General features: G+C 42.6%; 2 protein-coding genes across 2 annotated transcripts; both read left to right on the forward strand.

Annotated features, from left to right (window-relative positions):
• The first annotated feature begins 5,331 nt into the window (after positions 1-5,331).
• Positions 5,332-104,718, forward strand: fstl1b (follistatin-like 1b). Its single transcript, XM_007895842.2, is given in 23 exon segments — positions 5,332-5,533; positions 6,020-6,236; positions 8,449-8,477; positions 8,480-8,625; positions 9,276-9,384; positions 9,879-9,980; positions 15,167-15,262; positions 16,903-17,070; positions 17,979-18,068; positions 20,902-21,016; positions 22,818-23,000; positions 24,285-24,318; positions 43,334-43,390; positions 73,642-73,695; positions 86,361-86,462; positions 91,448-91,577; positions 92,326-92,361; positions 97,923-98,053; positions 98,856-98,974; positions 99,793-99,905; positions 100,263-100,373; positions 100,906-101,003; positions 102,173-104,718. Coding segments are annotated over 23 exon segments (2,346 nt in total). The 5' UTR covers positions 5,332-5,472; the 3' UTR covers positions 102,218-104,718.
• Positions 104,719-110,194: 5,476 nt separating this feature from the next.
• Positions 110,195-135,512, forward strand: lrrc58b (leucine rich repeat containing 58b). Its single transcript, XM_042334302.1, has 4 exons — positions 110,195-110,659; positions 130,342-130,470; positions 133,157-133,434; positions 133,956-135,512. Exons 1-4 carry the CDS (start codon positions 110,202-110,204, stop codon positions 134,147-134,149), a joined length of 1,059 nt encoding a protein of 352 aa, XP_042190236.1. The 5' UTR covers positions 110,195-110,201; the 3' UTR covers positions 134,150-135,512.
• Positions 135,513-144,179: the final 8,667 nt, after the last annotated feature.

Genomic DNA, 144,179 nt, shown 5'->3' on the forward strand with positions numbered 1-144,179 from the left:
GTCAATTGACGGATTACTTTCTGATGTAATAATCCCTCAAAAAAACAATTTGGTCACTCAATCCACAACTGTGGGACACTGTTGTGCACAATTGGCTGCTGCGTTTTGACCACAAAATACACGGTCAATTCACTTTACAATATATTTTGCGAAGTGCTTTGAGATGCTCTCAATGACTTGATAAGTTTCTGTATCAAATGCAAGTATTATTATTATTATTATTTGGCTCCACTCTCCTCCACTGCTGGCAAGTTTTCTTCCCGATTTGTATTTGCCAGCTGCTACTGCCACACTGTTTTTTTTTCCTTCCTGACATTTCAGCTATCTTGAAAGGATACAGATCTTTGTCATCTGCTACCTTGGTAGCATGGAATTTGTTGCCATGGGGAGGTTATTTTAATCCTTTGTTCTGTCTTCTTACAATCTCAGACAATTCTATTTGCACCCAAAATGCATTCACTTTTCACTGACATTTAGCACAACCTTTTGGTTTTAAGCTGGAACATTCACAGCCCGAGAAGTTAAATGATGAAATATCGACCCCGAAAGTACATTAGAGTCTTCTCTTTTTGCCAATATGTCAACACCCAAACATGATGAAATCACATTCTACAACCATCATATATGTTATGAGATTTTCCTCCCCTCCACCATCAATGCACACTGCCTGTGGTCCATGGATTCCTGCAATACTCTGGGAACTTGCCCAAATGACCGGTCTTCAGTTCCGAATCTGGACAGAATATTGGCGCGCCATGTAACTGTGGGCTTCACAGTCAAACTCAATACCACCCTGTCCTGAAATTCATACAAAAGCCGTGATGTTGACTAGGATTGGAATCACTGGTTGGTTTTTCTTTCCATAGCCAAGAGTTGCTGTAACCTACTACTGCTATGCTTCAGCTCCCCTCTCGACTCTCTACGCCCTCCTCGTTCCCTCCCCTCACCCGACCATTTCCCGCCGGCTTGGGTCCCGACCAAACTGTCCAGCGCCTTGGGACGTCCTCCCGACGTGAAAGGCGCTCTATAAATGCAATCATGTTGTTGTTGTTGTATTGAGGTGAAAGTTATGACTTTGTATATGTTAGCATCGATGTCGATGTTAGATTTACAAAAAATCTGCAGCACGGAAACAGGCCACTTGAGGCAACCGTTCCGTGTTGGTATTTATATTCCACATCAGTCTCCATCTATTCATTTCCCCCTCCCATACCCTTCTTTCCCCTCTCTCTCATGTGAAGGTTGACCTTCCTCCTGTTAGATCTTATAACTGAATACAATGTGATGGTACTAAATGAAAGTGAAACTGGGCACTTGGCTCAGTGAGAGATGCGTGGTTAACTGAATGATTCACTGGTGACTTGGTCCAGGAAAATTTGAGTAATTATAGTAAAAGAGCATGGACACTGTCTGGTATTACAAAGGAGTGTATGAGAAATTAACACAACTGAACCATAAAATTACACAAGCACAGCTTCTCAGAAAGGGTGAACCATAAACCATAGAAACTTACAGCACAGAAGTTGGCCATTCGGCCCATCGTGTATGTGCTGAGTCTTTCAAGAGCAATCGTTTCAGTCCTGTTTACCTGTCTTTCTCCCCACTATTCCTGCAGTTTACCGATATTTACCTAGTTCCCTTTTGAAAGGTAGCATGGACTCTGCCTCAACCACCATTCCCAGCAGGGCATTCCATACCCTAACAATTCTGTGCATGAAAAAAATCCTCCTAACCTCCTAAATTTGCTCTTTTGGCTCACAATCTTACGTTTATGCCTTTTGACTTGCTATATTAAAAAAATCTGAATTTCAAACTATTTTGTTTCACAGATGCACAAAGGTTTCATTTGTTTCAGATTCAAGATCACATCTTATTGCTCTCAGCAATGTGTACAAACAGTTAAAAATGTAGTTGTGTGTCAGCCTGGCTGAACTGGTAGCACTCTCATTTTTCAGTCAGAAGGTTGTGGGTTCAAGCGCTACCTCGGGAACTTTGAGCTCACAGTCTAGGCTGACACTCTGGGGGATTGAGTTGCATTTTCGAAAGCGCAGTCCTTCAGATCATATGTTAAACAAAGTGGACCTTAAATATTCCAGTATTCAAAAAGAGAAGGGAGTTTCTTGATGTTTCCTGGCCAACAATCCCCCAGGATAAAACAGTTTAATGACTGTTTGTGGGGCATTGCTGTGCACAAATTGGCTGCTGAGTTTACCTACAAATACATAGTTTGGTGAACTTGATATAATTTGCCTTTCCAGCACTTAAAGACTTTATTGTATTTTATTGCATGCCTGTACCTTGCAAAAAAAAAACTACGGAATTTACATCTGAGAGCAATCTTTAAATTAAAAAAAATTTGTTTTTGTCTGACTTGAGGGGATAAACAAGTTGAAAATAGGACGTAGGGAGGAGGAGAAATGCACCACAAGGAAACACCCCCGTATGTGTGTATGTTTGTGACAAGCAGCTTAGAAAAGTATTCATCTTTAGCGTTGAAAGTACCTCGTCATCACAAATTCACTTATTCTCGCAGTTTTGTAAGGTATTTTAACATTCATGCGTTAAATCCAGCAGTACTAACCATCCAGAGACTCCATACCTGATCCCACATCTACCATTTGTTCATCACAGTATCATAGAGCTGAGAGTTATGGCCTGTGACATGTTGATTTATCAGATCAGAGAAAATTCCACCTCCGTCGATAGCTAAAGTTATCAATTGGTTCCACCCCCATTCAATTCTAACAGAAGACTACTGCGCAGTTCATGGCACTGAATTTGATGTCTTATAGCTCATGGCATTGGACCCCTGGTGCAAGGGATTACTAACGAAAACTCAACAACAACAAGGTTACATTTGTACAGCGCCTTTCACATCGGGAGGACGTCCCAAGGCGCTCGAAAAAAACAAACTATGGAATTTACATCTGAGAACAATTTTTAAATTAATTTTTTTAATTAAAACAAAATATCATAGTGCCCCACTAACTGTGGGCTGACATGTCCAATAGCTACCTCAGACCCAAACACTGGGCAAAAGTGTTTGACTGTCCATGTGGACGTTAAAGATCCTACGATACTATTTGAAAAGAGAAGTCGGTCTCCCCGCTTTACAGTATATCCTGTGAAAACGCTTTGTGATGTCGTGATACGGCTTTATATCAAATGCAAGGATAATTATAAAATAGAATTATTATTATTATAAAGGGCGGAAATAGCAGGGACAAGAGATAAAAGACTATCGGCTACTCACTTTCGAGCCGATGTTAGAGTTGACTGACAGGAGTGGGGTGGGGGGAAGGAGTCAACAATGTGGTGAATTCTCACAATCTTCCCGAACATCCGACTATACCAAATGTAAAGATTGTTTTGGTTAGTGTTGTAACACCACCTCCTCCCTCACCCCCACATGTCCCAAAAATGCCAGCAACAGCACTTCAACAATGTTCCAGCCACTTAAAAGGTACACAACAAATAGAGCAGAGCTCATAAAGCAGTCTAGGGTAGCACCATACATAAACCTACAAAATGTAAAGAGCTTTATGCACCTCATTCTCTTGGGAGCTGTTTCCACCTGTCTTTTCAGGATCTGTTTCTCATCGAGGAAGAAGATGAATAGATACTACCCGTTACTCTGACCGCCACATCATGCTCAGGTATGTTCTAAACCTGTGAGACTCGGTTTGTAAAATCTCACACCTGCTGATATAATATAATTCACATCTTGGAAAAGTAGGTTGTAACAACACTTGCCCCAGTCTTCAGCGCTCCTTGAAAACGTGTCCGACTGGGTGCAGAATGCACTAGACTGTGACTTTCAGCCAGGTGTTCTTCACCCATTTTGGCTGTAGTGTCCAATGTGTGTGCTTTTGTATCTGTGGGGATCATATTGGGCCCCTCCACCTGTGATAATAATAATAATAATAATCCTTGCATTTGATATAGTGCCTTATCCCTTATTCAAGACGTCTCAAAGCTTCCCAGAATATACTGCAAAGTGAACTGTATATTTGTGGGTGAAACGTATTGTATCGGTGTTAATATGCACGCAATGCTTTCCTGAAAGGGCAGTGTCAATGAATTAGAAACAGGATGGGATATTTACTAGATATTCACCTCATTTTACATTTTTTGTGTATTTGTATTCGCCCACAAAATACACATTTTATGGCATATCCTCTGAAGCATTCTGAGATGTCTCGATTATTATTATTTTACTATCACCAGTGATATAGAGTCAGAACTTTGAAATTTTAATTTCAAGCTATATTAAAATTAAAAAATCTTAAATTCAGCATTGGTTTTGGAAACCAGTTTTCCGTAGTTCTTAAAAAAATAAAATCAGCTTCCAAATTAAATCTGGATTTGAGAACTTTCCAGAATTCTGCACACCATTAGGTGGAATATCAGGTCTAAGGATGTACTTCTGGGTTCACTATTACAATTTTAGACTCATGCCGATCACAAACACAGGGGGACTCTGGTTTTGGCCCATAGTTTGAATCAAGGTGCACAATGGAAGCATTTCAAGGCTGTCTTCACATTTATTTTCAGATACAATAAAATAGGCTTTAATACCTTGTGCTTCTTAATGGGATTTTTTTTAATAAGGAATCTGAGTGGGAGAACCTTCAGTCACTGGAAAATATCTCGCCCACAATACCCCGACACATGGGAACTCCACTCTGAACGTGGATCAAATCTAATAACATGCATGGTCAACTTTTCAATATAATATCCATATCTGGGGACCCTCAGAAATCAAGGCCCTAAACCGTGGTTTAGTTGGTTTATTGGTTAATCCGTCTCTGGGGTGAATACAGCAATGTCGCACAAACAACCATAAAATGAATGTTCAATTTAATTTGGGGGATGTTGGCCAGGATTCCCTTCTCTTTTCAAATAGTGCCATGAGATAGTTAACATCCACCCGGACAGGCAAATAGGACTTTGGTTTTAACGTCTCATCCGAAGGACGGCACATCTGAAAATGTACCCCCCCCCCCCCGACAACCCCAGCACTACGTTGCAGCATAGACTATGTGAGTTCAAGTCCTGATGTGGAGCTTGAACCCCCAATCTTCTGACTCTGAGGTGAGAGTCCTACCTCTGAGCCAGGTTGATACACACATTGATACACGCTCTTTAATTGTTAATTCAAGCGATGAATCACACAGCTCTACGTGCATCGTGGGTGCCTCATAACAAATTCAGATTACTGCTAAACTTTGGTTCAGTACATACAGATCTCAGTCCTCTGTAACAGGAGCCTGAAGCAACAAAGGCAAAGTGTTGAATCAGTTGCCGGTAACATGTTTACATCAAAGATAAGGTGGCATTGAAAATGAGAATGAGGTCAGTATTATTAATCATTAACTGCTGACTGATCAGGGGATTTTCAGGAAACGTGACTTTGTTTTGGGGAGATTTTGAAAGAGCTGATTTGGAAGAAGAACAGTTTTTACCTGAACAATGGCTGCACCCTGGAGCAGACTGCTGGCTTCATTGTTGCTTTTCTCCTGCCTCCTCGCAGGTAATTTATCACACTCTTTTATAAGGTAATGTTGGCAACGACGCTTTAGGTGCCCAAATTGGTCCAAATAAATATTCTATGGTTTCGTTGCGAGCAGCATAAACCGTGTTTAGGTATGCGGTGCCACGGGGCTGTGAATGTTGTACAATCATTGCATTACATGCCGTCAGGTTGTGTTCTGAAAACTGACTTCACAATTCTGATGCTCTTTTACCAGCCAGTTTATTTGCCTTTGTTTTCACCATTAGCCCCATATAGTAATATGATGATACAGAACAAAATTGATTTAAGTGCATTTAATTTTGAAATCAGTGAAATTGGGTTTGACTACTGTCAGAAAAATCCTTTTTACTTGTCCCAATCGGAACTGCAAAGCATGTAATTTATGTAGGCACTGTTAGCTGCATTCCAGCAGTGAGTTTTTGCAAACAAACAATGAAATGAAAGAATAATACTGTATCAGGAAAGATTCTGTCTACTTTTCAGTGGAAGGAGATGGGCCTGACCCTCTACAAAACTGCTCTGACTTTCAATTTACATCATGGAGAAGCATTCTACAAAGGACAAACCTCAAGATCAGATATTTGCTGCTCACCCGCGCCAACCCAGACTGTGCCCAGATTATCAACGTCAGCGGCAATGGCCTAGAAGATTCACACTTCAGTGGGAGTCTGCCCACCAAAATCATCCTGCATGGATTCAGGTAATGGGAGCCAGCATGATCTTTCAATAGCCCAATTTGTTAAGCGTTATCTGACAAGGTGAGCTGAGAACACTCAAGTTCTTGGGATAGTGTCGCAAAATTACAATGTTTTTTTTTCTTTTTAACAAAAGTACGCAGGGAAAATGTTCTGAGTACTTGGCTGTGCAATTTTAAGTTTTCTTTTGTTTTCTCCACTTTCTTCTGCTGTGTTCCTTCAGCCACCAAGCCCCAAAGCTTCAGAACTCTCTCCCTGAATCATTCTGTCTTGCTTCCTCTTTCCCTATTTTCAGATCATGCCTGAAGACCTTCCACTTCAAGCTTGCATACGGTCACCTGTCCCCTCCCCCAGCTCGGAGTCAGGCTCCGACACTTTTAAGCACTCCGAGACACTGCCATTTGTTAAAAGCTTTAAATAAATGCAGGGTTTTGTTGGGGCCAATTGTTATCATGGGCAGAGGAATGGCTCCTTCGGTTTAACCTGCTCTGTGTAAAAATGCCTGGGCGCTGCTCAGTGCCCTCCTCTGAATTAACACACGTTTATTTCTGCAAATACAATAATAATAAATAATCCTTGCACTTGATATAACACCTGATCACATCATCGAGACGTCTCAGCGTGCATCACAAGTTATACTGTAAAGTGGTTTGACTGAAAATTTTGTGGTGAAATTCGGCAGCCAGTTGCGCACAGCAATGTCCCACAAATAGCCATGCAGTGAGTGATCAGTTTGTAGGATTGTTGGCCAGGGCACCGTGAGAAACTCTCTTCTCTTTTCGATAGTGCCATGGGATCTTTAAAGTTCACTTGAACAGGCAGATGATACTTCGGTTTAACATCTCATCTGAAGGACGGTTATATTTACTGTTGTGTTCTTTAAATTAATGGCAACATTCAATGGTAAACATCATTATTGCAGTCCATCAAATGTGGATCTATTAATGTGTTCCTGCAGTGTGCAGTTTTTTAAGTTGCTAAATATAGAGATCTTTTCACCATCTCTTTACTATAGGAAATTCCTTTATAAACCTAAAGAGATTACTGTATTCGATGATCAGTGTATGCAAACCCTACTTCACAGAGGAGAAATTTCACTCAAAACGGTCGCCAGTGGCCGAGCTTTTACTGAATGTAATTTTTTCTCATTTCTCCAATAATTGGTCACAAAAAAATCCGTCAAAGTTCATTCAAGTGCTCAGTGCTACAGAAGCTGCAGAATTTCAGCAAAGCAGTGCAGCAGTTTGTGAATTGCAGCTGGTATGTACATCTGGGAACCTGCTGAGGTTTGGGAGTACTTTACTCTGACTTTGCAACTTTTAGTTTCAGGACTTGATCACTTTAGTTTGACATTTTTAGACAGAATGCAAGAGGGAAGTTATGATTCCAGCCTGGGTCAGTGGAAAAACTTGATATTGTCTGTTTGAGTCACCCATCTGCTGAGGATTCACTGTGTTGGATTGCTTGAAATGGCAGTCCCTTCCCTTCCATTCAGCCCATTGAGTCTGCACTGGCTCTCAGAGTAAGCTGTTCTTTCAATTCCACTGCCCTCCCCTATCCCCACACCTTTTCAAGCCTCTAATATTGGTAAATTCACTGCCAAACAGAGGAGCATTTCACCTTAAGTTAATTCTGTATCATTAAAGGATGTGTTAGAGCAACAATAACTTGCATTTATACGGTGCCCTTCACATGGGGTAGAGTCTCAGAGTGTTTAGCAGTGGTGGATCTTGATGCTGAGCCAGGGAGAGAGGTGAGGTGACTGTAAGCACAATCAAAGAGGAAGGTCTTCAGGTGTGATCTGAAGAACACTGGAGTCCTGTAGCTCAATAGTTAGAGCCCTGGGTTCAATTCCCAACAGGGTGAAATGTTGGGCAAGTTTCCTTACTCCACATGTCTCTGTTTAGCTAGCAGTAAGTAGGAATGCAGTTGTTAGTCGATTGGCAGATTATTTTTCTGGGGTTAATAATTCCTTCAAAAAATATATATATTATAAATTGGTCACTTCAACCCACGACTGTTTGTGGGACACCTCTGTGCGCAATTGCCTGCCCCATTTCGCCCACAAAATGTACTGTCAAATTCACTTCACATTATATTCTGTGAAGCGTTTTGAGACGTCTCGAAGACGTGATACAACGCTATATCAGATGCAAGAATTATTATTATTATGAGTCTGTTGCTCTTTTTCCTAATCTTGTTGTTATTTTCTCTGAGGGCGTTGGGGAAGAAGCCCTCCTGGGTGGACTCCTGGCGAAACAGCTGATCACTGCCATGGATGTGAACGTGATTATTGTCGACTGGGTTTATGGGGCGACTGCTTTTTACCCCATTGTGGTGCAGAATGTCGCTGAGCTGGGACTGAGCATTTCCAACCTTATGAGACACCTCATTGTAAGTATGTGCAGAAATCTGGTTACTGAAAATGGAATGTCCAAGGCAAACAGCAATGCAACAACAACAACAAGATTGCATTTATAGAGCGCCTTTCACGTCGGGAGGATGTCCCAAGGCGCTGGACAGTTGGGTCGGGACCCGAGCAGGGGAGAAATGGTCAGGGTGAGGGGAGGGAGGGAGCGAAGAGGGGGTAGAGAGTCGAGAGGGGAGCTGAAGGCATGGTTGAAGAGAAAGGTCTTGAGACCGGCCTTGAAGGAGGAAAGGGAGGAGGCGGTGAAGGCACTGGGGGATGGAGTTCCAGAGCCTAGGGGCTGAGAGGCTGAAGGCCCGGCCACCGATGGTAGGGCGGTTAGGGCGGGGGATGTGGAGCAGACCGGAGCCAGAGGAACGGAGGGTACGGGCAGGTAAGTAGGGGGATAGTAGGTCGGAGAGGTAGGAGGGTGCAAGGCCATGAATGGCCTTGTAGGTGAGGATAAGGATCTTGAATTCGATCCTCTGGGGGATGGGGAGCCAGTGGAGGTGAGCGAGGGTGGGAGTGATGTGGTCGCGAAGCCTGGTGAAGCAAGATCTTACAGTTGTGTGGATCCCTGGTTCAATCGTTTGTCTTCCCGAGTTAGCATGAATTAACCATCACATCTGCATTCCAGATTCAGGGAAGCAGTGAGGAATCTTTCCATCTCATTGGAGTGAGTCTGGGAGCACATGTGGCAGGATTTGTGGGACGCATATTCAATGGTACACTGGGACGCATAACAGGTAATTGTAAAGCAGATGCAAATGGGTTATTCAGTTTATCCCACAATACTAGAGAAATTCACAGAATTGAAGAAGGCCATTCAGCCTATCATGTCTGCGCTGATTCTTTTAAAGAGCAGTCCTTTTAGTTGCATTTACCCGCTCTTTTCCCCATACCCCTGTTCTCCCTGACTCCAGGCCAAATCCTCCAAATTAATTGGTCATTCACTTGATGGCTGTTTATGAGACCTGCTGTGTGCAAATTAGCTGCTGTGTTTGACACAAATTCACTACATGTTACAGTAATTACCTGCCGTAGTGTTTATCTACAAGGACCCACTCAACCTCCCTGCTTGCGTGGTTGAGGAAATGCTTGTTGTTGTTGTTGTGCACAGTCAGCACACTTTACAGTGTATCCTGTGAAGCACATCCTCCCGACATGTAGAGCACTATATCAAATACATGGACTCTTATTGCTGCATGACCACTCATCTCTGCATCACTTTCTTTTTAAGGTTTAGATCCCGCCGGCCCCAAGTTTTCGAAGGCAAGTCTTGATCAACGTCTGGACCCGGACGACGCACTCTTTGTTGAAGCCATTCACACTGACTCTGATAGTAAGTGCAACACCGTTACAGTTCCCAATCCCCACTCAGTGTTGTACAGAATAGAGACGCTGCTAATACCTTCAAGAATCACTTGTGGTGAAAAAGACTCCCCCTTAGCTGATGGCACTTATCAGACCTCCTCACCCATGTGTTTCATAGCTTGTCCATGCTCGGGACGTGATGTTGATAGAGCCTTATGCTATTCCCTCTGTCTCTCTTTTCCAAAGAGAAAAAGCAACGGGATATTGTTCGGTAGGGAGAATTTATCCCAGAACCCAGTGAATGTATTTTATTGAAATTATAAGGATCTGTAGCTTCAATTTAATTATCAGTGCTATAGATTCACCCCCAAAACGCACACACAGCACAAGCTGTCTGTGGCCTTTACTGGCAGCTCATGATATGTAGAATCGTGGGTGTAGACACACATCTCATAATGTACTACTTGGGTCAGTCCCTTGAGCAAAACACTGGTCTCCACTGAAAATGGTCTTGAGAGGTTTGCAACCATTCAAAACAGGTTCGGATTCGGTAATACCAACAGGTCAGAGTCTCAGGATGCTTTAATCAAAACAAACCTTTAATTATGCATACGTGTATATAAAAAAAAGTCACGTCTATCTTAATCAAACAGAGCAATACTACCGAAACTCGCAGGTTCAGCACTTTGTCTTTACAGCAAGCAAACTTTAGTTCTTCAAGCGATCAAGCCTTGCGATTTTCCTAACTCTCAGTCTTCTATCTTCTTTGTCCAAGCATTCAATCTTTATTGTTCTCTGCAACCACTCAGCGATGCTCTGGAGTTAACTAACTTACTTAAGTTGGACCGCGGTTTTTATAAATGTTTCTACCAGACAGAGACAGACTCCAGCCTTGGAAGGGAGAAGCAAGATGTCCTGTGTTGAAGAAGAATAATGAGCAAGCTGCTTTGTCTCAAAAGGGTCTGCTTATCTAGAAGATATGGGTACAAGGATGTGCAAGGCTCGAATATGTTGGTTACACGCTAAGATGCTTGATTGGAGAAGAAGCTTCATAACCATTTCTTTTATGCCATTTTAACCAACTTACAACACAAGGTACAATTTCGGACCTTGAATTTCACAAGTCAGGATTTTGTTGCAGTGCTTCTAAAGCTTCAGTGTGTGATTGCGGACATCCATTTACTGTAAATTCGTATCTTATTCAGAATTCATATCTTATTTGATCTTTAACGTTTCTCAGAAAGATATTGCTTCCAGGTTGGATTCGAACCCTGTCTCGACAGCGCTTCAGATCAGTGGTCTACAGTGTTCTGTGTCACCCAGTTCCTGTTAGAAAACTACTTTGGTATCTGTACCTCCCAAGCAGCCACCCTGTGACAAACCAGTGGCACTTAGAACAGGTGCTCAAAGCAGTTTGTCAGCATGAGAATCTTAGATCAACAAGGCCACTGATCACAGCTGATAGGTGTGTGTGTGAGGAGAGTTGAAAAATCTCAGTCAAAATATAAAATACAAGATTTTACTTTCAAAGAATACATGGGTGAACGAATACAGGGGTGAAAAATGCACATCGAATCAAATCGGTAAGGAAATATTGCATTTGTCTCCGCTATATATTCCCGCCACTGCTCTCACTTGTTTTAAGAAACTGGCTCGCTTTACACATCGTAACAAAACTCGTGAGAGACAGAAAGACAGAGAGTGAATTTAGTCAATGTTTTTCCTTTCATTTCCATGATATATTACAGAGAAACTGCTGGCGAGACAAATTGTTACTGCAATAGGTTTCCCTCTGCTTTCTCGTCCTCCTTGACCTTTCTGCTGCCTTCGACACTGTCGACCACTCTATCCTCATCCACCGTTTCTCCTCCCACCTCAACCTTCACGGCTCTGTCCATGACTGGTTCAGATCATACCTCTCACACCGCCTCCACTTCATCTCCACAAACGGTTTCTCCTCTAGTCTCCACACCGTCTCTTGCGGCGTTCCTCAGGGCTCTGTCCTTGGTCCCCTCCTCTTCAATATCTACATGCTCCCTCTTGGTGTCATCATACGCGGACGTTCGGATGACACCCAACTCTACCTCTCTGCCTTCACCCTTGACTCCAGGACCACTGCTGTCCTGACAGAATGTCTGTCGGACATCAAGTCCTGGATGAGAGTTATTTTTCTTCAGTTGAATGTCAACAAGACCGAGGCTCTCCTGATTGGCTCCCATCAGCGCCTCTTCAACTCAGGCGCTGACAGCATCACCATCCATGGTTGCACACTCCACCTCACTGAGCCAGTCCGAAACCTTGGGGTCTTGTTTCACCCTCAACTATCTTTGTATCCCACATCTGCGCTGTGATCCGCTCTGCCTTCCCCCACCTCCACAATGTCGTCCGGCTCCGCCTCAGTCTCACACCGCAGACCGCCGAAACCCTCATACATGCTTTCATTACATCGAGGCTCGACTATGCAAGCTCACTGCTTGTCGACCTCCCCAACTCCTCCCTCCACAGGCTGCAGATCATCCAGAACTCCGCAGTCTGTGTTCTCTCCCGCACCAGGCTCCGTGACCCCATCACCCCCATACAGTGGAGTCCTGTAGCTCAGTGGTTAGAGTACTCGCTTTTCAAGCGAGAACCTGAATTCAATTCCAGGCAGGGCGAAACCTTGGGCAAGTTTCCTTACTCCACACGCCTAATAATAATCCCTCCAAAAACCAAAAAACAATAATAAAAATTGGTCATTTTTAATCTACGACTGTTTGTTGGACACTGCTGAGCGCAATTGGCTGCCGCGTTCGCCCACAAATATACAGTCAATTCACTTTACAGTGTGTTCTGTGAAGCGCTTTGGGACGTCCTCCCGACTTGAAAAGCGCTATATCAAATGCAAGGATTATTATTATTGTTATTATCCTTGCCCGACTCCACTTGCTTACCATCACACAGAAGATCCTGGTCCTCACCTTCAAAGCCATCCATGATCTTGCTGCCCCCTACCTCTGTGACCTCCTAACACCCTAACATCCTGCTTGCTCCCTCCGCTGAGCAGGCTCCAGCCTAATTCACGTCCCTTCCTCGCTTCCCCCACTATTGGCGGTCGGGCCTTCTGCCACTCTGCCCCCACCCTTTGGAACTCCATCCCACAGTCCCTCCACCTCGCCCCCTCCCTTGCCTCCTTCAAGACCCATCTCAAGAACCTCCTCTTCAACCGTGCTTTCGATCTCTGGGTGGAAGCAGGGGTTCCACCCTCCCCGACCGCTGACCCTCAGCTCGGGTCCAAAACTCTGTCTGTCTAGAGCCTTAGGATGTCCTCCGAATGTGAAAGGTGCGATACAAATGTAATTTTGTTGTTGTTGTTTCCTGGAATCCCATGAGAGCTGCTGGCGAACTCTGTCACCAATATTGCTTCATCCTGCATAGCAGGGAAGCCTCAACAAATACTATTCTGATCTCACTAGGCAAGAACATCTCAGCCAGCAAACCACCTACAATTTAAAAGAAAGTTCATATTGCATAATACTTACTCCTGTATAAATTGGGTTGCCCAATGTTTGCCATCATGTTAACTTGGCTTAGTTGGTGGCACTCTCGCTTTGGTTTGATCCCCACAGCCCAGGATTTGAAATCAGAATCTAGGACAGGCTGATACTCGAGTGAAATACAAGGGGAATGAATGGATTTCTCAGTTTGGTTTGGGTACTCTTAAGCATGGTGATGGTATTCCAATGTGTCAGACATCCGGCTCACAAAAGAAAAGATATGGGCAGGGGGGGAAGGAGTGTTACGTTGTCATCGGTGTCATCCATCAGATGAAACATTAAACCGAGGTCCTTGCCTGTACTTCAGGTAGATGGTAAAGATCTCATAGAACTATTCAAAATAAGAGAGCTTTTCCTGGTGTATTTTTTTTCTATGAAGTGCTTTGAGACATCTTGAAGACGTGATAAGGCGCTATTTCAAATTCAAGGATTATTATTATTATTATTGGGCTGCAACCTTCTATTTTTGTTTGGTCAGAACTGGCGAAGGGTCGTGGACCCGAAACGTTGACTCTTTCTCCACAGATGCTGCCTGACCTGCTGAGAGATCCCAGCGACTTCTGTTTTTGTTTCAGCTACAAGAAGATCCCGTTTACCTCCCACTGAGATGAGTTGGTCTTGTACTTACTGGCCGTTTGTGGAATCTTGCTGTGCACAAAATGACTGATTTTAGTCAGAAAACAGTCATTGAGGTGACAATAATTACTGTAAAGTATTTTCAAATGTTTTGACTCAATAAGGTGCTATAGAACTGAAAGTGTCTTGAAATCTGGTAACAGGTCTACTGTACAGCCCAATAAAAAAATTCAAAACTCTGGCCAAAATCAAGTTACTTTAATTGCAATAATATGGGTTTACCCAGCATTTCACAAATATCTCTTTAATGATATTTTTAAAAGACCAATTGAAATTACATGAGTGCCTGCCATTCCTAAACACACGATTGTGAGATTTGATTTCAGTAATAATAATAATATTATTTGATTTGATATTTGATATAGTACCTTATCACGTCTTCGAGACTTCTCAAAGCGCTTTGAATGACCACAATAACAACAACTTGCATGTATACAACTCCCTTCACCTCGCATAAAGCTTTATAACAAGAGGTCGGATGATGAGCAAGGGAGAAGCAAGAAGGGGAAGGAGAAGGTGAAAAATTGGCACAGACAAAGAGATGAGTTTTAAGTGGGATTTGAAGACCGACAGAGAGGGTGGAGCCAGAAGGGCATTTTATTCCTTCTACTACTACTACTAATAATAATCCTTGCATTCGATAAAATTCCTTTCACATCAGGAGGACGTCTCAAACCACTTCATATGATTTACTGTAAAAATGTGATGACTTTTGTAGATGAAAACAACAGCTAATTTGCCAACAGCAATGCCCCGCAAATAGCCATGAGTTGAATGACCAATGTTATTCACATAAAAACATTAGAAATGTTTGGTGAAAAAAGACTAAGGTCCATCTAGTTCGCGTTCCACCTTCCTGGCGGTCACATGTACATATGTCCCAAACTACCTATGTCTCATCTGAAGGATGCACCTCCAACAGTGGCAGTACTGTGTTAAGAGTGCCAGCCTGGATTCTCCTGATAGATATCTCACATGTGTATGTCCTAGCTTTATTGTGGTAGCCTCTACTAACAGGGATTGCATCCGTTTTGATTGCTTACAGGCTTTGGGATTTCTCGACCAGTTGGACATGTTGATTTCTACGTTAATGGTGGAAAAGACCAACCTGGATGTTGTCAGTACAGAAGCTTATTCTCAGGTAATATTGCATGATATTAAGGTCTAAATTGCAGAGGAGCAAAATTTGTGGTATTCCTTAGTTAACGCTGGCACTAAATTGATATCGGCAAGCCCTGCAACGGGTGGGTCCTATGGCCTTTGAACCCACGGAGTGAGGGCTGACACCTGAGTGCCGAGGGAGTACTGCATCGTCAGCGGTGCCATCCTTCGGACGAGATGTTACACTGAGGTCCCCACCGGCTGTTAACCTGACGTTGCGAGATTCAAACCAAAGCTGGTGTAATACACTAACTGGACACTAGATGGCAGCGCCCCTCTTCCAAATACCTAGTCCGCCATCTTTGACATTGACAATTATCCTTTATGCTGCCATTTTCTTTGTTCTTTGGCCTCAGAGAGTGTGGTTAGTCTTTTTTTTGGACTAAGAGTTATTTTCTGGGCTGAACCTGCTTAGGAATGGCAGCAATTCGCAATCGGCCTGGCCGAGGAAAATACTTTATAATGTTTGGGTGACAGAGAGAGAGAGAGAGAGAGAGACGTGAGACCGAGGATTGATATTGAACGTTAAATTGGCTGCCGCGTTTCGCCCACAAAAATATACAGTCAATTCACTTTACAGTGTATCCCGTCAAGCGCTTTGAGACGTCTCGAAGACGTGATAAGGCGCTATATCAAATGGAAGGATTGTTATTATCATTAAAACACATTCAAATTACAGCTATACCAGACGAGAGGGAAATTAGAAAAAAATAGTTTTTCACACAAAGGGTTGCAGAAATGTGCAACTCACTTACCCCTAAAAGGTTGTAGATGCCTGGTCAATTGAAATAGTTAAGAGGGAGTTGGGTGAGTATTTGATGGGCCAGGGTGTCAGGAGATGTTGAAAGGGCACAGAAATCGGATTAAGTCATGAATCTAATAAACGGTGGAATCGGCTCAATGGGCTTTATGATCTTCTCCTGTTTCTATGTACTTAGGAAGTGCTTCAAATTCTTCCCCAATTACATTATACACTGGATGAAAACAATCTATAGGGTGACCACAAAGTCATCTTCACTGGCTGTTAAAAAAACGAGACTATGGAAGAGCTGAAACAAGCTGTCAGAGATACATTACCGATGATGTCACACCGATCATAGCGATGGATCATTTTCTGCCATGAAAATGATGGCGCTTACAAGATCCTCTGGATGTTCGGACATCTAAATACAGTTAAACACTTGAACGGAATACAATTAAATACTTCAAAATACAATTATCATCATCCCTCTGCATGCTTCAGTTGTTGGTCAGTGCACTGCAGAAAATAAACCATGGGTAACATGACTTTGTGGACATCCACATGAAAAAATTGAACTCTTCAAACAGATTCAGTGTGATAATCTGTTGTGTGAAATGTCACATTTCCACTCCTGTATCTACCAAAACTCTCCTGGTGGATAGAATCCATAGGAATTCCAGCATATTTCTGTAAAGGGATTGACCTAGTACAGAATTTACAACTATTGGGGAAGTCTTTTGAAGTGCTGTGAGTTGATCAGGTAAATCGGCACAGCAATGAGGAAGGTAGGAAAGTGGATGGCCAGATGGTAGCAAATTCTCTTCTGCATCGTCACAGTTTAGAATTACAGTAACTGTCTGTCTCTTTTTTTCCTCCAGTGTATAAACGTGTGATCTGTGATCACATAAGAGCTGTTCATCTGTACATCAATTCAATCAAGAACCCCTGTCCTCTGGTGGCTTTCCCTTGTCAATCCTATGAGGACTTTGTCAACGGACAGTGTGTGGACTGCTTTTCCCATTTCCTGCTGCGCTGCCCGCAAATAGGTACAAAAGTAGCACTGATGCTACCCACGTTTTATTTGTTTGCTGAAATACTAAGCCTCAAATTTAAATATAAGGAACAATATTGCATTGTTTTTAAATATAAGCGCAGCAAAGTTGCATCCATTGTGTCCTGTAGATTTCCAAGCAAACTAAAGGGAAAGGGTCATCACAATTTCACAAGATTGGTTTTGATGAAGAAAGCCCTTTGGCCCCATTTGATCTCCTCCTTCCAGAGCACCCTTCTTTCCATCACAGAATCAAACTGTTTCGTTAAATGAGCCCCAGTATTCTGGCCTTAACCATTAAAAGGAAACCCTCTTTGTCACCCATTAAATTTAATGACCCATCAAAAAGCAGATGAGAACAAAAGAACGTAGGGATGTGGGGCAAACTGCAAACCTCGAAGTGTTAAATAACATCTATAGGAGGGACAATGCAACACGTGATGTGATACCTATTACCAGCCATGGTCAAAAGCAGTTGATGGTTATCACTGCTGATTGCCCCACTTCCCACCCACCCACTTCCACCTATCAACAGCACAATCACTGGGTCCAAGACTGGCCAAATATTCTTACCATCGCCAGCCATCCATGTTCTGACTGTGAAGCACAGTGCTACTGTTGTGCAGAGTGCAGTACTTCAGTGTGGTGTCATGACTTATCCTGACCTTCACATCACACATGGTACTAGTCAGCACATTTACACTCCCCCACCTCCCCCTTCCACCGCCTCTTCCCAACACTGCTCTCAGTGGTTGCACCCAGAAGCCAGAGGCACTATATATTATCGGATCTCTGTCTTGTAAACTGCTGTGACTGCACCCATTAAGTTTAAGCCCAATGATGACTGAAAGGAAAAACCTGCATGAAATAATATCAATACACTTCCACCACAATATTTCCTAGGACTGATGGAGCGAGGGGGCATCAGAGAAGATGTTTATCCGAAGGAAGCGAAAGTATACATGATGACGTCAAAAGCATCTCCTTTCTGCGGTAGGTCCATTTCAGTTCGCACCTGAAGACATCTTCAGAATATGGGCTTTAGTATTTTGGATGAAGTGGCCATTTTAATAGGTAATAATTGCTTCAAATGCAAGCATATGCTTAAAACAAAAGCTTTGCTCTTGCGGCAATTGACCCTGTTCGAACCCTTGATTGTGCTGCAACATTCTAGCACCAATCCCAGTAATTTGTTACTCCATCCGTAACTCAGACACATTGGTTGCGCTGGTGACTTATTGATTTGTACTTTTTTACCCTATGAAAGGACAGCTATAATGCACCATGACTGGTGACTTCCACAACTTTTATTGCACCCTCAGGACAGATTCGCAAATGGCCCAATTGCAGTAACATCAAAAGAAATGATACCCAAATCTCAGGCACATTGGATGGTTGTAGTCGTTGCATTTTATCTTGACAAAATGAGAATGAGAATGGTGAATGAAGGCTGAAAGCATTATTCACAGTATTCAGCTTTCAATACATGTCACGACAGCGGAGTTGCATTCAAGTATATCTGTTAGCTAGCTCAGAGGGTTTACCACTGGACAATACTGATACCAGCTTTTTTAAAAATAAAATTTAGTTTGGAAGTCCATTTGTTTCTGCACTTTCCTTTTGTTTTCACCTGTTCAAAGACATCAGCTAAACACAGGCAGTTGCAGTTATAAATTTCCATCAAAGGAGTTTCCACTGAGCAACTCTATCATACACTATGAAATCAGAAATTGTAGTACAGAATGAGGCCATTCAGCCCATGGAGACTGGGTTAGTGCTAACTCCGCATTTGAGCTATATATTCCAATCCTGATCCTTTCCTGTATTTCTTTATGCAGGTGTCAGGCTGGCTGAGTTGGTAGCACTCTCATTTCTGAGTCAAAAGTTTAAGGGTCAAGCCCCACGTCAGGACTTCAAGCAGTCTAGGTTGACATACAATGAATACAATGTGGGGGTGGGGGAGTGTTGCATTGTTAGAGGTGCCGTGTTTCAAATGAGACAACAAATCAAGGTCCCATTTCAGGTGGAAGGGAGAGAGAATGGAGCTTCTCCTTGTGTTCTGATGAACAGCCCCCCAGATAGAATTGATCATTCACTTTATGGCTCTTTGTGAGACATATTGCTGTGTGCAAATTGCTCCGTTGGGCCCATAAAATACACAGTGACTACATTTTAGAGTAATTCCTGTGAAGTGCTTTGAGACATCCTCCCATAGTAAAAGGCACTGTAAGAAATTAAAGTATATTATTATTGGATAATAATGGATCAAGTTGCTTCAGTACAGTATTAGCAAATTCTGGTCCTCTGTCCCCTGTATGCATTCATATATGGTGGTATAGGTGATGGGCCCAAAATTCAACCCAGTCTAAGCTTGTAAAACCATTTTGTCTACAATTTAAAAATCACGCAGAATTGTGGAAAATTCTTGAATTCAGTCCTCATTTGCAATCCAGTCCTTTTGGCAAAAAAACATCTTCCAAACTAAGACTAAGACTGAATGTAAGAATTTTCCACAAGTTTGTACCATCTTCAATTTTAAGACAAAGAACAACAACAACAACAAGATTCCATTTATAAAGCGCCTTTCACGTCAGGAGGACGTCCCAAGGCGCTGCACAGTTGGGTCATGACCCGAGCAGGGGGAAATGGTCAGGGTGAGGGGAGGGAAGGAAGGGAGCGAGCAGGGGGGAAATGGTCAGGGTGAGGGGAGGGAAGGGAGGGAGCGAGGAGGGGGGAAATGGTCAGGGGGAGGGAAGGGAGGGAGCGAGGAGGGGGGAAATGGTCAGGGTGAGGGGAGGGAAGGGAGGGAGCGAGGAGGGGAAGAGAGTCGAGTGGGGAGCTGAAGGCACGGTCAAAGAGAAAGGTTTTGAGACCGGCCTTGAAGGAGGAAAGGGAGGAAGCAAGGCAAAGGCACTAGGGGATGGAGTTCCAGAGCCTCGGGGCTGAGAGGCTGAAGGCCCGACCACCGATGGTAGGGCGGTTGGGGCGGGGGACGTGGAGCAGACCGGAGCCGGAGGAACGGAGGGTACGGGCAGGTAGGTAGGGGGATAGTAGGTTGGAGAGGTAGGAGGGAGCAAGGCCGTGAATGGCCTTGTAGATGAGGATCTTGAAATCAATCCTCTGGGGGATGGGGAGCCAGTGGAGGCGAGCGAGGGTGGGAGTGATGTGGTCCCGAAGCCTGGTGCGGGACAGTACACGAGCTGCAGAGTTCTGAATGACCTGCAGCTTGTGGAGGGAGGTGGCGGGAAGGCCGGTGAGGAGAGAGTTCCCGTAGTCCAGCCTTGAGGTGACAAAGGCGTGGACCAGGGTTTCAGCAGCGTGAGGGGTGAGGTAGTGCCGTAGTCTGGCGATGTTCCGGAGGTGATGGAAGGCGGTGCCAGTTGTGGTGCGGATGTGAGGGAGAAAGGACAGCTCAGGGTCGAACAAAACGCCGAGGTTCCTGACTGGCTTTGAGAGGTGGAGAGTGCAGCCTTGGATGCTGATGGTGTCAGCGCCTGAGGTGCGGAGGCGCTGACGTGAGCCAATCAGGAGGGCCTCGGTTTTTCGCACGTTGAGCTGAAGAAAGTTGTCTCTCGTCCAGGACTCGATGTCGGACAGGCAGGCTGTCAGGACATCGGTGGTCGTGGAGTTGAGAGTAGAGGAGGAAAGGTAGAGTTGGGTGTCATCCGCATACATGTGGAAGTTAACTCCATGTCTGCGGATGATGTCACCGAGGGGGAGCATATAGTTCACAAAGTTGTGAACAGGATATTCCCCAGCTATCTCTGCATTACATGTTTAAAAACTTTTCAGTTGGAGTTATTTTCATTGCTCTTTCTCCAACCAGTGAAACATTTTCTGGTGAAAGTATTTCTGAAAGAGTTGGGGACGAACAAACAGAAGATTGAAGTAAAATTTAAAGACAGCTACGGCACTGTCATTTCAAATCTACAGCTTTCTATGTAAGTACTTTGATCGATGTTAACAAAATGCCAGTTTGTTTTGTTAGTGAGACTGATGCTACGTGCTGGGAGGTACAGGGAAAGATGATGTTCTAAGTCTGGCTTAGTTGGTTGCTCTGTCGCCTTCTAAGTCAGCAGTCTGTGGGTTCAAGCCATTATGCCCTGCATTGTCAGCGATTTTGTCTTTTGGATGAAGAGTTAAACCTAGGTCCCATCTACCCATAAAGAGAAGGTAGATTCTCCCAGTGTCAAGGCCAGTAAACCCCCAGATAAAATTGATCATTCATTTCATGGCTGCTTGTGGGACATTGCTATGCACAAATTATCTGATGACTTCCCCTAAAAAATACACAGTCACCTCACTTTACAATACATCCCATGAAGCACTTTGAGGTGTTCAGAGATTTGATAAGGTGCTATATCAAATGCAAGGATTATTATAACATCCAGTAACAAGGCTGAGAGTATCTTCTACCACAATGAAAGGATTCAAGCATCGTCCTAAACTAAGGTGAGGGTCAGGGCCTAATTCTGTATTTCTGTCTGACAAACCTATGCAGCTGTCATAAAATTCCATTTGATTTTAATAAAAATCGCTTGGCTGTTCTCTGTAATGTAATGTTTACAGGACACAGCAGGTTGTGCTGAAGGCAATCATGCATAAGGATTCAAAGCTATGCCCAAAACTGCTTAAGCTGGCATTGGACCCAAGGGTATCCTTCACAGACACATCAGCACAAAGTCTCACTGTGGCAAATCTCCATCTTGTACCCTGGGCCTTGATATCATGAAGCACTTACATGCATTCGGTGATGCTTCCACCAGTCAGATTTCAGTATTTCAGGCATGATTCAATTTGATGTGCAGAGAGACGTCGTTCATGTTCACTCATTGAATTGTATTTTGTTTATTACTGAAACGTGAATTCTTGTTTTGTCGTAGCCGTTACATTTGGCTTAACAGATCTTGCTCAAGCCAGATCAACACTCGTCAATCCCCAGACTTATCAGTCGCTTGTGATAGATACAGTATTTGCCAAACAAATAGTCCTTGAGGGATCTGAGTATAAAACAATATTTTTTTAGCGGAGTTTTTTTAAAACTTAGGACCAGCCCAATGGACCTAAATGTTCTTTGAATATGGATGTGGGACTAGATAAGGCCAAAAAAATCGAACTTTGATATTAAAAGGTTGTAGAATTTTAAAAAATGAGTCTGTTCAGGTTAAAAGTGAAAACTAGGATATAAATGACAAGCTACAGCATCAGTTTTGTCATTGTACTTAATCAGACTTGACGTACTAACTCTTTCTCAAGAACTTTCTTCTTATGTTTGGTGCCAGCTGACACAGTTGGCAGCACTCTCGCCTCAGAGTCAGAGGTTTGTCACATTAAGTCCCTACGTTGAGATTTTGAAATCACAGTTTAGTCTGACTCCCCAGTTCAGTGCTGGGGGAATGCTGCATTGTCAGAGGTGCTGTTCTTCGGATGCGATGTTAAACAAATGTCCAGGTGGAACATCTGCCAACTCAAGTGGACATTAAAGATTCTTTGGCACTATTCTTGACCAACAAACCCCCAAATAAATTTGGCCATTCACTTCATGGCTGTTAGTAGGGCATTCCTGTTCCACTTTACAGTAAAATCTTGGAGAAGCGCTTTCAGATGGCCCCCTGGTGTTAGAGGCACTTTTACCAAATGCAAAGATTATTACTATTATTATGTTGTCTGAATCAAGGTGAAATATCATGAAGGCAGATCGCTCTGAATATCTTTTTCCAATTTTCGTTTTACTACTTTAAGTTTTATTTGCAGACCTTCTGGAAGGACACAACCACACACAAATATGATTAAACAGGTCATATCGTATGATGCCCACGTCAAAATGAACTCCATCAGCGCAAAATTATTGACCAGCTGGACTAGGAAAAGTAATTCGGTCCATATTAATGAATTGCAGGTTTCAGAGCTCCCACTGCACAAAAGGTAAATTATGTTTCTCATGAGGTCCTAGAATTCTACCTGCTCTTATCATGTAAGATCCTTTGCTCTTAAAATTTACGAGTCTAAAATGGATGGGTGGGTGGGTGAGTGGTTGGGTAGATAGATGGATATGATAGCCGGGATCAGATCCAAAAGAGAGTTTAGAAGGGATGTCTTTATACAGAGGGTGGTGAGAATGTGGAACTCGCTACTGGAAGCTGTGGTTGAAATAAAAAGCATCAACCTATATAAGAGTAAACTTGATACCCACAATACGGGAGAAGGGAATATATGAGTATGGGAAAGGAGATTTGGAGAGGTGGAAGTTCAGGAAGAGTACAAGCACTGGTACAGACTAGTTGGGTCGAATGGCCTGCTTCTGTGAGTGTTAATGTTCCATGAAATTCTAAGTAATATCTTTTGAATATTTTGGTTTGAAAAAGCATCCAAAATATCAAAGCCATAGAAAAGACTCCAAAGCTTGTTGTTATTAACACATATTTCTAAAAATCTGATGTATGCAGTACACAAAACTAATACTGTAGCTTTATATTTTGTAATCTACGTTCATGCCAATCTAGGTGCAATTGCATTGCATACTGAATGTAACAGTTTTTGTGTTGTATTGGGTGTTTGTCCTGAATAGCATTGCCAATAGTAGGTGTTAATGCTGCCCCAAGTTTTTAATCTACAATCTACCATCCCTGCCTCAATCCCTCCCACCTTGCCCCCTCTTTGCCCTTTTTCAGATCGCACCTGATGACATTCCTCTTTGACCTATGGTTACCTCTCCTTTCTCCTTGTTCCAAGGTGTTACCCCATGTGAAGGGTACAATATAAATGCATGTGACATCCTGTAGCATATTGGTTAGATCATTCGGCTTGCAAGCCAGAGGACTTGGGTTCGATTCCTGACAGGGTGAAACCTTAGGCATATTTCTTTACTCCACATGTCTCTGTTTACCTAGCATTAAGTATGAACCCGGTTGTTAGTTGATTGGCGGAATCGTTTTCCGGGCTAATAATCCCTTTAAAAAAATAAGATGAGATACTTAAATCCCTCTGCCCAAAATAATAATACTTTGGTCACTCAATCCACAACAGCTTGTGGGACACTGCTGTGCACAATTGACTGCCGCATTTAGCCCACAAAATATAGTCAGTTCACTTTACAATATATTTTGTGAAGCTCTTTGAGATGTCTAGAAGACACGATAAGGCACTATATCAAATACAAAGATTATTGTTATGTTGTTGATAATTTTGATCTTTTCTGCTCCTTTTTAGTGGGATGCCAACTTGGTGTGTGAGTAACATAACGGTAAGCAACATATTCTCTGATATACATTACCAATTCTCTGACTGTTTGTAAAAGGTCTATACATCTGCATGTTCTTATTGTGCACATAGCAGAGGAATAGTGAAGATATGTATGTATAACATTTTAGCTGCGGTAATACATGCTGCATGTTTTTACATCAAAGGTTCAGTCCGTGTCTGATCAAAGATTTTTGAATATCATTCTGATTCTAAGTTTCTTCCACTTTCTTGCAATTTTGCTTCTTGTTCCCCTCCCCCCCCACTTTCTCACAAGAGATACGCTTGGGAAGTGTCACTTGACTTCATGTTATCAGCTCCCTCTCTTTCCCAGTTTATTTGGCATGCAAAGGTTGTCCTTCAGGGGAAACTCCAGTTTAAACGACAGTCAATATTGTGACTCACATTGATCTCTCCGCCACAAGTCTAATGCTTTGGTCTGAAGATTTTAAATAGAATTGAGAAAGTAAACCCAGAACAGATGCACAATGCAGCAGAACAAGAGTGCACAAGTTTTAGGGTTTGCAGGACAGACAGCAGGAAATAGTTCTTTGACTAGATGGTTAAAATAAAAAACTTGAACAGGTCACCAGGAAGGGTGGTTGAGGCCAGCATGTTGAACATTTTTTTTTAAAAGAGCAGCTTGATGGGAGGACAGTAAAGTGGGTATTCTGAAAGGATGAGGTCAAATGGGGTCCTTAACCTGAAGCTCCCTTGTTTCCTTGTGAAGTTAGCAGCTTATTCAATAATTGTATTAGAAATGATAGATTTTATAGCGGACTGTCATGCAATTTAGACTGCAATAGGCTCAGAAACACGGTATCAGCAACAGGATTTGTGAACATCGAAACCAAATTTGCATCACACTGACCCACAGAAACTCCACTCCGACACACCCGGAAGTAGGTAACCTTGGAGCTCCAGGACGTTACCCCGCATGAAGGGCCCTATATAAATGCAAGTTGTTATTGGAGCAGAATTCCCGTGGGTCAGCATGACAAACATCCAATTAACGTCAGGAATTCAATACATAAAAATCCTGTTGTCCATACCATTTTTTTGATCCCACTGCAAAGTAGGCTATAGTCCAAAATCAATTAGGCTCTTCATTACACTAGAACAGTAAGTATAATCCACAATAGACTACAGATCCTGTGGAATCACCTTAACACCAGTAGAACTCAGTTAGTTTTGGATACTCTTAGGCATGGTTATGAGTTTCAACATGTGTCAGACATCCAGCTGAAAACAAAAAACACACTCGTCCTGGGAACCCTGAATGACATCCCCAGCAATGTGCTATTTCTTTCATGTAATTTCTACAGCGGTGACTTTGTGGTACGTTTTACTCTTGAATGTAATGAAGTAAAAAATGTGTTTATGTTTTCCCCACTGGACCTTGAATTATGCGTTTAAATAACAGAAATAAATCAGGGTTGCTTTTTCAGATGTTGTTTGTGAAGAATAAACTATTAAAATTTGGCAAATCATGCTTGCCTTTGCTTTATCTTCAATTCCATTATCTGGATATACTATCATGGCTGCACATTCATTGGTGTATATAAACATAATAATCCTACCTTGGCTTTTTGAGGCTGTTGGATTTAAATAGTTTCAACTGATATCTGACAATTTATTGCAGCTGGGTGAGCTGAGTTGCAGTTTGCAAGACATTGCAATGTTGTCACCTACCTATAGTTTGTGGTACAGTACAGTAAAGAGGAGTTTCTCCCAGTGTTCTTGCCAACATTCCTCCTGATAAAAAGTGATTAAGGCTATTTTGGAACGTTGCTGTGCTCAAATTGACTGCCACCTTTGCCTACAAATACACAGTCACTACACTTCACAGTAAATTCTGTGAAGCGCTTTGCGACGTCTCAACAATGTGATAAGGGGAATGCAAGGATTGTTATTATCTAAAGTGCCTGAATGCTATGATCTTGAATAATAAACCCACACACACCCACATACACACACAGAGATTTTATAGTCAGTAAATCTTTTCAGTGCAGCTAATTTATTTGTGGTTGAAAGACCCTGAAATACCACAGGTCAGATGTAATGTTTTGAACGTTGTTGAGAAGGGAATGCGTGTAAGAAATGTTTACCCAGGCTGACACACAGAGTTTCCATCAAGTGCCAATAGGTGGCACGTGAGTAACAGTTCTTTGACAATCGAGTGAAACTATTCATGGGCTTTGGACATGTGAAGGGAACTGTTGCTCATCACCAATAAATAAGGGAAATTCTCTCGAGTCTGGCTACATTACAACACTGATATTTAAGCTGCAAATTTGCACTTTAGTACTGCAATGTTTTTAGGGGAGTAAGATTTTAAAGCAATATGAGATGTCTGTGTGTCTGTTCTGAATGTCTCAATTGAACACAGTGCCGCAGGAACCTTGGAGGCTATTCAATGGGAGTGAGTGCCCTGGACTGGCTTGGGAGCCAGTTGCTGCATTAACAGTGATTATTGTGCAGATGGGATCAATGCAACAACAAGAAAATGCACTTGTCCAGCATCAAAACAAAGGGGAGACAATGAGTCAGGGTGAATCATTCAATGAGCAATGGAAACAGCTCTCTTTTCTGCAGTGAAAATATCACTGAAGTGTACCATTGTTTTTGTCCCTTTTCTGTTTTAAAAATAATTTGTAGAATGAAACAAATCTCGCCATATTCATTGAATGCATCACTCCCGATGTTGGTTTTCTTCATGGGACTTTTACAGGTGACATCTACAGTATTGTACACGTCTACTCTTTTACTCTCTGTTTATCTTCTTTCCTCCAAAAGTTAAACACAAGCGGAGCCAGACAGATAATGTTGCTTTCACATTTAGGCGCACCATTTGCTCATCCAGCCCTTTTACTTATTGATGGCCGTTGTAGAGGTAAATAAGAGCATTGAAATGGGCGGTTCATTAATATAAAATGACCCAAAATACTTGTAATGGAATGGTAATTCTCTTACCATTTCTCCAGGGAGAAACTGAAGGTCAGTAATTTCCCCTGTACAACTGATGTAACAGTGACAGAATCTTTTTCTTTGTGCCAAGAAACCAAGTGACCTACAGTGTATTGAAAACAAGCCATCTAAAAGCATATTTCCAGCTTACACAAGCACTGCACTTTTATGCTCACCTTCACAGGATGCTTCTAAGCCTGGGGCAGACCATACATTGCATTTCTTTCCCATCATCCGCACACCTTGTAATTGTCATAACAAAAACAGTTGCATGGAACGATAAAGCATGGAACCGGGCCATTCAGCCAAATGAGTCTGTGCTGGTGTTTATACTCCATCCTTGTTCCCCTCTCCTATAAACCTCTTTTCCTTTCTTCCTCACGTGCATGCATCAGTTGTTGCTAAGTGTGCCATAATTGAACCAATACGTCCTTTTGTGAATGTTAGTGTATTATTCCTTCTAATTAGTGTTAATAGTTCACAATTGTCTATCTGCAGTTGCAATGAGACATGTTATCAGTTAATGCTCCCCTTTCAGAATCATAGTCATTATAAAATACAATGCAATTTACTTTTATAAAGCACCTTTCACGTTCATATCTTATTCCATTTTTTGGTAAACTTCTAACCTTATCATTGTTGGAATTCTTTCCTGCTCTCCTTCCCTCTCAAGTGCAGGTTTGTCAGTGGCATCAGTAACATGCTTTACACGTGTTTTGTAAAGTTATGTTGCATGCATAATTTATTTTGAAAATTCCTTTCTGTTTTAGATTCATGCAATTGCAGTGCTCAACCGACTATGGAGAATTGGCTCTCCTGATCTGTAAGTTCTACTTCTGTGCTGCCCAATTGTGTTGTAAGATGGATTTGAATTCCCTTGCAGACGCACTTTCCTGGACTGTGATGGAGCAATGTTCTCTCATCCACTGTCCCCATCCATCATATACTCTCCATGACCTGCCTCTCAGTATCTGCCTCTATTGCTGAACATAGAAACATAGGAACAGGAGAAGACCATTCTGCTCCTCGAGCCTGTTCCCCCATTCTATTAGATCATAGCTGAGAGACCTAGGTTCGATTCCCGGCAGGGCGAAACCTTGGGCAAGTTTCCTTACTCCACGTGCCTGATAATAATCCCTCAAGAAAAAAAATAATAATAATTTGGTCACTTCAATCCACGACTGTTTGTGGGACCACTGTTGTGCGCAATTGGCTGCCGCGTTTCGCCCACAACATAGACAGTCAATTCACTTTAAAGCATATTCTGTGAAGCGCTTTGAGACATCTAGAAGACGTGAAAAGCGCTATACGAAATGCAAGGATTATTATTATTATCTGTACCTCAACTCCAATTACGGACAACAGTGTGACCCTGGGGAATACATGCAGGCCATCACTTCCATATTCCATGAAAGTCTTGTACATATTCCTCACCATTGGCCAGCCCAGAGATCCCGCCTAGAGAGAGGGGGTTTCAGTGGGGATAGAAGAAGTGACTTTCAAACCTCTTTCACTTATATGAAGAGGGACCACTACAGTCGAACACTTCCTCATATTAACAATTCTCCCTTAAAGGTGATGACCTTTGTTTTATTGTTTTGAAATCCAACTCCCTTTGTTGATGCCGGAGGCCTTTGTATGGATCGTTCAGCATACATCCGCATTACAAAAATGATTTCAGTGATTTCTCAGAGGAGAGGAAATTAATTTCTCAATTTTTTCAATATTGTTCTGGGAGGAGGGGAATTTACACTATGTGATGTGATCATTTTTTGTCCAGTATTTAATGATGAGTTTGGGGTCAATCTCCTCCCCCATCCAATTTCTACAGAAAGTTTTCTCCTTCCAATTGCTTTGCACAGAAACCGAGCCACGTGCATTTTAAAGATATCAGCACTTTGGGGATTTAGGGATTCTAGCCACTGAGATGGCGTTTTTAACTTCAGTTTTTTTTGGTGCTAGAACTATTTTTGGACCTTTATTTGACTAAAAAGACGTGTGAGTTCTGCACTCTACCCAGGCATCCTGATATCTCCCCTCCCCAGGTAGCCTGATTAACAAAAAATGTACAGCACGGAAACATGCCACTCAGCCCAACTAGTCCGTGCCAGTGTTTAAATTCCACACGAATCTTCACCCATTCTATTCCCCTCTCCCTTATGTGAAATTCTGGTTTCCTCTTCATTGCATCTGATCCAACCACCACTTCAGGCAGCGAATTCCACAATCTCACTACCCTCTGTGAAGTAGTTCCTCCTAAACTCTCTTTTAGATCCTCTAGTCACTATCTTATATTTGTGTCCCCTAGTTAGGGATGCCTCAAGCCAATGGAAACAATCTATTTATATTAACCTTATCAATACCTTTTTCAAACGCTTCTATTAGGTCCCCCTTAAATGTTCCTTCTCGAGTGAATAAAAGTCTAACCTATCTAGTTTATTCTTACAATAATAATAATCCTTGCATAAGATTTAGCGCATTATCACGTCTTCAAGATGTCTCAAAACGCTTCACTGAATATAATGTAAAGTGAATTGACTGTATATTTTGTGGGTGAAATACTGCAGCCAATTGCGCACAGCTGAGTCCCACAAACAGTCGTGGATTGAGTGACTAAACTGTTTTATTAAGGGATTATTACCCCCGGAAAACGATCCACCAATCAACTAACAACCAGGTTCCTCCTTAATGCTAGGTAAACAGAGGCATGTGGGGTAAGGAAACTTGCCCAATGTTTGCTTTGCCGGGGAATCAAACCCAGGTCTTCTCACTTGCGAGGCGAGTCCTCGAACCACTAAGCTACAGGACTCCACTGATAGTAGTAACATGCCAGCCATGGTATCATCCTCAGTGTAACCTATTCTATTCTCTTTCCATTGGAGCTATATCCTTCATATAGCATGGAGACCAGATTTATCATTCTTCAAAACTGATCTGGTTCCTTCAAACACCATCAGGGTGGATAATATACTTTCTCCACTTCACAGAGGTTAACTATTTCCATACAGAGAATATTTCTATTTATCTTTTGTGCAGATCTGTGCTTGGGTGGCTTCTAAGCCCTGATTCTTCCAAACACTGTCGGTGCCCTGGGATTGTCTGGCAGAACAATTCCAGGCGTGCCGTATTACAACCTGAATTGTTTGGATCCTCAATTAGTCTTGGTTCCTCTCTGGACTTCCCAGAGAGGAACCGAGACATTTGTCCTCATGCCTCCTCACCAGTTGAGGGCTGCTTCCCCACACTCCTTCTTAAGTATGATCAACATCTTGGGATCTCCAGCTCCTTAGCTGACTATCGCAGAATAGTTAATGCCGTCAATGCAGTAGTGTTTCTGTCAACCTTTGGCCTCGTAGAATAACTTCCATCCCCTCTGATATCTCTCATCATTGAAGCAATTATGTATCTCAATGCTATTGACTGGTTTGGGGATATCTACAGATCTTTTATGCAAAGTGTGTCGATTTGGCTCAGTGGAATCACTCGCCTCTGAATCAGAAGGTTGTGGGTTCAAATCCCACGTTGGGACTTGAACTCATATAGCTTGACACTCCAATTCAGTGCTGAGTGGTATTGCAATGACAGACTTGGCTACCTTCAGATGAGAAGTTAAACCTATCCCATGGCATTATTCAAAAAGAGAAGGGAATCTCTCCCAGTGTCCAGGCATCCAAATAAAATTGGTCACTCATTTCATGGCAGTTTGTGGGACATTGCAATTGTGCTGCTGTGTTTGCCTACAAATACACAGTCACTCCATTTCACAGTAATTCCTGTGAAGCACTTTGATGCATCGTGATAAGCGCTATATCAAATGCAAGTGTTATTATTATTAATATTAATAATATTAAGTGCCTTTGAGCTGCCAACTTGCTGCTTTGTTGTAGTTGGAAACGGGGGAAAAAACTGAAACAAAAAATAATCCTCAGTAGCACTTGGTTTACATTTAATACATTTCTGCTCTTCCCAACTCTTGCCTCAACTATAATGTATTAGGTTCCTCACAAGTCATTTTTCACAGTGGTAAAATAAAAGTGATGGTGGTTACCCTGGGAGCATGTGTGTTTGGGAGGTGTTAATGGCCATATATAGTAGCAAAAACTTTAAATGCTCAACTGAGTATTTGTTCTAAGTCTAAGGTTGATGACTGCAGCTCCTTTTAACCACGCGTTAAATCTGACTCATTTTTTTTTAAATCATTGCCTCTGACGTATCCTTCCTTCATTTATATGCCCTTATTATCGTGCATAATGATAGATTCACAACAAATGACAAATACTCTAATTACTAGCAAGCAAAAAGAGACTGTGCTTGCTCTCTCATTTAAAAACATTGCCACTCTATCCTCCGAGGTCATTTCTCAATACTTTATAACAAAAACCTGTATTCTTTCCAGAGAGCATTTCTGTCGATTTTAATTGCCTTAATTTTGCCCACTAGGTTAAAATGCTTCCGAACGTATTTTAATGGCATGTGTAATATAGTCACTCTGCTGGGAAACAAAGAACATTGACTCAGCAATAGCCAGAAATAGAACTGACTGTACCATTGGAATCCAATTACCTTCAAGAATTGAGCCAAGATCAGTGCAGTCCCACAGCTTTGCCAAATCAAAGACTCTGATAAGATGCTGACGATGGTTAGTACTATGCCATCGATGGGATTCACCATTTAATGAGTTTGCCATTTTTGTGAATCATTAGGGAAAAACTCCAATTTGAAAATAAGGTACTTCCTCAAAGGAAGGGGGAAATGCTGGCTTGTGACTCTCTAATATTTTTTCATAAATCTCCCAAAGACTGGGGTCAGCCTGGCTCGATTAGAAGCACTCTTGCCTTTGGCTCAGAATTTTGTGGGTTTAAGCCCTACATTGAGAGTTTGAACTCACACAGGTTTAGGCTGACACTGCAACACAGTTCCCAGGGTGTGGTGCATTGCCAGTGGTGGTGTCCTTCAGATGAAACTTTAAAGCAAAGTCCCATTTGCCTCGTCAGGTGGATGTTAAAGAATTCAATGACACCACTCAGAACAGAAGGGAATTTCTCCCAGTATCCTGGCCAACAGTCAACAAGAAGCACTTATGGTAAGTGTGGTAAGTTTTAAAATGAGGCAAAAAAAGTTTTTAAAAAAATTATAGAAATATTATCAAAGCCATTGAATTGAATGTTTTGCCATAAGGAATTTCAGGCATTTAATCAAAGGTCTGTGCTTGCAATAAATTGATATAAGAGGCTGTAACAGAGTTATCAGTTCTCATGTTATTTAAGGCCGAGTTGATGTGTGACATGTGGAGGGATCTCCCAACAAGAGCAATTGGTATTGTGTGAATTAACTCCTTTATAAAAGTACCAGATAATTATAAACTTTGCATAGCATTGGAGCAGAGAGGGACCAATGTCAGATAAATGAACAATGACTTATATACCAGTTGGGTCGGTAGAGAGGAAACCAGAGCTGACTAATGGAAACTTTCATCGCCACGACTTTGGACTGTATTCAAAACAAACATGGAGAGAGCTGGGAAAACTCAGCAGGTCAGGCAGCATCTATGGAGAAAGGAAAGTGAGTCAATGTTTCTGGTCCACAATCCTTCGTCAGAAAAGTGTCCACGACCTTTCGTGCTTTTGTGTTTTGAACTGCATTCAAACCTGAGTCATCGAAATCATTATGCCACTCAGTTCCCCTTCATTTCAATATCACACACATTCACTTGCCTCAGCTCCCACGTTCAGTTGCTTCAAGAAAATTCTCTGCTTGACAATGACAGTCTATATTTTCTTGTGACATAAACAGTGAACAAATGGAACTAGTATCAGTGGGATACATGTTAACTCTCCATCCATCACATAACAAGGAGGAAGTGTATGACGTAAGCCAAAGGGTGACTTTGAGAACATTTGCAGTGTGGCTGAATCCACAGCCAAGGCACAAGAACAGTACAGCTGTGAATAATAATGGATAACTTTTCTTAATGTGAATCATATGTACCAAGTTTATTCCTCAGCACTGCTAGGAATTTTTTGTTTGTGGAAACAGCAGGAAAAAAAGACTAATTTTTCCCGTTCTTAGCTAAGCAGTGGGTCAGTCAAACATATTTGGATTTGAGGGCCAAAATGTCACATCGTCTTAGCCTGTAGGATCATTTTCAACAAATCATTTTTAATTTGGAAATTGATTCTTGATTCTTTCAGTGAGGGGCAAAAAATAGCTTCTAAATTAAGAATGAATTGAAGAATTTTCCACAATTCTGCAGCGTCTTAAAATCCCAGTCTTACTGGAGTTCAATTGTGGTTGTGTCAGAAGTACATCCATTTTCATATGTTGTTTCAGTTTTGTTTTATGTACTTTTCATTTATGTCCTCTTTCTGGATGAGAAATTTGGGGTTCTAATCACAGAGAGGTTGCCCCCTTCCCCCTCATTGTCGCTGATATAACGCGAAACATAGCTTTCTGACTGTGGAACAAGTGGAATATAATACTAAAAAATAATAATAATCCTTGCATTGGTATAGCTCCTTTCATGTTGGGAGGATATCTCAAATTGCATCACAGGATACACTGCAAAGTGGAGTGACTGTGTTTTGTGGGGCAAATGCCATAACAATGGCAATTGCTTGACACAAACCTTCCATTTCACCTACAAAATATACAGTCAATTCACTTTACAGTATAGTCTGTGAAGCACTTTGAGACGTCTCGAAGACATGGTAAAGTGTTATATCAAATGCAATGATTATTATTATTATTACAGTGACTAGTGCTAGGTTCAAAATATATATTTTCACCGTTGCAACAAGTTGAATATCCTTTCCCTGGAGAGTTACTTTCATTCAATTTTCCTCTCGTCTTTCCTTTCTGGCTCTTATTATGCACAACATGTCACATTGATTTTGTGTACAATGAAGACATCAAAAAAGTAATTGTTGTGTCATCTCTATTCATCTGTCAGAACTGCTTCTGCTTATTAATGGCAGTCTAACCTAATATTTCTTTCTACAGAATCTCATTGGCTACTAGTATGTATGGTCATTCCTATCTCTCCCACTGTGCTAATGGATTAACCCTCTCGCTGTTAAGTATCTGATGCAAGTTCCAAAATATTGCAACCACCACAAAGCACAACATAAATTCAGCAGCTGAATCCCAATGTATAGCAGCTTTGCTGATTTAATACTGATAATAATCCTTACATTTGATTCAGCGCTTTATCGTGTCTTCGAGATGTCTCAAAGCGCTTCACAGAATATACTGTGCCACTGTGTGTGGGCAGCCAATTGCACACAGCAGTGTTCCACAAATAGTTGTGGATTGAGTGATCAAATTATTATTATTGTGGGGGAAGGGAATTAAGTGTCTTATCCTGTTCTTTTCTCCCATGAAGTAAAAGGAGGGATTCCACTATCGATAGCATATTTTTCACTCAGTCACTATGGCCCTAGCGTCTGGAACTCCTGCCTCCAACCCTCTGCCTTCCCCCCCCTCACTCACAGACGCACACTTGTCTTTAAATCCCATCTTAAAAAACTACCTCTTTAATTACACCTATGATCACCTCCTCCCCTTTTTCCCTTGCTCAGCATCTAACCCTATCACTGAAGAAGTCCAAGACGTTATCATACATGAAGGGCATTAATATAAATGCAAATTGTTATGGTTTTCACTTTATGATATATGTGAATGTAGGCAAATGCACATAAATAATAATTATATATTTTTTTGAGCATTTAAAATGGCTCCTTCAAGACCAAGCAATGAACAATATAATATCACAGTGAAATAAATATTCCAGAAATCACTGTTATGGATGCTACAAACTCAAACGTATCTCACCTGTGATGGTGAGTTATAGCAGTTGCATCACTTGTGAAGGATCCATTACTCACCATGAGTGATACACATGTGAAAGAATTGACAGGAACTAAGTTTGTTTCTTTATTCCTGCAAATTAATTCTGCGACACACGAAGATATTCCTGACCGTAATATCGCTGTCTGCGGGGAATATCAAGCATGTCAAATAGCAATCCTGTAGAATGCAGTGAAATCAGAATAACAAATCCACTCCTCTGCCATTGGCAACACTTCTTATACTCAACAGGGATAGTGCGCTTCAAAAATAATATACCTCTCGGCTACATAAAACAATTTCAGATTTTACTGTATATGTTCTGTAGACCTATGTGTCACTTTAAGGGAAACCTGCATCCTACAAAAGTGCTTGGAAGCCATTTCTATTTTGTGTGGAGAAAGACTTGTACATTCAATGTCCTTTTTACTACATAACAAAAATGTGCATTATATAATAATAATAATCATCATCCTTGCATTTGATATAGTGCCTTATCATGTCTTCAAGACGTCTCAAAGCGCTTCACAGAATATACTGTAAAGTGAATTGACTGTGTATGTTTGTAGGTGAAACTTGGCAGCCAATTGCACACAGCAGTGTCCCACAGCAGTCAGGGTTGAGTGACCAAATATTATTTATTTATTCATTTATAATAAAATGGAAAAGCGATTCACCAATCGACTAACAACCGGGTTCCTACTGACTGCTAGGTGAACAGAGGCACGTGGAGTAAGGAAACCTGCCCAATGTTTCACCCTGCCCAAGAATCAAACCCAGGTCCTCTCGCTTGCAAGGTGAGTGCTCTAACCACTAAACTCCAGGACTCCGCATAATACCCTTCAGTCGGGGTAGAGACTCCGAACACTTATATAATAATAATAATCCTTGCATTTTATATAGCACCTTATATTTTCGAGACGTCTCAAAGCGTTTCACAGAATATTCTGTAAAGAGAATTGACTGTATATTGTGTGGGCAAATGCGGCATCAATTGCGCACAGCATTAAATGACATCATATCCCTCACAAATAATGCTGCACTTTTCCCCTCCTCCTCTCCTACAGGTGCTGACTAAATGCAGCAGTACAATTCCATAATCACTGACAAGCCTTCCAGTACATTGCCCAAATAACCCTCATTTCATGTGTAAATCTAGACAGTGACCTTCTGCAATGTGTTAATTAGTGGTGATAAATAACACATCACAGGCTGTAATTTTCACTCTATAGACATCACTACGATTCTGCAAGCCAAAGTCCCAATTGATAAAGGGGTGGGGGGGTAAGGGGGATGTCCTTGCTGGACAAATACTGAGACCTCTGTGACCTTCTAACTCCCTACCAACCTGCCCACTCTCTACCGCTCAGCAGGCTCCAGCCTACATCACATCCCCCGCATTGCCCACTCCACCATTGGCAGGCAGGCCTTCAGCCTCTCTGCCCCCACCCTCTGGAACTCCATCCCGCAGTCCCTCCGCCTTGCCCCCTCCTTTGCCTCCTTCAAGACCTATCTCAAGACCCTCCTTTGCGAGCATGGCTTCGGCCACCCTCCTGCACCCTCCCCTCCCCACCCTCCACCCCTCCTGAACCCAACCACCAGCTCGGGTGCGGATCCCTGACTGTCCAGCACTTTGAGATATCTTCCTTACATGAAAGGCGCTGCACATATGTAATTTGTTGTTGTTGTGATTGAGACACTTGCCTGTGTTTTATTTTGCCGTGGTAAGCAGTGCAGTGGAGTTACCATTATGAAGATGGCAACTCTGCAAACCTGATAAGATGGCCAGTCAGAAACTGCAGTATCTTGTGTCTAAAACAACTGCTGCACAGCAGCCTACCCACCCCGGGACTCATAGCTGATCTGGACAATGATGCATCAAGAAGCTCCTCACAAGGCAGAGCACAGTAGTAATTAGACGTGAAGAAGCTGGAATAGTAGGTTCTTACAAATTATGGTGAGCAGGTCAGAATTTTCTGCCCCGGGTGGGATCCTTTGCTGCAAGATGTAAAGGGAAATTGCTTTGATGCACTGCCTTGTGATCTATTCTGAGATTCAACAAAGGCAGTGCTGCTTTTCATAGTTTATTTTGCAACGTTATAGTATTTTCATACAAAAAAGTCCATTCCTGAGATCTGGAGGAACGTTGGGGTGAATATTCGCAACCTCTTAACATTCTGCCCTGTCGATAACTAAAGGCATCAACTAGTGTGTGGGAGTGATCTACCTCCGCCCGCCCCCTATAGTGCCGTTCAAGTCAGGAGGACATCTCAAAGCGCTTCACAGGATATAATGTAAAATGGAGTGCCTATGTATTTTGTGGACGGGATAGCGGAAATGTAAGCAATGTGTAAATGAACTCATGGACACATCACAGCTTGGGTCAGCTGGTAGTACTTTTTACAGCATATTCTGTGAAGCTTTTTGAAACGTCTTCAAGGTGTTATATCAATTGCAAGGATTGTTATTATTAAAGGTTCAAGTTATTTTCACCCATAAATTATACAGTCAATTAATTCACTTTACAATAAATCCCGTGAAGAGCTTTGAGATGTTTCGAAGACTTGATAAGGTGCCATATCAAATGTAAGAATTATTATTATCAAGGGCAAGAGTTTGTGGTCTACCTGACAGCGACTCGATTGTAGGGTTGTCAGGAGCACTTTCCAATTAGATGTTAAACTGAAAAGAAAACATAGCTGTTATGTTTGTTACATTTCGTAACGGTGAGCTGAGAACATAGTCATCTAAACAGATTGTGTGTAAACAGTTTGGTTCCTTAAAGCTACAGTTTCAATCACTGAAACATTGTTGTTTAATAATTGAAAGCTACAAAATTGACAACTGTTCAAATTCAACACCGACAAAAGACCTGAAGCAAACATATACTGTATACAGAAACAGATCGGAAGACAGTACCTGAGCAATTCGAATTAGCTAAGTTTGTTGCTTGTTTAATCCTGTTTAAAAAAATTCACAAAACCAAAAGTTTATTTTGGCAAAGTAAAACATGAAGAAACAATGTAAAGGAGTCTCATTTGTAATCAACTTGAAATGTTTTCAATGTCAAGGGGTCTCATTTGTAATTAACTTGAAATGTTTTCAAAATGTTTTCAAAATAGTCAAGTTTGTGAATATCTTGCTTGTTTGCTGAGCAACAAAAGCAGTTGATTAAACTGCATTAAAAGGCAAAAATCCCATGACACTATTCAAAAAGAGAAAGTGAAGCGCTTTGAGACATGTTGACTTGATAACGCACTATATCAAATCTAAGGATTATGACTCCTGCAATTTTCACCCCAACTTGTTTCCGGAAGCAGTGTTCGGAACAAAGAATGGGGAAAATCTAAGACAGGAAAAATAAAAAATAGATGAAAAGAATACCAGATGAGACTGAGGAGAGAAAAGAACACGAGAGTGTGAAACACTGTTAGATGTTTGACCTTAGGAGGTGCTGTAAAAAGGCAAGTTCTTTCTTAAACCACCCTATAATCTTGATTACATGTGAAAAGAAAAAAATACTGAAGTGAAAGGAAAATAATAGCACAATGTTGTAAATTTCCTAATTTCTGTGCCCATGTTGGTATAATTTCAACTTGACTCGAAGCAATTCTAAACTTGAAAAACACAATTTGTTCAGAATGTTTAATAATTGTAATTCATATCGAGCCTTTCAGTGAACATTTTTTGCTGAGAAAGCTGTCACTCCAAGGGTTAGGATCTTTAAAGAAAGGAAACGAGAATTTCTATTTTATAGCCTGTCCCAATGAAATGTTGCAAAGTGCCTCACATCAATTAATGTCAAATGTGAATTATAACAACATATACGTGTGTGTGTGTCTGTGTGTCTGCAGGGATTATAGATGTTAAAGAGTAACCTGGAAAAAGGAACTAAAAGGAAAGCGGAAACAATTCTGCGGATGTAATTCTAGGTTACATGGAATTTCATGGAATCCAATATTTACACCAAACTGCTCGAAGGCATATTGCAAAAACATATCTGGAGAGAAAATAAAAGATTTCCAAAGATTGATGAGATACTGTTCGTAGGGTTTTATTATGGTTCCATGTATTAATTAACACAAAGAGATAATAATAACAATCCTTGCATTTGATATAACGCCTTATCACGTCTTCTAGACATCTCAAAGTGCTTCACAGAATATACTGCAAAGTGAATTAACTGTATGTTTTATGGGCGAAAAGCAGCAGTCAATTGCACACAGCAGTGTCCCACAAACAATCCTGGAGTAAGTGATCAAATTATTATTTTTTTTGAAGGAATTATTACCCCCAGAAAAGCAATCTGCCAATCGACTAACAACCGGGTTCCTACTTACTGCTAGGTAAACAGAGGTGGAGTAAAGAAACTTGCCCAACATTTCATTCTGCCGGGAATCGAACCCAGGTCTTTCACTTGCAAGGTGAATGCTCTAACCACTGAGTTACAGGACTCTACATGGTTATAAAATGTCACAACCTGAATTATTAATAATCCTTGCAGTTAATGTAATGCTTTATCATCTTTGAAGCATCTCAAGGTGCTTCACAGTTTTTTTTACTGTGAAGTGTAGTGACTGGTATTTGTAGGTGATCGAAGTTGAAATGAGGCAAACTTAGTTAATTAACACAAGGGAAATGTAATGAAATCCTGCAGACTTTACCCTGTTTACCTGAAAATAATATTGATGTGTAATTTCCTCGGAAACAGGTGATCACTTCTAGTAAGATGGAGTTGGTTCCTGTAATCGGGGTGCACAGGAGCACTGACACAGTACTCATGAGATGCAATAGGAAAAAAAACAATAATTCAGTGTAAATCACCTTAATGCAATTTCATCCTGACTAATTTCTATGATAATCAAGGGGTTTGAGATGACTTATAGCATAGCTATTCCAATCTGAGCTCTACTGAACAACAAATAAAGGACTCCAACCTGCTGACATATTAAATTGGTTTTTGTGCTCATGCATGCTCCATTGATTAAATCCTAATAATCTCTTCTGACAAACATATACCAGAACTTCAATTTCCCAAATCTCCTTATTTCATTTTCCACATGTGCAGACTGCAAGAAAATGCCTGTAGATGCATATCACATTTCTAAGAAGTCTAAAAAAAAGTCATCCCAAATTCCATACGATTAATTTAGGAAAGGTATGTCTCAAATGTCTTTCAAAATCCAACTAAATCTTCAACTCTTTGACTGTGCCTTCAGCTACCTCCTGCCTTTCCTTTATCTCACACCCTGCTTGCTCACCCACTCTTACTCTGTAAACATGTTCCTCTACATGAAAGGTTATATGTGCAAGTTGTTGTCAAAGTATACAATGTTTATTAATCCCACCTGTTTGAGTCTCCATTGAAAGACAAGTATTGGCGTAAGAAAGAAATTGTTTTCATAGTATCTTATCATACTGCACCATCTCAATGTGTTTTACTTATTACTGTTGAGTGTGGTGACTGTTTTTAAAAGTTGCCGGTCAATTAGCTCAATGCAAGATCCCACAAACAGCCAGGAAATTAATATTAATTATTTTTGGAAATTTATTCAACGAGTCACCAGCAGAAACTGCCTTCTCCGTTTGACTGGCGTCATGAGATCTTTAATGTCCACATAAAGATTGGGAAAATGGGACTTCGGAGTAAACGTCTCTCCTGAAGGATACTGTCTCCAAGAAGCCAACATTCCCCTAATACTGCATTGGAGTGTCGGCCAAGGCTATGAGCTTCCAAGGATAAGATTTGTAGTAAAAATAATAATAATCCTTGCATTTGATATAATGCCTTATCACATCTTCAAGATGTCTCAAAGTGCTTCACAGAATATATTGTAAAGTGAATTCACTGTATATTTTGTGGGCGAAACATGGCAGCCAATTGCGCACAGCAGTGCCCCGTAAACAGTCGTGGATTGAGTGATCAAATTATTTTAATTCATTTTTAAGGAATTTTTTGTAGTGTTTGAGTTTTTTAATGCTTTTCTGTGCCCAGTGCTCAGAAGCAAGGTTGACAGCAGAAGAGGAAAGCTTGCAGACAGAAATAATCAACAGACATTCCTCCAGGCATACTTCAGAACTCATGGTTACCTATTACCAGATGCCATCGAGAGCACTAAAAGATGGCAAACTGAAGACACTGGGGGAAGAGAGGGAGAGAACCAGAAGGAAATGCATTTGATGCCTGTGATAAGAAAGGACTTGCTACTATGCTTCTGTGTTTTATGATGCAATCACGGCAGCCTTTAACCCACAGCAGAGTCCCACAAATAACCATGTGGTAAAATCAACAATTTTGCCCGGAGAATTGTTCACCAGGAAAATCGCTCTTCTTGAATGATGAACCGGTAGATGGGACCTGTGTTGGGTTGTAGAGAGGAAGGTGCAGGTCAGAACATGGGCTTGGACTCTGGGGGCCATGATATGAAATGATGTGACAAATTGTTCCAGGGACTTTTTTGTCAAGTGCTTTATGTGTAACGGGGTTTGTTGAGGGGATAAACCGGTCAACAAACCTGGAAGAGAAGCAATTAATTCCTTATTCAGCCTATCCTGGTATCATGTTATTCAGCCACCCGCCAACCATTCAAACAATCTCCTTTACCCCTTTTAGGGCTTGCATCTCATGGAAAACATCTAGAGTAGGGGGTCATTGTTAAATGGCTGAACTGGCTCAGAGGAGATGTGCCTGGCAATGGTCCACAGTCATAGTTGACCAGCCCACCTGGCTCACGTTCTCCTTTCCTGTTGCTTGTCCAGCGAGGAGCTTTGACTTGCAGGGTTAACCAGACCTGAGTTGGAAGAGTCCCTGCCCCCAGTGACTAGTTTGCCCTTCCAAGTCCTGCCCATGAGCTAGGCTGGGCTGGTCACATGGTCCTCATCTCAATGCACACATTGTGGTTTACACCCCTGGGGGTTTGCCTAGTCACTGATTGTCTTCAGGAACCGTGCTGTGTGAATCATCTCCCTCCTCAGCATGTGGTCGTGCAGCTTTCATTGCCTCCAAGAACACAAAGGAATCTTGGAAGCCAGGGTTGTGTGTGTGTGTGTGTGTGTGTGTGCGTGCGCGTGTTTTTTCAAAAGTTAAACTTTCATTCATTTTCACCTCCTCCCCCCAAAAAATCAACGGTGCCTTGAAAAACAGAAGGAAGTGCCCACGTTTAACTGATTGGATATGGTTTGTAAGTGGCAAGCGTCTGATTGATGGATGGGAAGCGCGTAAGAGTGGGAATGTTTAAAGGCAAGAATCTGAGATCTTGGGAGATAAAGAGATCTGTGGAACGTGCTGTAGGCAACACGGACTCCCAACTCCAGAGGGGTGGCAGAGAAAAGTGAATTAAGTGTTTGAGCAAAAGTTCAAAAATGTTGAGCCGGTCGTTTGAGCATCGCAACTTTACTATGGGGAGGCTGGTCATTTAAGACACTTTCAAAGAATATTTTTTCACTAACAGTGTTTTTTGAAAAAACAAAAAAAGTCTTTTTACTGGCCCCAACCTTGTCAACTTTAAAACGATCATGTGGTCTGCATCCATCCAATAACAACCCCAAATTCCTACAGCCATTGCTCTAATCTGGCTAACTCCCTTACTCATTCTGTCTAGAGGTTTTTTTTTGAGATATACTGCATATCTAAAAAAATGCAACACTACACATTAATCTGCTGCATCTGAGAGATAGAGAGAGAGAGAGAGAGAGAATAGGACTTGTATTTGCTACAAGGGTTCACTCTGCCTGGTTGCACGCATAGAGAGAGAGAGGGAGGGAGGAGGGAGGGAGAGAGAGAGAGAGAAGGAAGGAAGGAAAGAGGGGTGGGGGGGTGGTGGTTTTAGTCTTTAGTTCAAAGCCACGTCACAGGGGGAGTTGGAGCTGCTTTAAATCCCAGAGCCCTGATCATATTTCTCCCTGATCTCACACACACACACACTGCTCTTGTCCTGGGCAGGAGGCTGCATGCAATCCTCTCTCCTTCACATTTTTTTTTTCTCTCTTTGGGCTCAGATCCGACCAAAAAAAGAAAGATGGTAAGAAAAAAAAAGCCTTTTTTTTAAAAAAAATATACCTCTTTCACTTTTTTTTAATAAAAAAACGATATATAGATTTATATTACACTGCAGATCTGTGTGTGTGTGTATATATATATATATGTAACGTTTGCATTTATGTTGTCTTTACCATTTTGCATCTTTTTAATGTGTTTTTTTTAACAGATATTTCAAAGTATCCCGTTTTTTGTCCTACTGACCGTCGCTCTGGTCCACTCTGAAGTAAGTTTAACCTGGTTTGCTCTTGTTCTTAATCCCTCTCCTCCTTTTCTCTTTCTCTCTCTCTCTCTTTCCTTCCCTCCTTCTTCCCTTTTTTACTTCGATCGATTGATTGATTGTTTTTTTTTGCTTTGATTTTAAAACGGAACAATGTTGCATTTTTGCATGTTTGGGGTTTTACTCCCATATACATATATATATATATACATATACTTCACCCCCTTTCTCTCTCCCCCCTCCCTCACACCTTGCCATGTAGCTGTCCTGCAAGACAAAGTGGGGCAGTGGAGAGAAAAGGGGTGAGAAGTCTCGCATTCATTAATGTTTTAATAATAATAATCCTTGCATTTGATATAGCGCTTTTCACGTCGGGAGGACGTCCCAAAGCGCTTCACAGAACACACCGTAAAGTGAACTGACTGTATATTTGTGGGCGAACGCGGCAGCCAATTGCGCACAGCAGTGTCCCACAAACAGTCGTAGATTGAAAATGATCAATTTATTATTGTTTTGGTTTTTTTTTGGAGGGATTATTATTTTCTTTCTTTTAAAAAAAGAGCAATCCGTTTGTTGCCAGTGGCAAACTGGGGTTTGATGAAATCTGTTCAAGAAAAGGGCTTGGTGAGTGAGGGGAGGGAGAGGAGGGAGGTGGGAGGAGAAAGAGTTGGAATTTCACTCTTTTGTAGAAGGATTGAGTTTGTGTGAGTTTGTGTGTAGAGGGCAAGAAAAATGCTTTTTGATGCATTTGATGTTAAAGATCAGCAACTGATTGAATGCTTGTTTAGAAACATTCAAATGGGGACTGTAAAACAAAGCGTTGGTGAGGAAGTCTTAATAGAATAGAAGTTACCCTTCGAGTCCACAGAACGAACGGAGGAAGAAAATACTTGAGTGTGTAACAACCAGCAGAGACGTGTGAGGGGAGAGAAGGGGGAGAAGAGAGAAACCATGAATTTTATTTAAAAAAACAGCAAATCAAGAATTACAGCAACTTGCATTTATATAGCGCCGTTCGTTGTAGGATAACGTCTCGTAGAGCTTGAAGACCGAAAGAAAAAGGAGGGGCCCCTAGAGGGGGTGTGGGGAGGTTTGGGGAATGAACCATCACATTCTTGAGACATCTGGTGTTTACTCACTTGTGTCACTCGTGGATTTCCACGGGTTTATTAACTGCACGGGAATCATGGGTGTGGATGTCAACGTTACAAATATGAAGCCGACATGATTTAGCTTCTGAGGAAATCTTCACAATCCTAAAGCTTTTATTCTATGCGAGATTTTTAAATGTAACTTTTAAAAAAAAGGGTCTATTCAGTTCAGAGTTTCCCAGAGAAACTAAATAATCTCTTAAGAGAGGGGCCCCATTGCACAGGGAGCTAGTGAACATAAGTAAATTGCAAGAGTAAATAGAGTAAGTAAATTGTAACTCCACATCCCTTCTACACCATTTTTGCTTGTGAAATCATATCACACTACAGTATGTGATAGTTTTCATGGTACTGTTTCTTGGCTAATGTCAGGAAAAATGCTCGCATTCTTGCTCCGAGCAATCTGGCCAATAGGTACCGGTGTGTTTTCACATCCACAACCTGATCATTATAGCAAGTATATGACACTTGTTTGTGTTACATCTGGTCAGGCTATACTGGTCCCAGTTTGATGGTGTAAAGGTTGCATTAAGAGTTTGTGCTGATTCGTCCAAAAAAAAACACCAAATAAAAGTCTTTCTATTTAATAGGGAAAATATATTCTAAGTAACCTGATATTTGTAAATTTGATTTAATTATTATAATTCATGAATATGTTATCTCAAATTGTGTTGGAATATATTCTAATAAAAATAATCCTTGCATTTGCTACAATACCTCTCACATTGAAAGGATTTCTCAAAATGTTCGCAGGATTTACTGTAAAGTGCAGTGACTGTTTTTTGCGGGTGAACACGGCAGCCAATTTCCGCAGATTAACATCCCACAAACAGCCCTCAAGTGAATGATCAGTTTTATCTGGGGGGTTAATGGCCAGCACAGTGGGCGAAACTCCCTGCTCTTTTCGAGTAGTACTATGGGATATTTAAGGTTTACCTCAACAGGTAGACAGGGTCTTGGTTTGACATCTCTTCAGAAGGACGGCACCTCCCAACAATCCAGCGCTCCCCAGCACTGTGTTGAAGTGTCATCCTTGACTGTGAGTTCAAAGCCCTGACATTGGATTTGAACCTGCAACCTTCTGACTCAGAGGCAGCGTCTTTCTACCAACTGAGCCAGGCTGACACTTTTTNACAACTCTCAAAGACAAGATTGTGTAATTTGCTTAATTTCAGAAAATTTCCATTTCCGATCAATCAAAGCCAAGGATTATTAGTAGCCAATTCCAAAATGCAAATTTAATTTGATTAGCATGTTATTAATATATTATCCCTCTTGGCACAATTAGCTTCTTTTAGCTTCCAAGTTTGTGACTAAAGGAATTATGGTTCTGACCCTATAGGGTAATATATTTTCTAATTCACCTAATGTAAATGCAAATGAGGTCTAATTAGGTAGTTGAGTTATTCTAAAATTCAGTAAAGTTGTAATTTAAGATTTACTGATTATTAATAACATTGAAAATTTCCCCATTGTTCTTCTTTCCTGGTGCATATGGGGCATGGGATGCTGCAGTGTAGTGCTAATTGAATTGGTCTTTCACTTCATGGCTGTTTGTGGGACTTTGCTGTGCGCAAAATGTCTTCCGAGTTTGCCACATCAGTAATGACTTTTACACTTTACAGTAAAATCCTGTGAAGCGCTTCAAGATCTCTCGAAGTGTAATAAGGTACTATATTTATAATAACAATAATAATAATCCTTGTATTTGATGCAGCGCCTATTTGTAACTAACAGGGGATAAAACTGTGCAGCTTTTAAATCATTGTCGGTGATTTAGGTGTGAGTTTTCAACCATTGAGATAAGATGAATAAAGTGTGAATGTAATTTTCTCTCCCCCAAAAATCTTATATATAATGTAGAGTTAGTGGAGAATGAATCAATAATGTGCAGTCATTGTGACTTGGTGAAACCTGGCTGAAATCAATACATGCAGTTTTATTTATTAGGGATATTGGGAAGTTGTCTGAAGTACCATTCCTCCTCTTGGCATCCGTCAGGTATATATTCTGTTGGTACTTGAGCTAACTCCTGGCTTGCAAAGTTTACTTTACACTGCTGCAGGACTTGAAGACTTTAAATGCATCCAACCAGGACCAGCAGTGCATTGAGATCGCACCCCTCTAGCCCCCCCCCACCATCTGCAATATCCGTCCTAACCCAGAAGCAACCTGCACCTACAGGGGGTTAGTTTTGTAAGAGAAGCTTTAGTACATTTCTCCTTGGAGCAGTAGCCTTGATTTATTCCAGTAACAAATATGTTAAGGCACTTCCTGATGCTATGTTATATGGTCACCAAATACAACTTCTAGAGCTAACCTCTTCTAGAGAGTGTTAGGGAGTAACTCTACCCATCAAATTAGTACCCGTGTTTACGCCTAATCCCAGTTCTCTGCTCTTTCCTCATTCCCTCCAATACCATTTCCTACCTGAAACCAATTCTGTTTCAGTGCCCCAGTCAACTCTGCTCCGAGCAACCTCCCCTCACTTTTACTTGGCACTTGGTGAATTAAGTGCTCAACAAAGCTAATGATGAATATTGTTGCTGTGTTTGGTAAGCACAGCAAATACCCTTCTCTTGCACCTGGACTCAACCCTGACAAAGCCATGCAAACTAGTTTGTTAGATTAGTGTGGAAAAGAATGAAAGTGGTCAGCTCCACACCAATGCAGTTATGGGGCCAAGCTATCAGCTGTGGGTGTGATAAGAGCATCAACCACAAGGGCTTCTTCCCCTTCAGCCTAATGACTGTACCCCGTGCCAGCTGCAGATACACTCATCTGCAGCTATATCTCACCTCTTCCCGTTTCAGCTCCAGCTTCACATATTCCACTCCACCTATGGTGCCCTGTCTTGACAGTATTGTTGCCAGGAACCCATTCATGCAGAGGTTCAAGCGCAGAATTAGTCATCACTTGCTAAACCAAAGATGTTAACAGAATGCCCTAAGCCATGTAAAATCCTATTTATATATCCTTTTCCATTACCACTGCAATATAATTTTCCCACGTCCATCTGTGTTCCCTTCTTGATCACCAAACACAAAATGCTTTAATGAACTGCCTGTGTCACTGTTGCTTTGGCTACACTGCTGTGCCAGCTAGTAATGCCAACAAGTGAAGTCAGATGCCGAACATCTGGGCACGTGCGACTGTATAATGCGGATAGACTCATGGCACTACAGTGAAATAGATAAAAGCATTAGGATTCCTGGTCTGTCAGGACCGCAAACATCTTAATGTTTGCTGACAGATGAGGAGAATTTTCAAGATAATCTCAGCAGAACAAGGTGTTAGATTAGTGTGTAATTGACAAGATGCCACTCGGCTTGTTAGTTGAGGCGGAAAGGTGTTATTTGAACTATTCCCATTTTGGGGGTGAGGGAAGGCGGGGGTGGAAGGGAGCGGAAGGAGGTGATGGTGGGAAGACGGATTGGCATATATAAATTTATGTGTACTTTAACCCTTTCAAGTTTTTAGTTTTTACCAGGATAAATGGAGAAAGGTTACCCATAATGATCCTTGTCTTTCGATGTAGAGTTGAGACATCTCAAAGTGTTTCACAAGAGTTTACTGTAAATTGTGGTAACTGTATTTGTAAGCAAATGTGGCAACTGGTTAAGACGTTAACTGATGTCCTATCTGCCCGTTCAGGTAGATGTTAAAGATCACCACGGAACTGTTCGTGAAGAGAATAGTGTTTCTTCCAGTGTCCTGGTCAACAATCCCCCAGATAAAATTGGTCATTCCCTTCATGGCTGTTTGTGGGGCCATTGCTGTGTGCAAAGTTTGGCCACAAAAAATAGAGTCACTGCACCTTGCACTAAATCCCGTGAAGCACTTTGAGACGTCCCCCGACATGAAAGGCGACATCAAATGCAAGGATTTTTTTTTTCATAGGAACGATACACTTAAGGGCCTCCTTCTGAGCTGTAATATTTACAGTTCTATTTTTGCCCTTCAGAATTGCTATTAAGTGGTGTCTATGAAAATGATTATCTGCAACAATTCTACACATTAATTAAAATTACAGCAAATAAGGAACTGAACGGCATTGCTAAATCCTTAGTGTGTCGGGGGGGTGGGGGGGGGGCGGTAGGCGGGAGAAATAAAACATACAGAATTTGTACTTTCATAATCTTTGCTGTTGAAAATCTCCTTGTTGCCAAGGGAGAGAAACTGAAGGAAGCACTGCCTGTCTGATACCAACCCCCTGCAGTGAGGATTGGGCACAGAAAGAGTCAAAAGGGCAGCTGTTTTTTTCAGTCACTTTGATCATTTTGCTCGCTGAATCGCTTGAAAGGGAGCAGTGCTATTTCTGATAAAATCGCACCGCGCTGTGACTTTTGTGGAGGACCATGTGAGCAGCCTCCCGGTTTCTGAATAAAAGTGGCATTAGTAATAGATTGAGCGCTAAAACCCAAAGTGTTTTCTTATATGTATCACAAAGAAGATTAATTTGTCTGGTGGCTAGGTCCCACACTGGATGCTGCAGGCAGCGGTGAGTTGCACGTTTATGAGACATTAACATTTGAAAAGATCAAATGCGCTTCCTGTAAGCTTTAGTCTTTGCAATCTGCAGTTTTGACTGGAGCTGTGCATCTTAGGCAAATAGCTTGTTTTCATCTGGGAAAAGATTTGCAGTGCTGTTGCTGGGTTGACATTAATCATTTTTATTGTAAAATTTTCTAAACTGGCGGGCAACATCTATCACAGCTTGGTTTTAATAGTGACTGACTTGTAGACAAGAGATGCTTTACATAAGGGATTATTTATTCTCACGAGAGAAGATGATTTTTTTAAAATAAAGTACTAATCTTTAGGAAGCAAGATTGGATTTTTTTAAAAAAATCAAAGTGAATAACAGGAAACCTTAATGGTCCAAACCTCATCTTTACAGTTAGACCTTATTCCGAGTTTAGTGTTCAGATCATGGATTTTTTTACTATGCTGCCGAGGCACATCTAGTGCCAGATATGTCTCGGGTTTTGTACTGAGGTCAGAGTGTCATTCTCATTGATATCAATGTATGAAGTGTTGGTCTAAAGAAAATTAATTGAGTAACTGAATTGTACTGTTTCCCTGCCTTCCGCATCCTTGCCCACAGTAAATTCTGCAGGCCAATCACCCCCAAACTTGCCAGGCTCCATCGTCTCCCCATTGGTTCGATTTTAAAGGTCTTTGGCCTCACTTACAAATCTCTTTGCGCTCTTATCACCTGCCTATCTCTGTGATCTCCTCCTACCTCTGTTTGGCTAACTCATCCATGCCATCATCAGTGCCAGAGCTTTCAGTTTCTATGGGTGTTATCTCTGGCACTCCCTCCCCTCTCTGCTCTGTCTCACCCTCTCTATCTGTCCTCAAGTCTCTGCATTGTACGAGACTCTGCGCTTTCGATGCAACGTTAATCTGAGAACTCGTCTGCTTTTTCAGCTGGATGCCAGAAACCCCTAAAACTGTTCAAAAAGAGAAGGCGTTTCCCCCAGTGTCCTGGCCAACAATACTAATTAAATTATTCGTCGAACACCTGGCTATTTGCAGGATGTTGCTTTGTGCAAATTTGCTGCGGAGTTTGCATACACTTAACATTAACTGCTATGCAGCACGTTTGAGATACTCTGACATGATATGGTGCTATTGCTATTATTACAAACAAAGCAACTTGGAGCCTGATGTAGAGTATAAAATATATAATCTGTAAATTACTCTTTTCTCATGATCAGAAAATGGGGCGAAGGCTCTGAAAGGAAGTAATCATTTCCCTTGAGAGGGGCAACATCTGCTGGTGTTCCTTGCTGAATCTTTTAAATAAGTTAAGGAATATTTTCAGGAACACTGCGACCTTTATCCCTGTGTTCCAATTAATAAAATTCCACAAGTCAAATTGTCTTCATAGTCAGACAGTGTTGCCCATTCTTCATTGACAGTAACAAGCACAGGGAATACAGTATCTTGAAGGTCTAATTTATATTAAGAGCGATGACCTTGTAACACCTCCTCTGAAGGGTAAAGAGAACTCTATAAGTAGAGCTGAACAGATGCCCTACTGGATTTAGTCATACAGTCATTGTGGAGTTGATTAGTATTTGGCCTGAGTATGATTTTCCGCCTGATGTTCACATGTCAGAAACTAGAAAATATAGCAACTGAAGCAGGGTATTGTTTTTCAGTGTGTGAAATACTATTGGTATTTGTGTCGCCCGATTGTCTGTTGGCATGACTGGGGAAGCTCCACGTTCAACAAATAGTTCTTCCCATTTCGGTGCTGGATGGAATAAGTGTGAGAAATGCACAGTTGTAAATCAGACCCATCGGCAACTTTTTCAGGGGGTTCTGATAAGATAATTAAACTCAGCAAAGCTGTTCCCCACCAGGAGGCTTTTGTTTCAGTGATAATTGACCTGATTGTGAGCTTGAGATGCTGAAAGGATTTTGAAGGTGGTTGCACATCTCATGAGATCTTTATCTCTCGCTCTCCGTTGGGCGCATCTTCCTCCTTCCTCCATCTTTTCCAGGCTATTGTTTGACTTGATGCTGACAAGTCATCTGCTTTCTCTCCCAAGCTCTTCTTCAATGAAACCAGCGGTGCTGATGCTGTTCTACTTGTGCATTCAGGGAGACTATGGTTGTGGATTATCCAGTGGTAGTGGTTAGCTCAACACTGATTTAAGTCTTGACTGGTCCTTTCTGCAGCGAAGGTAGCCAGTATCACTGACTTAGAATTGTGAAGAGACGAGTCGCCTGCCCCCCTCTCCTCTCCCCCCTCCTCCAATCTCCTCATTCAGTGGATGGAAACCTATCTTGTGGATATTGTAATTTCTGGCTTTCATTTATTGTTCCGAGATTTAGCACCAGTCTCCAAATCGATTACATTTAATAATATACATGGGATAAAGTTGGTGCGTTTCCTGCAGAAATAAATCTCCCCTTTATCATTTAACCCCAGCAAATAGTCACATCACAGACCAGGATTCAGGGCTTCTATGTGGATTCATATTGAATTAAATCACTGGGTGCACATTAGAGCAAATGAGGTAAAATCTGTGGCATTTCATCACATAATTATTCCACTGAATCTGTTATGACATATTGTGACTTTACCTGCATTGTGACATACGTAAATGCTAGATATTTGTATGCTGCAATCTTGGAATTGATTTATGCCTCTGATTTATACATCGTTTAGCGGCAGGTTTTGTGTACAAGTTACAAGCAGAGCTGAAATCATAAATATGTGTGAATTGTTCATGTTTTGTGCTTATGGTTTATGACATTAATTTCACATCCATTATGCCTATGAAGTAATCAAAGAAATTTTTTTTTGGTGGGGTGTATGTTTGGAAATGCATTCATGGCACTATTTGAAAACAGAAAGGAGTTTTTCCTGGTATCCAAGCCAACAATCCCCCAGATAAAATTAGTTTGTGGAACATTGCTGTGTGTGCAAATTGGCTGTTGCGTTCACCTACAAAATCAACAGTCGCTACACTTTACAGCATACCCTTTGATGTTTTTGAAATGTCCTGACGTCAAAGGCACTATATTAAATATAAGGATTATTATTGTTATTCTTTCATTCTGCATTTAGTGAATAGCTCAAATCATGCGCATATCTATGCTGCGTCCATTCTCTCTCTCCATGTCAGTACTGGGGAATGGAATATGACCCTGCCCGATCACAGCAGAAAAGGTGCACAGGTATAGATAAGCACATGTCTGTCAAGGTCAGCACTTACATTCCCACTAGGCACTACGTACGGGCTTGGTTTCCAATCAGAGTTTGCTCCACTTACTGGAGAGGACGAATAGATTCCATGTCTGATCTGATCTTCATCAGGACATCCTTGATGGCCTGGCTCAGCTGGGAGCACTCTCGCCTCTTTAGTCAGAAGGTTGTGAGTTCAAGCCCCATGTCAGGACTTTGAGCTCACAGTCTCGGCTGCCACTCCAGTGCAATTCCGGGGGAGCACTGCTGTATTGGAGGTGCCGCCCTTCAGATGAGATGTTAAAGTGAGGTCCCTTCGGCCAGTTCAGGTGGATGTTCAAGATCCCAAGGCACTATTTGAAAAGAGAAGGGATTTCTCAGCGTTCTGGCCAACAGTCTCCCAGACAAACCTGTGCCTGTTGCTATTATTAGCAATAATACAGTCACTACATTTTACGGTAAAATCCTGTGAAGTGCTTTTCAACAACAACAAATTATGTTTGCATAGTGCCTTGGGACTATATATTTATAAGGTAAGAAATTTTTAAATTTCTCGCTAAAGCAGTGTGAGTTGACAAGCTTTATAGACCGGCAGGTGATGTACAGCAGGACTGAAAATCAGTGCAGATTCATTCTAATCGCGCTTTTCGCATGATGTCAGTCACTTTGATTCAGGGATGCCTTGCAGCCAGTGTTGTGTCAAAGAAGCACCACATTAATAAAGAGGATGTCCTGGCCGCCACAACTTTCAACAGCTGCCTTTTTTTTGATTAACCTGTCAGATCCATGACTAGATCCAGCTTTGAATTGCGTGACATTGTTTTGGTGAATAACATCCCTTGTAGTGGTGTTGGCGAAACAATCCTGAAATTATATATATATATATATGCCAAGAGCTGGCTGGCTGGCTAGCACACTGCTTCTTGACCCGCAAGGCAAAAACCTCCGAAGGTCATATTTCTGCTTTCCAGCTGTGCTCTTTGAACCTGCCAGACCAAAATTCAAAGGTCGTGGTTCTGCTTTCCAGTCAACCCCTGCTGATGATGTAGATGGACAAAAACTGGTCTGGTGTCAGAAAGCATAGCACCCCTTTCTGCGCACCCCTTTGTGTCAGCAGGAATCTGAGTACCATTCGTTCTAAACAAAGGTGAGCCAGATGGCCTGTGTGAGGTGCTGTAGCAAATATAGGTTGTATGGCACAATGCAGGAGTAAATCTTTCTGTGTTTTTTTCCCCCACTCTGTTTTGCTTTTATTCGCCGGTGCTATCTTTCAGTGGAAATGACTTCAGAGTGGATAATTCCGCAGCAATAATTTCCTCGGCCACCCTTTGCCCTGGATTTTTGATAAAGGACGAAGGAGGAGAAGCAGAGAGTTCTAGCCTCAAACCATTCCAATCGAGAGGCAAGATTAAATCTTCAGGAGCAGCAGAGAACAATGACAAGTGTTTTATGTATGGGATTTCAGTATTACAAGTTCCTTTGGGGGGGGCGGGGGAGCATAACCTCAGACTCTGCAAGTGAGAGTTAGGAAAGGTATTGATCCAGTTCCCAAAGAGAAGAAGCCCGTGATCCAGTAAATTTGCAGCCTCGTTGACAGGTTTGACTGCAAAGGGAAATAGAAATGTAACTGATGTCGAAGTGGGTGCTTTTCCCAAAGTTGATAGAAAAGGTTTTTGTTTTCGGGTAAAGTAGAAGCTTTACTGTGTGGAGCCACTGGGTGAGTGTTTTCATTCCTCCACACTAAAAGAACTAGCAGTTTTGGAGCAACAACAACTTGTGCCTTCCGCCCAGGGTAGCGTTTCAAAGCACTTAACAGTGGCGGAGCCTGACCCAGCCGGGTGGGGGAGACGACCGTAAGCACGGCTGAAACGCATCACAATGTCGCAAAGCCTTTTGCAAGGATTATAGAGCCCAGTGCAGCAATGACCATAGGCGCAACCAGGAGTTATTTTGTGCACAGTGAGTTCCACCAACAGCTATAACGACCAGTTGATCTGGAGGATTGTTGGTCAACACCACTAGAAGAATCTCGTCACGGGATCTTTAATGTCAACCTGAACTGGTTGGGGTCGTCAGTCTAATGTCTATTCTGAAGGAGGACACCACTGACGGCTAGCAAGGAGTCCGCAGCAAGGCCACTCTTCATTTAGATGCCAGTGAGAGGAGCTCTGAGCTTCCGTTCAAGTCTTCGTGTGAGAACTCAGGAAAAGAGGATGGGCTGAGAGTGGATTTTATCACGGACAAGCAATCTTTTTGGCCTGTAATAAACTACAGCACTGGTGGTTTGCATCCCTCCAGAGTCGGTGCCATTGATAATGGGCATTACATGCGAGCACCCACACTGCTAAAGGGGGGGGGGGGGTGAGGGGTGAGGTTGCGGTGTGTTGTGTTATTGTTTAAAGTATTAGACCAGCATCGTCTGGGAACTGTTTTGACCAGTTAGTGCCAATCACACATAGCATTTGCGATTGACATTTGTTACACATTTGGTCGAACACGGAATTGGCAGTTTGCATGTAATCTGAGTTCCTTGTTGGGGAATGGGCCAGGGGAGGCAGTTTTCTGAGTACTGTAATATTTTCCAGGACTCCTAACATCTATGAATTCAGAGAACTTAATGCCCCACGTACAAGTTTAAGAACATGAGCCAAGATCAATAGCGTCGAGTTGGCCTGACCCCAGATTTTAAACACAAAAAATTGGCAGTAAGAATTGCGTCTCTTATTTGTGTTGCTTTAAGGGGGAACTGGGAACGCTTCCTGTGTCGTTACACGACTCTGGGGAGATGTTGGCTGTCTAGACGATCCTGCTTAGCTCTGCATTCTTTCAGGAAAAGGATTGTGATTTTTTTTTCTTCCCACTGAAAGAGCCAGGGCTGGTGCAGAAAAATGTTTGGCCCTGGTGCCTTCACCTTTGGTTGTGTACCTGTCAGGCGGATGGCAGCTCCTATTCCTATAAATAGATCAGAAATTCATGGGAAATTGCGAGAAGTTCTCAGATTTTAGCTATCTGTCTTTTGAACCACATCAAACTCAAAATTGAAATGATAGCTTAAGATGGACATTAAAGATCCCATGGCACTATTCGAAAAGAGCAGCAAATTTATTCCAGTGTCCTGTTTGACAATTCCCCAAATAAAATTGGTCATTAACTTTGTGGATGTTTGTAGGACATTACTGTGTGGAAATTGGCTGCCACGTTCACCACAAAACACCACGATCACTCCACTTTCCAGTTTATCCTGTGAAGAGCTTTGAGGCATCTGCATGACGTGAAAGGCGCAATACCAAACTAAGGATTACTATCAGCTGTGATAATGGCATGTTGCAGTTTTGACCCATTAACCATGATAGATGGGCATGGATAGCTTTAATCCTTTAAGCACGGTAGTCGTGCTTCTCAACAATGAGGTGTCACAGCAGCACAGGAGCTGTCTCTGGGGAGAGGGGGAAGAAACAGCCTTTCACCAAACTAGCAAGCCCGAAAACCAAGCCCCATTGTATGAGAATCCTCCTGAGCCAGTGGTTGTGTGAATGCAGGATGGGTTTCATCACTGCCAATGGGTGATTTGAAGCAAGTGCTAAAGAAAACAGACCTCTACCGTGGTAGCCGTTGCCTGCGTGCAAAGCGCCAATAAACACTTCAAAAACAAAAGGAGGCAGTTAAACATTCCATTCTGCAATTGCCTTTCAGCAGCTGAAAAAGCTCCCTGTATTTGCTCGCTCTTCCCTTCTGTGATCTTGACAAACATTTGAGTAGATCAAACAGGGGCCAGACGTGTCTGACAGCTGAAGTACTTTTTGCAGGAGATGAACTGTCTCAGGCACCTCTCGTGCACGTTCAGGTGATGATGATTGGGGCTGGTGGTGGCAAAATGCATAGGAACAGGCAGACAGGATCTGTTTAATGTCTCACCCGAAGGATGGCAACTCCGACTGTGTAGTGCTCCCCCAGCACAGCATTGGAGGTGTGTCACCAATGTGAGCCAGACTGTGTGAGCTTAAAGTACTGATCTTGAGTTTGAACCATAATCTTCTGATTGTCCTGTATATTGTACATGCATGCTGTATCGGGGAGTGAGTATATCTCTTGAGTCTGTGAGCGTGACTAAGAGAGTGTGTGGGGGAGGCAAAGTGAGCCTGAGTTGTGTGAGTGAGTTAGAGGGGATATCTGAGACTGGCCCCCTCCTCTGTACAAGTGGTAATTTCTACTTTTCCATTAAGTTTTGTGACGTGATGTGTGCTGAGCTGGGCCTTGGTTGAGCTTTTGTTGGAGCTGCTTGTTCTGTCTCTGCTTGTCGCTTTTCAGACAATCTGTCTGTGATGCTCGGTAGGACTGGCAGCCAGATGCTGCAGTTTACGAAGAATACTTTGAACTGGCTTGCAGATAAATCCTGGCGCTTTGTGGAAATGTCCTCCGGTTTTCAGCTCGACAATGCTGGTAGTCATTGAATAGACGAACATAAATTGGTGCAAAATCTTGCCATGAAGTGAAAGCGTTCTTCTGAGGGGAATAAAAAGTAACTATTCATTTGGTTTGTTCTCTACCAAGTAGCTTGTACACTGGAGCTGCATGTTCAGAATGTATATTTACACCTCTTATTGGATGAAGAGAGCACTCATCCTTGACGTTGGGGAGGGGTGCTCATTCCTCGCAATCTGCTGACCATCAAGGATTCTTTCAGCTTCGAAACCCCTCTTTACTTCTCCTCCTTGTAACATCTGCAGACTTGCTTTTCTATTTATTTCTAGCACTAGCTATTTGTGTTCGTAGGCGCATGTGAAGTGCAATTGATTGAAATGCACCCACCCCACCCACCTCTTGTCATGCCATCTGAGTTTAATGTGGACCAGCCGATGCGGTTCTCTGTGGGGCAAAGAGTAGAGTCTTTGTCGGCAGGGTGTTTTTTTTCTGTTTGGCCTGACACTTTGCTTTCTGTGCCCAGGGTCAATTTGGCAGGAATCCAAACCAAAGGTAGCTGTTGGCGCTTTCACAATAGTTGCGACAATCAAAAAAACATCAACTCCGAAGGGAAGAAAGGGAAACTTGGACGCTTGTAGCGGCTTTGATACAGGACAATGTCTCCAAAGCACATGGCAAAAATGATGATGTGGGTGGGTGGGGGGGGGGCAGGGGAATGATTGAGTTGGAAGGGGAGACAGAGAGTGTGTTATTAGGAAACACGGTCAGAGCTCGCAATAATTTAGTTAATTATTTGGGGGGGACAAGTTTGCAGGGCTATGGAGAGCGAGCGGGGGAGTAGGATTGAATTGGATAGCTCTTTTCATAGAGCCGGCACAGACACAATGGGCTAAATGGCCTCCTTTTGTGCTGTATAATTCTATGATTCTATGAACCCCAGAGAAAGCAATACTCAATTCAGTCATTTGATCCAAAGAACAAAGGAATAGTATTTTTTAAAAAGAAAGACCTTTGCAGGTGGGGAGAGCATGTGGCAGGCAAAGGGAATTTGGGGAAAAGTTGCAGCGAGAATGGTTGCAAATCAGCTTTTAATACTCTCCAGAAATGGGTAGGCAGGGTGTGTCCTTCCAGAGAGAGTGCGCATTTCATTCCAGACACGTGAGAATTTCTATGCGTAACTGTTGTTCTGTGTGGAACGGTGTCTGGTTTGCATAGTATGGTTTCCGCATTTAACAGACACCAGGTTGACCAAAAAAAAGGAACAGAATATTTCTCACTTTCTAACGAAACTGCATCAATTGTTAGAACAATTCACGTACACCTTGTAGTGATTTATTAAATTTTGACTGCAGATATTGCTTTCTCACCATATTTCCTAAGAGAACAATACACTCAACGTTATAAAATTCAGCACCACAAAGGCATCGTCTTCATTCAAAACCTTCCAACTGCGTTAATACAAACTAGCAACAAGTCAAGGATACAATTGAAGCGGCCAATTTCACTCGTACAGAACCTTTCACGAGGGAAAACGTCTTGGCGCTCTTTACAGAGACTGGGTGGAAGCCTGAACAGAATGGAGAATGGTGAGGGAGGGAGGGGGGAGAGATATGAGGGCGAAGGGTGGAGAATGGCCAAATTCAAAAACAGGCTAAATTTGAGGGTTTAGTGTGGGCAGAGTTTTCTTAAATACAGCAGATGGATCTGCCTCTTTCTCATGCGTCTTATTCACGCCAAAGCTGGGTTTGTCTCAGTGAGTGACCCAACGACTTGCGCTGCAGCTCTGTGTGACAGCCCTTCAGCAACCTTGCCCCCACAGCTCACAGCTGGTTTCAAGGACACCAGGACAAGCAGGTGGCAACACTGCATTCAAAGCGAGCCAAGTGCGAAGAGTGTACACATCAGTAATCTCAACACAACAGTCCCTACTCTCACCTCTTAATGCCTGATATTCCACCAGCTCTTAGCCTGAAAGACCATTTTATAATAATGTGCATTTGCTATAGCACCTTCTCATGTTGTTGAGACGTCTCAAAATGCTTCACAAAATATACTGGATTGACTGTGTATTTTGTGGGCGAAAGTTCTTTGGACAAAAGTTTCAAGATTCCCCAGAAATGGTGGAGAAATTTTTGATCGGTTGGTAATTTTAGAAGCGCTTCTTTTTAAGAACCGCAGTCAAAATAAAGTTTCCAAATGAAAACTGAATTTACCAGTACGTTTCCAGAATTCTTTAGGATTTTTTTTTAAAAAAAGCACTGTATTGGACGGACAGCTTAAACCATGTGAATTCAAAGTGGTGTTAACAAGCCAAGACTAAACAGTACTGTATTTTGAGCCAATGGTGTCTGAACAAAGCCGCTTTTCCCTAGATGTTCAGCCACCTTCATTGAATTAGGCCTGTCAATGCCATTTTTGCCCACCCAAATAAAATTGAGAAAAGCAGGTACAAGGAAGTTGATCCCACCACTGAACACTATAGGTCCTATTGCACTCTCTTTTGGGAATCAACTCTTCAATCCCTGTGTGGGCGCCATCAAGAATAGGGTTTTGTGTGGAGGACGACTCCCACTGGAAAATCCAGGCCCATGTATGTTTTAATGTAAATCTGTCCTTCTGGAAGTGCGCAGGAGCATTTGGGGTGGGGAGGTAAATATGAAAATAATCCCACTTGTGATGTACTTTCATGTGAGATCAGTCCTTTCCCATTTAGTTAGTCGGAATGATCACAGCATCTCATTTCAATTCACACACACACACCACACACAAACCCATTCACAAGTAGTCCATAGACAGAAAGACACACCAGTAAACTGCTTGCCTTCCAGAGGGGGCTCGGATCCAAGCCTGGCTTCCAGTGCCTGTAATGTGAGCTCATTGTCATTACGTTGGAATGTACCGTTAAACTCTCCATCTGTTTCAGATTAGCCTGCTTGGATAATGCATGTCTGCCTTACAGTCCCTGAAGAGGCAGTACTCAGAGGAGAGTTGTGAAGCCCAGGGTTGTAGAAACAAGAGAATCTTTTTGCAGTGTAATTACTCTGGGCCTCACAGAACAAATTAAACTGCAGTCTCCAACCTAAATGGTGTCTGTAATGGAGTGTCTTCAGTACATAAACCACCGCAGCTCCTTCATTCACAAGCTATAATATTGAGCTGAATTTTTTTGGTTTCTTTAAATGACTTGTCCAGAAGCTTTGTGCTATCAGACTGCAGGCACCTGGGAACAAAGACCGTTTCCCCTCCATCCTAAACCAAGGGAAACAGCTGACTCATTATTGGCCACTTAATTGTCTTGTGCCAGTCCAGTCTTTAATGTATGCCTGTTAAATGTGCACCTTATTCAAATACAGTATACAAGAATCTAGGAGTGCCATACCGTAGCGGTTAGCGAGCTTGCCTTGGCAAGCGAGAGGACCCAGGTCCAATTCCCGGCCGGGGCAAAATCTTAGGCAAGTTTCCTTACTTCACAAGCGTCTGTTTACCTAGCAGTAAGTAGGAACCTGGTTGTCGGTCAAAATGTCTCTCCTGGGGATTATGGTTTCTGCCAGTGGGGTTAGCAAGTGGTCTGGTTTTCTCGGATATTCATTGACACCAGGTTACACTGCTTGCTATCTAAGTGTGTGGCATCAGTTTCCACACTATAAATAAATTCTCGCACCCAGATGTTCATATTGTGTGAATGGCTATCTTTGGATACAAAGGGCAACCCTTGTTTTTATTACAGGGATCTATCATTGTGTGGATGGTGAGCATAATGTCCCAATTACCTCTATTGCAATTCAGATCACCTAAAGCAACTGCTCTGATGTGCTTCTGACATGAAAGGTGCAACATAAAGTAAAAATTATGTTGCTCTGCCATTGACATTTCAAAGTAACGTAGAGACTTTCTCCCATTTATCCTGGTTTATATTCATTTTCTCATCCCAAATTTTATAAATAATATTTACATCCAATGAAGCATTTTTTGCAGCAGGAGGATGTCTCAAAGTACTTCACAGGATTTTGCTGTGAAGTATAGTGACTATGGGTGTTTTGTAGTGAAGATGGCAGTGAGTGACCAATTTTAGCTGAGGGATATTTGGCCAAGATAACAGGAGAACCTTCCTTCTCTTTTCAAGTATCTTTCATGGGATCTTTAATATCCACCTGAATCAATAGTCTGGACCTTGATTTAAGGTCTCACCTGAAGGATGGGGCCTCTAACGATGCAACACCCCCCCAGTGCTGTATTGGAGCGTTAATTTAAACCATGTGAATTGAAAGTCCTGACGTGGGGCTTGAGCCCACAACTTTCCGAGTCAGAGGCAAGAGGGCTGCCAACTGAGCCAGGCTGACACCCCAAATTTCACGTTTATTAGCTACCCATCCACATGTTGCTTACGGGACAGGTGCAGATTAGCTGCCACATTTGCAAATATAATCACTTTAGTTTCTAATCAGTCATATTCTGTTAAGTGCTTTGAGATGTATTTTACTTAAAAGGCTATATAAATGTAAGTTATTGTTATTAATGTCTGGTTCCCACTCAGTGCCCCCAGGGCTTTACGCTTCTGTAGGAATTTTATGCAAGTCGGTGTAGGTCAGTGGGAATTGTAACTGGTCCAGGAGCTGAGTTAATTGCTACTCAGAGAGGCTTTTAATACTGTGATCTCATAACTGGCCCAGCAGATAGTGTCATGAGTTGATGGTAGAAGGTGAGCAATGCATCTCTGAGATTCAAGCTGTAACGTAACATGGTCGTTATTGGAGCAGAGGAGAAAAAACACAAATTTGTGAGTGCGACAAAAAGGCTTCCAATGAATTTCTAAAGTTTAAAACGTTGCAAAAAGTAGTTTAGGTGAGCATTAACATGAAATGAAAAGTAAGTAATTTTATATAACATACCCCACCCCCCACCCTGATCCTCAGCTCACGTCTGAAACTCTGTCTGTCCAGCGCCTTGGGATGTCCTCCCGACGTGAAAGGCGCTTTACAAATGTAATTTTGTTGTTGTTGTAGTGTTCTTAGAGCGCTGATCTACTGTGGATCCTTGCTAAACCAGATGTGCTGTACACCTGACTTTCAGTGATGACTAGCTCGCATCCCAGGTTTAAAAAAAAGGATGAAGTCAGGGTTGTCAGGTCACAAATCCCATCTCTTCCTGCTTGCTGAGCACTAGGTGCAGGAAGCGTCTTTGACGTCAATTCCTGTGCGCTTTACGCAGGAAATGCCGATGGTATCACTTTCTCCGAACGGTGCAAGCTCGCTACGTGCAGGAAGCAGTACTGTCATCTCTTTGTGAATATATAGTCGTTCGCGCTCCCAACGCTACACCCCGTGAAGGGTGCTCTATAAATGCAAGATTGTTGTTTTAAGATTTTTGGGAGCAACACAGCTTCCCATCTTCATTTTTGGGACTAAAAGTTTGCTATGGTCTTTCTGTCTTTGTGAGGATCTTTAAGGCATATTGCAATGTGGACATTTAAGTGACCTAGAGCTAAGTGGAGTATAGATTATATTCTTAAACAAACCTTGAGTATAAACCAACCAATTCCACTCCATTGCCTCTGTCTCTTTCTTGTACAGGCCAGATGGGTGCAGATGTGAGAATCCTGTATGAATTAATTAACAGGGCAAAGGGTTAAAGGGCACAAGTCATAAGAACATAAGAAATGCTAGACGAGAAAAGATCAAGGTCCATGTAGTTCGCCTTCCACCTTCCTGGCGTTTGCAAGTCAAAGCTAGAAGTTTTCGTAAAGATTTCCAACTCAAGTATTCTTTCACAGTAATCTCATGTTATCTCATGTCACACGGTTATCTCATGTTTCTTTACTGAAGTTTGGGTGGAACAATGATAATACCGACACTCTGTTAAAGAGCAACAGTTAAACCTTGTGTAATGCTGCTGCTCTGATCACTGGTACATCTACTCAGTGAAAAGTCCTTAGAATTCAGGGTGGCTTGAACAACCAGAGAGAGAAAGTAACTGTGCCATCTCCGCCAGCCTGCCTGCCTCCTTGCCCTCACAAACAGTGCAGCCTGATGAGGCACGCTTCTCATTCACCTGCAAGTACAGTCATTACATTTGACAGCAATTACCTGTGAAGCACTTTGAAACATTTTTACATGGGTACAATATCAAATGCAAGTGCTGTTGAAGACGAAAATCCTGTGGAGTACTTTCAGAACTAAACACTAACTTTTTACAAATTCCTATGCGTTGGGAAATATCTTTGTTTGAAGGAGTTGTTTTCTCTTTCCCGTGCCCTCACTTTAGCTTCTATCTGTACAATAATCTTCAAGGTCGGGTGCCCCCAATCATACCTCATACTGATCCAAAGCTCTTCTAGGTTTTCCATGCATTGATGAAACCTGCTCATCCACAGTAAAAGCTCAAAATGGTGAGTTTACTTTGAAGGGGTTTGGCTTTCTTTCTATCGACAATATTTCCTGCAAGGCAAGAATTTGTAAAAGTTGTTCAGTTTGAAAAAGTATTTTGTATCTGCTTCCTTAAAAATCCTTGTGTTTGGCTTGGCGCCTCTAATGTGGAAACGTCTCAAAGCGCATCACAAGTAATTGCTGTTGAGTGTAATGTCTGAATATTTGTAGGCTAAACAGGGTAGCCAATTTGCGTAAAACGATGTCCCATAAACAGCCCTGAAGTTAATGATGCCGAGAGAAACTCCCTTCTCTTTTCTAATAAGTGCCTTGGAAACTTAATGTTCACCAGAACAGGCAGATGGTGGGGAGGAGGATTTGGGGAGCCTCAGTTTAACATCCAAACTTAAGGATAACACCTCCCACAGTGTGGGGCTCCTCCAGCACTGCCCTGGAGTTCAGCCCAGACTGTGAGCTCAAAAGTTCTTTTCAAATAACTTGCGAAGTTAATGTTTGGTGCAGCCGTCTATGGAGCCTGCTTACATTTTTCTCCAGTGAGGTAATGAAATCAAGCAAAAAAAACATGCAGTTTGAAAGCTGGCTCGGACACTGAACCTGCCTGTAAATTATATTCAAATGTGGGCCATTCTACACTGACTCGGCAACCATGTTCTACCTGAGCACCCAGTTCCTCTGCTGCTTATTAACGTGAGGCTGAGTTTTCATTTCTCCAGTTTGAAGAAGAATGGGTCTGTCAAACTGTTAGAACCCATCGGTGTTCATTGAATAGAACGACTACATCTCTACATCTCTATCCTTGTCTAACTTGCATTCCTTATTCCTAAACTGTTATGCGGGATCACAATATCACAGCCCATGAATACAAAGGACTCTTGTTAACCTGGGGCTCAGATAAGTCTTAATGGACTGTGGTTCTTGGTAGTGATGGATCTTCCACAGTCCACATGATGCCATCAGTTATGGGATCACCTTTTACAATGATCTATATGCCAGTCTTGCATTTATTTCCTTTATTAACAGTGGTGGTTAGGCAGTGCCATTGGCTTCAAGGGTAAGAAGTACCCAGATTCATGAGAATTAAATTCATTCTTAAGTTAAAAGCCAACTTTCACCCTTTCTTAATATGAGTGGAAAATTGACCATCTTGCCCGAAGGAAGACATCTTTGATAATGCAGAGCTCCCGAAGCACTGCATTGGAATATCAGCCTATGAGCTCAAAGTCCCGATGTGGGGCTTGAACCCACGACCTTCTGATTCGGAGACGAGAGGACTATCAGCTGAGCTAGGCTAACATGCTAGGTTTGTCCAAGGTTTGGACTTTCGCCAGTGTGTGTAGTTTCCTTGACACATTCTTGAGGTTTTGTGGTAAAGCTCCTCGGGACATTTATTAGCTGTGCATGGGCCAACAATGTCGCAATTTGTGCTGTTTTGTCACAGAGCAACAGGAACTTGAGAGTGATCAGTCCCTGAAATAGAATGGGAAGGGTTAAATACAGTCATGTGGGGGATTTACTCTAAACACCAACCAAGCAAACTGCATCCCGAAATTGCTCCAATGACAGGACAGTAGAGTTCTGAAAATTAACTTAATCCATTGAGGTGGTTTGGCCCAGTAAAAATTTATGGCCCACCAGAGTGTGTATTTTAGCCATCCTCGGTAGATCAACAACAACAAATTACATTTCTATAGCGACGTTCATGTCAGGAGGATGTCCCAAGGCAATTGAATCAACACTGGAGTCCTGTAGCTCAGTGGTTAGAGCACTCGCTTTGCAAGCGAGAGACCTGAGTTCAATTCCAGGCAGGGCGAAACCTTGGGCAAGTTTCCTTACTCCACACGCCTAATAATAATCCCTCTAAAACCAAAAACAATAGTAAATTGGTCATTTTCAATCTACGACTGTTTGTGGGACGTTGCTGTGCGCAATTGGCTGCTGCGTTCGCCCACGAATATACAGTCAATTCACTTTACAGTGTGTTCTGTGAAGCGCTTTGGGACGTCCTCCAGACGTGAAAAGCGCTATATCAAATGCAAGGATAAAAAAAAACCTCACAAAAAGGAATAACTTAGAATTTGAGGTAGGGCCTAACATTTCTAGGATAAAAAAATTGTCCACCTCAGATTGAATAAGATGGCAGACGCTAAGACCTGAAAAGAAAGAAACTTGGAAGGATATCTTGCCACCCAATGATGTTAAGTAAGGTATACTACAAATTAAATTTATCCCCTATAAATATTCTCTAAATATTGGCAGATTTGGAGAAGCTTGATGTGACCATGGACATCTGACCTTCATGGAAAACCTTCTGCCTCGGCTTTAGGCACCTTTTTGAAAATGTGAAACTTAGCATGATTATGCCCCACTAATGTCTAGTAACTCAGGGCTTTGTGTTTAGTTGCTGTTTTGAAAGAAAACGTTGGCCTTGAAACAGCCGCAGACTGTAGAACAGAAGGAAGTGAAACAATAATGAATCAGCACCCGTCAGGCTCGGAATTTAATAAAGGGACTTTTTTTTATCAACAGGCAGGATAAACATGCCAATCTTAACAGGAATGTCTGCTTTCAATGATTAAACATTGAAAGTGCTGTACAATTGAAGAGTTAAAAACCCTGCAGAACAGTGCAATTTTCACACTCTGTTTCTACAGTGAACTCTTCTGTGCCTGCATCACAGCTTGAAGCTCAATCTCAGTTGTAGCATGAACACTATGGGTTGATGATCAGCCCCCAGTTCTCAGTAATTGAAGAGGGTTAGATTAATCACCGCTGAGATGCTCCTATTTAGCAGTATTGTGGCTATGTCCTGGTGCCAGACCTGCAGTGGTAAGGGAGAGGTGACGCTTTCATGTCCAAAATAATTATTTGCTTGCATTCAGACAGGACTGTATCCACTCCAGACTGAAACCAGGGACCGAAATTTCTCAATTTCGTAGGCTTAATCATATAACAAACCTTGCATTTCATATAGCACCTTATTGTGTCGTCAAGGTGTCTCAAAGCGCTTCACAGGATTATACTGTGAAGTCTAGTGACCGTATTTGTAGGCCAAAGTGTTGGGCAGTTTGCACACAGCAATGTCCATGAAGTGAATGACCAATTTTATGTGGGGGATACTTGGCCCGGACACTAGGAGAAACTACCTTCTCTTTTTGAATAGAACCATGGAATCTTTAACAACCGCCTGAACTGGCAGATAGGACCTTGCTTTAGTGTCTCGTCTGAAGAACGGCACCTCCAACAATGCAGTGTTCCCCCAACACTGTGCTGGAGTGTCAGCCTGGATTTCGTTTCAAGTATGAAGTGGGACTTAAGACCATTGCCATAACATTTTAACAGCGTGCAGAATTTTAGGGGATCGGTCTTTAGATTCAGCCTCAATGTCGAAGCTGATTGCTCACAGCCCTTTTTCTGAACTAATGACAGACACAATCAAGAGGCATTAAGTCTTGGGGGCGGGGGGGGGGGGGAAGAGTGGAAATGGAAGTGGTCAGGATTTTCCTCTCGCTTAGTTTTTCTGGGTTGTTTGTTAATTTGCTGCTTACTGTTTTTCTGAATGTACGAAAGAGAGTCGTACATAAAGATTTTTCTTTTGCAATGACCTCCGGCTTTTAGCTTTCAAAAATGTAGCGCAGCTGTAGCCTTGCATTTGGGAGACTGAATAATCTGGGCAGTCAAATCAACTAACCAGAAACTCACACGTTGCATTCTGGCCAATGAGGCACTGCCAGGTACATTTGGTGAAAGGGGCTCTGAACACATCTTAGTCTCAAAACTTGACTTTACAGAGCAGGAAAGCCCTCAAGGAGATGGCTTGACATTTGGAGTATTATATATTAATCAGACATGACACACCCACAGGCACAAACCTGCTTTTGTTAGGGAAAAAATAGGAATGCCAGGTTTTACTCAAGATGTCATGTACAGAAGTGTTTTTTTTAAATAGTTTTTTTCTTCCACAAAGCAAGATGTTGAAACACAGCAAAAGTAATGTAAATGTTTTCTTTGGGGTGGGACGGGTGTCTGAAATATGCGGAAACCACCCATCGACATCTTTGGCAGTATCCAAACCAGAGGAGATCCACATGTGCAATGTCTACATGTGCACTTTTGGACGTTTCACTGTGTCTGGAATGCAATGCACTCTCTTTCCCAGGAGGAGCTGTTTATCTAATCCCAGAAAGGATGAGGCATAGGTTGGCAAGAGTCAAAGGCTTGATGACTCCAGTATGTGCACTGGGGATACTGCTGGAGATGAAATGGCCAAAACCATATAGGTTGCCATTGAGAACCTTGTTTTGCGAGCATCCTGTATTGTTAAATGTGGAAGTCTAATGCAGAAGCAGAGGTTTAAATAAAATCCTCATGACAACAGAAGTTCTGATGTGAATCCCAATCAATTTTTTTTAACAGACTGCACCATATTTAAGAGCATAAAAAAGTATACATCAAAAAGCCATGTAGCCCATCAATCCCACAACCTTCACAGACATTGCAAGATTTACCTCAACAGGAACACCCTTACCTGCAGTGTGGATGCTCTACCTATAGATTGTCTGAAATCCAAACACAATGAAGCACCCTCTATCAAATATAGGCTCCTTCTCTCCACAGACAACTTTATTCCCTTCACTGGGACCTCAGGAACCCAGAACACATTTTGTCCTAACTGTTTAAGATTGCCCAGCAATGTGCATGTGTTAATTATCGCATCTTTGAAAATTCCTCCCTGTCGATGGCTAAATTTATTGGTTGGGCTGCAAGAGTAACTTTTTGTCCAACATCATCAAATGTCCTAGCCAAGAATTGCCCAAATAAAATTTGTCACTCACTTCCTGGCTGTTTGTGGGATACTGCTCTGTGCAAATTGGCTGTTGTGTTTGCCTACAAATACACAGTCACAGCACTTTCCAGTTTATCCTGTCAAATCCTTTGAGGGAATCTTCCTTGTGTGAAAGGCGCTATACAAAGTGTAAAGATTGTTACTGTTTTATGATTAATAAATTGGTTGGGCCTGAAGCCAGCCAGAATATCACCAGTGTTAATTAGCACATCACAGATTGTAATTTTCACCCCATAAAAAGAAACATCTTAAAACTATTGAAATGAAAGTTCTCAATGAGTAATTAATTTTCTGTTTAAACAGCTCATTCCGCTTGTACTTTTTAACAGCATCAGAAATTAGATTTGAGAAATCCTTTTTAAAACTCGTTGAGAAAGGCAAAGGGAATTTTTCTTGGATGTCAGTTTGTCAATTGGTAACACTGTCATCTCAGAGTTAGAAATTATAGGTTCAAGCCCCATGATACATTAGAGTGTCAGCCTGGACACTCAACTCATGTCCCATCTTGAGACTTTGAATTACACTGGAATGTCAGTACTGCTGCAATCGATTTTTTTGGATGAGACATTAAAACAAGTTAGGTTTAATGTCTCATCCACATGAAACATTTTTTGCAGTTAATTGAAAAAGGAAATAAAAGGGGCAAAGTGATCGTATGAGAAAAGATTAGTGGGTAACATAAAAGGGAACCCTAAGGAATTTTATAAGCATATAAAGAATAAAAGGCTAGTCAAAGGTAGGGTGGGTCCAATTAGGGACCAAAGAGGAAATCTTCTTGTGGAGGTAGAGGGCATGGCTGATGCACTGAATGAGTACTTTGCATCTGTCATCACAATATGCAGTCAATGTCACAATATTGGGGGAGAGGGTAGAGAAATTGGATAAGATAAGAATAAACCGAGAGCAGGTACTGAAAAAGTTGATGGTGCTCAAGGTAGATAAGTCACCCAGTCCGGACAGGATGCATCCTAGGTTACTGAGGGAGGCTCTGGCCACAATCTTTCAATCCTCCTTGGACAATGGGGTGGTGCCAGAGGACTGAAGGATTGCAAATGTTACTCCCCTGTACAAAAAGGGGCAGAAGGATAAACCCGTGAACTACACGCCAGTCAGCCTAACGCCAGTAGTGGGGAAACTTCTAGGGATAAAATAAATTTTCATTTAGAAAGATATGGGTTAATAAAGGACAGCCGACACTGATTTGTTAAACTCAAATTATGTCTAACAAACTTGATAAGAGTTTTTTGTTGAATTAACGGAGAGGGTGGATGAATGTAGGTGCAGTTGATATAGTTGATGTGGATTTTTAAAAGGTGTTTGATAAAGTGCCACATAAGAGACTCGTAAGCAAAATAGAAGCCCATGTTATTAAAGGAACAGTGGTAGCATGGACACAGAACTGGCTGGGAGACAGAAAGCAGAGGTGAACAGTGCAGAACAGTTGATTTTCTGACTGGAGGGAAGTGTGCAGTGATGACCCCCAGGGGTCAGTATTGGGATCACTGCTGTTTTCGATCTATATAAATGACCTGAACTTGGGTATAGGGAATACAATTTCCAAATGATACTAAGCTAGGAAAAGTAGTAAACAGCGAGATGGATAGTAGCAGACTGCAAATGGACATAGACAAACTGGTAAAATGGGCAGACACGTGGCAGATGAAGTTTGTGGAGAAATGCAAAGTGATGCATTTTAGGAGGAAGAATGAGAAGAGGCAATATAAGCTGATGGTACAATCTTAAAGGCAGTGAAGGAACAGAGAGACCTGGGGGTTCATATAAGTAACTCTTTGAAGGTGGCAGGATAGGTAGATAAAGCTGTTAAAAAAGCATACGGGATACTAGGCTTTATAAATAGGGGCATAGAATACAAAGTCAGGAAGTTATGATAAATATTTATAAAACACTGGTTAGGCCTCAGCTAGCGTACTGTGTTCAGTTCTGGACACCACACTTTAGGAAGACTGTCAAGGCATTGGGAGAGGGTGCAAAGGAGATTTACCAGGGTGGTACCAGGAATGAGGGACATCAGTTATCAGGAGAGGCCAGAGCAGCTAGGATTATTCTCCTTGGAGCATAGAAGGTTAAGAGGAGACTTAATAAAAGTTTTCAAAATTATGAGGGAATTCGATAGGGTGAACAAGGAAAAACTGTTCCCACTGGCGGATGGGTCGGTCACTCGAGGTCACTGATTTAAAATAGTTGTTAAAAGAAACAGAGGGAAGGTGAGGAGAATTTTTTCACGCAGCGAGTTGTTCAGATCTGGAATGCATTGCCTGAAAGGGTGGTGGAAGCCGATTTGATAACAACTTTTAAGAGAGAAGTAGATAAATATTTGGGGAGGACAAGTTTGCAGGGCTATGGAGAGAGAGTAGGGTAGTGTGATTGAATTGGATAGCTCTTTTCAAAGAGCCGGCACAGACACAATGGGGCAAATGGCCTCTTTCTGTGCTGTGTAATGCTACGGTGATCCTATGATTCAAGGTCCCACCTCTGATTAGATCGACTTCTTATTCAAAGAGAGAGAGCTGTTTTTTCCTGGCCAACAATTCTCCAACTAAAATTTACTTTATTAGCTGCTGTGGGACTTTCCTATGTACAAAATGGATGTGACATTTACTTACAAAGCAAATTGCCGTCACTACGCTTTAAAGTAAATCCTGTAAAGTGCTTTGAGGCATCCTTCAAAACCAAAAGATGCTATTTCAAGTGCAAAGATTATTCAGAATTATTTTTAATTATTTAAAAATCCCTTTCCTTGATGGTAATTACTCTACAGTGGTTTGCAATGTTTTGACACAACGCCGTGTTATAAATATGCATGTTATTTCCTTCCTTTTTTGATTGTGAATAAGATTGTCCTGTCTTGTGTACATTCACATAGTTAAAACTCAAGACATTGATTGAGTGATAGCTTAGCTTATTACTGCAACTTGCACTTAACAACTTCATCACAAGGTCTATGGTGGGCTCATTAATATTGGGCTCAGTGACCTGCGCTCGGTGAAGTGGCAGAAAGCAGCTAGTGAGTCCCTTCCTGATCATAATAATCCTTGCATGTGATACAGTGCCTTATCAAATCATTGAGACATCTTGTGCACAGCAAAAGCTTGCAAGAACAGCCATGAGTGAATGACCAATTTTATTTGGGGGACTCTTGGCCAGGACACTGGGAGAAACTCCCTTCTCTATATGAATAGTGCCATTGGAACTTTAACATCCACTTAAACAAGCAGAAGGGATCTTAGTTTATAAAATAGTAATAATTCCTGCATTTGATATAGCGCCTTATCACATCTTCGAGATGTGTCAAAGCGCTTCACAGAATATACTGTAAAGTGAATTGACTGTATTTTGTGAGTGAAATGCGGCAGCCAATTGCGCACAGCAGTGTCCCACAAACTTTCATGGATTGAGGGACCACATTATTATCATTATTATTTTGAAGGGATTATTACCTCTGGAAAAGCGATCCGCCAAGTGAGTAACAGCTGAGTTCCTACTTACTGCTAGGTAAACAGAGGCATGTGGAGTAAGGAAACTTGGCCAACATTTTGCCCTGCTGGGAATCAAACCCAGATCCTCTCACTTGCAAGGCAGTTGCACTAACCACTAAGCCACAGGACTCCTCATCCAATGATGACACCTCCAACAATGCAGGGTACCCACAGCACTGCAATGGATTGTCATCCTCGTCTATGAGTTCAAAGTCCTGATGGGGTTTGAACCTGCAACCTTCTGATTCAGAGGTGAGAACGCTACCAACTGAACCAGCTGACACTACAGAGTCTGGGGAAAAATGCCCATTTTTTTGAAGGTCAGGTGAGATTAAATCGGGCTTAGCTGTACTGACCCTACTATACAATAAGCTACTGATATTCACCACAGCTCAGCAAGTAAAAAAGTCCTTTGGCAGTTCTTTTGGAATTCTACCCAACGATGAACCAGTTCCTTACACAGGTTGTTAAGGGGAGAATTTAAAAAAAAGTAATGCCAGAATATCCAGTAAAATTTAAAGAAGTGAAGATAGCTGCCTAACAAGTAAGGATAACTCATTACAAGATGAGTTTAAATATTTTACCAATCCAGTGGGTATATTTGCAATGTATGCGGGAGGACACGTTTGAGCCAGGATGGGTATGATTCGCATATATGGTCAGCTTCTGTAATGAGCTAAATGTGCATCCAAGGATTCAGCGGTGTTGTGTACTGAACTTGCAGGGTACAAACTGGTACAGGCTCCTCCAGCTCAAGGCACCCAATGCTCCAGTGGTTGTGGGTCTGCAGTTATCCATCTGCATCTGTTCCCCAGTGGAGAGCTACTTGTGTTCGTGTTTCCTGCAATTAATAGAATTAGAGCCGCAGATTTAAAATGTCACGTGTAGAGGGCAATGAGAATTCAGCAGTTCAGTCAATTCATTCCCTTCAGGCGTCACACATGGCTCCATTATGGTTTTTAATCTATCGAGTTCTCTTATAATAGGCTTATTAATGGTTCCCGTAAGCGCGCTCTTGTAGTCCAATCTACACTCACTTATTTACTGTGTCCTCTCAGAGCTACAAAACCAAGGGTTAACAACTACCCCGCAGTAGTAATTTACTTGCTTGAATGGCAGAGTCTGGCCCCATTTTATCAGCACTGAAAGCTGGCTAGTCAGCACTGGAAGCTTGGTGTATTATGTGGCGGATTAAGTGTAGACTGTAAGTGAATCTGTGCTTAACTATTGGGTGGAGGGATGGGAGGAGTGCGTTCTCATGGGGTTGTCCTATATACAAAATATGTAACTGCTGGGAACAGTTTTTGGACAAGTGTATGACAGCTGTTTTTTTCAGTCATTCTCAGTATGTCAAGGTTAAAATAAAAGTTTTAGTTTCGAATCGGTGAATCTGATGGCTGCAAGTTCAAGTAATCTTTAAAAGGAATCATGCGCCTGCCGGCAAGCACAGTCAGACTATCCTATCTCGCTTACATGAAGGGCACCTTGCGCGTTACCACGGAAACCAGTACCAGGTCAAAGAGGTACCACAGCGGGGCCAGTTGGATTGTGATGGATTAAAGTTGTCTTCAACAGTAGTGCTGCCCGAAAGGATCTAGCATCGTTCTAATGATCCCTGGCATTTCCTAGGAAATTATATCGGCCAGAATTTTCCTCTTGCATTTCCATGGCAACTGGGTGGGTACAGCAGGATGTGAAGTAGATTAGATTGGATCCCTTGTGAGTCAACAAGTGAGGGCTTACTTGGAAACTAAAATATCCAGACATTGTTATTTGCAAAGTTATGCTGGCTTTGTAGCTCTCTCACAGAGACAGACTCCCCCCTGTGCATGCAAATGTTACTATATGTAGAGTCACATTTTGCAAAGATCCCATTCTCGCGAGTTTGAGGTTTCAATCATCAGTTCTGCATCCGAGAGACATCGGGAGGCCGGGAGAGGCGAGGGAATGGGATACATGCAGTAACAATAACAGAAATATTTGTCAGGGACCCTCTTTGGACCGCTTTAGTTTTACGAACTTCAGAAAAACGAATTCTGCATTAACCCTGAATCAACCCATCAATTTTGCACAATTCGGTGCAATCTGAAAGTTTAACACAAAATGGTCTGTCAATGGAATTTCGGGCCTCCTGTTCTTCTATATTTAGTTTCAACATTTGAAATGAATACGTGGAGGAGAGTGCTGTAAGTTCCACCATTATTATTTTTAAAAAAAGGTTCTGTTTAGCCATTTCTTTCTTCCCCTTCTTGCCAGGTGAAGCGTTCCTTCCTCTCTGTTGAAGCTGGCATTGATCAGCAGTTGACTTTGGTAAGTTATTTATTTCAACATCCAGACAAACATCTCAGTGGAGGTGACAGAAGGATAAGGTCCCTGAAACTATTACGAGCATGCAGTGCTCATTAGTTGGCTGAAGCACTGTAAGACATTTTATAAACGCTAATTGTTGTTGCTGGTTATATTTTGTGGTCAGCTATGTGTCTGATGTATGTGGAGGTCTTTTGAGAAGAGACATTATATCGAGATCCTGTCTGCCTGCCCAAATAGATGTTAAAGATCCCACGGCACTACTCAAAAAGACAAGGGAGTTTATCCTGGTGCCCTGGTTAAGAATGTTCGATATAAAACTGGTCATTCATTTTATGGCTGTTTGTGGGAAGTTTGTGCAAACTTGCTGTCATGTTCGACTATAAAATGCAGTCACTACACTTTACAGAGCATCCTGTCACGTGCTTTGAGACATTTTGACAAAGTGATGAGCAATATTATATGGAAGAATGATGATTAACCAATTGGTTGCCAGATTATAATATGATCTAATCAGATACCAATCGTCAACCTTTGAATCCCCTTTACCTCAAGCGAGCTTTGAGATGAACCCTAACGTGTGGAGGATGCATTCCAGCCTGGCTAATGCCACAAAAAAAGTACAATATAAACGCACCTCGTGTTTAAAACTCCCGGTGTCTTGTACTCATGTTTATCTGTGATGCATTTCATTCTCTGATGCTTTCCAATATGGAAAACTGTGTGAACGTAAAAATGATGCGAGTTGTTCAGAAAAGTGATTTTCTGTCCAGAGCCCAATGATTTTCTACCCTGCCGCATGTTCTAACAATAATTTCCAGTGGGAACTCAGCCCCTGTCTGGATACATTTATAAATTGGTTTTATTAATGCGTCCTTTTGTGTGTGTGTGTGTGTGCGTGCGCTCATTAAAGTGAAGGATGACAGTACTGGGGAATGGAACAGTTTTTCACTTTGTACTCAGCCAAAGAATCAGCAGGAATTCCTCGGTCTGGTGCAGCCTAGCGCATTGTTATTCAGTGAGAGATTCTTTCAACTCTCCTCTCACACAGGGGGTTTCAGACATCCATTTATTAAGGATCATTATTAGGGATTGTAATAAGTGATGGACATTTAGTGGCAGACTCTCTCCTACCCTCTGCCTGTTAGTCAGGGACTTGAGAGTGTTACAGTGCTGGTGGTTAGTAATTTGAAAGGGCATGACAAGATAAATACGGGGGGAAATAAAACTACTTCCATTAGTTGGGGAATCGGTGACAAGAGGCATGGTCTCGGGATTGTCAGTGAAAGAGCCAAGGGAAAGGTTACAAAGGAATTTATTCATTCAGAGTGTTGTTAAGGTGCAGGATTCATTACAACAGTTGGCTCTTGCGGCTGCAGCAGTAAAATAATTCAAAAGAGAATCAGCTGAAACACGGAAGGAGTGAAAATATTAAGGGTTGTGAAGACAAAGCTGGAAAGTACAATTAACAACAACAAATTACATTTATCGAACGCCTTTCACGTCTGGAGGACATCCCAAGGTGCTGGACTGGACAGTCAACTGTTTGTCCGCAAGCTGCAGCCGGGAGTCGAGAGGAGTGGAGAGCGGGGGGGTGGGGTGTATTGCTGAGAAGATGGCTGACCAAAGGTGTGATCTTAGAGGAAGGCCTTGAGATGGGCCTTGAAAGAAGGAGGGGGCAAGGCGGATGGGCTCCAGGGTGGAGTTCCAGAGGGTGATTTAGCAAGACCAGGTAGCAGTGCCATAGACACCAAAGGCCTTTTTTTAAAAAAAGAAAGTAGTGTAAGAGCGTGTGTGTTTTTTTTTAAAAATCCTGAGCTACTTGTAGTGTTAGACTGTCCGTCAACTCACTCACCAACAGGCATAAGGTGGATTCGAAACCTATCCATCTCCATCTGTTGGGTTCCTTGAATTGCTCTACAACATCCAGAGCGAAACTCTGCTGCATTACCATCATTCATCAGTTTCCCACGACCACAAAAGGACCAAGTTTTCACTGCTTACAATTGGTTCTGGATAACTTGTTGCTTGGAATCTTGGGGTCATTGGCCGATTGTAAGACAATCCACTGTTCTGTGTCCTCCCTCTTCTGAGTTGCATGTATTACATAACTTTGGGGTTGAAAAATTGGTATTTGCAAACCATGCTTGTGGCCAGTGTTTGCCATCGGGCCATACCGTACTGAAGAAAAGGCAGGAACAATGTGACGGGAGATCAGAGAGCGAAACATCGGTGGCAGAATAGAATGGCTTGTGACAGCCATCGGGGTCGTGATCTATTTTAATCAAATTTGGCAAAGAATCAGCCATTTCAGGCACAAAGCCAGACGTTACAATTAACACTCACTTTGCAGTTTGCCCATAGCACATTTTCAGTTCCATTCTCGGTTTGCGTGCTTGATCTGGAGGATTGATTCTTAAACCAAGCGAAGAATGATAAAGATTTCAGCGCTGAAGGAAACTACGGAGATACCACAGAACTCTGCTATGAGGAGCTTCATTAGAATGCAGGTTTACTTCCTGGGGTTTGGATCCTGATGTTTATATACTACAATATTCAAAATTTGAGGGGTCATCCCATCACTTGCTTGTAGAGAGACTAAACACTGGCCAGCACAGGAGAAGGCAAAATGGCCGACTTCCAAGTCACCGCCAATGCATTTCCTGCATGCTAACTGGAAAGACGGGCCACTTTGGCCTTGTCATGCCAGTTGGGAGTTTTAGCTTTCTGAGCGAATACGCAATGAATGTGCAAACGCTGACTAGCAATTGTGCCTCATTATAGCACTGTTTGATCCTTAAACTGTCAGATAAATGCCCTGATTCCAATGATTTCATTTCTATGTTGAAAGAACGGTGTTCCAAGACACAGTATATAGGCTGGTATTTAACGGTGGAGACTTTCATCCTGGCAGATTTCAACCCAGATCCCAAGGGAGAATGTAATGTTCTAACCCAGTACCCCATTCCAGGCTCCAGACTGAGAGCTTTCACAGTATGAAAATGTACAATTGGGAAATCTGAGTGAACGGGAAGTAATAATGTAGACTTCACTCCATAGGAATTCAAATAAGCAAATAACGGAAAGCCAGCTGGGATTCCAAGAAACAAGCTGAATAGCAAATCATATTTATGAATTTAATACATGGCTTTTTTTTTCTCACTCTGGTTCTTGTTATTTCATTTTTTTTCCGCGTCCGCTGACATTTATATTCAATGGCAAATTTTCCAAATTAAAGGGGAATCCGGAATTTCTGGTTGCAAACCAAACCAGAAAATCGTGCATGGTAAGAGGAGGCAGTGAAGTTTATGGGGCAATGGGCGTATAGTAGTTATTATTAATAATAATCCTGGCATCTCACTTCGGGAAGTTATTTCAAAGTTCTTCACAGGTTTTACTGTGAATTGTAGTGACTTGTGTATTCTGGTAAGGAAATGCAGCAGCCAATTGCACACAGCAATGTTCCACAAACAGCCAAAAAATGAATCGCCAAATTTTATTTGTGAGAATATTGGCCAGGAGACTGGGAGAAACTCTCTTCTTTTTCTGATTTGTACCGTGGATTCTTTAACATCCTACACAGGCAGATGGGACTTTGGTTTAACATCTCTTCTGAAGGAAGGCACCTCCGACAATACAGAGCTCCCCCAGCACTGTATTGGAGTGTCGGTCTAGACTATGTAAGTTCAACAACAACAACAACAACAACTTGCACTTATATAGCGCCCTCCACGCAGGGTAGGGTCTCAGAGCACTTAGTTCACAGTTCTGATGTAGGTCTTCAACCCACAACCTAGTGACTTGGAGATGAGAGCAGTACCCATTTAACCAACACTAGTTAAATACTGAATGGCGGTGAAATTTAGTCTGCATTTATTTACAGTAAAAAATGTTGAACTCGAGGATGATATAAATTGTGGACTGTTTTTCTGGAGATCATATTTTCCTAAATAGCCTCACACTTGGGTCATTCATGAAGCTCTTGAAATAGCCATCCCCTGGGAAGATTCCAGGCACGCAGCTGGGAGGATATTATGAAGAGCATGTCTGCATGGAATCAGATCATTCGGCCCAATAGTCCATGTTGGCATTTATACTTATACTGCGTATAGAAAGGATGAATAGATGAATACATCATAATGGTTCAATTCCATAATAGTGCCAACTGCTCCCTCCAACTCGATAAAGCTTCATCCTGGGTCACTTTCTGACTTGCACACATTACACACACAAATACACAGACACACTATAAAGATGTATATCAGTAATTCTGGATAAGTCCCTGCTCTACGTCCAGCTTTCCCTTACCTTTACTATGGATTTAGAATGGGACCTAATAGCCAGTTTGAGAGGGTGCTACAGTAAGTGCTATTAAGCGCTCTGAGACTCTACCCTGCGTAAAGGTTGCTATATGATTGTTAATGGTGGTGTTTGACATTGTTCTCACCTCCCTCTGGAATGCAGAGTAGCTTAGTCACCCTTTACGGTCAGCTTGCACATAAAACGTCTTTCCTCGTGCCTTAAGGGGTTAACATCAAGTGTAAAGGATGAATAGCAAGCTACTTTGGCGTGAAAAATATTAAAGTTTTATGAAATAAATTCAGGTCAGCAATAACTCATTATTCTGTGACTTGGCTAATGCATTAGATCTTGTCACAAACAACAGTGGGTATTGGAGGTTAGCCAAGAGGTTTTTACTATAATGATTTCAAGGCTCTGCTGGAGTTATTAAAAAGCCCAGAAGACATGGCATGTAGCCCACAAATTGACCTTTCTCTTCGTTTCCCCCAAGGTATCTTGGCTGAAACCTGCAGCTTTGTGAGGTCAGAGCAAATCCATAGCATTTCCCAGTGTTCAACAGCATGGCTGCAGGCTGTGTGTGCTTACAGCTGTAACTTCACTGTGTGCCTGACGTCTGGGACCTCCTGCAGAAAGTGGGAGAGGGTTTAATTTAACCCTTTACGCAGTGCGTGGCCAGGTTAACAATTTAACCCCGCTTTGCAGTCATCTAGTACGTAAAACCTCTGGGCGAGTGCTTTTAAGGGCTAACACAAAAGATTAATAGCAGGTTACTTTGGCGTGAAAAAATAAAGTTAGACTTGTCTGGAATGGTCGTCACGAAATCAGCAGAAGCCTTCGCTTTGTGTGATTGTCTGTGTTACCCCCCACCCCCCCACTCACAATGTTAACCCATAAAAAATGGCGTTTCCTACCATATTCTCTCCGAGGTCCCATGTGTCCGTTCGGTGAAAACATTAAAAGATTCTGTGGCACTTTTGGAAAGGAAAAGATAGTTTCTCTCGGTACCCTGGCCAACAATCAATCTGTTTTCCTTCTTCCCCCCCCTCCCCCAATTCCCAATTAAAATTAAACACTCACTTCCTGGCTGTTTGTCCGACACTGCTGCGCGCAAATTGGTTGTTGCATTGGCTAGCAAAATACACGGTCACTACACTTCACAGTAAAATCCTATGAAGAACTTTGAGAATTCTTGACAACATTAAGTTTCAAACACAAGGAGTATTCAGCTCAGGTATAGTTGGGTGAACCGCACAGTGATTTTCAAATCAATGAATATGTTGCCAAAAAGTCTCTTGGTCTGATGTACATGAGGGAAGCGATGTACAGGATGTCTCTTACCCTGCCCTCCCTTCCATTCAATGTTCCCTCTTCTGAATAGACTGAATGGGTCTGGCGAATGGTTTACTGCAAGAGCCAGTCACCCTCCCCTGCCCCGGCCATGAGTGGTGAGCAGCATCAGAGCTGAAACCCAGTGGTGGCAGAAGATATGATCAAAGAGATTCTTTATAAATAAATAATAATCCTTGCATTTCATATCGCGCCTTTAAGATCAGGAGGTTATCTCAAAGCACATCACAGGATTCACTGTAAAGTGTTGTGGACTGTGCATAGAAGCAGCAGCCAATTAAGCACAGCAACGGCCCACAAACAAATGAATGACTACTTTTATCTGACGGATTTTTGGTTGGGGCACAACAGGGAGAAACTCCTCTTTTCGCACACAAAATATACAGTCAATTCACTTTACAGTATATTCTGTGAAGCGCTTTGAGGCGTCTCAAAGACGTAATAAGGCGTTATATGAAATGCAAGGATTATTATTATTTTCAGATAATGTCATGGTATCTCTTGGTAACGTCCCCACAAACAGGCAGTCGGGACTTCAATTTAGTTTAATCTAGAAGTTAGCATCTCCAACAATGCAGCAATCCCTCAGGTGGCAGCACAGAGCAATGTGGCTATTCTCTCCTCTATTGACCTTCAGTGAGAGATTTTTCTAAGTTATGCATTAAGTTCACTCATAGAATGATCCTGTTCATGCCATGGTTAACAAATGGAGAGTTATGGAGAGTATTGAGCTGAATGAGGCAGTGTAGAGTTGGCAGATGTTATTCAGTTAGTGAGAATATGGAAGCTTTATTGTGCCTCAAGACCATCCTCTTCGACCATGCCATCAGCCACCCCCTTCGCCTCCCTTCCTTCTCCCCCCTGACCCCTGCTCGGGTCTGAAATGCTGGACACTGTCCAGCGCCTTGGGACGTCCTCCTGACATGAAAGGCGCTATACAAATGTAATCATGTTGTTGTTGTTGGGGGAGGGGAGCTTGAGAGACCATTCTTCATGCAGTACAGGGGTACAGGCTGGAGGAATGAGAGATTTCGAAGTCAGTGTCTCCAAAGTGAGCATTTCAGTTCCTACCCACATTTTTTTGCAGATAAGTTGCTCCCTGTTGTTTTGCTGTTGTGTGTGTGTCTGTGTGTGTGTGTGTGTGTGTGTGTGCATAGAATCATAGAATATTACAGCACAGAAGGAGGCCATTCCACCCATCGTGCCTGTGCCGGCTCTTTGGAAGAGCTACCCAATCAGTCCCACTGCCCCGCTCTTTCCCCATACTCCTGCAAAATTTTCCTTTTCAAGTACCTATCTAATTCCCTTTTGAAAGTTGTTATTGAATCTGTTATAGAATAGCATCTGTTATAGCTTGTATACATTTTGCACACAAAATACACAGTGAATCCACTTCACAGTATATCCTGTGAAGCGCTTTGAGACGTCTCAACGACATGATAAGGCGCTCTATCAAATGCAAGTATTGTCATTATTATTATGCCCACGTGCAGTTGGGATCACAGATGAAGACTAGAACAGAGTAACATGGTTAACTTCCAGCAGTGACTAGGGCTGCTTCGATCTCATCATGGTTGAGAGAAAGACTGATCTCCTTTAACTTATTCACTGTATGTGTGGGTTTTGGGGAACCTGGTTTCGGACTTAGCCTTGGAATTCAGGCATTGGCAAAATGGAATATTTGATCTCAGTAAACAAGACAAACCTCTCCTGGACCCTACCCTGCATTCAAATGATAACATCGGTGCTTTCTGGACAGATCTGATTTTCAGCCTCTTTGGATATGAGGCCTGAGGTTTCACATGGTCTTCATCTGAAGGCGTAGTTGGACTGGACTGAATTTAAAAGTTTTTCCAAATTTTAAGCTGATGGTGAGTAGGAGAGATATCGGACTCCTCTTGATTTGTTGTTGAATCGGATTTGGGGGCGGATTCTGATTCAGTGTCTCTCTGTGCAGGAAGGACTAACTCTCAGGAAGGACAGTCTATTGACCCCCACCCCCCCCCCCCTCACACACACAGACTGGGGCTCAAACATGAATGCGGAATGAGCAATTGATCGCGTCTGGTACCAGTGGAAGTACCTGCCATCCTGAGCAAGCTTCGGGACTGAGGAAGGGGTTAAAAATTGGAAGGATGTGGTGGTTTGGGGTGGGGTTGAAGGTGAAAGAGAGTGAGGGTTTGCCACTGAAACAAATTGCAAAGAAAGGAGAGGTATGCGACGTGGGGCAGTCAGGGTGATGCTTCGAAAAAATTCCAGTTAGCATTTGTGGTTGAAAAATTTAGGGTTCGGGGTTTCTGTTCTGAAAACATGTCTGTGGATCTTCTTGTCATTCCCCGAGGTGCTTGACTCCACTGCATTCTTCTGCCCAGCAGACACTTTGGCCAGCGTGTACTCACTGAGCAGAGCAGAGCAGAAACACTGTGTGTGGGGGTGGGGGTGGGGGATGGGGGGAAAGGATGGTTCTGCGGTGGGCTTGTTTGGAGCGCATTTCTTAGTTCTTACATGACTGCATAGTCTGGGTAGTGCTGCAGGGCATGTTGCAGCTGGCTCTGCTTAACAGCAGCCCCCCCAGCAGGCAAAATCATGACTCATGTGAACATCAGGGACTCCAGCTTAAACTCTTAGCTTCAGGCTGTCGGACGGATACCAGACTCTGCTGGCGTTAACCCCAACAGCAATGCTGCAGGCGGCTGGCTGGCTGACTGACAACGTGCAGAATTCGTACCCCTTCCCTTGACTGTATGAAGTGGAGTGCGGGGTTTGACCGAGGGGGGGGGGGGGAAACTGGATACTTCTTCTGGGGTTGGGGGAAGGGAGGATGGAAGAGACTGATCTAGGCTGATCACAAATTACTCCGAGCTGCCTGAAGATCAGCATTGCAGGACACTTTGGAGCAATAGTGCACATGCACAATAGCCCTCCAAGAGAGGGAACTGAGAGAGAGAGAGGAGGGGAAATAACAGCAATGTAACATTTTTAGAGTGTGTTTCTTAACACAGAAATACCTTGAGGTGCTTTACAGAATGCGATTGATTAGAAACAAAGTAGGTTGTGATTTTCGGGCAAATGCGGCAGTCTATTTAAGGTAAGAACAAAATGGGGAGAGACTAGATAAGAGGAGAGGGGAGAATAATAATCCTATAATAATCCTTACCTATGGATAGTGCTTTTCAGGTTGGGAGGACGCCTCAAAGCACTTCACGGCCACAAAATGTACAGTCAATTCACTTTAGAGTATATTCGGTGAAGTGCGTTGAGACGTCTCAACAACGTGATAAGATGCTATATCAAATGCAAGGATTATTATTATAATACTGTATTTTGAAGGTGAACAAAGAGCGACGGGTGAACGTAAATTCACATTCGTTCAGAAAGAGGTCTTTCTACCTTCGATCTCTCGAGCTAAAACATTCCCTTCCACCCCGAGTGTTTCTTCTGTCTCAGCCGATAATTGATCAACTTGATTGTTGGTGCGAATGGCTGGTTTGAGTGTCGGGGCAGTTCTAAAACCGATCAGTGCAACGTCCAGTCACAGAAGAATGCTCAGGATTCATCTGAATGTAATTCATTTAATTATCTCTCCCTCCGCCTCCTCCCCATTCAGTGTCAGCCTTTATTTGAGGCACTGCACTACTTAGACTCTGAACTCTTGTGGGCTTTTAATCACATTGTGGCAAGTTGGAAGATCAGCGAAGAGACAATGCCCCCGTTTGTCAAAATCTTTCCGCCCCTGTTGTTGTGGGAATGTAGCTAGCAATTTGTCAAATCTGGCATTCCATGCTCAGCTTATGAAAATTTTCAAAGCATCTCCCTGGCTGCCCCACATCACACAGACATTTTACAAAAAGAAAATGCGAGCGACATGGCGACCTTAACCCGAGCCCTAGAGGGCAGAGTTTGTTTTTTATTGGTCGACTGGGTGTCTGGCACATGTGGGTACCCATCACCATGCTTAAAAACAGTATTCCAAACCAGACTGCTGTAGAAAGTTCTACGTATGCATGTATATCTCCTCGAACCAGGAATTGAATGTGTTACTCTTTCCCCTGAGGGACTTGCCCTGATCACCTAATCCCTTGAAAGTATTAGACGTAGGTTGGCAAGAGCCAAGGTTTGATGCCTCAAGAGAGATCACGTGAAAGGTTCCGATGAAGGAGCTCCTTCAACCCATTTGTTTTAATGCTTTAGTAATAATAATAATTATCACATCTTCGAGGCATCTCAAAGCGCTTCACAGAATAGACTGTAAAATATATACTGTATATTTTGTGAGCATAAAACACAGCAGCTAATTGCTAACAGCAGTGTCCCACAAACAGTTGTGGATTTAGTGAACAAATTTTTACAAAAAAATTGGAGGGATTATTACCCCCAGAAAAGCAATCGCCCAGTCGACTTAACAACCGGGTTCCTACTTACTGCTAGGTGAATAGAGGCGTGTGGAGCAAGGAAACTTGCCCAATGTTTCGCCCTGCCCGGGAATCAAACCCAGGTCTCTCGCTTGTGAGACGAGTGCTCTAACCACTGAGCTACAGGATTCCAAAGTACAAGTAATTCAGAAGTTATTTAGCATCAAGTGTATTTGTCGGCATTTGCTGTTCAGAATGAATTGCAGAGTGTTGTGAGCCAGGAGGTCACGATACAATTATTTGCAAATTGGCTCTATCTGCGTGGAGTTGTACAAATTCTGATCTAAGTAGGACATGTCTCAGCAAACTAATTATATGCTTTGTGAACACAGAGGCTTAGCTGCTCATTGTAAATGAGAAATACACGTATAAGCCAGTCATTCGAAACTCAGCAACCAGAGTCAGACTTTTATTCCTGTGCATTTGAAGATTTCTCATATTCATGATGATAATCCTTGTATTTGAATGAGACCATATGCACCAAATGCAAGCATTATTATTCGAAACGAGAAGGGAGTTTTTTTCTGCTGTCCTGCCCAACAATCCCCCAGAAGGCTGCCGAGTTCACCTGAAAACACACAGTAACTACGCTTCACAGGAACATTTTGTGAAGCGCTTTGAGAGAGAGGTGCTATACTACATGCAAGCATTCTGGCAGTTATTATAACAGTGAGCAGCTCAATTGCCATGAATCTGAGCAGTTCTGTGGTATCATCTGATGATGTTGTGCTGTGAAAATAGCTTTCGTGTAGCACATCAACGTGGGTTGACTCTTTCTGTGACGTACCAAGTAATAATGTATATTTTTCAGCACTGGCATATTCCAGTTTTATTGTTTTTACTCCTAACTGGCTCAATTTATTCCTCGCTTTTCAAAAGCTCAGTGTATATCTGGTGCGAGGCATATGATCTAGAGGTGACTGGTGCCAGTTCCAGGCTGGTGAGATCATCTGAGGACATAGTTCCAGGAGCACATTGGGTTTTATCTCTGCGTTGTAAATGCAGGAGATGTGAATTGTACCAGTCCACACAGAAATAATCTTTTCAAGGAGCACTTTTTAAGATTTTATGAAAGGGTCATGTCACTGACTCTTTAATGGCATTAAAGAACTCTGCACATGCATTTAGTTGTCACTCCTCAGCTGAATAGTCACGTGCTGCACCTTGAGTCACAATGTCATTCATGTCTTTCTGTCTGTAGCGCCTGCTCAGAGTACGTGCCCAGCTGTAACGCCAGCCTGTGCCTGCCTGTGTTTGTCAGCTTGAGAGCTGCTCTTTGTCACTGTCATGCCATGCCCCACCCCACGTCTCTGTCTTGCCGTGTTCTCCGGGACACTGCCCTGCTTGAAGGGTGCTGTTAAGTTGTGTTCACGCTTGTCCTGTAGTCCTGTCGTGCCTGTTCTGTGTTACTGTAGAGCCACCTAGTGGCAAAATCCTAGTAACAAGTCAAGCCACCAGAGGGCCTCTCGCTTTGACCTAAAACGCGACCAAAGAAAGCCACCGTCGCCTTGTCAGACCGTTTTGTCTGATGGTTGGATTTTAAAATCGGGCAGAGTTGCGGAAAATTCCCCAAGTCAGGCTTCATTTCGGAAGCTAATTTTTCGTAATCATTAAAAAAAAATAGAGCTCGCTTCCCAAGTTGAGGTTGAATTTTAAGAAATGTTACCAAAACTTCCACACATCATTTTTACAGCTGAGAGAGTGCGCGAGCAGACACGAAGAGCCTTGTTTGTGTCGCTCTGGAGATGGATACAAGGGCAGCACAAACAGCTAACTCACTGCTGTGTGTGAGCATGATCTGCCCCATCCCCTTAGAATGTGTGTGTGAGGAGGGGGAGCTGTTATCTCTCAACAACCATCCTCCCTTTCTTCTCCCCCATTCTAAGTCATTAGAGGGAATAACTCTCTTCCCCATCCCTTATTTTCCTTCATGTTCTATGGGGAGGACTCCACTCACCATCCCAACAGCAGTGGAGATCAAACATTCTCTATATCTGTCTACTTGTGTACAATGTGTGGGTGGAATCATTATTATGCACAGCAGCACTATCCTGTTGACATTTTTTTTAATTATCCAGTAGCACCAGCACTCATTGGTTACAGAAGTGGGTTCAAAGTGTGTGTTAGAGCTTTGGGAACTTAACATAGAAATGCAAATGTCCTGCAAGGCAGAGGGATATTCTGTGTTTGCGTCAAAACCATCAGAGTCCATCAGGCCAGTATCACCTGAGCATCACCTCGGACCTCAAAACCAGCCAGTAATATTAGCAGAAGAATTGGCTGCCCTGTGGTCTACAAAATGCACAGTCACTGCACTTGGAAGTAGTTTGAGACCTTTTGACCTTGTAGTTAGTGTATAAAATGCAAGGATTGTTATTCTCGAATGTCGCTCTCTTCACCAGAGATTATGATTTACCAAAAAATTACTGCGTACACATGAATTCAATATAAATTCTCAGTGTTGACACACTGTTGTTCTGTTCTAAAGCTCTCCAAGATGCTACTCCAAGCAAAGAGCACTGTATAAATGCAAGTTGTCGTTGTATTCACGGTAACCAGATCAAAAATGCCTTTGCTCACCAAATGCTTGTTTACTGTTTACCACAGGAAATACAGAGCAAATCCAAGATTTGTGCCAATGTCTTCTGCGGAGCTGGCAGGGAATGTGCTGTGACGGAGAAGGGAGAACCCACATGTCTGTGCATTGAGGTAAGGTTGTCCTGCCCTGTTTGGATAGACCTGCCACAAAGTTGATGCATCCTAATTGGTAAAGTGGCCGATGGTAATATTGACTGTTTCACATGGTTCTCATCATGAATGCTTAGTGAGTTGGCTTCAACCCCAAATTCCTGTATGAAGCAGAGAGACAGTCTGAAAACTTGAATCTGCTCTGAATTTGCTTGGCTAGGGCTGCATTGGGAGGTTATATTAGCCTTGGCCTTTCCAAGGTTGGGGGGGTGGGGGGGGGAAACTAGTCAGGGTTTCTCCTCCTGTTCCCCTTATGCATTTCCCATCCACCCAAAAAAAATTTCATTCAAAGAACGACACCTAGGAACATAGGAATTAGGAGCAGGAGTAGGCCATTTGGCCCCTCGAGCCTGCCCCGCCATTCAATAAGATAATGGCTGATCTTCTAACCTAACTCCATCTGCCCGACTTATCCCCATATCTCTTAATCCCTCTATCCTTTAGAAATCAATCCCAGTCTTGAATATGCTCAAGGACTGAGCATCTACAGCCTTCTGAGGTAGAGAATTCCATAAATTTACTACCCTCTGAGTGAAGAAGTGTTTCCTCAACTCTGTTCAAAAAGGCTGACCTTTAATCTTAAGACTGACCCCCAGTTCTAGATTCTCCTACTAGGGAAACAGTCTCACACTCTACTCTGTCAAGCCACATAAAAATCTTATATGTTTCTATAAGATCATCCCTAATTCTTCTATATTCTAGAGGCCTAGGTTACTGAACCTATCCTCATAGGTCAACCCCCTCATCCCAGAAATTAACCTAGTGAATCTACGCTGCACCCCCTCTAAGGCGAGTATGTCCTTTCTTAAATAAGGAGACCAAAACTGCACACAATGTTCTAGGTGCGGTCTCACCAAGGCCCTATACAGTTGCAGCAAGACTTACCTACTCTTGTATTCTAACCCTTTTGCAATAAACGCCAACGTTGCCATTTAGTCTTCCTAGTTGCTTGCTGTACCTGCGTACTAATGTTTTATGACTAGTGTACAAGGACACCCAAATCCCTCTGAACACTAACACTCTTCCCCCTCTAGAAAATAATCTGCTTTTCTGTTTTTACTACCTAGGTGAATAACTTCACAGTTCCCCACATTATATTCCATCTGCCACCTTCTTGCCCACTCAACTAGCCTGTCCATATCCCTTTGCAATCTTTTTGTGTCATCCTCAGAGCTTACTCTTCCACCTAGCTTAGTATCATCCGTGAATTTAGATATTTTAAGTTCTATGTCTTCGTCTAGATCATTGATATAGATTGTAAATAGTTGAGGCCCAAGTACTGATCCTTGTGGCACTCCACTAGTCACATCCCGCCAATCTGAGAAGGACCCGTTTATCCCTACTCTTTGTTTTCTTCCCGATAGCCATTCTTCAATCCATGCTAATATATTGCCTTTAATTCCATGGGCCCTAATCTTGTGTAGCAGCCTTTTATGTGGCACCTTGTCGAATGCCTTCTGAAAATCTAAATACACTATATCTACCAGATCCCCCCTATCTAACCTGCTAGTTACATCCTCAAAGAACTCTAAAAGATTTGTTAAGCATGACTTCCCTTTTGTAAAGTCATGTTTACTCTGCCTAATCATGTTATGGTCTTCTAAGTATCCCACTATGACGTCCCTAATTAAGGATTCTAGAATTTTCCCTACCACCGATGTCAGATTGACTGGTCTATAGTTCCCCATCTTCTCTCTCCCACCCTTCTTAAATAGTGGTGTTATGTTTGCAATCTTCCAATCAATGGGAACCGTTCCAGAATCCAGAGAATTTGGGAAGATCAAAAACAAGGCATCTGCTATCTCAGCAGCCACCTCTTTTAAAACCCTAGGATGCAGGCCATCAGGTCCAGGGGATTTGTCATTTTTCAATCCCAACAGTTTCCTTAGTACGTGGATTCCTGTAGCTCAGTGGTTAGAGCACTCACTTTGCAAGCGAGAGACCTGAGTTCAATTCCAGGCAGAGGGCCAAACCTTGGGCAAGTTTCCTTACTCCACACAGAGCCTAATAATAATCCCTCCAAAAACAATAATAAATTGGTCATTTTCAATCTACGACTGTTTGTGGGACATTGCTGTGCGCAATTGGCTGCCACGTTCGCCCACAAATATACGGTCAATTCACTTTACAGTGTGTTCTGTGAAGCGCTTTGGGACGTCCTCCCGACATGAAAAGCACTACATCAAATGCAAGGATTATTATTATTATTATTACTACTAATTCTTTACTGATGTTAATTTCCCTAAGTTGCTCACTAACATTAGCTTCTTGGTTCCCCTCTATTTTTGATAAGTTTTCAGTGTCTTCTAACGTGAAGACAGAAGCAAAGTATTTGTTTAATGACTCTGCCATATCTTTATCCCCCATTATAATTCCTCCTGTCTCTGCCTGTAATGGAACCACATTCACTTTTGATAGTCTCTTCCTCTTTATGTATTTGTAAAAGCTCTTGCAGTCTGTCTTTATGTTCCTAGCTAGTTTGCCCTCATAATCCATTTTCTCCCTCCTGATCAGTTTCTTAGTTTTTTTTTGTTGGTCTCTGAAGCTCTCCCAATCCCAGGGTTTACTGTTCTTTTTGGCAGTATTAAAGGTCTCTTCTTTTAATTTTATATTTTCCCTAACTGCTCTAGTTAGCCCTGGTTGAACCACTTTTCCCGTGGTATTTTTATTCCTCAAGGGAATATGTGATCCCTGGGAATTATGTACTATATCTTTAAAGGTTTGCCATTGCTGGTCTACTGTCATATCCTTTAATCTAATTCCCCATTCTACTTTAGCTAAATCCTCTTTCATACCTGCAAAGTTGGCTCCATTTAAATTTAAGACCCTTGCTCTGGACTTAACTACACTCTCTAACTTAATGCTAAATTCCATCATGTTATGGTCACTCTGTCCTAGAAGAGCCTTAACTTCCAGATTGCTGATTAACTCTATTTCATTACACAAAACAAGAACTAGGATCGCCTGTTCCCTGGTCGGTTCCTCAGCATACTGATCTAGAAAACTATCTCTAATGCATTCTATAAACTCCTCCTCTAACTTACTTTTGTCATTTTGGTTTTCCCAATCTATATAAAGATTAAAATCACCCACTATTAGTGTATTTCCTTTGCTACATGCTCCACTAATTTCCTGGTTAATACTCTGCGCAACATTGTGACTGCTGATCGGGGACCTATAAACTACTGCCTCTAGTGTTTTCTGCCCCTTGTTATTTCGTAATTCCACCCATACTGACTCTACATCCTGATTTTCTGATATAAAATCCTTCCCCTGTACTGTTTTTATCCCATCCTTTATTAGCAGGGCTACACCCCTACCTCATTTTCCACATTGCCTATCTTTCCTATATGTCGAATACCCCGGAATATTTTGCTCCCATCCTTGATCTCCCTGTAACCACGTCTCAGTAATGGCTACTAGATCATACCCGCTTGTTTCTATTTGTGCCATTAATTCGTCTATCGTATTACGAATGCTTCGTGCATTCAGATATAGCGCCTTTAATTTTGACTTCTTGCTATTTCCACTACTCGCTAGTGCCCTATTTTCTTTGCTGAGCTTCTTGTTACTTCTCGACACACTCTGCTTATCTCCTCGCTAATCTGCTCTACCACTTTCATTGTTCTTAGTTTTACTGGTTTACTTGTAACTGTAACCTTCACTTCCCCGGCCCCTTAGTAGTTTAAAGCTCTTAAAGGATCCAAGCTCAAAGTCCCGATAGGGGGCTTGGACCCATAACCTTCTGCCTCAGAGGTGAGGGTGCTATCAATGGAGCCAGAAATGCGTCTGGCTAAACAAAAGCCCCAAGAGGTGGCTCCGTTGAGAATTGTGGTTGTGTGATGGAGTATGTTGATAATATGTCCTCTAGGGCTCCTGAATAAAGCTTTGTACTCGGATCACAGAGGAGTGCCCCCCTCCCCACTTTGAAAATGAGAGGATACCCTGTGGAGCAGGTTTATTAAAATTCCATTCATGAGAGCCTCTGTGAATTAGAAAATTCCTCCAAATAATAATTGGATTAGACATTAGAAAGAAACAAAATGATCTATTTTCCCGGAGGTGGGGGACATGGATGGACAGAAGGACAAGGAGAAGAAATAAGATTCCTTCAAGGGAACATTTTTAAAGGAGTATAAACAAAACAGAAAATACTGCAGATGAGGGAAATCTGAAACAAAAACAGAGGTCTTTGGGAACACTCAGCAGGTCAGGCAGAATTTTAGATGCTGTCTGACCTGCTGAGTGTTCCCAGTGACTTTTGTTTTTATTTTTAAAGGAGTATTGTCCTTGTCTCTCTTTGAGTCAGTTCCTAGCTGTCTCGATTTGTGGAAATTGTCTCGATTCTGCTGATTGTCCGCCAGGTAAATGTATATTTCAGCAGCCACTGTATTTGTCTCTAATAAGACCTCACAGACCGAAATTCCACCTAGATACATAGCCTACTATCTCTGATGCTTTAGTAAGTAAAGATACCACCACAACATACAGACAGACCACTGATGGTTCCATGTTCAATTCCAGTCTGTGCTGGGTTAGATCATCTCAGTTCAGGGCAGAAAGTAATGGAGTATAGTGAGGAAAAATCAGCCAAAGATACTGCTTCTGCTGACGATAGGATGACCCCTGCTGGTCAGAATCTGATCTGAGCTTGGTTGTTATTCCTGACCTGTATGACGGAAAAGCCTACTGACCCTGACTGAGCTCAAACATGAGCAAGGCATCAGAGGGCAGCCGCTGGACAGTAGTCCAGCAAGGGTTAATGGCCTCAGAGGAGAGAGGAGATCAAGCGCCAGTGCATTGCTCTCTGGATGCTGGTGTCCAAGGGAGGGAAGGAATGGTACTGAGTCAGGTGGACCTTAACTCACAGATGTCCCGCTCTGCCGCGCAGTGAGGAATGGGTGCCGTCACTTTCTGATGTGGTTGCTCTTCTCGTTGTTTGGCAGGAGTGTAAACCGCACAAGAGAGTGGTATGTGGAAGCAATGGGAAGACTTACCGCAACCACTGCGAGCTCCACCGTGATGCGTGTCTAACTGGCATGAAGATCCAAGTCTCTCACAATGGAATTTGCGAAGGTGAAGCCAGGACAGCAACACAAACAATTAAATAAACCGCTCTCAATGGACACACAGCACTGACATTTTCAGAGCAATAATGTAATCAATCTTCAGGGAATGTACCACATGCCACAACTTTAATGTTCATGCCCTCTTCAAATATGTTAAAGCTTTTTATTATCAGTGTCTTTCATCTGAGATCGAAAACTCCATCTAGTCTTAGATTGCAGGACTATTTAACGTTAAGATTTAAGGTACGATTTGCAACAACAACAACTTGCATTTGTGCAATGCGGGGTAGTGTCTCGGATCGCTTAATAATGGTGGAGCTTGAAGCTGAGCTCTGGAGAAAAGGGAGGTGACTGTATGTCGGGTCGAAATCTGAAAACTAGCAAAGAGGAAGCAAGGCAGAGGAATTGAGGCAAGAAGTTCCGGAGTTTTGGGGAATAGTGGCTGGAAGCAGAGCCGATGATGTTAGAGGTGACGAGGGACATGCAGGAGACATTTAGCAGTTGGTTCTAACCAATTCTTAGTGAAAGTAAAGCTTCAGCTTTGTCTAATTTGTGACGGCTAGTAACGTGTATTCTGGCTACTGATACAATGAATCTTGTGATGTAACAACAACAAAATTTCATTTATAGAGCACCTTTCACATTGGAAGCACGTCCCAAGGCACTGTAGTAAATGTAGTGACACTTCATTGTGAGAAGTCTGTTCTTGTTCTGCAATTGTGTTGCTCATATCTACCTTTGTCTTCCTTTTCCAGAGAAGAAGAATGAAAAAGCAGCAGTCAGCAGTCCAGGTACGATGGCAGGATGGGCAAATGAGGGTTAATTGAACTCTTCTCACTATAACTGAGGTTATAGATGTGATTTTGCACTTCGGTGAACTGGGGAAATATTACACAAACAGAATTTTTTTAAAACTTTTTTTAAACAGACGTCTAAAATCTCAGCAAAAAAGTCCATCATTTTGGATATTGTGCTGTCTGAGCTCTAGTAGATGAGGTGCCTGACCGGGGAGGTTCAGTGTCTAGGAAATGCAGTACTTTAGAGGTAGCAAAATGCAGGGTATCCCCAAAGTCATGTTGCCCACATGTTTTTTTCTGCATTGCACTGACCAACAGCTGAAACATATGGAAGAATTATGAGAATTGTATTTAGGCCTACTTAGTTGTATCCAGTACAAGTGTTTTAACTGTATTTAGACATCCACAAGATACATGTGAGTGAGCGCCATAATTTTCATAGCAGATAATGATCCGTCAACATGTTCGGCATGACCTCTTCTGAAACATGGGTGGAATGAAGCCAAATATATCTCTGACAGCTTGTTTCAGCTCCTCTGTATTGCTATTTTGCAACAGGGCGCAAGAGGACTTTGTGGACACCCTGTAGTGACTGCAGAATAAGAGATTCCCATTGATTTGAGTATTCAGTGAGATGGATCTAAATATGAATTGTTACAGTGAGCATTCCTGGCTCGACTGCTGTGAGCAATAAAACAAATGCATGCAGTAATGGCTGTGAGAAGTAGGGAGAGCATAGTTGGATTTTGCCTCCGCAGACATCAAATAAAACACGCTGCAAAAAAAAATGGAAATAAACAACAACAACAACAAGATTCCATTTATAAAGCGCCTTTCACGTCGGGAGGACGTCCCAAGGTGCTGCACAGTTGGGTCATGACCCGAGCAGGGGGGAAATGGTCAGGGTGAGGGGAGGGGAGGGAGGGAGCGAGCGAGCAGGGGGGAAATGGTCAGGGTGAGGGGAGGGAAGGGAGGGAGCGAGGAGGGGGGAAATGGTCAGGGTGAGGGGAGGGAAGGGAGGGAGCGAGGAGGGGGAAGAGAGTCGAGAGGGGAGCTGAAGGCTCGGTCAAAGAGAAAGGTTTTGAGACCGGCCTTGAAGGAGGAAAGGGAGGAAGCAAGGCAAAGGCACTGGGGGATGGAGTTCCAGAGCCTGGGGGCTGAGAGGCTGAAAGCCCGACCACCGATGGTAGGGCGATTGGGGCGGGGGACGTGGAGCAGACCGGAGCCAGAGGAACGGAGGGTACGGGCAGGTAGGTAGGGGGATAGTAGGTTGGAGAGGTAGGAGGGAGCAAGGCCGTGAATGGCCTTGTAGGTGAGGATGAGGATGTTGAAATCAATCCTCTGGGGGATGGGGAGCCAGTGGAGGCGAGCGAGGGTGGGAGTGATGTGGTCCCGAAGCCTGGTGCGGGACAGTACACGAGCTGCAGAGTTCTGAATGACCTGCAGCTTGTGGAGGGAGGTGGCGGGAAGGCCGGCGAGGAGAGAGTTCCCATAGTCCAGCCTTGAGGTGACAAAGGCGTGGACCAGGGTTTCAGCAGCGTGAGGGGTGAGGTAATGCCGTAGTCTGGCGATGTTCCGGAGGTGATGGAAGGCGGTGCCAGTTGTGGTGCGGATGTGAGGGAGAAAGGACAGCTCAGGGTCGAACAAAACGCCGAGGTTCCTGACTGGCTTTGAGAGGTGGAGAGTGCAGCCTTGGATGCTGATGGTGTCAGCGCCTGAGGTGCGGAGGCTCTGACGTGAGCCAATCAGGAGGGCCTCGGTTTTTCGCACGTTGAGCTGAAGAAAGTTGTCTCTCGTCCAGGACTCGATGTCGGACAGGCAGGCTGTCAGGACATCGGTGGTCGTGGAGTTGAGAGTAGAGGAGGAAAGGTAGAGTTGGGTGTCATCCGCATACATGTGGAAGTTAACTCCATGTCTGCGGATGATGTCACCAAGGGGGAGCATGTAGGATGTAGGCGGGGGGGACGGAGGAGTCGGGTTGTGGTGGAAAACAGTAGCCTGGGGTTGTTCTTCGCCTCCAGGATTATCCTGGAGTAGAAGGACGACTTGGCCGAGGCTAGAGTGGAGCGGTAAATTTTGAGGAGGTCCAAAGCACCCGCATTCCTAAAGCACTTTTACTTTACCAAGATGAAAAGTTTGCGCTCATTTCACAGTTAAGCAAACTCTCTACGGCAGTACACACAGGACTGGCGATGATGGCAGCAATGTTGTATTCAGCATCTTCTTTGATGTCTCTTATGTGTTAAAGCGTGATCCATAAGATTAAAGTAGGTCACTTTATTGCACTTCTGCGTATCTCTTAGCAGCTTTGCTGTTAGGAATATCATGCTTTTAAATCTGTCTGTCACACAGTGCTTTACATCAGCAGAATTAATTATATAGAGTTGCATAGACGTTACCCATTTCGCCAACAAAATACAGTCACTCCATTATACTGTATATCCTGTGAAGTGCTTTGCGACGTCTTAACAACATTTGGCCCTATTAGTTCCTGCTCTTGTAACTATTCCCCATTCCTGTCCCCTCTATTCACCTTCTCTCTCATATACATTGTAATGTTCCAGCACACCAAAGGAGGTCTATAATCCTTCAAGTGACCAGTTTGGATTGGAAAAGAGTCAGTGGCAGGTCTCTGACTTAGTGGACACAGGAACATTTAGACGTGCTGGGATGCTCATCTCCAAGTGCATACCAGAAGGTTAATTAAAACTTATCATTGTAAGCAGCAAGCCAAATAAATGTTTGTTCAAAAGGAAAGTACTGAGTGTTCTTGGCAGCAACGCAGGACCGTAATATTTAAAGTGAAGTGTTCAAGAAATAAAATCACAAAGCCAACTGGAAGAGTAGGTGACAAACTGACTCATCGAGCTCCATGGGTCAGCTTCACCCCACAAGCAGGAGATTATGAAAACCTGCCCAGACATCCCTGTTAGCTGTACTTCAGCTGTTTTATGTTAAAAATTAAACTCTGAAGTGTCAATAGCCCTTAACTTAGCTAAGCGGCCTGAAATGAGATTTCACTTTCATTTAAAGTGTGCTCGCAATAAATAATTTCAGCACTTAAAAACTTGTGCTAGTAAAAAAGCAACTAGGTACAAACTATTACAATCAACCAGCGGGAATCCTTTTAGTGTGGGCAATGCCTTGTTCATTCAACAAATATTCCCTTTTATACGAGCATTCGTATTCACAGGCCACCTATTAGTCCATGTGCGCATCTGTGCTTCTGGATTCAATCCTATACTTAAATGCCGTGTCAGAGATTTGGGGTCGCAGGCAACATCTAAAGTAGCATATGGTTGCCAGCTCAGGACTCCAGTAGCCACTGTTCACTTGAGCACCTTAGCTGATGCTGTTATCTCCAATCTAGGGTGTAAAAATAAACACTTTAAAAAATCCAGCAAGCAGGAAGACTAAGATTGCTGTGTCCAGTGCAATACCGAGAGTAGTTCAAAAGGCCACACAATGTAATAATCCTTACAGTTGGTATAGCCCTTAGGATTTACTGTGAAATGGAGTGACTGTATATTTGTGGGCAAACAGGGCAACCAATTTGCACATAGCAATGTCCCAGAAACAGCTATGGAGTGAATGACCACAAATATTTATTTGGGAGATTGTTGACCAGGACACCAGGAGAAATTCCCTTCTCTTTTCGAATAGTGCCATGGAATCATTAACATCCACCTGAACAGGCAGATAGGGACTCAGTTGCAGGATGTCACCACTAACAATGCAACAGGACCCCAGTATTGCATTGGAGTATCAGCTTAGATTATGCGAGTTCAAGTCCCAATGTAGGATTTGAATCCATAACAGGCAAAAATCATCCATAACTGAGCCAAGCTGACACACAAATGTAGGATATCATTGTATCCCACAGAGTGTGATGAAGCAATCTTAATAGACCAGGGCAGGGGAAATGGTATTTGTACTCTGTTCTCGAGTATGAAAGAGATTATTTCTCCATTTGTACACTACACATCCACAAGGGACTTGCTCTGAGCTTTGCTTCTACTCTCTACTGCGGAAGAGAGAGCACTATCCTTGGTATCGGAAGGTTTGGGGTAAAATCCCTGTGTGTCTACTCAACTCCTTTTTTAGGGTGACCAAAACAAGGACCATTAATACAGTATGCTCCATATTTACATTAATATAGTGCTTTTCACATCAGAAGAGCTGTGCCGATTAGCATTACCTTTCTACTGCACTCACTCTCCTACAGCAGTTCATATGGATGCCTGTTTATGTGACGTTGTTCCTTGTGACTCTACAAGTGAATAACTGCTCAGTGTATTTTTGGTACCAGCTTTGCTCCTGCAGTGAACTCCAGCAACTCTTAATAAGTTAGAACAGCTCAGATCATAGGTCAGTGTTTACAGTAGCCTTAGTCAATGAGAACTGTGTTGCTATAGTGGTTTCGTTGGAAATACCAGCTAAATCTGCAGAAATTGATGAGATTTCTTCCCACTGAGCCCTGCATGAATTCTCTAAATAAGGTAAAGCTTGTTAGAGTAATTTACCACACATGATTCACTGAGGCATATCACGATCTTTTTGCTTCGAACCAGCTTTTTTTTAAAATGTGTGTTTGAATATGGTAAAAGATCAAATTAACTCTGTGACTCATGCAGAGAGCAGTCCTATATATATCCTGCCACCAGTGATACAGTCATTATGTTAGAGACAAACATTGTTCTACTTCTCAGCAACAGGAATTCATTACAATGCTACACTGATGGGATCAATCCAAATTGCATCTACATGTGTCTAAACTCTTTAGTCGTTTTTGCTATGGGTTATTTGAGTTTCTGCCAAGTAGAGCAAGCTGCTTAATGTCAGAAATTCAATGCAACTGAGTTGTTTTTTATTTATGCTTGATTTATTGGAAGGAATGATGTGGCCCATTGTATTTGACTTTGCCTTTGCCTATGGAAAAGGCTTCCTTTTTGCTCTTCATAGCTCCTTCTCCCCAGTATCACTGTGGCCTTTAGTGGAAATATGCAACACAATAGGAAGCCAGTTGGTATTGTGTGCCCCAGAAGAAGGATGCATTATACATTGGGACCCTGTTACAAGTCAGTAACAGTGTCCTGGGTGTGCGGTACCCTTCCATTTTTCTGCACAAAGTTCAGAGGCCGCCTATGGATCCAGCAAAGGATGGAAAGACTTGCGAGAGTGGTCGCTGGCTCCTTGCGTGCATGGTTCTTTGACTTCATTGGAGATGTCATTGGCAATCTGCTCACCCTAACTCAACCCCTTATAACACGGGGGGTCAGATATTCAAGGAACCAAACTCTCCGTAGTAAACAAAAACTTTCAAAAGGGAATTGGATAGATACTTGAATAGAAAAAATGTTGCAAGGCTATGAGGAAGGAATGGGGAAGTGGGACTAATTGGGTAGCTCTTGCAAAGAGCCAACACAGGCATGATGGGCGAATGGCCTCCTTTTCTATGAAAAATAATCCCAACTATAAATGACTCGAATAAAACCTGGACAATGTTTGCTCTTGGCTGGCCAGAGCAGTTGATTAATGTATCTTTTTTCCTTCAGTTGTTTGCTACCAGGCAGATCGCGATGAGCTCCGTCACCACATTATGGAGTGGCTGGAGACTGAAATCATCCCCGATGGCTGGTTTTCTAAGGGCATCAACTACACAGACATCCTAAACAAGTACTTCAAGGTAGGTCCTAACCCTCACCGTACAACATTCACAACAGATTAAACGGTCATCACTGAGCGGAGAGGTTTTTTTTAAATAATGGGCGTGAGAAAAGGTTTGCTGATGTCTGGACGCACGAGATCACATTGACCATCAAGTCTGAATATTTTCCACGTATTTCTCATCTGATTTTCTGCTCTAGATTGCATTATTTCAAGACAGAGTCAAGAAGCCCTTAGAAAAACTCGAGAGAAATAAAAGGCTTAATGGATTAATATGTTGTGCACCTTTAAGTTCTTCAGTTAGGGTTCCAGTTATTTGCAATGAGTGACACTGCTATCAGTCAACAGACATTATATATATAAGAGATTGAAACTTCATTGTGTTATTAATTGAAGAATAAAAGACCTATCATTGTCACAGAATTCTGTTGTTATCCTAAGGACAACATTCCACGAAGTAAACTCGTAAAACGGATCCACGTAATGTTCTGGGAAATTGTAAACACTGACTGTTCCCACATATATTGTTTTACAGTTCTGGCACAGAAACAGCATGTGAGAAAAAAAAACTTTCAAGCCAGAAATAAGTGGCCAAAAGGTTTGCTTTGTAGTGTTTCTGAGGCACTTACACTGTTTCTGTTTCTTTTTGAAATAGTTTTTTGTTGGTTCCTCATGGTTTTGTTCCTCAGTGTCACGTAGAGGCTTAGGGTGAAGTTAAGCACACAGTTTGATCTCATGAGCCACTAGGTTCCTTTCCTTTCCGTTACTCTGAACGCTTTTTCCAAGCAGCTGAGGTTTGGGTTTCTTTGTGTATGTGGCAGAGCTATGATGATGGTGATTCACGTCTGGATTCTAATGAGTTCCTGAAATTTGTGGAGCACAACGAGACTGCCATCAACAACACAGCGTACATCGAACAGGACAACAACAAGCTTCTCAGGTGAGAGGGCTGAGCAAAGTTGGGGAGAGGTGGAGAGAAATTGCATCTGTTCCTGAATCCCTTTGACTAAAAAGGGAAGCCCACGGCCCTCCTTTCTCAAAACAGTAGTAGCAAGTGATACAAAAGAAAACCGGGATTAAAGCTGTTGCCCTTTTAATGATTGATCTTCTCTTGAGGGCTCAGAATAGACAGAAAGAAAACTGCACACGGACTTTGCAGAGATTTCATTTTCAATTTTTTACATTTTGGCAGTGAAGTAGTGTTATAACGTTTGAATCTAGCTATGAGTTATATTGGCTATTAATTGTACGCTGTTGTGATGCTTAAAAGAGATATTTGGGGGAGTTTTTAGATTGGTTCCATGTTGGCTGAGATTAACCGTGTGTTGTTAACACGTTGGCTGAGATTGACAACAACAAATTGTATTGATATAGCACCCTTCAGGCATGGTGGAATCTTGGAATGCTTAATATTAACAGTGTGTGCCCCCATGTTTGGCTAACTCGGGCTTGCTGCATATCTTCCACCCCATCAGTGGACGAATTTAAAGATTCTTCATCCATAAACTGCTGACCTTCCTCTCTCTAACCTTCTGTCTTGTCACTTCTCTATCTGCCTTCAAATCCCATCTCAAAAACTATATCTTCAACCATGTCTAGAGTCACCTCCCCCTTTTCCCCTCTCCCATGCACAAAATCCCACCCCCATCACTGTGAAGTGCTCTGAGATATTACCTTTCCTGAAGTGCACTGTGTGGGTGCAAGTTGTTGGCCTCAGTCCATGGGAAAATGAAGAGTACATGTTGTGCTGTTTTCCAGGGGCCTATGTGTAGATGCACTGATCGAGCTGTCTGATGAGAATGCTGACTGGAAACTCAGCTTTAATGAGTTCCTGAACTGCCTGAACCCTGGCTTTGTCCCACCTGAGAAGAGTAAGTACAGAGTGTAAAATCATTCTACAAATGTGAATGGAATACTTCATGTTTTCATCCTATTTGCCTCACTTATTCCATATCTTAAAGTTCTTACTCATATTGGGATATGGTTCCACGTTGCCAATGGATATCTTCATGTGTGAAGGTAATCATTCTTCATGTGTGAAGCATGAAGGATAAGAGTCACTGAAACATGGGAGACATCACAAGTGAGAGACTCCACCTCTGTAGCATATGCATCCTTATACATGAGCAGGTGTTCTGACAATCCTGTCCAGTTTCCTGCCAGTCTGCTTGCGTGAGTTGGATTCTCTAGACTCTGATGTTATCTGGTTTTTCTTTGCTGTGTCGCAGAGTGTGCCCTGGAAGATGAAACCTATGAGGACGGAGCTGAGACCACAGTGGAGTGTAACCGTTGCATCTGTGCCTGCGGTAATTGGGTGTGCACAGCCATGACTTGTGACGGTGAGATGAAAGGTTACTATGAAACAAAATATTCCTGCTGTTGTCTCATTTAATGGGCAGTTTGCAAGGATCATAGAATCATAGAATTGTACAGCACAAAAAGAGGCCATGCGGCCCATCGAGTCTGTGCCGGCTCTTTGAATAGAGCAATTAATGTCAGGATGGGGACATTGTATTCCAAAGCCTTCCTACCAGGCACTTCACAATTCACCATGCAGATTTACAAAGATTCATAACTGCTGAGGAGCTGATCTCCATTGAATGATAGTGAAACTAACTTAATTTACATCAAAGTGGTTTAACCAAGTAAACCAATTGCTGACCACTAGTTGCAGCAGTTAGTCTATTCCAAGCAATTGGTGATTTGTACGTTGTAATTTCTAAATATATTTGTTCGTGTAAACGTGAACATGTATGAGCCCAATTGCTGATGATCTTTGTTCTTTCACATACCATCCATATGTACTGTTCTCTCTGCTTCTCTTTGGATTCACATCTTGACTGTTTCCTTTCTTTGCTTTCCTCTCTGAAGGTAAGAACACTTCAGAGGAGCACAGCCCGGCGACTATGGATGAGGAGATGAGTGAGGAGGAATGGACTAAGTATGTTGAGGAGCTCAACAAGCACCAGGTTCGTACTGTACAGGTTTAACAACAACAATTTACATCCAAGCATTGTGCTGCAACAGGAACCAACAACAACAAGAACTTGCATTTATATAGCGGCTTTCACTCGGGATGACAACTCCGAGCGCTTAATAGTGGTGAGATTTGACGCTGAGCCAGGAAGAAAGGGGAGGTGACCTTAGGCACAGTCAATGAGAAAAATCTTCAGGTGCGAGCTAAAGAGAGGCAAGGCGGAGGATCGAGGCAGATTCCAGAGGGTTCGCGGCGTACAAAGCATCAAGTACTGATTTATCCCCAGATGGCAACGTAATGGGAGATTGTTTGTCACCAGCACATTCAGATATGATGAATATATGAATATGAATATATCAGAATGATCTCATTCTGACAGTAGATTTACAAATAATGTAGTTATTAAGTTTCAGGCTTTCTACAAAAAGTAGGCGGGAACGAATCAGAAATGAGGATGAATCTGGAGTAAAATTATACGAGTAAAATTACACTCCAGATTTTTTACAATCAAGAATGTTACAACAGTGGCTTTTAAATTTGGATACATTAAGACCAAGCTTGGTAGTACAGTGTGTTAGAACTCTATATAAGCTGTGCATGATAGCAACGATAGAAACAAATAATATAGTGGCAAGCCTGACAAACTCTTTGAATGTATTGGGGAAGGGGTGTGGGGTGGATGTGGGAGACGATACTATGTTGAAAATGACAAGTCCCAAAGCAACATATTGATCTGTTGCTGAGAGACGTACAGTTTGAAATATCCTATCTCTTTGTTTCACTGGCTGAGTGCGAGAGGGCGACAAAGTATTCTTAACCTGCACACACGTTTGCAGCCATGCCTCTGAAATTTTGGACTGAGTAGTAGTCAGTATTCTTATACAAATCCAGTGCAGCCCATCCAATCCACAGATAATAATAATCCTTGCATTTGATATGGCGCCTTATCACATCATTGAGATGTCTCAAAGAGTTTCACAGAATATACTGTGAAATGAATTGACTGTGTATTTTGTGGGCGAAACACGGCAGCCAATTGCGCACAGCAGTGTCCCACAAGTGCTACCGACAAGGCTTAAGAGTGAATACGGTAAATCTGTTTCCAATCTGACGAAAACTGCCCAAATACATTCTGATGAACCTTCTCTGCTTTATTTCCAGGAGACGGCTGAGAAGGCTAAGAAAGTGCACGTAAAGGACATCTAAAGGGGCAGGGTTCAGAAGAGAAGCAAAATGAAGTGTTCTAAACCTGTTTCTCTCGTCCCGCCTATCAGCAAAATTTTTGCAATCACTACTAAATATATTTACTTTATAAACAGTATTTTTTGGGAGGGATGGAGGGGTTCCTTGGTTTTATTCAAGCAGAATTTGTGTACTGTAACTGAAGAGGGTTTAGCAGATGAGCGACCCCCGTAGATAATAAATTGTACGTTGTGATAGCTGAACAGACAGACCTGTGTGAAGGAAGATGATGAGAGACATTTCATACCTGTTCTTAACTTTCCCAAATTCCTCTGCATTACCCACAGAAACGGAGGCCGGAGCTTCTTCGTGCAGAATTCTTTACGTACTGAACTGACTTAGCAAGTCCTGACCGACATCCTGGCTCTACCTCTGCAATAGAATGAAGGAGTAAAACTATTCAAAAGCTTCAAGAGTAAATGGAATGCTTATATTGGAGCAGGAAGATCTGAATAAGGTAGTGACCGAAAGGTCACTAAAGTAAAATTAGTTTAGTGACCCAGACAGCAGTTAATTTAGTTTAGTGACACAGACCACAGTTAGTTTAGTTTAGTGATACAGACTGCAATTTAGTTTAGTGACATGAACCACAGACCCAATTGAATAACTAAAGCTTCTAACAGTTGTAGATTTACAATGTCAACACACTTGAAGTAATGGGACTGAGGTGGAGCACAAACTAACTCAACTTTCCTGGCTGAATTAACATCAGAAAATAATGTGAAGGATAATTCTAGTATTTAATAATATCTATAATGTGATTCAAAAGCGATTGGAACTATTGTGTTTGCGATGTGTTTGTGCATCAGAGTTTGACTCCTAGCTTTGATGCTGGTCCTTCTGTAGGTCATGCAGAGGATTCTGTATGAAAATGCCTTTATCCATCTTCTCCATGGTTTGCCAGTACTCTATTAACTTTTCACAAAGGTGCTATATTCCTTAATTACGTTTTTTTTAAAGTAAGATTTGACACTTCATTCCCTTTGTAGTTTCTCTAGTGTGTGGAATTTTTTATTTAAAGTTCACTATTGATAGGAAAATCTGCAGCGCTGATCAATGCAATGGATGCATGAGTGTGTAGGGGACAGATTGGAAATCCTCAAAAGAATTTGGTGGAGATGATCCATAATTACAAGGCGTAACAGCATGAAATTTTCATTGTGCCATAACCACAAAGGGAATCGATCGCCTTTCACCAGAACTCTGTGGAACAGTTGAGATCCATTTTTAATCAAGAATTGCCACTCACAGTGGTAAATCAGCAGAGAGAAAGCTATGTGTGTGAGGAAGTATTCAGTAACGAACCTCAGCAGTACTGTGATGTACTATGAAGTGTGTGTTATTGAAATAGTTACAAACATTGCTAGTATTAATAGCAGAATTTGGTTATGTCTTGGTACAGTGTGCTGCTATATTGATGGTATACAGTAACATCCCCAGCTATAGTACAGATCTGCATTATCCAAAGAGTATTACGTCATAGCTATGTTGAAAGCTTAATATCAAATGAATTCCTGTAGTCCAGTTAAAATGATTATTTACTATGGACATGTCCATTGCATTTTGTGACCAGACCTAACGTTGGCTGATCGTAATGGGAGAAACACAGGAATTTGGTCAACTTTCAAGATGCCTCTCTCCCCCTCCTCCACTTTGGTACTGCCCCGAGCAGTGGGAAAAATGCACGAGATTACAGAGCTGTTGTTTCACACATGGGTTCAAATGCCGAGGCAGATGAAAACGAGAGGTTATGCTGTAGTGCCAATGAGTCTTGTAGAGTTTAGCTCAGTTTGTACTCCAAACCACAAATGGGTTAAACCTGTTGCGAAGTGAGAAATTCTTTTCAATTCTATGAATTCTCCCATACTTTTGAGCTGATTCACCTGAGAATATGGTAATGAATCTGATTGAGTATTAGCAAGGGAAAGCCTCTCTTGCCTACAATAAAGAAGACCCATAACTTTGCCGGAGATATAGATATTTAATCAGTTTTTATATCCCAATATCAGTGTGAGAGGGTCACAAAGTATTACTAACTTGCACACGTGTTCGCACCATTCCTTTTCTAAAATGGATGTTATCACTCCAAACCTGTATTTCTGCTACTCTTTTGAACTATGTTTTATTAAATGCATAGGAGGAATCATGTACACCCCTGTGAGAGCAGTACTATCACAGGAGGGTTGGCTCATGTATTGTAGTGTTTTTGTACTTACTGGTATTTTTGGGTATAATGTCAATAAATTTTCTTTAAAAAAAANCTTCATAAATTCATAGTTTCCTGTTATTTAAAAATACCTGGGCATACTGTTTGCTTTAAGTTGTTTACTACAGGGCATTGAAGTTGTTTCACTTCACTAGATGAGTGGATCTATGTATAAGATGTATGTCCAAACCTGTAACTTACTCCTCTAAGCTCTGTACCACGTGCTGAAGAGAGTAAAGTCTGTGTTTTGTGCCCTGGACGAGTTTGTCTCTTCATTTTTGACATGTTGACACCTTCAGAAGATGTCCATGGTATTTAGCCTATGTGTCAGCCTGGCTCTGTTGGAAGGACTCTTGCTTCTGAGTCAAATTTGTGGATTTGAACCCCACATAGGGATTTGGAACTCATGTAGTCTAAGCTGACACTCCAGTGAAGTGCAGAGGGTGTGCTATATTGTTGGAGGTGTCAACCTTTGGATGAAAAGTTAAAACTGAGGCCCTGCCTACCTATACAGATGGGCATTAAAGATTCAATGGCACTACTCGAAAAGTGAAGGGAGTTGCTCTAGGTATCCTGGTCAACAATGCCCCAAATAAAAATACATTGGTCATTCACTTCATGGCTATATGTGAATTGTTGCTGGCTGCTACAGTATATCCTGTAAGATGACCTCCCGATGTAAAAGGCACAATACCAAATGTAAGTATTATCATCATTTAATGCAGGCCTTCTTACTCTTAATTACTGAAAACCACATATCTTGAGAAACTGGAGCAAGCAGACTTTTCATTGCCAGGTTTATCTTTCAGGACCAGGGGCACTCAAAAATAGTATCTAGCCCAAAGCTAAAGTGTTGGTCACACCATTCAGAAGTAGATAACTGAGACTAATATCTTCTATTATTATAGAGAAGCTTACACCAAGTAACCCATAGCAACAAAGTTCTGAGTCGGTTATGAGTGGATATATTTCTAATATCCCATTATCTGTTTTTCAATAGTTACAAAGTATTAATGCTGTACAAAGTGCTATTGACATTTCTCTTTAGAAAACGAGTAGTATTCTCCCTGCTATTGAATGTTGTAAATTGAGGATATGTCATGGCTGCGCAATCCATGTTCTATTTATAGCATTTGTAATTGAATTTCAACTGGATCCAAAAGCATGGATAGACAGAACAAGTTAGATTGTACAGATCTATTGGCAGATCATAATGGTAAGCGAGGCTTTGAGAGACGTTAATGCCAACAATTGTGTCAAGGTCTCTTCTTATTTTGTCTCTCTAATCTTAGCTTTGTGGATCCATTGGAAGCACATTGTAAATTTTGATAAGATGCGAGCTGACTTATCATTACCCAACTCCTGCCAATATTTAACTAACCTTGTGGTCAAATTACCTGTGAAGGCTCACTATGTTCAAATGAAAAATACCTTCTTGGGCTATGTCCAGGAGTGTTACCAACACTATGCCAGCGTGAGTCCGTATTGTTTTTACAGGATGAGAATTGTTTTGGAGCAGCAAGAGTGACAACATGGGTTTGATATATCTGGCATCTAAGAATCTAGTCATATCTTACGAGTGAATACGTAAGAGTTGGGAGTCTTGGTAAAGTAGCCTTGCATTATACACTCTTGCTTCTCATTCCTAGAAATACCATTCAATGTTCAGTCAAAAGTAAAGCAAGATGACTGTACAGTGGCCTAATGTGATATACAATGACCTTGTGTGATATACAGTGAAATAAGCTGTAGTGTATCAAAAGGTTCCCAGACACCAAATAGTATGTAAACAAAAACAGAAGTCGCTGGGATCACTCAGCAGGTCAGGCAGCATCTATGGAGAAAAGAAAGTGAGTCAACGTTTCAGGTCCACGACCCTTCGTCAGAACTCAATCGTTCTTATTCAAATAGAATGTATCTTGTTCAGTCACACACTGATGCTGAACCTGTATTGTGAGGACACTTTGAGCTGAGTGACCATGTCTGTTATAATATATGTATAAAATTGTATTTTCTCTCCATACTAAATAGAAGTTGTAGTATTAGTGGACAAGTATGAGGGATTTGACAGCATTCAAAGCAATGTGGCCAGTTGCTGTAAGTGGGCTGACTAAGCAAAAGCAGATGAATTTTAATGTAGATAAATGTAAGGTTATACACATTGGATATGAAAAATGTACACTGAAGTCCATTAGTAATGTATAAATAGAAATGTTAGTAGTAATCATAGAATTTGTAGCTCTTCACTGCAATTATTCTGTCAGCGGGAAGCAGTTAATCAATGACTGGAAGGCATCTGAAGGGCATGTTGATTCTAATTCACAATAATTATAAACTGATAGAGATTGGGAAGTAAATACAAAAAATGTACATGAAAGTCCATTAGTAATGTAGAAAAAGTAATGTTATTAGTAATCATGGAATTTGCAAAGATTATTAATATTATTTGTTGCTGTTTTTATTATGGAGAGAAAATACAATTTTGTACCTACAGTATTACAACAGACACATTCACTCAGCTTGACTCAGAACAACAACTTACATCCATGTTTTTAAAACACAGAGCAAACTGGACAAAGTCCATGTGGACAGATTATTTATCTTGGATTGTGTGTGCAAAACTGAGAGACATGAGAACAAAATGAGCCTAAAGGATGAGTGTAGGAATTGTTTTGACCGCTACTGAGTGGGGAATAATGCATCAATTTCAAAAAAAGTTTGAAACCTTTGAAAAGAGCTGGATGAATATCTAGTTAGGAACAAGATTGAGGGTTATGAGAATAAGTACAAATAGAGATAATCAAATCTTCTGTCGAACATGATGGATCCTGAGTGACTGGGACCATGGGAATGTTGAGCCAAGGGAAACAACTGATATGGGATGCATAATTTAAAATGCCAAATTAAGTTGGAGTTCTGGAGAAATCATTAGACCTATCTTTTGGGGGCCACAAGGAAAAACTTTGCAGTTCTTTCTTCCAGATTAAATGGTTTTCACTCGATTTTACGATTGAGTAAATTGAAGGCTGAATGACCTTTTCACATTCCATGCTTACTTTGTGTTTTCATGCCCTTTACATCAAGTATGAGAATAAATCTCAATATCAATCTAAGACCCCTGAGCAATCACCGTCCAAAAGTTAACAGAATTCTCTAAACTTCTAATTTAATGCGTGCTATTTATTTTAATAAGCAGCGAGAACAGGCAATACTTATTTTCCTGCATATTGCCTGACTGAGAAAAGTGTGGAGTCAAGTTGTAGACCAACATAATGTATAATAATAATTAAAATAAAATATGATTAATACATTGACTTGGCTACTTTGTGTAAATGAAAATATAACAGTAAAACAAAAAACATGATAAGCGAAGAATTGTCTGGTTGCTCATTAATGTGGGAGCACAATGCAAGAAAACATCTACAAATACTACTGTGATCAACTTACTGGGATTTCCACATCAACTCAGTTAGGAGAAAAAGATAGACACATATCCAAATCTCTGACTGCCCAACGCCTTGGGACGTCCTACCGACGTGAAAAGGGCTACACATGTAATTTTCACCAAAGAATTGGATACGAGTATGAGCTTGTTGGCAATTAATGTGGGAAAGAAATTCTGCTGTGATCAGTTTTCTATTTTTTATATTTTTTTTTTAAATCACTCAATCCATGACTGTTTGTGGGACACTCCTGTGCACAATCGGCTGCCACATTTCACCCACAAAGAACACAATCCACTTTATCCTGTGAAATGCTTTGAGACGTCTTAAAGATGTTCTATGGCACTATATCAAATGCAAGGATTATTATTACAAGGATTTCCACCACAGGTAAACTTATTTTTTGAAATACATTTATAAGTATATTTGGTACAACAGAAATCCAAAACAAACACAACATCTTCTGTTACATTTTTTTCCTTTTCTCTCGATACAAAAACATCATTGATTACGGTACATTCCTTCCTCACACATAGGTTGTTCACACATTTTTTGGGATGCTCCCTTTCAAACAGTCGGGAGTCGCCTCTGTGTACACCACATCCATGTGCACGCCCGATAAGGCGCACTTGCCGCTTTCGGAAGATGCCCCGATAAGCATCGTAACCGCACATACATTTTCGGGACGCTCTGGTTACATCTCGAGTGTCCTTTTATACCCTTACGTTTATTTCAGTCAATTTTGGGTGCACTCATGGGATAGCCGATGGGTCCGCCCTGAGCGGGTTGTGCCGGGGGTCAGGCCCCATCTGGCCTTTGCTGTGGTTGAGCCGAGCTTCAGCTTGTCCCTCAGTGTATAGTCCCTGATCCTAGTGTGCGTGATCCCGACACAGTCCCTCACCATCCCCTCGTTCTGCCAGACGAACACCTGGTATCAGGAGTGCCAAAGGGCCTCCTTTTCCCGAGTTTATGATCCTCCAGGCGCACACTCGAGGTGGGTCTTGGGAGGGGCCGGGGGCGGGGGGGGGGGGGGGAAAGAGGCTGACGTGACGGGAAGAGGGGGCTGCGGGATGGAATTCCAGAGGGCGGGAGCAGAGTGGCGGGAAGCGGAACATGGAAGGCGGGGGACGTGAAGCAGTTGCAGAACCACCTCCCACCCACCCACTACCCCACCACCACCCCCGAACCCCTCCCCCACCACCACCCCCCCCCTCACCCCCCCCACCCCACTATCCCCGAACCCCTCCCTCCCACCCACTACCCCCCACCCCACTACCCCACCACCCCGAACCCCTCCCCACCACCCCCCTCCCCCCCACCCCACTATCCCCGACCCTCCCCCCACCCACTACCCCACCCACTACCCCACCACCCCCGAACCCCTCCCCACCCACTACTCCCCTCCCCCCCCACCACCCCCCTCCCCCCCATCCCACTACCCCACCACCTCCCCGAACCCCTCCCCACCCACTACCCCACTACCCCCCCTCCCCCCCCACCCCACTACCCCACCACCTCCCCGAACCCCTCCCCACCCACTACCCCCCCACCCCCACTCCCCCCCCACGCCCCAGTGTAGCCGCAGCCTGATCTCTCCCTCTCTCTCTCTCTCTCCTCTCTCACTGGCTGAGGCCGGTCCAACGTCACTTGCAGAGCCGGACGCTCTTGCGTCAGCCAGGCGCCGACGTCAGCGCGCAACGTCAGGGACCTTTGCGCGGAGCCCCCCCGCCCCCCCGCCCCCGCGTGACCGCCGCCTTCTGCTGATTGGCCCAGCGCGAGACAGACAGAGGGAGGGCGGGCCGGCCCGGCCCGGCCCGGCAACGTGGATAACGGCAATCGCAGGCGTGGGACCAGGCGGGATGCGCGGCTGGGGTGGGATTCAGGTTCCGGGGCGGCACCCAGTTGGCGGTTGGGGGGGGGGAGGGGGGAGGGTTGTGGATGGGAAGGAAGGGTCCCCGGCGCCGCGGCGGCCAACAGTGAGCAACTGGGCACCGAGGCGGGAGGGAGAGAGGGAGAGACAGAGAGAGGGGGAGAGACAGAGAGACAGAGAGAGGGAGGGAGCAGCTGAGAAATCGACAAGAAAGAGTATTGTTTCTCAGGGGCTGAGCGGCTACTGCTTCTCCAGAGCTCCGTTTCCATCTCACACACACACACACACACACACACTCTCTCTCTCTGTATATATATATATATATACACACACACACACACATAGAGAGAGAGAGAGAGAGACCTCCCCCCCCCCCCACACCCCCCAACCCCCACCACCCCCACCATGTTCGCTTTCCCGGGGTCGGCCATGGACGTGCTGGAGAACATGGAAGGGGGCAACGTGCTGAACCTGTCGAGGATGGACCTGGACAGCACGGCGGCCCTGGAGGAGATGGGCGAGGAGATGGCGGCGGAGGAGACCCGGCAGCTGCTGCTGTCTCACAACCGGCTGTCCGTCCTGCCGGTCGGCGTGGCTCACTTCAGCAATCTGCTCTTCCTGGACGTCAGCTCCAACCGGTTGGCCTTCCTCTGCGACCAGATCCTGGCGCTGACCAAACTGAGGACCCTGATCGCCAAGAACAACCGGCTGGACGAGTCGTCGGTGCCCAAGGACCTGGGCAAGATGTGCCTGGAGGTGGTCAACTTCAGCGGCAACCGCTTCGAGGAGGTCCCGCCTCAGCTGCTGGAGCTGCGGAGGCTGAGGTCGCTCTCGCTCGGGGGGAACCGACTGAAAGCGATCCCTCCGGAAATCGAGAACTTATTCAGGTGCAGTGCCCGAAAACTTGCCTGACTTTTTTGTCTTCTTCTTCTTCTTCTTCTTCTTCTTCTCCTTCCTCCCCCCCCACTTCTTCTCTCCCCCCTCTCTTCTCTCCCTCTCTCTTCTCTCTCTCCCCCCTCTTCTCTCCCCCCTCTTCTCTCCCCCCTCTCTTCTCTCCCCCCCTCTTCTCTCCCCCCCCTCTTCTCTCCCCCCCCTCTTCTCTCCCCCCCTCTCTCTCTCCCCCTCTTCTTCTCTCCCCCCCCTTCTCTCCTCCCTCTCTCTTCTCTCCCCCCCTCTCTTCTCTCCCCCCTCTCTCTTCTCTCCCCCCTCTTCTCTCCCCCCTCTTCTCTCCCCCCCCTTCTTCTCTCCCCCCCCCTCTTCTCTCCCCCCCTCTTCTCTCCCCCTCTTCTCTCCCCCCCCTCTTCTCTCCCCCCTCCTTCTCTCCCCCCCCTCTCTCCCCCTCTCTTCTCTCCCCCCTCTTCTCTCCCCCCCTCTTCTCTCCCTCTCTTCTCTCCCCCTCTCTCTCTCTCTTCTCTTCTCTCCCTCCCCTCTTCTCTCCCTCTCTCTTCTCTCCCCCCCCTCTCTCTCTCTTCTCTTCTCTCCCCCTCCCCTCCTCCTCTCTCCCTTTCGTGTTAGCAATTTGAAAAGGACGATTTAGAGACGTCTGCAAACCATCAGCACTTCTTCCAACACATCGACTGAGTTAATTCGGGTTATTAGGGCTTTCAATCCCTTTTATTGCTCCGTAGTTAACCTTCCTGTGAAGCCCACCTTTCCTCCACTGACCTCAGGACCATTTGCAAATGTGAGCTCTCTCTCTCGTCCTATTAGGTTTGAATACGATGAGCTAAGAGGTTTTGTGCTGGGTTGACCTACGTGATTCCAGTAACGTTTCAGAAAATGTAAATGCACTTGGAAGTAAATAGCAGATGGTGTACTCGTGGTAATCAAACTTGCCTATTAATTAATTTCCTCTGTGTTGTAAGATTTACCAGCCAGTTATTCTCATAGTAGTGATGAAGCGTGCAAAGGTAACAAATAGCTCCTGCAGCTATCACAGGACTGTGAAGCCACAGAGTTACTATTTATTTAACTCCTTTAAAATGGCTATTCTGGTTGATAACTGCTTCATATTAACCAACTTCCAATTACTGGTATGAACTCTCCCAATCTTTTATGGCATAAGAGCCAATACACCTCTGGAGTAGGGATTAGGAGCCAATGTGGTAGAAATTGACAACGTGATTGTAGCAGTAATAATAATAATCCTTGCATTTGATATAGCGCTTTTCACATCTTCTAGATGTCTGAAAGTGCTTCACAGAATATACTGTAAAGTGAATTGACTGTATTTCAGTGGGCAAAGGTCGGCACAGCAGTGTCCCACAAGCAGTGGTGGATTGAATGACCAGTTTATTGTTTGTTTTTCTTGATTATTATCAGGATTGTGGAGTAAGGAAACATGCCCAATGTTTCACCCTTGAGGCGAGTGCTCTTAACCACTGAGCTACAGGACAGTACAGTAAAATGAATGTTTGTTACATTGATGTCACAGACTCATAAGAACATAGAATATAAGAATTAGGAGCAGGAGTGGGCCATTCAGCCCCTCCAGCCTGCCCCGCCGTTCAATAAAATCATGGCTGATCTATTCTAACTCCACCTACCACCTTATCCCCATATCTCTTAATCTCTTTATGCACAAGAAATCTATTAATCTCAGTCTTGAATATGTTCACGGACTGAGCATCTACAGCCCTTTGGGGTAGAGAATTCCATAAATTCGCTACCCTCTGAGTGAAGGAAATTTTTCCTCAACTCAGTGCAAAAGGGCTTACCCCGAATTTTAAGACTATGACCCCTGGTTATAGTTTCTCCAACCAGGGGAAAAATTCTCCCACTATCTATTCTGTCGTGCCCCTTAATAATCTTATAGGTTTCTATAAGATCACCTCTCATTCTTCTATATTCTAGAGAATATAGGCCTAAATTGCTCAACCTATCCTCATAACTCATCCCCTCATCCCAGGTACCAACCTAGTGAATCTACGTTGTACCCCCTCCAAGGCGAGTACATCCTTTCTTAAATAAGGAGACCAAAACTGCACACAATACTCTAGGTACTCACCAGGGCCCTATACAGTTGCAGCAAGACTTCCCTACTCTTATATTCTAACTCTTTTGTAACAAATGCCAACATACCGTTAGCCTTCCTAATTGCTTGCTGTACCTGCAAACTAACTTTTTGTGACTGGTGTACAAGGACACCCAAGTCCCTCTGAATGCTAACACTATTAGTCTCTTCCCTTCTAAAACATAATCTGCTCTACTGTTTTTGCCACCTAGGTGGATGACTTCACACTTCCCTACATTATACTTCATCTGCCACCTATTTGCCCACTCCCCTAGCCTATCTATATCTCGTTGCATTTTTTTAATGTCATCCTCGGTGTTTACTCTCCCTCCTAGTTTAGTGTCATCTACGAATTTGGATACATTAAGTTCGATGTCCTCATCGAGATCGTTGATGTATATTGTAAATGGTTGAGGCCCAAGCACTGATCCTCGTGGCACTCCACTAGTCACATCCCGCCAATCTGAGAAGGACCTGTTTATCCCTACTCTTTGATTTCTTTCCGTTAGTCATTCTTCAATCCATGCTAATATATTCCCCTTAATTCCATGAACCCTAATCTTGTGGATCAACCTTTTATGCGACACCTTAAATTTGTTAAGCATGACTTCCCTTTTGTAAAGCCATGTTGACTCTGTTTATCATATTGTGATTCTCTAAGTATCCCACTACAACATCCTTAATTAAGGATTTCAGAATTTTCCCTTCCACCGATGTCAGACTAACTGGTCTGTAGTTCCCCATCTTTTCTCCCACCCTTCTTAAATAGTGATGTGACATTTGCGAACTTCTAATCAACGGGAACTGTTCCAGAATCCAAAGAATTTTGGAAGATCAGACACAAGGCCTCCTCTATCTCATGAGCTACCTCTTTTAAAACCTTAGGATGCAAACCATCAGGTCCAGGGGACTTGTCACTTTTTAATGCCAACAATTTCCCTAGCAGCAATCCTGAAATCACTACCTTTGATGTTCTTTGTTTTAGTTTAGTTCCCAGCTCCTTGAACTCCCTCCTGAAATCATCACAACTAACCCTCCTATGTCATTGGTACCTATGTGAAGTACCACCAATGGATCCTCGCCCTCATGTTTTAGATTCTCCTCCAGCCCCGCCGAGACGTCCTTCACCCCAGCCCCAGGAAGGCAACAGAGCCTTCGGGTCTCCTGGTTGCGGCTGCAGATAAGTGTATCTGTCCGCCTGATAGTCTCCTCCCCAATTACTACAACTTTCTGTTTGTTTTCCCCTAATATTGGAATCACGTTTTCCTTCCTCCTCACAGGCTTCCTTGTCCGCACAGGTTGCAAGGATCTCGTACCTGTTGGCCAAGTTAAAGCCTGAGGCTTCACTACCACTCTCTCCTGTGTTCCCTTAACCCCTACCCTGTCCTCGACTGAAACTATTATCTATGCATTCCCTCAGCCTCAGGGGAATGACTGGGTCCAGGATGAAACTGTCCAGGAAGTGCTCACTGTCCCTGAATGCTGCGCAATGTCTGCAGTTTGGATTCCAGCTCAGACACTCTGAGCTGAGCTGCCTCAGTTGCAGACATTTGCTGCAGATGTGGTCGCCCGGGCTCAGATTGCCCTCCATCAACTCCCGCGTGTTACAGTCCTCACACAACACCCGCCACGCCACTGTCACCTCTCCCACCCCCACTGTGAATTAAAGTTTTATTTAATTAATTAATTTTTTTAAAAAAAAGTTACGTTCTTAATTCATCTTTATTTTTTAATGTATTTTATTTTTAGTGTTGTTAATTAGTAGTTAGTGTTAGTTTACTGTTAGTTAGTAGTTAGTGTTAGTCTACTCTTTCAGAATATTTTGATTGTGACGTTGCTCTGACGTCACTTTTTAATTTTCCCGCTGGTCGCTTAGTTTTTTTTCTCTCTCTCTCCCGCCTCTGCTCCTGACTGACTGCTCTCCTGACTGACTGCTCTCCTCGCTGTGGCTTTTATCCCCACTGTTAGGTCTCGGCTCCTCCCTCTCCTGCCGCTGCTCCTGACTGGCTGACTGCTCTCCTCGCTGTGGCTTTTATCCCCACTGCTAGGTCACGACTCTGCCTTTCGCTCTCCTGCCTCTGCTCCTGACTCGCATATTGCTACAAGCACAAGTGCGGAAGACTGTTATTGACTGTGGATATGCCAGTTGTGTAAGTTCTGCATAGTGGGGATTCAAGCACTGAGGTCAACCTTCATGGCTCTATCCTTGAATGGTTCAGATCCTACCTCTCACACCGTTATCCACTTCATCTCCACAAACGGCTTCTCCTCTAACCTCCTCACCTCAGACAGCATCACCATCCATGGTTGCACACCCCACTTTGCTGAGCCAGTCCGGAACCTTGGGGTCTTGTTTGAACCTCAACTATCCTTTCTACCCCACATCTGCGCTGTGACCTGCTCTGCCTTCCCCCACCTCCACAAAGTCGCCCGGCTCCGACAGTGTCTCACACCGCAGGCTGCCGAAACCCTCATACATACCTTCATTATATTGAGGCTCGACTATGCAAACTCACTGCTTGTCGGCCTCCCCAACCCATCCCTCCACAGGCTGCAGATCATCCAGAACTCTGAAGCCTGTGTCCTCTCCCGCACCAGGCTCCGTGACCCTATCACCCCCATTTTCGCCCAACTCACACAGAGGTTACAGTTCAAGATCCTGGTCCTCACCTTGAAAGCCCTCCATGGTCTTGCTCCCCCCTACCTCTCCGATCTCCTAACCCTCTACCATCCTGCTCGCTCCCTCTGCTCAGCGGGCTCCGGCCTTCACGTCCCCAGCCTCGCTCGCCCCACTATCGGCTGATGGTCCTTCTGCCATTCTGCCCCCACCCTTTGGAACTCCATGCCACGATCCTTCCACCTCGGCTCCTTCCTTGCCACCTTCAAGACCCATCTCAGGACCCTCCTCTTCAATCGAGCTTTTGATCTCTGCTTCCGCTCCCTGCTCTCCACCCTCCCCAACCCCCAGCTCGGGTCCAAACCTTTGTCTGGCCAGCGCTTTGGGACATCCTCGCGATGTGAAAGGCGCTATACAAATATAATGTTGTTGTTGTAGTAGGGTTAGGGTTTGTAAGTAGGAACCTGGTTGTTAGTCGATTGGAGGATTGCTTTTCCGAGGGATAATAATTTCTTCAAATTTTTTTTAAAAAAAAGGTCAGTCAGTCCACGACTGTTGTGGGACACTGCTGTGCGCAATTGGCTGTTGCATTTCGCCCACAAAGTATAGTCAATTCACTTTGAAGGGTTTTGAGACGTCTCAAAGACGTGTTAAGGCGCCATTTCAAATGGAAGGATTATTGTTATTTATTAACAACTTCTGGTCAGTTTCAGGTCATTTCATGTAGCGGGGAATAAGAGTTTCAATGCTGACGCATGTTGGATTCCACTTTGCATTTTGTATTTACCTCCTTGAACACCCCCAGCCCTCCCCCCCCATGTTTGACATTTAAACCTCTCACGAGTGCTCTCATCATTTTCACCCCTCCGTTCAATCCCACTTCCTACCCTCATTTCTGTGGCTTTTAGTACGAAGCAATTGAAAATCTTGAAAGTCTCAATGCCGTGTATCTGAGGGTGGGCCATTCTTTCCCTTCTAAACCTGGCCTTGCTGTTTTTATTCAGTTCACTTCATGATTGTTTGTGGGATGTTACTGTTTGCAAATTAGCTGCCACGTTCACCTACACAATAGGCATTTGCAAAACTTTACAGTAAATCTTACTTTGAGATGACTTCCCAGTGTGAAAGGGGCTAATTAAAATGTATTATTATTATTATGTTACTGATGTGCAGGTACTCTTCCAGCTTTCCTTCAGATCAGATTTGATTCTTTTCGCAGGCTATTATTGTTCAGTTTAATGGGTCTGTAATCACCAGGATCATTATAGTTTCCCGTTTTGAATATAAGGCACTGTGTTTATTGCTTTCTCTATTACAAATTCTCCTCAGTGCTTAGTAATGCTTCCAGGATGATGGGTACAATCCCACAAATACCTGTGCAGGTCCCTTTCAGTGCCTCTAGGATGTATTTGTCGTACACCATCACAGGGCTCAGGAAATGTAATGTTAAATCAAAACTATCAAGCCACAATGTCATCTCTAGATTACTGGGGGATCCCCAAGAAATTAGACTGCAAGTTAATGTTATCCTCTCTAATGAATACTTCTAGAGAATGGTTATTTTAAAATTGACTTCCCTTAAATTTTCGTTAGCCACTTCTGGCCTGTTATGAAATGTTATGAAATGAGATGGTGAAGAGACCTGGTGACAAGATGACAGAGTTAGGATTACAGATCAGGCACTTGCGTGGCTGGAACTGAAAGCTCTTGTTGTCATGCTGTCCTGATACGACATTGATGCATGCACCGACCTTTAGTCTATTAAAAATAGAGCTTTTTTCGGTTTTGTAAATTTTGACTTTTTCTAAGAGATTAGAGCCTCTCAGTTCATTGCTTTTAATTCATTGCTTGTAAAGTGTGACGTTTTACACACTTGCCCTTGCCCAGGTCTCCATTTCAGAAGGTTTTGCTGTTGTCCAGAATCTGAGTTGCGGAAACCTAGTGAGACTCTAAATTCCAGTGGGGCTTCATCGGAACACTTTGACACTAAACAGCTTTGGAGCTTGAAACTTTAAAATTTAGATTAGAAGAAGGAACTGTGATTTTTGGCTGTCCCAACCAGATGAATAAAATGTCAGCGATAAGTCGGTGTTCCTTCACTAAAATTGACTTTGTCAACTGAAACAAGCGCTGCTTTGAAAATGTTGACGGGTTGGATCATCTCTATTGCTGTTGACACAAAACCTGAACAACATCTAGGTCTCTTCATGTGATGTTCATACTGAGCACTTTCCTCACTGAAGCTATGGAGAGTTTGATCCCGGGAGAGACGAATCTCTTAGAAAAAGTCAAAATTTACAAAACCGAAAAAGCTCTATTTTTAACAGACTAAAGGTCGGTGCATGCATCAATGTCGTATCAGGACAGCATGACAACAAGAGCTTTCAGTTCCAGCCACGCAAGTGCCTGATCTGTCATCCTAACTCTGTCATCTTGTCACCAGGTCTCTTCACCATCTCCCAACTCTTCCTTGTGTTGCGCAGACCTGTTCTTTATCTCAGTGATAGCCTAACTAGTATCAGTTCTTTACAGCTTTATCCTTAAAGCGCTGTTTGCCCTTTATTACCTCCCAGCACTAACCGCCATCTCTGTACTTTGGCTGTCTTATTTGCTTGTAACGCACCACCGTTGCGACTTCAGTCAATGTCCCGAATCCTCTCATTGACGTGGTAACTTCCTTGATGATTTTAAGTGTTTTTTTTCCCCTTGTTGCTGCTTAATCCTTAATTGCAGTAAAAGTGACTTGAGCACTGTTTTTCTGTTATTTATATAGTACTGAGGTTTGCAGCAATTCCTTACTTGCTAGATGAGTTGAATTGAAGCTGTTGCAGGCAGGACAAGGTAGTGATTTGATAGTGTGGCTGTTTTAGGCCTGGTTGGCTTTCTAAAGAATGCTGGCTGCAAAGAGTTCCAAGTTTTTTTTTATATGTATATATATATATATATTCCAGCTCTGGGGTTTGCAGTATAAGCAGTTTCTGGCTTCTCACACTAACTAACCTGAAATGTACCCTGACTCATCAATGCACCCTTCTGAATAGCAGGATTCGGGGAACGTAGTCAAAACATACAGTAGTTACTTGTATTAGTACAAGTCCTGTTGACTGAGGCTGGTGTGGGGATGGGCACAGTAACCACTCAGATCTGTGTATGTTTTGAATTTTTTTTCTTCAATGTAATAATCCTTGCATTTGATATAGCGCCTTATCACGTCTTTGAGACATCTCAAAATGCTTCACATGATAGACTGTAAAGTAAAGTGACTAAATATGTTTTCAGGGAAACGTGGCAGCCAATTGCACACAGCAGTGTTCCACAAACAATCATGGACTGAGTGACACAATTTTTTTTAAGGGTTTATTACCCCCGGAAATCAAACCGCCAATCGACTAACAACCACATTCCTACTAACTGCTAGGTGTACAGAGGCGGGTAGAGTAAGAAAAGTTGGCCAATGTTTCATCCTGCTGGGAATCGAACCCAGGTCCTCTCGCTTGCGAGGCGTGTGCTCTAACTATTAAGCTATAAGACTCCATATAGTCAATGGGCTGGTTTGTAAATGTCTTAAATATAGACCGGACGTAATCTTTATTTACTGTTTTCTGTTATTTATACAGTACTGAGGTTTGCAGCAATTCCTTACTTGCTAGATGAGTTGAATTGAAGCTGTTGCAGGCAGGACAAGGTAGTGATTTGATAGTGTGGCAGTTTTAGGCCTGGTTGGCTTTCTAAAGAATGATGGCCGCAAAGAGTCCAAGTTTTTTTTTACATATAAATATATATATGTTCCACCTCTGGGGATTTGCAGTATAAGCAGAAATTGTCTCAGCTCAGAGGAAGTAGGCACGAGCTCCACAGAGCATTTCCCATCTGGAGGGAGTTCCATGTCTAGTATATCTATTTAACAAACAAATTTCAGCAGACTCATGACTACACAAATACACTTGGTCTATTGCTGATATCTACTTGTCTTGGACAGAAATGTGATTCTGTCGGCTGCCTATTTTTCGACTTAGTTTACATGTCGAGCTTTACTTGCGCAAAATAGATCCGTGAGTTTAGCTTAGCTTTTCCGTTTGCTGATTTGATGAGTATCTTGGTTCCTGCTGATTACAAGGATACTTTGTATGGGTGTGGATGTATGAGGAGGAAGGGGAGGGGAAAAGAGGGCACAACATCCTCCAGTGGAAACCTTTATGAACTGTTCGCCTACAAAGAAACACAATCACACACTTTACAGTATATCCTGTGATATCCGAACTTCTGACTGTCCAGCACCTTGGGACGTCCACCTGACACGAAAGGTGCTAGACAAATGTAATTTGTTGTTATTGATGGGCTTTGAGGTGTTCTTCTTTCATGGAAGTCACTCTATCATAAGGAAGGATTATTATTTATTATAACCCAGTAAATTGCGACCCCTCCCTCTCCAGCAGCCTCCATCTGTATGTTTAGTGGGATTTGCGTTTGACCTTCAATGGAGCTGGGTGAGGAAACCATTTTCCCTTTGATGGGCATCAAAGCCACGCTAAATCTTTTCCAGTACCCCTGACTTTCTACCAGAGATTATTGGCTTGTGCTTTGGGATGTGGGAATACAGATGTGGTGGATTTCTCTATTTTAATAAACTCACTCCCTGTAGCCCAGGGGCCTGAAGCCTGCTCCATTACGTGCCCGTTAAATGTTCAGCATAAACCACATTAGCAAGACTATGTGTAGAGATTTTTGCTTTTAGATGATTCAGGATGATTTCATAAATAAATAACCACAGCCAAATTTATGAAAATGACTTGGCTTGTGTCCTACGAATTGACAGGCAAGTTAATAGATTTTTGGCAGGATGGATTGACCAGGTTATTAACCTTAGTACTACTTGGTACCACTTTTAATGCACGCACCTTTATATATCGATCATGTTGGACATTTGCACATATATTCCAAATTCTCTGGAATACATTGCATTTGATTGATATAGAACCTTCTTACATCATCAAAACATCTCAAGGCACATCACAGGATTTTGCTGTGAAGTGCAGTGATTGTATTTTGTATGCAAAGACTTGCTAATTCGGATTCAGTGACTGCATCAAGTGGATGTAGCTGCTGTGACTGTTGCCAGCTGGTTCTTTATATGAGGGCAGGAATAATGAGTTTGAGGATTTCTTCATGTTCACTTTTTTTTCCAGGATATAGAGACTTTGAACTCAATGCAGTGTATGGTAAGCGCTGAATTGTGGGAATTTGAATGAGAACTTCAAACCACCTGTGCCTGCCTGTTCAGGTGGACGTTAAAGATCCTGCGGTGCTGCTTAACAAGAGCAAGGAGTTTCTCTCTCTTGGTGTCCTGGTCAACAATCCTCCAAATAAAATTGGTCTCACTCACTCCATGGCTGTTTGTAGGACAATGCTGCTCGCGAATTGACTGCCACATTCACCTACAAAATAGTTGCAGCACTTTACCGTGTATCCTGTGAAGCTTTTTGAGATGTGCTCCTCTTGACGTCATCCGGTGCTATATCAAATGCAAGGATTATTTATATATACAGTGTGTGTATGTGTATATATATATAATTTTTTTAAACTAGTGAGGAAAGACTATTCAAACCATTCACCTCGTGTGAAAGGGGTTGTACAAGTACAAATTGTAGAAGATAAATTTAGGTCACATTGGGGCAGAACAGTTGAACTCCACAAGCTGCCTCGGATGTTAGGCTAAGTCATGTTACTGTTTCTTTTTTTGCTTTACACAATCTGAACTGAGGCACTAAGGTGAACTGGTCTCTGGGTTCGCCTACAAATACACAGTAGCAAATAATAATCTTTGAATTTGATATGCACTTTACGGAAAAATTCTCATGCAACGCTTTGAGATATGCCAAAGTAATTAGGTGAGATGTATCAAATGCTATTTTTATCAACAAGCAGCAATGCGTTGTTGCATCTATTGAATGTCAATGAATGGAGGTGGCAACATATATAGTAGTAAATGAACAGCTTCGGCACTCATGTTGGGCGAGAGGGTTTGGAGGAATGAGCAATTCTTCAACCTTCGTTAGTTTAAATCTATTTAACTTCTACACTTTTTCTTTCTCCTCTTTGGTCAAAGATTATTATTCCTGTATTTGCAACTTGTAAATGTTCTCTCTGTGTGTTCGTTTGCCCTGGTCCCCGTTTTTGCCCTGTTAAAAAAAATAGATATATTTGTTGTCCATATCTAACCTTACACAGACCTTCTGGAAAAGGTTAATGATTTCCCTGGATTTCTGCAAACTGATTCTAGGTCAAAAAGTAAGCGGCACATTTTGAACAAATATTTAGAGATGCTTTGCTTGGCCCTAAGTGAACCAAACGACTCTGACTATTTGGGTTTCTAGTTTCTGAAAATGTACTTAACATGGGGTGCCCTGTTTCTTTGGGGGAAGGCGGAGAGTTTTATTTGGTGAACGACTAAATAAATCAAATTCACGAGTGATTCTAGTGATCTTCCCAAGCCTCCAGGCAATCCGCTCAGTCTGGCTCAGTTGGTAGCATTCTCACTCACCTCTGAATCAGAAGGGGTTGGGACTTTGAACTCTCAGTGTAGGCTGTCACTGCAAGGAAATGCTGGAGGTGCGCTGCATTGTCAGATGAGTCGTTAAACCTAGGTTCTGTCTGCTGGTTCAGGTCCCCTATGTTTGCCTAAAAATATATAATATATGCTTTAAAATATGTCCTGTGAAACACTTTGAGAAGTCCTCCTGACAGAAAGGTGCTGTAACAATTGTAAGGATTATTATACTCTCCTATTCCAAGGCACTGCTATTGATAGACCAATTAGCCCAAATTGTGGGCAGGACTTGGAAGGCCAGACACGTCACTAGGGGCAGAGATTCTTTCCATTTTGTTCCTTTTAACCTTCAAAGCTCCAACAGGTAGGGTGGTTCTACCTGGATAAGAAGTCGAAAGCTTGCCAGATGTGCTCTCAAAGGCAAGCTATGCAGTTTTAGATGGCTTAATTCCAGCAGTAAACACAACACACCCTCTAGGTTCCCCAACCCTTGGCTTTTGCCGACCTGCACTTCATACTTTCTAGAATTAGATTAGTAGAGTGATTCCAGGATGAGAGTGTGTATACGATTCCAGACACAGGGAAATTTCCAAGCACAAGTGGCATAAGTAAGTAAAAGGTTTTAAAACGTATAATCATGGTAACGAGTTTCTTTGTGTCAGACACCAAATTGACATCAAGCAAAGTGTCATAAAAGATCCAGACCAGGGATTGCATTCATTGTTTTAAAACAGTTTAATCTGATCAAATTGGGTTGAATCATTGAAAATTAACTCAACAATAACTTACTGTTGGGTCGAGGGTAAAGCATGTGAGCCTGGAAGTACATAGCAGTCGCACTGGAACAGTGAAGCCAAGATCATAAAGTTTCCTTACCCCACACTCCTGATAATAATCCCTCAAGAAAAGAATAATAATTTGGTCACTCAATCCACAACTGTTTGTGGGACACTGCTGTGCGCAATTGGCTGCCATGTTTTGCCCATAAAATATACAGTCAGTTCGATTTACAGCACATTCTGTGAAGCGCTTTGAAACGTCTACAAGACGTAAAAAGTGCTATATCAAATGCAAGGATTATTATATTTGTGTGCCCGTGACCTGCTCTCAATCTAACATAAAGAATGTTCCTAGGTGAGGGGAAAAATCAAAGTGAATCAGGTGATCCCTTAATGTCTGGAGAATTAAACTGGCAGCTTCCCTTCATAATGATTATTGCCCCCCACCCCACATGCAAAACTTAGACATATCAACAAAAGGCAAAACACTGCAGATGCTGGAAATCTGAAATAAAAACAGTCACTGGAAACAATCAGAACTCATCAGTTCTGCCGAAACATCCTCAACCTGAAACGTTAACTCACTTTCCTCTCTCCATAGATGCTGCCTGATCTGAGTGTTCACAGTGACCTCTGTTTTTATTTTTGACATAATTTGACACGTGTTGTGCCAGTAGGATTTTCCAATGCAGTGACTAGAGAACGTACTGTCTTGTTATTGTTGCACTATAATTTTCATTGGAGTCAGCAGATCTGTGAGTCAAGTCTTGTCTATGTGGAAGAAAAATCTGTTTGCATTTAACCCTCTTCCCCCTTGTCTTGCCTCAACCATGAGAGAATTTTGCCCCTTGCTCTTTTGCACATATACAATTGTGTGTGTATATATTATATATAGGTGTATATGAAGTAGTGCCGGGTGATAAAGCTGTAATTTAGTTGAGTGTCCACCCTGGTTCGGCAGCTGTCTGATTTGCAGCTGTGATCAGGAATTCAAGCTGAGAAAATCTTGAGCAAGCGGAGAAGTTTGGCAGAGAAGAAGCTATGTCCAAGCAATGGTTTGTGTGTGTGTGTGTGTATAAAAATATATCAGTTTAACAGATGATAGGAGAAGCAGGTTCTGCTGCTATATGTTCCTCTCTGTTACCGCTTTTCTACATGTTTAAACAAAAAGTATGAGATTCGCTTTATTTGGCATTCGAGTAGGTTTTATAATTGGTTTCCTTTCATTGAATCTGCTATTTGTTGTCTATAAAAAGGCTCCCTGTGTGCCTTCCAATTGAACTGCTTAACAGGACCAGAGTCCTGGACGCTCTTGGCACATGTCCAAGTGCTGCTGGCATGCCTGAAGCTGCAAGTTCCTTGAATCCTTTTATCCTGACAGCTGCCAGTGACCTACTGCGCTCTCTCGGAACTAGAGAGCAACTCCAGTTCAGTCCCAGGAAAATCTCTGCACTCACTGGAAATTGCAGCACTTTACTTTACCCACTCGGGGCCCCTTTTACTGCTGTCTCAGGCAGGTTATTGTTCGCTGTTGATCTGCTGTGTTACTCCTACGCCAGTTTCTCAGATCTGTGACAGTCTGGTACTTGCACTAAAATAAATCATTGAGTGTTGCGAAGGTGAATTAATCAGGAAACCGGAACGACTCTCCAATGCCAGCCTTTTGGAATTGCTGTCTGAAACTCCCCTGAACCTGTGGAATTTTATGCCAGGACCTAATTTATAAGGTGCTTCGGGGTCACTTATAACTCATTTGGGCTGTGAAACCCAAGATTTACTTAAGAAATCAATGCAAAATGCGTGCAAAAAGCCAGTCGGCTTTTCACTTGCTTAAAGAATTGCCACTTTCCTGGTCATCAGGTCACAGCCTAATATCATCTTTTCCACATTGCAAGTGACATGGAGAGTTAACTGTTGGCTGTCATGTTTTTGATTAATAAAATTTAAAGTCCACCTGAACAGGTGCTGTATTGGAGTGTTGGCACAGAAAGTCCCAATGTGGGGCTTGAACCTTCTTATTCCCAAGGGAACCAACTGAGCAACAGTACTATCAACTGAACCAATCTCTGAATGAATGAATGTGGACTCGAATGTTTGCAGGTTATGTGCTCGGTGATATTTTCAGCCACACTTGTTCATGGTTCTTATGTTGTTTTTGATCACAGTGTGGTTGTTTCTGTGCCTGCTTCACGTAATGGAGCACAGTACAAGCGCACCTGGACGCTACCCCGCATTAAGAACGCTATACACAATGCATGTTGTTGTTTTTGGTGTACTTTCAAAACTGCTTGCAACTTGCTCCTTACTGATTGAAAATGTTTAGTAAAAATTGTCATCAATAACTAGGGTAAATTGCACTATTTTAGCCGAGATAGGTCTGTTTTGGTTTTCCTTTTATTTGAAGAAATCTTCTAAATATTCAACTTCATCTTTCTTTTAAATTTCTTGCTTGTAGGCTAGAGTGTTGGCTTGTAACTATTAGCATTTTATTTTTTCGTTGTTCGGAAAAGTTTGCTTCCTTCCAATAAGGCAACAAGGCCCCTGTAAGTCTGCCTGGCTGAGGTTTTGTAATGAATGGATTTACCGGATTCTTGCATGTTCTTCTCCAGCTGGTTTGTGTTGGGTTTTGACCAGTTCGCAACCATCTGGGTGTGGAGGTTAATGAGTTTCTATTCATTCACTGATTTGAAATAATTCACTGGCTATCTCGAGAATTTTTTTCATGCCTGAATTCTTATTGGCTTCAGATGATGCAAACTGGGCTCAAAGTTTACTCATCTCAAACATGTCATATTGCAGAGTCTGCAGATTATGTTGTCGTTGTGGAGTCCTGGAGCTCAGTGGTTGGAGCACTCGCCTCCCAAGCAAGAGACCTGGGTTCGATTCCCGGCAGTGCGAAACGTTGGGCAAGTTTCCTTACTCCACACGCCTCTGTTTACATAGCAGTAAGTAGCAACCCGGTTGCTAATCGATTGGTGGATCACTTTTCTGAGGGTAATAATCTCTCCAAAAAAAAATTGATCACTCAATCCACTACTGTTTATGGGACACTGCGTTTCGCTCACAAAATATACAGTCAATTCACTTTACAGTATATTCTGTGAAGCACATTGAGATGTCTCGAAGACGCGATAAGGCGTTATATCAAATGCAAGGATTATTATTATTGATAGCATCAACAACACTTGGTCATGCTGCTTGTTTTGTTTTTGAAAAATAGACCTTGAGATGAGATTTCCATCCTTTCCTGGCTGGATCCATCTGCATGTTTTACGTGAGCATTATATCCTTCTCTTTTCACCCCCACCCTCCAGTCGCCCTAGCAGCCGGGATGTGGATCTAAAATTAGACCATTCATTCTTTCACCAATGTTCATTAAACATTGTGAGCCAAGGCCGGTGCTTTATTCGTGATTCCACCACCATTTATTTAGTTAGTAGACTTCATAATATTTCAGTAATTCCTGCCTTTGTTTACCCTAATAATAATAATCCTTGCATTTCATATAGCACTTTTCACGTCTTCTAAACATCTCAAAGCGCTTCACAGAATAGACTGTAAAGTGAATTGCCTGTATATTTGTGGGCAAAGCGCAGCCGCCAGTTGCGCACAGCAGTGTCCCACAACCAGTCGTGAATTGAAGTGACCAATTTATTATTGTTTTTTTTTCTTGAGGGATTATTAGCAGGTGTGTGGAGTAAGGAAACCTACCCAAGGTTTCACCCTGACGGGAATCGAACCCAGGTCTCTCGCTTGTGAGGCGAGCGCTCTAACCACTGAGCTACAGGACTCTACAAATATCTCGACTTCTGGTCTGTGGTTCATCTGTATTGAGATGTTGTTTTGCTTTATATATTTTTTTAGAAATGCAGTTGCCCGACTTCCCAAATTGTCGTGGGAAGTTACAATTGAAGATGCAACAACTTGCATTTATATAGCACCCTTCACGCAGGGTAGCGTTCCGGAGTGCTTTACATAGAGGTGGTGGAATTTTGAATTAACTGAATTTTGGGTGTTGGAGCTGGGGAAACCAGCGAGGAGGGCATTAAAATAGTCCAGCCGAGAAGCGACCAAAGCGTGGACGAAGTTTTCAGCTGCATTGGTTATGAGGTACGGACGGAGACGGGCAGTGTGGCAGAGATGAAAAAAGCAGTCCTGGTCAGGGAACGGATGTGTGGTAGAGAGGACGCCTACGTTGTGCACTGGTTCGGGGAGTCTGAGAGAGAGCCACGGTGAGGTTTAGGAGGGATGACGTTGACAGGAGCCAAAGAATATGGTGTCCGTCTTGCCAACATTCAGCTGAAGGAAATTTGCACTCCTCCAGACCTTGATTACCATCAAACAAGCTGACAGGACATCAGCGAACTGGGAGATGTAGCTGGAGGAGGGGTAGTAGATATGGGCGCTGACCGCATAGGTGTGGAAGTTGACCTCATGTTTTGGATGACATGTAGAGGAGGAAAAGAAGGGAGCCAAGGATGGAGCTTTAGGGTACCCTGCAGGTGACCAGGCGGGGCCGAGAGGAAAAACCATTGGTTTTGATGATCTAATTTGCACATACTTGCTTTATTCATGTAAGAATGAACAATAGGCACAGCATTTTGTTTCCCTAAAATTAGCAATGTTGCAGTGTTGAGTTGTGCATTTTTAATCGCGTTCACTCTTTATCTACAGTTGTTTCTGTTTAAGATCATTCTGCCCTACACTAATCTGCACTCTCTGACCACCCAAAGATTATCCAGTGTAAATTGACTTTGGATTAAATCCAGGAACATATTTTATTTGTGCTCATCATTGATATGATTAAAATGTTTGCAAGTTTGTTTGCCTCATTAGTACTTCCGTTACTGCCTGATATCTCATCTTTTGCTGCTGTTATAATATAAACCTTTTTTTAGCATTGTTTGCTGGCTGCTTGAAATATGCATTATAACAATATAACATAATAACAATGCATTTGATATCCCTTTGTCAGCCTGGCTCAGTTGATAGCACTCGCTTTTCAGTTAGTACATGTTGGGTTTAAGCCCACACGGGACTTGGAACTCATATGATTTTAGATAACTCTCCAGTACAGAGGTGCCGTCCTTTGGATAAGATGTTAAACAGAGGCCCCATGTGTCTGTTCAGATGGATGTTAGAGATCCCATGGTTCTGTTGGGGGATGGGGAGAAGAAAGGAGTTTCTCCTGGTGTCTTAGTCAACAATTCCCCGGAAATAAAGTTGGTCATTCACTTCATAGCTGAGACATTGTGCGTTTTGGGGGCGAACTACCGAGACTGCCACAGAGGCCTGGCTTGATTCTGACATTCTATGCCAGGCATGTTATCTTGGAGCCTGTTCAGCTCCAAGGAAACCATGACGTGAAAAGACCTATCCCAAATATAAGTTATTATTTACTAGCTGTACCCGGTGAAGCTATGCTTGCAACCAGTTTCATTTAATCGGCCTCTCTTTCATCTGGCTTCACTTCTTAGGCATCTTTATCCCTTAAATAAAGGGAGTGCCAGTGCAAGAGCTATAATTGGCCTTGGTCCCAGCGAAGGGGAAATCAGCCAGCGTTCCCATTCCTACCAGGAATTCTTGATGGAAAATGTGAAGATTCCTTTAGGGTTGAGTAGCCAGCTGCGACAACTGGCTGTTTGGCTCACTTGCTTCGTTCTGGTTCACCAGTGCATTGTGCACCTGTACAATGTTGGTGTCTTCAGGAAAGTTGTCTTTTTTTTTCTTCTTTCCTCCCCCCCCCCCCTTCCCCCCCACCAAAACAAATCTCTTCTGCTTTCGTTAGGTGTACCTTTTAGCTGATGGTTTTTGTACCTAAGTATACAGATACTTTTTATGTATAAGATATGATCCTTGCATCTGATATAGTGCCTTATCACAGGATGTACAATAAAATGGTGTGAATGTTTATTTTGTGGGCAAACCCAGCAGCCAATTTGCACATGGCAATGTCCTTCAAGCAACTGTGACCCGTTTTATTGGGGGATTGCTGGCCATGGGATCTTTTGACGTCTCCCTGATTAAGCAAATCTTTCCTTTGACTGGAAATTTTGCTTGTAGTAGTTTCCCACAACTTGATCCATTCTTCTTTTAAGAAGCTTCTTCATAAAAATCTGTGTTTTTGCAGTGGTGAGTGATAATGATGATAATAATAAACCTTTGTATCTGACACAGCATCCTGTCACGTTGTCAAGGCATCTCAAACCGCTTCACAGAATATACCGTAACGTTGAGGTCGGTGAGGATTTTGTTGGTGTGAATCTAATGGAAGCCTTGTTTCTGAGACAGCAGGCCTGGTAATGTTAGGGAGAGCTTGTATTGTTATAAAGGCTGGGAACTCTACAAATGTTAAATGGTTCTGCTTGCTTTATGTCCTTTTGCGTGTGTTTTTGAGCAATGCAGTGTTCAAGCTAAAGTGGTTTTACAAAACAGGGGCCCACAACCCTACCCACTGAGACCTAGGGCAGCACCTCTCACAGCAAATCAGCATAACTTAAAAATGTACTGTCTCGAAATATTATCCACGGACATTCCTTTGATCAGTCTTCGTTTCACTGGAATCTGCTGCTTCATTGCTCCCCAGCTTTATGACCCTGGCTCGCTTCCTAGAACTACTGCTGACTTCACAAAAACTAACCAACTCAACGGCACACAAAGTTTTTTTTTAATTCAGCTAATCGCAGAAAAGTGGGATTTACTGTAACGGTCGTTTTTTGCAGAGACTTTTTTTTGTATCTTTATGTTGTGTGCTCTCTAGTTTCATTGCATCAGTTATGGGGAAATGGAAACACGATTTCTCAAAATAAATGTAAACAATCAATCCCTGGTTTACCTCCACACCCCCTCCACCTCGCCGGCAAGTTATGAAATATATGCCTCTTTGCTTTTTTTTTTAACAATCTGGTCCTGAACACTTTTTTTAATGTGTTGGCCTTACTCAGTTGGTTGCACTCGCTTCTGGGTCAGAAGGTTGTGTGTTCAAGCCCTACCCACATCAGGGGCTTTGAGTTTGCAGTCCAGACTGATACTCCAGTGCAATAATGGGAAAGTGCTTCATTGTTGGAGATACCGTCCTTCAGTTAAGACGTAAAAACTAGGTCCTATTTGTCTGTTCAGGTGGCTGATAAAGAACCGATAGCATTGTTTGAAAAGAGGAGGGAGTTTCTCCTCCTGTCCCGGCTAACAATCCTATTTCACTCCCCAGCCGTTCATGAGACATTGCTGTGTGCATAGACTGGTATGATTTATAAAAGGCCACCCCTTCCCCACTCTCCCAGACCGAGAACTGGGGCATTTGTCCAGCTTGGTGCCTCCATTCATGTTACCATGATAACCGTTAATACTTTCTGGAATTAGCTAAGCAGACTATGACCCTCCAGGGAGAGAATGAGCAATTCATTGCAACAATCCTATTTCTGGAATTTCCATGTGTAGGTGGGATGCTTGGTTTGGATACTCTTAAGCATGGTGATGGGTTTCCATGTCTTTCATACACTCGGCTGACACCCCCAAAAATTACTTCAAAATTGATGACTTGTTCCATTGTATGTAGCTGTGTTTCTTTTATAATTTCTCATTTTATTTCTCTCTCCCTCTCATTCCTCCTCCAGCTTAGAGCTACTGTACCTCGGGGGGAATGCCATCACCTCCATCCCTCCAGAGCTTGCAAGCCTGCCGTACCTTAGCTACCTGGTGCTGTGTGACAACCGAATCCAGGGAATTCCGCCACAACTTGCACAGTAAGTGAACAAGTAACAAAATCGTAATTGTTGCTTTGTTATCCAGGCTTTGTAATTCCTTTTAATTTTTTTTTTAATAATTTGGTCACTCAATCCATGACTGTTTGTGGGACACTGCTGTGCACAATTGGCCGCTGCATTTCACCCACAAAATATACCATCAATTCACTTTATGGTATATTCTGTGAAGCGCTTTGAGACTTCTCGAAGATATGATAAGGCACAATGTCAAATGCAAGGATTACTATTACATTGCTAATTTTGCAGGAGGAACTTTTCTTGCCTCCTGTCTTGAAGGAGTTGGACTTTTCCCCCATCTACATCTTTAACTAGTCACAAGACATTTGGCTGCCTGATTCTCTCCCAGTGTCTCGTATAAATGGAAGATATCCAGTAGCCGTTCTAACAGGGAGTTTAGGGGGAACTTCTTCATACAGGAAGAAGATGGTGAGGATGTGGAACTCACTGCCGGAAGCTGTGGTTGAAGCAAAAAAAAAAGCATCAGTGTGTTTTAAGAGGAACCTTTTTGACCGTGCCTTCGGTCACCCTATCCCTACCTTCCACCCCTCCTGATCCCAACCACCATTTGCTGATGCAGATCCCTGAATGTCCAGCGCCTTGGGACATCCTTCTGGCGTAAAAGCTGCTATACAAATGGAAAATCCTATTCTAACCTCTATGCATCCTGGAGAGGGGAGAGTATAGAGAGGGATAGGAGGGGTGATGGCTTCTATGGAATATGAACACCGGCACAGACTAGCTGTGCTGAATGGCCTGTTTCTGTGACCTGTTCTATACAATCTCCCCAAGTGATCAAGTAACTGGACAAAACTTCTGACTCCATAGAAATAAATCTGGTTTATGGGGAGCGTCGCACAGCTAAGCCCAACATTGTCCATGGCTGTCATTCACATACAGTGGGTGGGGCTGAGTAATACGTGAGTCAGGAATCCAGTCTGACTTGTCGTTTCCTCCCTATTTTAAGGACACTGAAGCCAATTGTAGTGTCCCAACTGCTGTCCTGGCCGAGGTTGGCTAACTCAGCACAGACTGGGATTCCAGCTTATCACTGTTCTGCCTGTGTAGCTCAAATGCAGGACCAGGGAAGATTGGAGGCTGCTTTGTGCATTAAGTCATTGGAGGAGCTAATTGACAGGTTTAACACAAGTCTTTGATTTACAACAACAACAAAAATTAGATTTGTATAGTGTCTTTCAAGTCTGGAGGACGTCCCAAGGCGTTGGACAGTCAAGAGTTTCAGACCCGAGCTGGGGGTTGGGATCGGGGAGGGTGGAGGGCAGAAGGGGGGAAGCAGGGTGATCGAAAGCACGGTTGAAGAGGAGGATCTTGAGATGGGTCTTGAAGGGGGCAAGGGAGGGGGTGAGGCGGAGAGACTGCGGAATGGCATTCCAGAGGGTGGGAGCAGAGTGGCAGAAGGCCTGCCTGCGAATAGTGGGGCGAGCGAGGCGGGGAATGTGAAGCAGGCCAGAGCCTGCTGAGCGGAGGAAGCGAGCAGGATGGTAGGGGTTTAGGAGGTCAAAGAAGTAGGAGGCAGAAAGACGATGGAGGGCTTTGAAGGTGAGGAGCAGGATCTTGAACTGTATCCTCTGTGTGATGGGAAGACAGTGGAGTTGGGTGAGGATGGGGGTGATAGGGTTACAGAGTCTGGTGCGGGAGAGGACATGGGCTGCAGAGTTCTGAATGATCTAGTCTATGGAGGGAGGAGTTGGGGACGCCGACAAGCAAAGAGTTTGCATAGTCAAGCCTCGATGTAATGAAGGCATGTATGAGGGTTTTGGCAGCCTGCGGTATAAGAGCCGAGCGATGTTGTGGAGGTGGGGGAAGGCAGAGCGGGTCATGGCACAGATGTGGGGTAGAATGGATAATTGAGGATCAAACAAGACGCCAAGGTTTCAGACTGGCTTAGTAAGATGGAGGATGCAACCATGGATGGTGATGTTGTCAGCGACTGAGCTGTGGAGGCACTGATGGGAGCCAATCAGGAGAGCTTCAGTCTTGTTGATGTTCAATTGCAGGAAGTCAGCTCTTATCCTGGACTTGATGACCGACAGACATTCTCTCAGGACAGCAGTGGTCCTGGAGTCGAGAGTGGAGGCAGAGGTAGAGTTGGGTGTCATCCACATACATGTAGAAGTTGACACCCATGTCTGCGGATGATATCACCAAGAGGGAACATGTAGATGTTGAAGAGGAGAGGACCAAGGACAGAGCCCTGAGGAACGCCACACGAGATGGTGCGGGGACTAGAGGAGAAACCGTTTGTGGAGATGAGGTGGTGTGGGAGGTACGATCTGAATCATTCAATGACACAGCCGTGAAGGTTGAGGGGAGAGGAGAGGCGGTGGATGAGGATAGAGTGGTCGACTGCGTCAAAGGCAGCAGAGAGATCAAGGAGGACGAGGAGGCAGAGGGAGCCCTGGTCGCAGATGGACGGAATGTCACTTGTCACTTTGACCAGGGTTGTTTCTTTGCCATGGAAACCCGATTGGGGGGGTTCGTTAAGGGAGTGGCGGGAGAGGAAGGTACAAAGCTGGGAAGCAACAACTCGTTCCAGGACCTTGGAGAGGAAAGTGAGGTTGGAGATGGGGCGGTAGTTTGAGAGTAGAGATGGGTCCAGGGAGGGACCTTTGGTTTAACACCATTTTTTCCTTTTGGCCTCTTTCAGGATGAACTCGCTGCGATCACTCAGTCTCCATAACAACTTGCTGATGTACCTCCCTCGTGAGATCCTCAACCTGGTCCATCTGGAGGAACTCAGTCTCCGTGGCAACCCCCTGGTTGTGCGCTTTGTGCGAGACCTGACTTACGACCCTCCGTCGCTGCTCGAGCTGACTGGCCGGATCGTGAAATCCCGCAACTTCCACTACACACCGCAGAACCTGCCGGAGAACCTAGTCAGATACCTGGACTCGGCTAGCAAGTGCCCAAACCCCAAGTGTGCAGGTAATCTTACACACAAAGGACTCGCAATTCCACTGCCCTCTTCCACTTCACCTCTGCAATTGTGAGAGAGAGACACACACACACATGTTGACCCCTAGATATTATAAACCCTTCGGTTATAACGTACTTGACATTGAGACCCGTTTTTTTCCCATTGATTCTTACCCTGATACAGCGATCATTGAAGCAGTGCAGCCACTGATATAATGATCTGCAAAGTCTAAAGGGTAGGAGTGCTCGCCAGCCAATCACGAGGGTGCTCACACAACCCGCTCCTCTCACCACCCTTCACCCTATACACCCGCTCCTCTTTTCCTTCAGTGGATGACTGCTGTTCGGTCATTTCAGTATTTAAATGTTTAGTGAACACCCAGATATAACATTCTTTTTCCAAAGTGCAGAGGACTTGGGAAATATGTTTGTTATATTTCTGTCAGCCTGTATATACATTTTAAAAATAAATAAATAAATTCAACTTTTACATTATTTTCATTGTCTCCTCTCCTATTTCTCCTCTCTAGGAGTGTACTTCGACTCTTGTGTCCGTCACATCAAGTTTGTGGACTTCTGTGGCAAGTACCGGCTGCCGCTGATGCACTACCTGTGCTCCCCGGAGTGCTTCTCCCCCTGCAGTTCCAGCTCCCAGAGCGACTGCGACTCCGAGGATGAATTCAACATCCCACAGCACCGCATGCAGAAAGTCCTCCTGGGCTAAAGCACCCGCTCAAAGGAGATGGAACAAGATCCACTGTGACAGACTTTTGATCCTTGTAATTCCTGGGAGCGGAGCTCTTCAGGACCTCCCCATCATATTGTGCCGTGCTAGAGTCTTGCCGACTCTGACCTTTACACTAATCCACAGCCCACCTCCATCAGATTTGTACCTGTTTTTCTGGGGGAGGGGGAAGGAAGGGGGGAGAGGGGGATTTATTCGTAATCATTAAAACCATTAGCACCGACTTGCAAATGATATCTGAACTTAAAAGCCCTATATTTTTGTGCCGGTCATTTTTGAAATGTCCTGACATTCACTTGGTATTGGATTTATAGAAGGCTATTTTGTATAACAAGTACTTTTTTTAAGAAAAAAACGTGTGCATGTGTATAATGGGTGTGAAGCATTACTTTAATGTATAATAATTGTCGAGCCGCAATTTCCCATCTGGTGTTTTGTATTCAGTGAGATCACTTTTCCTTTTGAGGTGTCCTCACTGCAGCATTTGGAACCTGCTCATTGGGCAAAGGCAGTGGAAGATCTGCACTGTTCTGGAGTTGAAGGACCCCAGTGTACTGCATTGACTGTTTTAAGTGTGTCTCTCTCCCCCCACCACTTCCCTCCCCAGGTAACCAGCCTCTAGGCTTGACAATGCTGGAAAGTGAAGTGCCTGAGTGCAGAGTGCAGCTTGCTTTCTTGTCTGAGTTCACCAGCCAGGTTCTCGCTTTGAAGGGTGTGACCCTGGCAGGCTAACAAACTGAACCACATTTTTGTGACTGAAGAGGAAAAGCAAAAAATAAGAGATTTATAATGAGAGTGCATTACAAACAAAAGCATAGAGGCTGATATTTCTACAGACAGGTGAAAGGTATTAAAGTAGCAACCCAGTAGGCCTGGAATTCGCTTTAGTCGATGAGATTATTTTGCTTTGAGTTTTAAGATGGCACAGAATTTTGGAAAAATCTTAAACTTTCATTCAGTCTTGATGGGTTTTCTGCCATTCTTAAAAAGAGGTGGCATCCCAAATTGAGACTGAAATTAATCTTTCACAATTCTGCACTACTTTAAACATTTAAACATTAATGCATTCAAAATAGTCTTTATTAGCCAATGCTGGGTGGAATGTCAGGTCCATCTTGCTTGTATCTGGCCTCTGATTGTCAAATTAACTGCAGAGTCAGACTGTGAAGGGCTTGTTTTCAGTTTAGATACAGCAGATTTTTTTATTCTTAGATAATGTCATTAGTGGTGTGTCTTCAACGGAAGCCAGATGCACACATTATGTGGGAGGCAAATGCCCATTATTTTAGTAGCTCCAGAATGTTATTGGTATCGTTGTATACAAAATAACAAATATCTACATTCACAGTTCACATATTATACATTCATTGCAGGAGTGCAGAATTTTTTTTAAACAAAGAACAGCTTTTCCCCTGATTTTTTTTCTTCTGGTGCTGTTATAAGTTGGATGGTAGCTTGCTTCCCAGGGTTTGACTGGGATAGTGTTTGAGTAATGTTTACATTAATGAATAAAAACTGTGTTGGAATTGTATAAATGCAACAATAAGATGCTAAGTGGGAAGAAACGTGTGGTTTCATTGTTATGGAATGATTCTTGAAGCGAGGTAACCACATTTAAATATCAGGACAGAGGGAGTGGACCCTCTGATCTTTAGGGTTTTTTGAGTTGCAAGACATGTACTCAAATCAAAGGTGCAGGAAGATTTTTCCCAAACTTTGGGGGAATAAAAACAATTGCTGCAATTCTAAGGAGCCATCGATATCTAGGTGCACTCTAATTTTAATTGAATGCAAAATAAGTCTTGTGCCTTAATTTAGTAATTGAATTTTGTAGGAGCCTAGATGTGCACGTTTTTTTTCCCCCTGGTACCTTGATTCTGGGCCACTTGTCAGACCGATGATTTACATTGCAACCCTTTGTTTAAATGAACAATGACTAATATGAGTTTTTTTTATATATCAACATTTTGTGTTATTGTTTTCCGCCTCCAGCCACCTGGCATAATGTCACTGCGAGCCTGTGGGAAGTAGCACATTTTGTCCGGACAAAGGGGTTTGGTTGATGGGTTAAGGTGCCTCTGTGCTGACTCCATTCATTCTCTCCCAGCCCCCATCACTGATGTGCTGCAGCAGAACATGCTCATTCTGCACAGTTTTGGATGGAAATTGTATTGTTCTGCGGAATCCTTGCACTAGAAAGCTCCCGTGAACTTCCAAGCCTTTTCCACGTGTCTCTTTTACAAATTTGAACAACTATGAAGTTGGGACCCATAATAAGCTACAATATTAAAAAAGAGAGTCCCAATTGCACTAACGTATATCAGATTTTAACATGGACCCCATTTAATCAGACGCACAGTGACGTAGGGTATTAGTGCTCGCCAAGGTCTTGCACTTTCTTTTTAAAACAAATTTAAAAAAACTCCCATGATTGAATTTGAGCCTTTGTACCAGCAATTTGGCTTTTAATTTTATTTGCAAAGAAAGTTTTTTTTAAAAAAAGACTCAGACTTGCTGGAAAAGGTTTCCCCGAGGGTTATAATATGCACTGTGACTGCGAGGCAGTTGTTGGAAGAACCAGCTGGATTGTCGGATGTGAAATAATACCTGTACTTCTTTTTAAAAAGAAACTAAACCATGTATGAGATGATGCATTAAAATATATTTTAATACTGGAACATGGAGTCCTGTAGTTTAGTGGTTAGAGCACTCGGCTCGCAAGTGAGAGAACCTGGGTTCAATTCCCAGACGGCAAAATGTTGGGCGTGTTTCCTTACTCCACACGCCTCTTTTATCTCGCAGTAAATAGGAACCCGGTTATTAATCGATTGGCAGATTGCTTTTCTGGGGGTAATAATCTCTCCCAAAAATATAATAATTTGGTCACTGAATCCATGAATATTTGTGAGACACTGTCATGAGCAACTGCTGTGTTTTGCCCACAAAACATAGTCGATTCCCTTTTTTGTATTGCTGAATTGTGATCAACTGAGATTTTTTTTCTTTCTCTATCTGACGTCCTCCCAACTTGAAGGGCCCCATTACCCGGCAGAGCTAAATGCTTAACAAAACAACACATTACAGGTTGTGGTCTAGGTTTAGGTGTGGGCTTGTCTTCCATTCAGCAACTGCAGTCTTCGGAGTTCGGTTGACTAATGAATAGAACGCTCCCCTCCAGCTATAATAGGGGACTGAGGCAACACAGGAAAAGGAGACACAGGTTTGTTTGTATTGCTGAATTGTGATCAACCGCAAATACGCAGGTTCTTTTGATGTTGAAAGCTTGGAATTGAGAGAGCGAGAGGATGAAAGGGAGTGTAGCGATATCAAAGGTAAGCTCGTGGATTGCAAATATGAAGTGTGTACTTTTTAAAGAAGGTGTATGTTGAAAAACTTACTGTTTATTAATAGCTACTAAAAAGATAACTTGGTTTGAACACTAATTGCTTGATTTAGTTAATATGTACATATATACACAATAATAGTGAAAGATTAACCCCTTCATCTTGAGACCTGGGATTCAGCCTCAGTTAACCAAACCAATGTGGTTTTTTTTAGTTTCTTAGGCTGTTAACTAAAGTGGTTTTGGGTGACATCCATTTACTCGCCAATGGTTCCAAAACCAATCCTGCAAAACTGTCAAAGGGTTCTGCAAGGGTTTAAAAATGCACTATATTATTCCATCTAAATCTGTTAATCTTCCATTTGTTATTATTTTGCCCACAAAATGTACAGTCAATTCACTTTACAGGATATTCTGTGAATCGCTTTGAGACGTCTCGAAAATGTGATATGGAGCTATGTCAAATGCAAGAAGTATTATTAATTTTATATATATATTTATATATATATAAAATGACTGCACCTGTGGTCATCTTTCACCTCTCCAATCTCCTCGGCTTATACCCTACGCTCGAGTGGCTGAATGCTCCAAGCAGAGTGTAGATTGAAATGATCTGGACATAAGAATGGATATTCTTGGATGACAAGAATGGATATTCTTCAGATTGTACTGAATGAGAGAATTTCTACAAAAAATGGAGGAGTATGTTTCATTCAAATATATTTATGTGAAAAGTGCAAACTATTTCTAGAACTGCCAAAATCAATTCTCTGTGCACCCAGCCTTTCTGCTTGTCCCAGACTAGCTTCCGAATCCAGAATTCCTCATTAATGTACACAAATCCCTACAATAATTTGAATGCCGCAATGCTCAGAGCTTGCTCAGAGGGCGGACCTGGTTAGATATTTCTTCATTCAGTCGGATTATAACCATCTTTAACCTCTTGTGCAATTTCAATTAAAAAATAAGATCTGAAGCTTTTAGTTTATCATGTGAGTCAAGAAATTGATTCTGGCATTTAAATACAGTATTTAAGATATTTGCATGTTATGATCTTTCTTTCAGCGAATCATTGAGTTGAATAACTTAAGATATAAAATGTAAATGTTGTGTGGATTTAAGAGTGATGCCCTCTTCAGGACATCGACAATATAGCATGCAAAAAGCTGACGAAGAATCCATTTGACCATTCAGAAGCATTAAGATATTATATAGCTGTGTTTTTTTTCCGGGAGGGTCAGCCAAGTGTCTTAACACATGCAGAAATTGCAGAAAGTATTAGTCCCAGGTTGGCAAGAGTCAAGGCTTGTGGACCCCAGATTGTGCAGTTGGGGTAACTGCTGGAGTCTAACCAGCTAAAACCGCATAGCTTGCATTGATTTCACAGTCTGGCAAGCTTTCAAGCTGCTTGTGCAGTTAGGACCACCCTACCCATTTGGCTTGCACGGTTAACGGGTGCTGCGTGGATGACTGGTCTGCCCTTCCAATTCCAGGCAGTGCTGTCATCAGCAGTGCCCTGGAATACTGCGGATCTGCCTGGCTCAGGAGCCGGACTACCGAGACCCCCACAAAGGGCTGGCTGAATTCTGACATTCCATGTCAGGGAGACCCCTCTTAACCCCCCCAACCCTCACCCTGGAGGATAATAATCCACTTAAATATTAACCTAACCATATTAATCTTTCCACAGGATTGAGTTGTGCAAACTTGAGTCCAAAGGGCTTTCACTGCACAGCAGACGAATTGCTCTCAAGCTCAATGCCTCCAACCTTTAGCTCAATAACATGTCACCCTGCCTCTTTCCCTTCACTTCACCCCACCCCAGCCTGAACTCTGCCATGTAGACAGCTCCCTTGCTTTGCAGACCATCCCTTACACTGCCACCCCAAGCCACCTAAACCCGTTGCATGGGTAAAGGGACACTGGCAGTCCGGCTGGCAACCGGAACTTGGCTGTGAGTAAAAGCAATGCAGTGATATGCATCACCTGCCTCCAGTTTGCAGCATCAATCCTTGGCTGTGCTTTCATTAAAGTTTATGTTCATCGGGACTTATTTAGAAGAATAATCAATTATTAATGAAACTACTACTTTCGTCCACAAAATATACAGTCAATATACTTTATAGTATATTCTGTGATGTGTTTTGAGACGTCTTGAAAATGTGATAAGGCTCTATATCAAATGCAAGGATTATTATATTACTAAATAGGAACATGGCTTAAAAGTGTCCTGGGATTGCCTCTGGTCCATGATCTGCTAGGGAGGAGTGGAATGGTTCTTCATGAGCATTAAAACTTCAGATGTGAAGAAAAACATCTTTGCAGCGGAACATTGCTTCTCAATCTGAGTGGTGGGAGTCACGCAGCTCCTATTCCTGGTAAATTACAGAGTAACTTGTAGTCTAAAGTTGAAAAAAGTATAATTACTTTTAAATAATCTGGTCCCTCTTTCTCCGCATGATTTTCAGTTTATTGCTTGTTTGTTGCAAGATGGGGCTTTGTTGTCTTCTTGTGCAATGCATCTTGTGATCATGTGTATCATAATGAAAAAACTCACTAACAACATCATAACGGTAAATGCATAATACTCCTTGCATTTGATGCACCTTATGATGAAATAATAGTAATCCTTACATTTGATATAGTACTTTTCACGTCTTCTAGATGTTTCAAAGCGCTTCACAGAATATACTGTGAAGTGAATTGACTGTATATTTGTGGGCGAAACGCAGCAGCTAATTGTGCACAACAGTGTCCCGCAAACAGTCGTGGATTGAAGCGACCAATTTACTATTTTTTTCTTGAGGTTTATTATCAGGCGTGTGGAGTAAACAATAATAAATTGGTCATTTTCAATCTACGACTGTTTGTGGGACATTGCTGTGCGCAATTGGCTGCCGCGTTCGCCCACAAATATACAGTCAATTCACTTTACAGTGTGTTCTGTGAAGCGCTTTGGGACGTCCTCCCGACGTGAAAGCGCTATATCAAATGCAAGGATTATTATTATTATGATTATTATTATTATTATAAAGAAACCTGCCCAATGTTTCACCCTGCCAGGAATCAAATCTGGGTCTCTCGCTTGCGAGGCGAGTGCTCTAACCACTGAGCTACAGCACTCCACATAGCACAAAACTACCCCCTACTCCCCCATCTTCCTTTTTTTTCTGAATTAAATAAAATTTCTTTGTAAAAGCTGCTTAATTTATTCAAATGAAGTCCAGTTGACAGATAATACCACTTTTCTTTTGTGTTGGGAGTTCAAATTAATATTGGTGCTTACCCAGGATGTGTGAAATCCACAGGATTAAATGGAACGACGCCATCACCCTGGAAAGATGTTCTGTATTAACCATCATTCTGAAAAGTGCATTACTGAGTTGTCAGCTCAGGCTGCCTGTTATGAAGCCCAATATTGGCAGAGGCAGTTATCTACACCGTTAGGCTGAGTCGGTCAATGCCTCTGGAGGCAACAGTGAGTGTATGGAACAGTTCTGATGAAAGATTATGCACCTGAAACATTATTTCACTTTTCTCTCTCCATAGATGCTGCCTGACCTGCTGAGTGTTCCCAGCGACTTCTGTTTCTATTTCAGATTTCCAGCATCTGCAGTATTTTGTCTTGTGCAAGATGAAGTTGGGTTCAGAATAAAAAGACCATAAAGGTTGTGGATTCAAATCCCTTGTTGGGACTTTGATTTTATACTGAGCTATTGAGATCACTGTTTGAAAAGGGAAGGGAGTTTCTCCTGTTGTCCTGACCAACAATCTTCCAGATAAAATTGTGGGACGTTGCCAATGTTCAATTGCCCACTGTATTCACCTACAACACATTTTACAGAAACTCTGTGAAGTGCTTTGAGAAGTACTTGATGTTATGGGCGATGCATTAAATACAAGGATTACAAGTATTATAATAAGGATTACAGTAGGTAAAGGGCTTCAAACGAAACTAGACATGTTCCAAGAAAGGTAAAGAGTTATTAGATGATGAAATAGATGTCAAAGCAGATGTGGAGTTCAGACACCATGCATAAGTTGAAAGAATCTTTTGGGAAGCTGGATGGGAAGGCGAGATAGACCAATATTTAACTCTTACCTGGAATTGTTTCTGTTGGGAAGGCTTCTGTAATTTCATACGTGGATAGATTGCATAAACATTTGGACTAGCATTGCATCTGCTTTAAATCATCTTATCAAGCATTCCTGTCAGTCACCTTATAGGGTAAGATGAGACACGCCTGGATTAGGCTTATTTTTTTAAACTAGGTGGTGCAAAACAGGCATGTCATTGATCTTGTAGGGTGCAAAATATGTTTAGCGACGAAATAGAGTAGATTGTTGAGACCGTATTGTCTCTGAAGTAGGAGAGTGTATCTTTTGCAATTCAACACACTGTAAATTATCATGAATTAACGGACCCTGTCTCAACAGATTGATGATGCCGAGGCAAAATGTTACTATTAAAAGCAAAATATAAAATGAAACGTAATTAAGGACTGTATAAAAAGAACTCGGCTATTTAGATAGGGTGTAACTTCTTTGGAAGTTTAATTTGCTGCCTGTTTGATGTTTAGAAAATATGATTTCCTCTCTCCTCCCCCCACATCGTATTCTCCCATTTCGTGTTTAATAAAGTCTTACCGACCACAAGTAGAACATTCCAAATGGATCATTAGATAAATAAAGCCTGCTTTATGTTTGTGAATTACAGAGTGCATGAACCATTGGAATGTGATACACCTCGCTGGCTCTTTAACAACGTTGCCTCCTCTTTCCTCCTTTCCCAAAGGCATTGACTCATGCTGGAGTCCAGTTCCATGGGTGAGGCTACTCTCCATTAAATGGTTGTTCCTCCATGTGTGAGCTAAAATGGTGAGTATCACCAGGCCATTTGACACCAAGAAAATGTCGATCCTATTTTCCCACACATGCACTTTCCAAAAGACTGCGATGGACATCACTTGGGACCAGAAACATGGTCTGAATTCCCCCCTCCTCCCCAACCGCCCCAGAAGTACTGGGGTCAATTGGAGTTCTCTAATCACCACAACATCTGAAATCATCTACCCTATAATTGTAGGGCTCATTTCTTTTCATTTAGATCAAGCTTCTTCATCAACAAAACCTGCATTTATATATATGTTCTTCATGTAGAAGATTAAACATCTCAGAGTCTTGAAACACATCTTCAGAAAGCAGAGGATTGGGGCAAGAAGAGATCAGAAAGTTAAGGAGGTTGTGAATAATAATAATAATCCTTGCATTTGATATGGCACCTTATCATATCATTCAGACATCTCAAAGCGCTCTACAGAATATACTGTAAAGTGGATTGACTATATTTTGTGGACGAAATGCTATTGAAAGGAATTTATAGGTGAGAAGCAATCGATGAAACTGATGAAATCTTTGTGGTGTAACTGACCTGTGGGGAACCCCCCCCACCACACACATGCACATACACCACCTATGCTTCGGTGATTTTTACACCAATTCTGTTTATTCTTATCGAAAGGGAAATCAAGTTATTGAACTTTAAGTCTCTTGACTCTTTGTGTGGAGTCCTGTAGCTCAATGGTTAGAGCACTCGCTTTGCAAGCGAGAGACCGGAGTTCAATTCCAGGCAGAGGGCGAAACCTTGGGCAAGTTTCCTTACTCCACACAGAGCCTAATAATAATCCCTCCAAAAAACACAAAACAATAATAAATTGGTCATTTTCAATCTACGACTGTTTGTGGGACATTGCTGTGCGCAATTGGCTGCCGCGTTTGCCCACAAATATACAGTCAATTCACTTTACAGTGTGTTCTGTGAAGCGCTTTGGGACGTCCTCCCGACGTGAAAAGCGCTATATCAAATGCAAGGATTATTATTATTATTATTGAAATGCTGATGAAGATAATGAGTCAAGTCCCTTCACATTCTAAAGTAATTTTCTAATTAGTTTCTCAATTATTTAACACAGGGTCATTTAACACCATTATTTGAGGTGTATTTTGACCCAAGACACAGTAAAGCTGATACCCAGTAGCTGAATAGCTCCTGACAATTTAAATGCAATATCATTAAATATCTATGAGGCACCACACTTGAAACACTCGCTCATTCTGCAGCTTTCCAACCATCTGCTGTAGAAGATGCTATGTGTTAAAACTCACAGCACTTGTAAACAAGGCATCTCAAGGCATGTCTGACAACTGCTGTCTAAAGAAGTAAGATCGAACTGCAAAACAGGTAGGATATTGAAATCTCAAGAGTAGGTGTAAAGAAAAGTTTTTAAGTTTAAAGGAGGCAACCAGCTGTTTAAAATGTTTAATTAATTGAACACTTCTCACCAGCCTGAGGTTAAAAACAATTGAATATGTAATTGAAGATGTGGAAGCATTTATAAAGACAATTCCCAGGGTATGTGAGAGACGTGATCTGAACAAGATGGACTGCTTATAACATTACATTTGGGAAAAGGTACAGCTTGACAATGCAATGTGTGATATAGAAAATAAATGACCTAGATCATTATTATCACTAATAAGGATTATTGCACTTTGTTTTGCACTCAGGGCTGCAGCAGGATTCTTGCAAACCAGCATACTTTGGAAATACACTTTTAGGAGATTGGCTTCTGGAATTTCCCATTAATAGTATGGAAATTCAAGGAA

Source organism: Callorhinchus milii, unplaced genomic scaffold, assembly GCF_018977255.1.
Source record: "Callorhinchus milii isolate IMCB2004 unplaced genomic scaffold, IMCB_Cmil_1.0 Scaffold4, whole genome shotgun sequence".
Lineage (NCBI taxonomy): Eukaryota > Metazoa > Chordata > Chondrichthyes > Chimaeriformes > Callorhinchidae > Callorhinchus > Callorhinchus milii.

Excerpts from the sequence above, each read along its gene's own strand:
- lrrc58b (XM_042334302.1), top strand. The coding sequence starts at position 110,202 with ATGGACGTGCTGGAGAACATGGAAGGGGGCAACGTGCTGAACCTGTCG. Across the intron at positions 110,660-130,341 it reads GAAATCGAGAACTTATTCAG|CTTAGAGCTACTGTACCTCG; the intron begins GTGCAGTGCCCG and ends TTCCTCCTCCAG. Across the intron at positions 130,471-133,156 it reads ATTCCGCCACAACTTGCACA|GATGAACTCGCTGCGATCAC; the intron begins GTAAGTGAACAA and ends GGCCTCTTTCAG.